Here is a 144,179-nt window from a genome sequence, read left to right as displayed (position 1 = left end):
ACATTCTGAAGTTCCTCCATGTGGAGATCACCATAGATGAAATCCTGTACCATATCCTAGCCAGCTTTCCCTTGTATTATTGTATTCAATACAAGTGGAATGCCCATTTCATTTTCTGTCCAAATTTTTCAGCCAGTTTCAATTTTTAACTGTTCAGTATTTTTACAGTTTATGTGTTTGAAAATCATTCTCTTCAAAATACTTCATTTATTTCTCTGTATCAATTAACTGGAGCTGCTCGGCATTTGAAGTCTTTTACCAGAGGTCCAGAGTTATTCTGCTTCAATCTAAGGCATCCAAGAGAAAAATCAAGAAAATAAGTATATTTTGTGTTTCTATTGCACTTTTTAAATTGTATTGTATCTGATCACTGCATTTTTATGTTTTTTGCTGTTGTGACTGTATATTTTCTGCACTTGTTTCCAGCTGTATTTTCTGCCTAGATAGCATAGTCTAAATTCAGACCTGCTGAATCTAGTGTGTTTTAGTTAGACTTGTGCACTAATCCAGTCATCTTTCCTTTAAAAAAGGCTCCCCTGCACCCTTGTGGCAGAAGAGTGTAGATCCAGCCTTGTCTGAGCTGTGGATTGTGAAGGAAAGTTTATTATTTACTTTCCTATTGGTAGACTAGCTTGAAACTGTTTAATTTTGCCTGTATTTAAACCTTGCATTTGCTCGTTGCTGCCCATTGCAAAACCAGGGCTTAGTGGTGCCCTGTACAGAAGCAAACACCTTGAAACACAATTTTTCCATAGACGACTGTCAGTGGAAATCTCACAAGCTTCTTTGTTGCACTAAAGACAACTTAGTTGTGCAACCTTCATTTGAACAAAGGGTCAATCTACCCACAAATAGCTCTTATGGTAAAAACCTGCTATAATGGATAGTCTGTTTCCAATCGTTTCTCTAGCCAGCTTGCTTGACTAGGGAATACTGGGGCAATGTAGTAATTACTTCATATATACTGACAACCATTAACTCCTACCACAAATAAATACTCTATGTGAGACATGTAAGTGCACTATGAAACTGGAATCACTTCTCTCCTGTAACAACAAACTGGATAACAAACAGGTTGTCAGTACACAGTCTTCACCTCTTACACAAACTAAAGACACTACACATAGACCTACATACACAGAGGTACTCAATAGAAGTCTACCAAAAGTTCAGAGACCTCCAAAACATAAACAAAGTATACACACTGTCACACAAATAGAAACCACTACACATAATGATACATACAAATGTGTCTAAACAAATGAGCCCCTAAGGCAAAACACCTCTAAACCTAACGTTCTGGTCATAGATGAGTCCATAGTGAGACACACAGATGTTCCTCTCACCAGGCTGGACAAGGTGAAGGTCACATTTCGCTGCCTGTCAGATGCAGGATCCATCAGATCATGCATGCACGCAGGTCACTCAACAACAAGTACCCTTATGACTTGGTCATAGCTCACGTTGAGGTGAATGACGTCAGACATACCTCTCTGGACTATATGAAGAGAGACATGACTGAACTCTCAGACTATGTGTCCCAGTCAGGTATGACCCTAACTCTAAACAGCATTTTACCTTCTCCCAGGATGATGTCACAGTATAAACAAAACATGATTGACTTCAGATGCTTTGTGCAGAACTGGTAATGGATGGTATCACTCACACGGCACTGGAGGAAATTGCCAATGAAGCTAGCAGGCAGATTTGGTGCAAACTTCACCATAGCCACACCAGCCATATCCCAGTGCATACCCAGACACCAGTCCTATATCTAGTATCTTTAGAGATCAGGTCTTATCTGCACTCTCTAAGGCCAAAACACATTTTTAATAGGATGAGATAACATCCTAGAATGTTTATTAGTCAATCTAAAGCAGGATCTAGCAGACCTACTTAGCACTCTCTATAACCATAGCCTGAGAACTGACTTTGTTCCAGCAGAGTGAAGAACAGCAACAGTAATCCCCTTGAAAAATAGGTGGTCATCAACAGACCCTGGAAACTATAGACCAATATGTCTTAACAGTCTCATCTGCAAGGCCATGGAAAGAAACATCATGGACTATATCAACAAAGACATAAGCGACCTTCATATTCTAGACCCAACCCAATTTGGCTTTGTTAATGGTAGATCATGCTTATTAAACCTAGTAGATTTATTTGAGAAAGTCACCAAAGCCCTGGATGAAGGTAAGACAGTACATACCACCTATCTTGACCTGGCCAAGACTTTTGACACAATCCCCCACTCACGTATCATTGAAAAACTCTTTCAGTTGGGGATTAACCCTTATGTCACTAAATAGGTAGCCAACTGGCTCACCGACAGAAGACATACTGTCAAAGTTGGTGAAACCATCTCTACCAGTAGACCATAGGCATACCACAAGGTTTTATGCTAGGTCCTTTACTGTTTGGATTCTACTTCTCGGAAGTCTAGGCTAAATTAGATGACCTTTGGCTTACCGAGTTTGCTGAAGATTCCAAATTGGGTGCAATCATTGAGTCCCCCAATGGTGTTAACATAATACAGAACGGGCTAACACAGACAAATGACTTATGCCAAAGCCACACTCCAAAACTAAACTCATTATTATTATTATTATTATTATTATTATTATTATTATTATTATTCCTTTGGCAATGTAGAATTGCCTGCTAACTACAGTACAGACAACACTCACCTTAAGCTCAAACTCAGGGTGTGAGACCTAGGAACACAGGTAGATTGCAATCTGAACTTTGACCAGCAAGTTTCTACTGTGATAAGGAAAGCATTCTACATTGTGCACTTCATAAATAAGGGCATCACATCCAGGTGTAAGGATGATAGAGCCCCACTGTACTCAACCTTCATCAAACCACTCATAGACTACACTGCTCCCGTTTGCATGTACCTCAACAGACAACTGCAATAGCTGGGGAGACCACAGAGGTTCCTCTCCAAAAAAATGCAGGGCCTTCAAACCATGACATACGTGGATAGACTAAAAGCCCTGTCACTGTACTCTGTATCATATAAGCTGCTGAGAAGACACTTGTGCCTGGCCTACAGGTCAGTCTCTGACCCAAACCTGATGGATATGCTTCACATCTACAAATCTAACAGCACAAGAACCACTCACTCTAGGGATCTTTACCTAGCCTGTGACATTAGCAGAACATGCTGGAGAGATAAATATTTCTTCTACAGACTGCATCTCCTCTGGAACAAACTTCCAGTTCATGTGAAACAGAGCTCTTCACGCAACTTATTCAAGTGCAACTTGGACAAAAGGATGGGAGACCACAAATTCACCCTGGGGTGGTATCCATGTCGCTCATAGACATGGGGAGTCAGTGTTGACCATAGGCTAGCTCTGCAAAATACATTCACTTAATAAGGACAAACGGGGCAACTTAGGATTAACATGGCTAGGCTTGTAAGGGCTATAGGGCTGCTAACCTCGTAACCTCCTATGAACCTTTGAACCTGTAGTATTGGCAGTTTCATTCATGGATGCATTGTTTGCTAATTTTATAGCATGACGTCTACTCATCTCTGATTGCTAGCTTATTTTTTAAGTTAATCCATTTTAAAAATGTACAGTTATATGCATGACTACAGTTCCTGCTAATACATCTTCATTACAAATTGTCTTCTATCTGCATTAGATCAAGCTGCACTGACTTATGCATTACATTATAATCTTACCTTTTAACCTTAGAGGTCAAAACCTGTTACAAGAGGTGCACTGTGCTGTCTCATTTAAACGTCCATGTTAGTATTCTGGGTTGCACTCCCCTCAGACCAATAATTTTTATACTGTGTTGAACCTTCTGTACAAATGTGTTCATAGAAAGGGAGGTACATGAGAAGAAGCACACTCAAACACTCACATGTAGTGTTAGTTTAGAAACCTTTACAACAGCCCTGAATAAGTATTTTGACAGCAAGTGATGCACCATTTAAACACACTGGAGGACATTCAGTCTGTGTTTGCCAGTTACTGTATTGTATTGTGTTGCATTATATAATATTAACTCAATGTCCGAGTTGACCACTTCATAGTTAGCATTTGTTTGCATGATGATGGATGTTGCAAACTATCGTTTGTTACTATTTTAACAAAAGTGCTCATTCTTGTGATATGGCTCAGCATGAATTAATATTCAGTCAATTTCACATTTATATTTTTCCTTTCATGTACTCTGTAATGACTGGATGTCAGCCTTAAAATGAAGTGTCTGGGCATATGTTATTTTATACTGAGTAGTAATTGGTATTCTCGTTTCAGCAACTGATTTTTAAGGCTTGGGTTAGCGCTGGTTAACAGTATGGTCACAGGTCATTAATAATTGAATAGACATTTCATAAAATATTGAATTATCTTATGATTCAAATCAACTCACTCAAAGGCTACAGAGCTGCAAGAAATTGCAAAATACGTATTTATTATAAGGCCAGCAAACAAAAATGCATTCCCTTCACGTTTGCTGTTTACCATTCTCACATAGGCGCAGACGTTTGATACCCTAGGGAAAGCTACAGATCATTTTCAATGAGAACTTATCTTTTCTCTGTATGCTTCAGCACTTTAACACTTTTTTTAATTATACAAACCACATGTGCATTCAGAACAACTACTCATCAGCTGATATTGCTGAGTCAGTTAGCTCAAATTACAGCCCGTAGCAGTCATTCTTTCTAGACAGTGGTTACATTACATCACTTTTTGACAGCCAAACGCTCTGTATATCTTAATCTGCTTCAGCAATTGTTTGTAGAAAGCATTTCTCTAATTTATATCATTACTTTGTTAATTTAGTCATCTGAGTGACCTCATCACCTTGTATTGACAGCCATGAGACAAATTAAACCCTCAGTACAACTTATCAACTGTCTGTACCCTAGTGGCTTTTTCCTTCTAACACTGTATAATACTGTCTTACTGTTACCTTTAGGTTTATTTTGATATTTTATTTTGTTTGTGATATAGTGCAAAACGGCCTTATTTGTACAGAGTATTTGATGTAAACAACTGGATGACAAGTGTTAAAGATAAGCAGAATTACTTTTTTGGAAATGTCCCTTGCAATCATGATTGCAAAAGTTACGTTTGTGTGGATGTGGATGTATGCTTAGATTTATTTATTTATTTATACATTTTGTTGAAAAGATTGTCTGTCTGGACTAAGGAGCAATTTCAGTGGAGAACTAGGAACACTGTGTGGATAATTGATTTACTCAGAATCACACAGACAACCAGTATAGAGAAAAGGAATCAAAGGCAGACTTACTGGATGAAGACTGTTAGCAAGTCAACAAATTATTTCCTTGACCCAGTGCACAAATCTGTCAATGAAATGCATACTGCTAAACAGTTTTATTGGCAGTTAATGCCTAAAAGAGCTGCAAAGTATAATAATGTATATTTTATAGGTCTGCTCTTTAACCGGTCTTTCAAATATTCTGCACCTAAACTAAAGCAAAACTTCAAATTATTTTATTTTAATCTGTGGCCTCTTTCTTTCATATTACAACTATACCAACAAATTGACAGTTGCCTTGCTACATGATAATATTTGTTGTACTGTACTCATCTTCTAACCACATTTATAAGTCAGCATTGAGAGATTGTGTACAAATACTGTAACAAAGGTAATTACAATACTACAACAAGCTTAAACGCAAGGTGAGGTAGTTTGTTGAAATGTTCATCCTGGAAGTTATTTAAAATACTTTTTTCTTTTTTGTTGAAATGTTTATCCTGGAAGTTATGTTTTAAAATACTTTTTTTTCTTTTTGACTGTTATTATCGGTTATTATTTTCATTGTTTGTGCTTGAAAAATAAATCAGTATAGATTATTGCATACGCATCTCCAGTGCATGGTGAGGAATGCACATGTACAGATTGAAGAACCAGTGCCACCAGTTGTCCCAGTATCTGCAGTTAGCACACGGGATTAAGACTTCATGCATTTAAAAGTTTGCTTCATATATCACAAAGTGGGATACCCTCAGACTCTGTTTGCCTCCTGGGGAACGCTAATCAAGTCCTGTAACCAGACAGTAGTCCCAGGTTCACCTAAAATGCAGCTCTTATGGCAGAAAGGATTACCTGCTTAAAAAGTAAATAAAAATAACACAGCCATAGCATTTGTAAATAAAAGATGATCTGTATGCATTGCAACAAGTAAATTGTTAATACTTTGGCATGATCCTTTCCAAGCAGCTTTCCATCCATCCATCCATCCATCCATCCATCCATCCATCCATCCATCCACAACTCCTTTCCCCATTTTTGCACATGGGTCCGGGGTGTCACTTCAACCGTGACAATCATATAGAGCCAAGGTTTGCACTGTTGGGTGGGTAGCCCTGCCACGGCTGTTCTTCCACACCACACAGTCTCATGCACACTCACAACTATGGCTAATTTAGAGTATCCAATTTACCTACTGAAAGTCTTTGAAATTTGGGAGCACATGCTGGAAATCCACACAAACACAGAGAGGTCATGTAGACTCCACACAGAAGACACCCCAGTGGGGAATCAAACCAGAGATCCTATTGCTGTGAGGTGGCAGTACTATCCACTGCACCACTGTGGCAAAAATATCTTGTCTTGTTCTGCATTTTTAGTCTCCTTGCATTTATTAATGGTTACTATTTATTTTATTTTGACAATTGTTAACCAGGTATGTCTGACTGAGCGAAAGCCCATTTTCAGTGGAGGCCCCAGGGGAAAAGCCCCATACAGAAACAATTACAAATAAAGTTACAAACACAGTTGCAAAGAGTAACATCAATAACAAGAGATTTTTAAATACATAGAACACATCTTAGAAGCAATAACAGAAGATTTTTAAATACATAGAATACATCTTAGAGGTTTGATTGAATGCAAAATAAAAGTCAATAGCACTATGTAGTTTGATATAACGTGAATCTATGAAGGATGGAAAGAAGAAGCAAAAGACAGAAGAAGGGGGTTAAAAGACAGATGGTAGAGAAACAAGATGTAAAGAAGAGTGAATAAGTAGCCAACAGAAAAGAGAGGAAAAATAGGAGATAAGATGAGTAAAGTAGGAAGAGAAAGTAAGTAGACAGAATCAGTTAATGGATGTAAGATGTTAAGCTGGGCTTTTGGCATGAACAGATTCGGGAATTTTGTGATTTTCCTTTAATAGTTTTTTGAGGCTATGGGTGTGGGGTAGATTTCTAATGTTCAGTATTAGTTTGTTCCAGGCTGTTGCAAATGAGTAGCTATATGTGTTGTCCTATTGATGTTTTAGGTTTATGGATAGTTAAGAGAGACTGATCAGAGCTCCAAAGAGAGCAGGAGGAGGACTAAGTAGATATAAGGGAAGAAATGGCAGGGCAGGAGGATCAATTGTTAAGGATAGAGTGAATCAGGCACAGTTGGCGGGTATGAGTAGATAGGGGAGTTTTAGACAGTGAAGACGTAGTAGAGAAATGCAATGGTGAGAGTTGTATGGTTGGTTAGCGGCAAACCTGGCAACTTTGTTGTAGGTTCATTTAAGCTTGGCCTTCAGAGAGGATTGTAGGTTGGTCAAGACTGCGGAGGCAAGAGAGTCATTTGTGAGGTATTTTATATTTCTGTAAAGCAGTCCTAGTGTTTGATGTGTCTTCTCTATACAGATTAAAATATGCAAATCAAATTTAAGCTGGTTATCTATGATTACACCCAGTAGCTTAGTATGTGTTTCAACATTTATGACAGTGTTGTTAAGTGATGTGATGGTAAATGATGTTTTGTGATGGAAATGGGACTTAGGTAGAAATGGAAGTTTAGATATTTATGGTTGAGTATAACTTGATTGTTAGTAAGACAATTTTCAACACAGTGAAAGGAGGTTTGGGTAAGTAAGTGGAGATCAGACATAGTGTCAGAGGTAGAAATGATAGTGGAGTCATCAGCATATTGTACAAGAGTGGAATGGGAGCAGGAGGTATGAAGACTATTGGCATAAACGTTGAATAATAGTCATCCAAGGATAGATCCTTAGGATTCCCCAGTGTAAACTGAAAGAAAGAAGAAAAACAGGCAATTCTCTGAAGAATGTCTCAAAGCACAATTAAATCCACCACAATCGAAAAGCAAAATGCAAACTACAGTTTATTAACGCAATTCCAAAACCAAGGCATTTTCGTCCTATCCACTGGTCTTCATCAGATAATTTCTTACATCATTAAAGTCAGTTATATACATCCTTCATTTCCATTTTCCAATCAAATAACTTCAATTAATTCAAATAGAAACTGAAAGAAAGGAGGAGAAGGAAGAGGGCCATTTGACAGATTTCTGCCTGTTGGAGAGGAAGCTAGAAAACAATGTCAGGGTAGGTTTAGCAATATTAAGGCCAGCAAGTTTGGTAAGGCGTAGGGAGTAGGAGACAGTGTCAAAGGTTTGGAGAGGTCTAGGAGTAGACAGGAGATGAATTTTGTGTTGTCTCTGGCTTGTGTGATTGTTTGGATGAAGGTAATTAGAGCACTGGTAGTGCTGTGGTTGGGGCTGAAGCCATGTTGTGTGGGTGTGAGTAGATTTTCCTGCAAGAGGTAGTCCAGTAGCTGAATATGGGTAAATTTCTCCAGTAACTTTGAAAGGGGGGATAGAATAGCTATAGGACAGAAGTTAGATAAGTCAGTGGAGTGACCACCCTTGTAGATGGGAATAGCATAATATTATTTCCATATAGATGGGACATTCTTGAATAGATTGGTTAATCAGGATGGAGACAGGGTAAGCTAAAGAGCTAGCAGCAATTTTTAGAAAAAGGTGGGTAGGTTGTCAATTGAGGGAGAACAGGGTTTTAGTTTGTTGAGAAGAGATTTTATGTAGGTAGTTGGGATGGGTTTGAGTGAGAAGGTAGTAGTTTGAGTTGATGGAGGGAGGAATGGGGGAGTTTAGTGGCATTGGTATTTTGGGTTAATTTAGTGATGGAGTCAATGAAGTGAGTGTTAAGAATGGAGGCAGTTTCCAGGGGATATTGTTAGGACAGAGGTTAGGGGAACTAGGGCTTCCAGAGTGGAAAAGTTTATTTACACTGTTCCAAAATTTTTGGGGATTTCTGAGGTGGCTTGATAGGGGGTTTAGTCGAAGTTTTTCTTGTCAATGATTACCTGCTTTGTAGTGAGGTTATGGAGATGTTTATAGTTTTGAAGGTGAGTCTGGGTTTTAAATTTTAGCCAGTATTTCCAAGCCTTATCTCTATTCAGCATTAAAGAGAGGATGAACTTGGATAGCCATGTTACAGAGTGGAGATTTTATTCTAGCTTTCCTAGGGAGGGCTAGGGAGTTTAATGTTTCGAGCAATATAGTGTTGAATTTGTGCACAACTTCATCAAGGGGTAGGTGAAGAAGGAAATACCAATTTATGGAAGAGAGTATGTTGTTAACTACTTCAGGGTTGAAGTTAGAGAGAGTGTGATGGTCTTTGTAGTCATGTGGTTTACAGTGCTATAGGAAATATCTTTGTATGCAGATGGAAGACTGATGACTTAAGGAATGAGGTAGTGATTTGGGGTTATGATGAAGGTTAGGATTAGAGACGGGGATCCAGTCTAGGATAGTACTAGAGTTGGAACACTTACTTTGGTGAGTAGGGGATGTGATGCATTGATTGAAGCCATGAAGATGTATGGTACCATTTGGGAAGTCAGGGGTGAGGGTTTTGTACAGTAAATTCAGACCTCTATAGCAATCACACAAATGGCCTGCTGTAAACTGTTATCTCTATAACTGGAACTCATATATGTGCAATATATGCACACATCAAGGATTGATTGCTGCAATCTGTAGTATAGCATGCATCTGTTATGACCTGGTTAGTCTTAAAAGTAAAAAAAAACAATATTTGTTTGGAGTTGGTAGTCTTAAAAGTAAAGGTAACAGAATAAAGTCAAATAATTGTATCAATGCACTGTATGTCACATATGAACTTGCTAATGTTCTCCTGTTTTTTCTCTCAACCAACTCTTATCTTTTCTTTATTTATTTATTAATTTCTTTATTTATTTATTTTTCCACAGTACAATGGGTTAGGCCTGCATCAGAGGATCCTCTTGCTCCCACTCCACTGGTTATAGTACTGAGGCCCAACACATCTCAAACGCACCCTGGCAGCACACCTTCTGCTCTGGCCTTGCACTACCTGGCCCCTCAGGTAGTTTTGCCCTGCAGGATAGGATAGTTGTTCTCTCGGTATCAGTGGCAAAGGTGGTGATTTTATCACCTGCAATGAACTGCCAGGGTTGGTGCATAAGATTGTGCACCACACAGTTGGTGCATGCCTATGCCAGATGAATACACTGCTCTCCATCATTGTACTTAATAACACGAGAAGGAGATACAGATATCAGACACTGCAGCCATCAGCGGAGTGAGGTGACAGTGATGACAGTCCAGTAGGTGATGACTGGATTCTCACTGTCACCCAGTTTGACATATCAAATGAATTGAATATGTATGTTTTTGTGCAAGAATGTACTGGTTTTGAATACAGCTTTATCTAACACTTGTAACTGCTTTTTGCCATTGCTGCACATTGGTGTGCAATGGGTACCATCATGCAATGAGTCTTTAAAGAAAAGAAATGGGGAAGATAGGAAAGTGGTGAAATGGGAACCAAGCATGGGGAAAAACAAAGTGAAAGCAGGGCAGGAATGTGCAGGAGGGAATGCAGGAAAGAACCATAGCTATCCATTTCTTCAACAGTAAAAAAATGATTATATATGCAGAATATTACTTGAAATTGGACTGTCACATCCAGAGAGAGGAGTGACCACAACGCAATAATGTTGCATAGCCAATTGGACTTAACCAAGTGTGTTAAGAAGACACATTTCGGAATGGAGAGCTATGTGTGGAAAGATTTTTTTTTCTTTTTGTCGGACAGGTGCCCATTTATTTATTTATTTTTGTTTTTTGAGAGAGTGACAGGAAAGTTTGGGAAGAAATGTAGGTATGTCTGGGCCAGGAAGGTTGGGTAGATGAGGAAGCAATTGCAGGCAGACAGGACATACAAGATAAGACACAGGGATGGTGAAGGACACAGGAGGTAGGTGAACACCAAGATTGGAATAATGGAGGGGACATGGAGGACTCATGGATATCAAGCTGGGAGACAATGAGAATAGAGTCCTCACCCACTAAATTGTCATCACTGTGCCCTCACTGCATCACTGGGTTCAGTGTGCAAAGTCTGCATTTCCTTCTAGTCTGTTGTACAAGGATGAAGAGCAGGTGCTCCGTCCAGAGTAGGTGTGGAGAGAGAGAGAGAGAGAGAGAGAGAGAGAGACAGAGAGACAGAGAGAGAGAGAGAGAGAGAGAGAGAGGAATGATGGTGAAGAGATGTGTGTATGTCTGGGTCAGGTAGGTTGCATAGGTGAGGAAGCAATCACAGACAGACAGGATATACAAGACAAGGCACAAGGATGTTGAAGGACACAAGAAATGGGTGAACACCATGGTTGGGGTGAGGGTAGGGACACTGTGAACTCATGGAGGTCAAGCTGGGTGACAGTGAGAATCGAGTTATCACCCACTGGACTGTCATCACTGTCACCTCACTGTGCCAGTGGCTACAGTGTCTGATGTCTGCATCTCCTCATGTTATTCAGTACAATGATGCAGAGCAGTGTCATCATCTAGCATAGGCATGCAGGTATGCATATGTGGTGCACAATCATATGCACTAACCCTGGCAGTTTATCATGGGTGATAAAGTCGCCACCTGTGTCTCTGCTCCCAGAGAACCACTGGCCTACCCTCTGGGACAGAACTACCTGACAGCCTAGGTAGTGCAGAGGCAGTAGAGAGGGTACTTCCAGGTTATGCCCCAGAAGTCATGGACAGCAGTGCTGCAGCCGGTGGAGTGGGGGCAAGAGGATCATGTGGGACAGGCTTATCCTGCTGTTCTGTAGGAAAAAAACAAAACAAAACAAACAAAAAAAATATAAAAAAAAATAGAAGATAAGGGTTGGGATAAGAGAAAAAAAGAGGGATAACATAAGTAACTTCATATGTGACATACAAAGCATTGATACATTTATTTGACTCTATTCTGTTACCTTTACTTTTAAGACTACAAACTCCAAATGCATTTATTACTGTTAAGACTACACAGTTCATAACAGATACATACTATAATACATATTGAGCAAGCAGTCCTTGATGTATGCATATATTGCACATATGCATGTCCACAATATACTGATTACACCTTGCAGTTTACAACAGGCCATTTGTGCCAGTGGTATAGAAGTCTGAAGTTACATTGAATTAATGATGAAAACTTAACAGTATATTTGGAAAGTATGGTTGTTGAACCCACAGCCTCGGACTACTCTCTAATACTGTACTGTTATTTTGTCCTACAGACTAATGCATGCATAGTTTCCTTTTACAATTGAGAGATGCATGCTCACTGTTATTTGAGAATATGAACTGTTGCTTTGTGCTACAGACTAGGGCATCCATACTTTCTTTTACAGTTGTGATATGCATGCTCAATTTGATACAACTGCATTAAATACCAAATCCATCTTCAGCTGTTAATGCTACAATAACAGTACTGTTTTGATGTATAAATACCACATGTTTCTCATATCCTTGTCATTCTTATGGCATGGGTCCTCACATTAAGAGCTCTCAACATGGCAGCTGTGGAAAATTATAACAGATCAGAATACTATTACGAACACCAGTCTTTATTCAACTTTTAACTCCTACAAATAGCCACTGTAATTGATACTTACACATCTGTGGGGTGTCTCCGGTCTTAAATTCTCCAATCCAGTGGTCAAGGGTATCCCTCTTCCTCCTCCTGAAGTCATCGAAGTGGTGTCAATATTATTCGCCAGTGGGTAGATAACTGTAGCACTGGTCAAAGCCCTGGCAAAACTATTCCATGCTTCAGATTTGAATTCTGAGCCTGAGTAGTCCCTCTGCATTAACCAGGGCCCATGGTGCTGAACTAGGGGTTCAACAAAGACTTTGGACTCCAGGCACCCCACCTCTGTGCTTGGAAGCATGCTCCCTCATCAGAAATACCAGACATGAGTATCAGAGATCAAGCCCAATGTAGAATGAGGTTTGCCTGCCAATTGTGCTTTATATTCTGATGTTTTGCCACTGATTTCAGTTATCATAAACTTACTGGGCGTGTGCTCAGTGTTTGAAAATGTTGTGCAATGCTTACCATTATGCAAAGATGGGGCACGGGTTCTCCACTTTCAGTGTTTGCTCTACGTGGTTCATCATGCAAATAGTGGCAAAAAAAAAATATGATGAAAATTAAAGAAAGGGAAAAGCAAATACCATGCGTCCATACTGGCCAGAATTACTGCTATATGTGTTATAGCCCTCAACCTTCCATCTCCACAAAGAGGAACAGTAACCCTCATAATGTGGAAAGAATGGGCAATATGTGGAAAACATACTGTGGCTTATTAACATCTTAAAGTAATATGGAACATCATGCAACATGAACTGATTAAGATTCAAAATGAGTTACATGAGGGGCCAGCAACCATACACAGAAATGCTATCCACATTCACATAAGAGGTTTCATGGCCAATAAGACTGCTGCAAGCAGTGAAACCTTGCTTATGCTTGCTGCGCCTCATTAAATTGCATAGTTCGATGCCGCACAGTGCGCAACACTGTGTCCAAAGTAACACTCTGTGTAGGCTCTGCACAAAACCTACACCGAGTTTAATGAATCCTAGGGAGTGTTTATTTTATGGGGAAGAAGAGACAGCAGAGACTTTTTTTAATGTAAAAGAGTGGTAAAATGTAGAAAAAGTTGTGAGAAAAACTGTTTTGAGAATATTGACGTAAATTGTATAGTTATGAATATGATTATGTATGGATATTATAAGAGAAAGAATATGAGAGAAGGGTAGATAAGAACTTATTTTATGTAATATTGTTTATTTTCAATAAAAGACTGAATAAAATTTTGTTTAATTGGAAATGGATTTTGGCAGATATATTGTAAAAATTTAGATTATGGTTGTGGAAGAAGTAGTGCAGTCAATTATGGAAGAATTACAATTAATGTTACAAGAAAAATCATAAATAGTAAAGAAAAATAGAAATATGTACATATGTGTCTGCAAATATATACATTTTTGTAAATATGTAAATAAAGTTTTTAGGTTGTATTAAACAAATTACCCCTATTCTTTCTGATAGGGATATTTTACATCCACCTGAGCGAGTTCCTCCTAACGGAAGCACATGGAACGTCAGTTTAATATTTCATCCTAAGGATGACACACTAAGGGATGCATCACCCCTAATGCTGCATTGCTGTGTCAGCAGTCCATCCACGTGATGTGGGAATAGAACTCACATCCTTCTGTAGCAAAGGCAAGTGTACTACCTGTTATGTCACTGACACTAAGATATACTTTTAACAAATTTGTTTCTTAATATTACTTATATCCTTAAAGGCATAAGAGGGTATTTCACCTGCTAGTTTATAATATGAGTGTCAATAGTTAAAATATTCAAGTTCTGATTAATCACATTGTATACTGCTTTTACATTTCTTGAAAATGCTAAGGGATATCTATATTTTATATCATTCTGTCTGCACACTGTCGCTCACCTGCTTGCTTGTCATTTTGAGAAGGACTGTGCACTTGTTTGCATATATCCTTTAACTTCCTATTTTACAAACTCCACTACATTCTTAGTATTTTCTCTTTGTATAAACTCTTCACCAACCTTATTCATTGCATCATTTGACTTTTCGTCATGACCTGATAGTCGACTCATTTGATTAAACTGACTTCTCAGAACACTCTTAAAGACATTTGTGAAAATGCATTTTATCTCCTTCTAATTATGTGTTCCTTTTACAAACATTCTGATACAAAAAACATAAAAAAGCCATCCTGACCAAGTAACTCACCCCGCACAACTGTGCTACATTCAATACAAATGCCAGTAGTATTCAAAAAAATCCAAAATCCAAAGGCAAGTAAAACTAAAAAACTAACTAAAACATAAAACATCCGAAAGGTTAAGTGCTTTCGTCTCAAGCTATTAGAGACTTAGGTTCATAGGTTCATAGGTGTGTACTAGGCTAATGGCCCTGGAGCCTTTACAAGCCTAGCCCATAGGATTACCCTGGCATCGTGACACTTGACCTTAATTCCTAGTGCCTCTGTCGAGTAGAGCCACTGGAGTGATCCCCAGGGTGAATTTTCTATTTCCCATCCACTCATCAAGATTTCTGTTGAAGAGGGCCAGTGAGGTGCTCTACTTGACATGTATAGGAAGTCTTTTCCATAGCATGGGCAGTATCTGGGTTCTGAACCTGTCCCTCCAGCATGTTCTGTTGATTGTGGTAATGAGGTAGAGGTCTCTGGAGTGTGTGGTGCAGAGGGATTGGGATTTCTTTAGATGTAGCATTTCTAACAGAGCTGGGTCAGACATGGCTTTGTAAGTCAACCAGAGATCACCTATGTGATATGAGACAGAAAATAGTTGGTATTTTTTGAATCTGCCCATATAGGACAAGTGTCTAAGGCCTAGGATCCTCTTTGTGAGGTACTTTTGCAGCCTCTCCAGTTGTTGCAGGTGTCTAGTGAGATACATGCCAAATGGGGCATTGTACTCAATGATTGGCTTAGCGAGGGAAGCTTAGAGGGAGACAATGACCTCTTTCTTCTTGGATGCAAAACCCTTAGAAATAAGATGTGCCACATAGAAGAACTTTCTGACCACAGTGGCAATGTGGTGGTCAAAAGAGTGGTTGCTGTCAACCTGTGTTCTTAGATCTCTTATAATGCCTTTTGTGTTCAGTGGACTACCATCAATGTGGTAATTCAAAGGAACCGGGTTTTTCCCAAGGGGGATGAGAACACATTTTTTTGGCATTGAGCTTAAGGCCATGGTTCTGACACTAGTCATTGGTCTCATTGAGGCCTTTCTGTAGGATGTCAACATCACATGGGGAGTTAATAATAGCTCTCAACTTGCAATCATCTGTGAACTTTGTCAGTCAGAGTCCCTTTGTGTTGGCCTGGATTTCAGAGAAGTAGATACCAGACAGGAGAGGACCCAGGACCGAACCCTGTGGGACTCCATGGATGACTGGTCGACAGTTTGACTTGGAGTCAGCTACTTTCACACTGTGGGTTCTATCCATGAGCCAGTTTGCAACCCACCTAGTAATATAGGGGTTGATGCCTAGCTTAGTGACTTTTTCTATGATTCCTGAGTGGGGGATGGTATCAAAGGCCTTGGCCAGATCAAGGTAGGCTGTGTGAACCACCTTGCCTTCATCCACAGCTCTGGTGATTGACTCAAAGAAGTCAACCAAGTTGAGCAAGCATGATCTTCCCTTCACAAAACCAAACTGTGTAGGATCCAGAGTTTGGAGATTCCCTATATCCTTGTTTATTAGGTCCACGATGATACGTTCAATAGCTTTGCATATCAGACTTATCAGGCTAATAGGGCAATAGGTCATGGGGTCTGTAGTCACTCCTCCCTTGTGGAGAGGGATAACTGTAGCAGTGCACCATTTGGTAGGGACAAAGCCTGAGGTGAGGCTGTGATTGAACAGGGCTCACAGGTGAGGTGCCAGTTCACTCTGTTGTTCATGTAGAACACAGCCAGGGATATTGTCAGGTCCCATAGAAGCTGTATTCTTGGCCTTGGACAGTGCTGTTTTAACATGTGCAGCAGTAATACTGGGTGCCTGGCAATCTACTGGTATTGCAATTTGTCCTTTGGGGGGGAGGGTAAAGTTGGCACTGAATCTGTCAGCCAGTATATTGGCAATATCTGTTGGCTCGGTATAGGAATTACCATTGTGCAGTAGCTTAGAGCAAATCTGGGTATTGCTGTGGAGGTTCTTTACATAAATATAGAAGGCCTTGTGGTTGTCTTTACTATCTGCTGCAATTCTGTTTTCATAGCTAGCTTTAGAGGATTTGATGAGGGATCTAAACCTTTTGTTGAGGCTGATAAGGGAGTTTTTCTAATCTTGGGACTTCACCTTATTCCGCATCAGTTTCCTCCTTCTGTTGTAGAGTTTGTTTATGGCAGTGGACCACCAGATTGGCTTCCTTTTTTTTTGAGGAGAGTCCCTTGGTTCTACTGGGTATGGCGAGATCCATGCATTTGTGTACGTGTTCGTACTCTGCATTGGTGTATGATACGACAGTCATGCAACTATTCTCCATTTGCATGGGTGCCAGGAATTTAGCCAGCTCTGTTTTTAGGAGCCCAAAGTTAGCTTTGGAGAAGATTTTCATGGTGGTTACCTTTGTGTGGGGGGGGATTTCCAAGGTGAATAGTTTGTGGTCAGATCTAGCCAGGGAGGAGTTGACTATTGGTGTACAACAACTGTCGCCCATGTTAGGAATGACCAGATCAAGGATGTTGCAACCTCTAGTGGGGGAAAGAACAAGCTGGTCCAGGGCATTGGGATTAGTGAATTCCAGAAAGCGTTGGGCAAGTTTATTGGCACATGAGTAGTTTTCCCAGTTAATGGAGGGGTAGTTGAAGTCACCCAGTATGAGAGTGTTAGGTTGGACCCTAATATTCTCCAGGGTGCTTAGCAGCATTGAGTGTAAGTCTTGGGACATGGTTGGAGTCATATAGCAGGCTATGACCTGAATCACTGTCTTACCCAATGTTTGGTGCACCTGAAGTATCTCAGATGCATTATGTTGGGCTACCAGTTTAGAGGTGCGTGCATCCTTTATGAATATAGAAACACCACCGCCATTGGAGCGTTGGTCCAAGTTCTGGGGCCTAAAGGTGTGGAATGAGTTATAGCCTGGTAGTGCAGAGGTGCTTTCTGTTGCCTTGAACCAGGTCTCTATTACAGCAAAAATGTCAATGTTCTCCATTTTAATGAGTGCTTTGAGCGAGTGCATTTTGAGATTTAGACTTCTAGCATTGAGCAGCATGACCCTCAGATTGCATTTGTTTGTAGCTGTTATGGGGGTAATTTGGTCTTTTTAACACTGCCTAAAAAAGGCACTATAAGGGTGGCAAGAGCCTTGGCCAGTGTCTGGGAAGCCCATGGGTGACAGATGCAGACTATCTCTGGCAAAACATTGGGGTCTACTTCACGTTGTCGAAAGCTGACAATATCGAGTCTGATATTGTCAGCATGACAATATCAAAGTGAAGAACATTGTGCAAGTAAACGGAAATCTCTGTAAGGGGAGATTTCCATTTACCTCAATGTAGTGCAGTCTCAGAGTTGGTATATTTAAGTGGGGAGGGTGTGGGGGGTGCAGGGGGGCTTGCCCCCTTCCTACGCCATTTAGTTTTTTGTTTTTTGAAATTTGTTTTTTTTTATGTTATTCGATGTTTTACTTAATCGATCAATAAAGTTCGACCTTTATTGATTCGATTAAGTAAAATTTCGATAATGTGATATAGACACAAGCATTGAGGCCTGTCAATCATATCATCCCAGGCAGACAGATACTGGATCCCCTTAGAATGACACCAGAAACTTAGCCAATTGTTGAAATCAATCATCTTTTGGTTGAGTGGCACACTGTGTCTTATGATTAGTGTTGTCTGTACATCCTGTAACAAATATAAAACATAAAATCAGTTCTGACTTAAAAATATATACATGTTTAACAAGATAGATGTATTTCTGAATTGTCTAAACTGAATCTGGTAACAACTTCTACTGGATTACCCAGACATATGAAGAAAACATTTTTAAAGGAGAGAGGTAAAATCAGGATGGGATAATAAATACAACACCCAAACACAATTATGGAGACCACACTATGAACATCTATATGCTATTAATAAAGTCAATACAAATAATGTCCTTTATAAGCATAGTTTAGTTTGTAAAGGTATTTGTAGGTTCAACTTTGGGATTTTGGACATTGTAGTTGACAATATAAGAGGAGGTTGGTGGGAACTAGACCTGGAGATCAGAGAACTATATTGGCAGCTAAAATTAAATGCCATGGTACCCCTAGGTTTGAACGACAACAACACTATTGTCCCCTTCTCAAAAAATGTGCTCTTTATAAATATTATTCTCAACAGAACATACGTTCTCTGATATATATATATATATATATATATATATATATATATATATATATATATATATATATATATATATATGTTTTTAAAGTCAGAATTGATTTTATGTTTTATATTCATCACATGATGTACCATTTTCATGTTTGATTTACTTTATTTAGAATTCTTACGTCTTTTATGCTTTGCACCTTTAAGTGCTTCCAGACTTAATTATTCTAGTTAGTAACATATTGTTATATAAAGGATTCAATTACTAGTGTAATTTGTTCTGATGAAGTCTCTTACAGCTTGAGACAAAAGCGCTTAACCTTTCCTATGTTTCATGTTAATAAATAGTTTTACTTGCCTTTGGATTTTGGATTTTTTGGATACTTCTGGCATTTGTATTGGATGTAGCACAGTCGTTTGGGGTCAGTTACTTGCTCAGGATGGCTTTTTATGTTTTTTGATAGTATTTCTTGAGCCATCTCTGACACACTGCTTTTTGCAAGCATTCTGAGAGTTTAGTACTCACAGATTCCATATTATGATTACATAAAGTTGCATCCAAATAATCATTTGATATATTAGACTTATTTATAGTAAATCTGAGGAAACCAGGAGATGTGTAAATATTGTAACAACAAATTTAGTTCTATGTCATTCTCTGCTCACATTAAGAAAATATCACCCACAAATCTCTAATATGAGTGCATATATTTCACAGACTAATTACTGTTTAACAGTTGTTAGTCTTCCTATATGGACAAGGTCATATTTGTGTAACTATTTGCACTTGGAGTTCACATTTTGCTATCAGTCTATTGCAGACAATATGCAGTATTAAACAAGAACACATTTTTCTCTAGAATCAGCTCTAGGAATGAACATATTAAATTGATCTGAAAATTAGGTAAATTAGTTTCAGAAGAAAGAAAAAACACTGAAAATGTTCTAAACCAATTGCATTCGGAATGACTGTGAAAAGAGAGGTAACATTTAAGGTAGCAAAGATAAATTCCATGGATCCAAAATCCATATATCATTCATCAAACTCCTAACAATTTGTTCAGTGTCATTCAATATATGTTTCAATGTCTAATAAAGATGAAAGTTTTTTTTATGCGTAAATAGGCATTGCTTCAATTAGTGATCTATGTCCTGACATAATTAGGCACATTGGAGGTAAATTAAAGCTGGGAGCTGTGGGCAGCCACACAGACTCTACATGGTGCCCTATAGGGGAAGAGTTGTACAGACCAACAACTTTGGGCATCTACTGTGGTGCACAGTATCCTCAAGCTAGGAGAACATGAATCACAGTCTGCAAGCTGTAGTAGGGCTAGCCACTTGACTGTGTAAAACATGGCTCTTAGTGATTCAGTCATGTTGAATAATGTCGCCTAAATGGGCATGGGTAGTTACCGGTGATAAGTGGGTTGAGGATCCAGTCTACTCCGATCTACGCCAGGGACACATCCTAACAGTGAGAGGGGTGTATGTGCTCCTACTGGGCAATGTATGCTTGCCATAAAGCCCAGCAGCCCTAGGTCAATAAACTACTAGCTGGCCGGAGTCTAGTTGCCCAGCCTGGGTTACCCAGGATAGCTCTGTTGAGCGAAAGCTGGACGTAAAACCAATTAACCTGCCAAACATCAAGTGAGAATTGTTACACTCAATATAGGTGCAGTGATAGGATGCAACTTGGAAGTAGATGACAGGATGATACAGAGGAGGCTGAACATTCTATGTATCCAAGAGACAAGATGGAAGAGCAGTGCAGTAAAACCACTTGGCTAGAAATGGTGTGGGAACTGTGGTGAGAGAGGTTTCAGAAGGCAGTGAGAAATATCGTCAGAATTAGTGACAGACTCATGGCAATCAGACTACAGTGTAATGATGGGCAGTATTGATAATCTCAGCCCATGCCCCACAGCAAGGTTGTGATAGTGAGGAAAAGAGTACATTCAGACAACAGTTACAGAACCTACTAGATAAAGCAGGACAACAAGAATTAGTGTTGATAGTGGGTGACTTGAATGCACATATCGGGACAGACAGAACAGGATATGAGGACTGCCTGAGTCCACATGGATGGGGCAACAGTGATAAAGAAACAGAAGACATTCTAGACTTCTGTCTGGCAAATGCCTTGATAGTAGCCAGCACATGGTTCAGAAAGAGAGACAGTCACAAGATCACATACAAGCATGGCCAACATGCAGCTCAGCTAGACTTCCTCCTAGTAAGGAAAAGGCAGTGGGATAGAATCCATGATTGTAAAGTCATCCCCAGTGAAACAGTCGGCCCACGGCATAAACCACTGGTTGCCAAAATCAACTGCAAGCAGGGGTCAGAGAAGGTGATAAGGTCAACAGAGACCAGACTGAGGACCTGGAAGTTGACTGGAAAGAAACTACAATAGTTCAAGGAATTACTCAGGGTGTTAGCACCCAAAGAAGAGGAGGAAATAGGTGGAGCTGAAGAGGAATGGCAGTGCCTCAAAACAGCATGTATTGGGACTTCAGAACAGATATGTGGACAAGCCAGATAAGGAAATAAGGTACATAAGGAAAGCTGGTAGTGGAATACAGAAGTCCAGGAAGTGATCAAAAGAACCTATCAGGATAGGAAGGAATACTGGTTGGCTAAGAAAGGAGTTGCAATAGCAAAGAATAGGGCATCGGAGGCACTTTACCAACTTCTGGAAAGTGACTCAGTAGGTGGTACAAAGAAACTATATAAGGTTGCAAGGCAAAAAGAGAAAGATAAAGAAGATAATCAGACACTCTTCATAAGGGATGAAGGCAAAAACCTGCTCATCAGTCCACAGAACATCAAAGGCAGATGGAAGGAGTATTTCCAGCAGCTTCTGAATGAAGAAAACCCCACAGAAGCTGCAATGCCCCAGAAACAGCCTACGATGAGAGAAGAAGAGGAGCCCACCCTAGAAGTAAGAATATCACTAAGGAAAATGAAGTCAGGGAAAGCAGCATGCTCAGATGAGGTTATAGCAGATATGATAAAAATGCTGGGTGTGATAGGGGAGAAATGGCTCTTGAGGGGACTCATAGCACTGTGGAGAGAAAGTTGTATCCCAGATGACTAGAGAATAAGCATACTCATGCCAGTGTACAATAACAAATGGGACATCCACAACTGTGGGCAGTGCAGAGGAATCAAACTCCTATCACATTGCATGAAAGTACTGGAGAGGGTGATTGATAAATGGATACACAGAGTACTAGAATGTAAGGTGGGAGATGAGCAGTTCAGATTCAGATCAGGATGCAGCATAACTGACCCGATGTTTACAGTGAGACAGATAGTAGAGAAGAAGCTAGAAATGAGGAAACAGTCCAACTGGGCATTCCTAGACTTGAAGAAAACATATGGCAAGGTCCCAAGAAAGCTGATCTGGGCAGTACTGTGGTGGTTCGAAGTCCCAGAAACATTGGCAGAACTAGTGCAGGCTATGTACAAGGACCCAATGACTCAAGTACAAAAAGTGTTTGGCCTCACAGAGAGGTTCCCAGTGGGAGTGGGTGTACACCAGGGTTCAGCTCTGAGCCCACTGCTGCTCATACCGATGATGGACTACATTAGCAAACAGGTTGGAGGGGACAGATCAACAAAGCTACTGTATGCAGACGATGTGATATTACAAGCAGACTCTGAGTAAGTACTTCAGTAAAGGATAGGGGAATGGAATGCAAAATTGAAGGCACATGAGATGAAACTAAGCACAGGTAAGGCAGTAGTAATGGCAGCAAATCGAGGAAATCAGAAGAAGCTGAGAACTGAGGTAGAAGGGAAAATAGAGGAACAGGTAAGTAGCTTCAAGTATCTCGGAGGGGTGGGTGAGGAGAAGGGAAGTCTGAATGAAGAGTTCAAAGCTAGAATCAGAGGTGCAGCAGCCAACTGGCATGGAGTCTCCGGTGTAGTCTATGGCAGAAGAATGCCAAAGAAACTCAAAGTAAGGTGTACACGACAGTGGTGTGACTGGTATTAATGTATTCTACAAAAACTTGGCCAGCAAAGGCAGAGCAGATGAAGAAGCTAGAGGTGATGGAAATGAAGTGCCTGGGAACGGTGGTACGATGAACACTGTGGGACAGATGAAGAAATGAGGACATAAGAGCAGAAGCCAAAGTAGCTCCAAATGCAGAAATGATCAAAGAGAATAGATTACGGTGGTTCGGACACATGTACAGGGAAGCAGAAGACAATCGGGTGAAGAAGATTTGGGACAGACAGTAAGAAGGTAGGAGGAAATGAGTTTGTCCAGCAAAGAGGTGGATGTATTGTGTGAAAAAAGATTTGTGACAGTAAGGCATCAGTGTTGAAGAAGGCAGGAGTTTGGCATTGAATTGAGAGAGATGGCAACAGTTAACAAGATACCCCGACCCCATGTAGAAAATGGGAAAAAAGTGGCTGCTGCTGCTGATGATGATGATGATGATTGGAGGTAAATTAAAATCTTAGGTGACCCATATATAACACGGACTAGAGGCATGGTTACAGAACAATATTCAAACAACTATACATTAATAAGTTTTGACATAAACAAATCATCTACCTGAGTTTCAACATTAGAAATGATAGCACTGATTTCTATCGTTTTACTTCTTTTATATGTAGTAGCATCATTTAAAAACTCATACATATGTGAGCGTTAAAACTCCTTGTCCATTACTACTATCCTGACACCCTTATTCACAGGTTTTATTGTTAGTCATCAATCCTCAAAAATTCAAGTGTTTTCATTTCAAGATAAGCAGATTATACTTATCCAGAAATGAATGTCTTTTTTAAACCCAATATAAGAATGTTCTTATCCCTGAGAATCCAAGCAATGGTGAAAGCACATTTTCACACTGTTATGTGGAAGCACTCACATAGCCTTTACTTGCTCTAAGTCTGAGCTTCAATAGTATTACTCTTGGAAGTAAGAAACAGTGAGTATAATGCCAGGATCGTTACTTGGCTTACACAGTTTAACCTTTCAATGAATAGGAGCAGCTTATTTTTTGTGTATAATTATGTCTAAAACTGGAAAGAGGAAGATATGGGTGCAGATTCAATAAACCCTTTATTAGGCCACTAAAACTGAGTGAGAATCCAACATGCACACCATAGCACACAGTTTTGTATTCAGTAAGAGCCACGCAAACACTGTAAACATCATGGCATTCTAATTACAGCATAAGCAACTGACATTTATGCTAAGCAACCAATCCAAGATGGCAGAGCTCTTCAACAAGCAATAAAGCAACTGAGTAGACTCAGTGCTTGTTTTCCCTGTAACAACCTAACGGAATACAGCCACAGAAACTAGGTTATATGGAACGAATGTTAGGAGTTGTTGTTGCTCCTATTCATGTGTATGTGTAGCAGGCCAATGCCTATTCTGCTCCTGCTGGTGCTAATAGACCACAGCCAAAATGGAGAAGAGTTGACTCCAACACACTACAGGAAGTCTGTAACCTGTGTCATCCTCAAATCAGAGCAAGGGCAAACCCAGGGGAACAAATATCATTGGAGACTAAGGTATGTGTAGCCTTAGAATTTTAGCTACAGGAACCGTCTAGAGACCAACAGAGGACATACTGGGGGTGTCACAGGCATCAGCATCCTGGATCATCCATCAATTACTGAATGCTTCTATGCTGCAACACGCTAGTGAGTAAATGTACTTTCCTCGTACACCGGAGGACAGAGCCAGAACTATGCAGGAGTTCTACCCTGTAGCACACTACGCTGAAGTCCTGGGTGCCGTAGACTGTGCACATAGAAATCAAAGCACCACCTGGGTAACAGGGAAGTGTGTACATGAATAGAAAGGGCTGTCATTCTATTAACTGCCAGGTCATGTGTAATGGTAAGGGAATCATCCTGAATGTGTGTGCTGGCAACCCAAAACTCACATATCTGGCACAACTTTCAACTGTATGAGATGTTTACTAGGGGGGATATCTCACAGGGTCATTTACTGGGGGATGCAGGTTATGCACTGGAATCATGTTTGATGACACCATCACAAATTCACACACAATGACTGAAGAACACTATAATGAGGCACACGCTCAAACAAGAAATATCATAGCTCATGTGTCTGGGCCCTGCTGAAGTCATGGTTCTGGTGCCTAGATACATCTGGGGGAGCCCTGCAGTACAATTCCCATACATGTACTGAAATATACACAGTCTGTGCAGTGCTCCACAACACTATCATAAGAAAACAGCTTCAGCAGGAACAGCAAGGGGAAGGGCCACACATCCCATCACCACTACTGGCAAGGTCACCACAGCCAGATGCAGGTGAAAAGTCAGAGGGGGATCCAGTAGCCGCTCTGGATGTAGGCAGATGTAGATGTGCACAATATGGCCTCACACTGGCCAAGATGCAACGGATAGCACACACACTCACCAACTAAGGGGCTAAAACCTTCATCCTACTTACATACATACAGTAACATTGATGACAGGCAATACTCACAACCTTTACTTACACATGTAATGGCAGTGTACTGCTAGCATCAGACAGAGTCAGCCCTGAGCTAAAACTCTTACAACTGCTAGATTTCCAAGGTAAATGTTGAACCTGGAATAGAAAAATGTCTAAGAATACAAAGGAATGGCATAACCTTGCATACTGTTACTTGGTAATGTAAGTATAAGGTAGGTGATTTTTACAGCAATTACGCCAAGATGTGATAGCAATGGCTTATGAGAAAACATGTCCTCTATCAACTAATAGGCCTTATGTCTAAAATGTAAAGATTTTCACTGAATGTCCACATTTTGTCCTCATGTGTCTATAATGGCAAATCATTAAAGAGTAAAGTTAGAAAATAATGACACACTTTTCAGTTTCAGACTTCATACCTCTCAGAACAAACATAAAAATAGTAATGCAAAACCTATTATTCCACCAACTAAGCTTGTAAGACCACAATGTTTAAAATCACTCCCCATTCTTGCGCCTTTGCAGCACTTTTATTTATGGTTTTGTCCAGCTTTGTTGTTCTAAGAGTTTGGGATGGACATACACATTACAAATACCTGTAAGAAAGCCGTATAATTTATAAAATAGAATTAGGAAAACATATATACTAAGCAATAAGTCAGTTATGCATACTGAGCGTCAGACAAAAGACTTGCATATCCCTGAATCCAAAAGATAGAAAACAAGGAGATAATGCAGTTATTATCATTTGCACAGGGTGCTGTGTATGGGGGTGCAGGAGGCCCAGGCTGACAGAAAAGGTAGTGAGTGAGTATGAGTAAGGAAGACAAACAGGCAGACATTTGAATAAAGTATCAAATGCCCACTGAGACAGAATGAGCTTTAAGCCTCACAACTGACCCATTTAACTGTTATGTGTGTGTGTGTGTGCATCTGTATGGGCACTCCGGTTGAAATTAGTGTGTGTGTGAGAGTGTCTGAAAGAACACAATCAAGCACTGTGTTAACTCTACATCCTAGTATGTCAGACAGGTATGAGCCATGCATGATACAGGTTACAGTTCCTTGTCATCGTCCCTGACCCCAAGAACTGGCTCTGCCAGGATCTGCATTAGTGCATCCATGCCCATGACCATGATCCCATGACCTGCCACATCTGGGTGTGGACACCTCAACCACTGACAGAGCAGTGGAAGTAGTGCCACTATGGCAGCATGATCGGCAGACATTAGATGATGTGGCTGACCTACGCCCAAGTGAATGTTGCCCCCCTCCCAGCAGACATTCCATCACAGAAGCCGCCTGTTCCAATGTGTCATTCATACGACCCATTGAATTGGCAACATAGTAACATAGTAGAGGCAGTCACGCATGTCAGCCTGTGCCACATCTACAGCACTAGAAAGAAAAACATTAGCTGCACCAGAACCATGAGACTGCATAAAACCACTGAATTCTGTGTAAGTTGTTTATTCTTGCTAGTACAAAAAAGAAGCACTTTCACAGACAAAGGTCTGCTTCATCAGGTATAAACTTAATAGCTCTAATGAAGCAGAAATTAAAACACTAATAAGTTCTTCAAGCAAACTTATATAAACTAAAAAATATATTAAAATGCATATATTGAAATATATATATATATATATATATATATATATATATATATATATATATATATATATATATATCAACATTAATAGTTATACATTCATACTTATAAATTTAAACATTATAATATCTAGATTAAAAAATCTTATTTAATACAGCTATGTAAAAATACCAGTTTGGGTTTTAAAGAATACATTTCATTAAGTCCAGGTGGTAAAAAAGCCCTAAAATATAGAATCCATTTACTTTCACATCTTTCAGTGATGTTCATAAGGTCACCCCCCTCTCATGGGGTTATTAGCATTTTCTAAAATACAAAATTTAAAACTATGTGTTTCATCATTTTCTAGGACATGTTTATACAAAGAATTTGTTGCAATTTTTCTTCTTATTTCTGACATGTGACTACTAATGCGTTTTTTTTAACATCTGGTTTGTCTTGCCAACACAGAATGAAACACACTTTGTGCATCTAGCCATATATATTAAATTTTTGTGCTACAGCTACCATACGCCTATAAACTAAACTTTGTTTTTCTACCAGGATCCACAAAACAGGGATCAGTAAAATATATATCTACAAAGTGAACATTGGTGGCATTTAAAGGTTTCCTTCCTCTTCAGGGGTTCACGATTATATTTCTGTTGCTCCTTATAACAGAGGTTATTTTTCAAAGTAGCACATTTTTATATGTGAAAGAAGGTCTATCCATGCTGATATCCTGTAATTCTGGTATTTGTGATAAAATTGGCCAATATTTGTTAATTACACTCTTTATAGCATAGATGTTTTGATCTTAGGTTAAAACATACCTACATTTATTACCTCCTTTCATTTTTACACTGCAACTACCACATTGCTTAGTGTTGTGCATATTTGAAAAAAACAGGAGCATATTTAGAGCTCCTATGTGACAGTACTAGTTGTTTCATAGTTGTAGCTTTTGTTTGACAATATCCTCTTCTTTGGAAATCAGTGGCCATCTGCTCCAATTGTTCATTTAGCATCTCATTCTGAGTATTTAATTTACTAACTCTGGCCATCTGGTTAAGCATGATATTATCAAAATATAATTGGGATGCATACTATCCCTAGCTAAATAAGTATTTTTTAACCTGTTTTTTAAAGAGTATAGTGTCTAATTTACCATTGGGCTTTTTTTAAGGTAATATCTAAAAAAATCAATGGTTCGATATTGAATGTTTTTCTTGAACTTCAAAAACCCAGTGGTGGTAGTGTGTAAATAAGTTATGAACTCTTCCAAAATAAGGGAGCCATCCCATGTAAAAAGAGGTCATTAATGAACCTCTTATAGAAAACTGCTTTATTACTTGACTCTATGGTATGATTATTCAATATTGCTTTAATTTCCTAAAAAATCATGACAATGTTAGCGTAAGTATTAACTACAGGGGTGCCCATGGATACCCCTGTTTGCTGTTTATAATATTCATCATAAAATAAATAGACATTATTTTCTAGTACTATCTGCAGTATGTCACAAATTAAACCAAAATTAATATCCTGTAGACCTGGTTGGCCCACTGTATATTGCTTGAGCATATCTGTTCCTACGTGATTTGGAATACAAGTAAACAAAGAGTCAACTTCAAGGGTTACCAAGTAGTATGCTAACACAGAATGATTGTTAGTCCACTCATGGAATAGTTCAAGAAATTCTGTGCTGTCCTTAATAATAGTAGTAGAAGTATTTTAAACCTGTTTCAGTTCATATTCCAAATATGCGGAAATCGGTTCGGTGACCCAACACATGCAGAAACTATTGGGCATGGATGGGAGTCTACAAGGGATTTATGTATTTTTGGAATACCATAAATCATGGGAATAATAGGTTTCTTAACTTCAAAATAGTCATAAAGCTTTTTATCTATATGACCTTGTTGCAACATTTCTGATAATCTATCACAGACACGTTTAATAATTATTCCAACAGTACTGTTGTTTATACATACATAATCAGTAACATTCAGAAGTTTGTACATTGATGCAGTGTAATAATCCTTATGTAATATTACAATACCACCACCCTTATCAGCTGGCTTAATCACAATGCTATCATTAGTATGTAAGGAACATATAGCCTCATTTTCATCCTTAGTTAGATTGTGAAAGTATTTTTTTACATTTCTTGGATAGTAAAATATCATATAATTCATGTTCCACCAGTTTTTCAAAAGCTGTAACAAGATGATGGGGTAGTGGTATGAAAGCACTACTTCTTTTACAAGCATTCAACATATTTAGTCCTTTTGCTGTATGTTGTTTAAAGAAAACTTTTAAGTTAAGTTTACGGACATATAACTTAAAGTCCGTAATTGTCCGTGAAATACTAACTGAACCAGCTGGAATGAATGTTAGCCCTTTATTTGGGACCTTAACTTCACGGTCATTTAATTCATATTTTGATAGATTAAAAATAATGTTATCATTCGCGTACACAGTACCTGAATTTAAGATGCTTTGTTCTTTTTCCTTTTGTGCTTTTTGTTCTTTTCCTTTTTGGTTTAATAGGGTATGCTTCCTTCCAGATACATAAAAAAATCATCTGAATTTGTGTCTGTAAATGATTTAGAGGCATTACTTGTATTTTCTTTTGTACATACTTGTGTATGTTCAGTTAAGAAGTCCAGTGGATGAAGTGCCATAACCATATCTACAGCACTAAACATTTCCTCGGAGGCCTATTGGAACATGCCTGCATTTCCAAATGGCCCTAAATATACATCGCATGGCATGGAAAGACACAGCAGGATCTGATGGAAGATGGACAGCAGGCCTCCTCTGAGCACCCCTAGCAACCTTCCTGCATGGAACCTCACACACACTTTGGATACAGCCAAAGTCAACAGGCACTGAAGCCACAGTAACCACACCTCTGATCAAGTGTTTCACCCTCTACCTTTCCAGCTGGACTGGATTGGGTTTGCATAGCTCTACTGGCTGTGCCCAATGGAATTACAGGGGATGGCTGAATGTCAACCTCAGTGTGAGATTCAACCTCTGCACCCCACAACTGTGCCTGTGTTTGGCCACCAATATCATCAGAGTTTGCTGCTACTCTGACATGAAGTGGTAAGAGTCCTGCACTTCAAATGTCAGGATCACCTGTGATAATAAATAATAAACACGGTAAAGAATCTAACAGCTACACTACTACAGTTCAATATATGGTAACTAACACTGGTGCCACTGTCTCAGATGGTACAGCAGTACACACCCAGGCTTGACACCCACTTCACACATACAGATAAATGGATATTTCTCTGAAATGATCATCAGTACAGAAATAAAAATGTTTGGCTTACCATGTACAAATGACTCCTCACTTGCGATGGTGGATGGTCTTGGAAGAAGTTAAATAAAATATAATGATGTCATCATCACAATAACACAGGTGGAAAACTGTTGTCCTTTATATGTCCATTAACAATATTTGTAACTGAAACTTGGATGACACAACCAGCCCAAGCCCATGTGTAATGAACCATAACGTGTTGTTACTGTATCAATCTATAACTAGCCCCCCCAAAAAACTATATTAAACCAACTTAACTATTGCTTTCAATATTTTACTATACTAGAAATATTTAAAAATTGACATACGTATCTTGTACAGCGTAATAAATGCTATGCATATTTAAAAGTAACAGCTGATAACACTGGTGATCTTTGTTCCTCATGTAAAAAGTTGTATGATTTGCTTACCATTGTTAGAAGTAAATCTAGACTTAATGATGATGATTGCACTTGTGTAATTGGTGTGGCTTGGAGAACTGTTGTTATATATATTAATGTCTGGACTGGTGAGATAAGTAATGTTAGGCAAAGTACACATAGAACACATTTAGGAAATTATGCCACTATAGTCTGCAAACATCATTCAACTCTTATGAAAGAAGATGATACACCTGACAACTTTGGACTTCTGGATGCAAGTATTCAGCAATTTGAGGATCCAGTTTGTTTAGAAGGAGACAAAAAAAAAAAAGAAAGAAACTCACAAAATATAACAAGGAAGAAAAAGAAACTGATTAATGTCTGCAAAGGAAAGAGAATCCATAGTAAAAAGGACACTGCTTTGTTATGTAACACACAAGTTAAAGGAAATTATAATATTTTTCTATCAGAAAACCTTCAGTCTACAAAAAAAAACATCATTTTTACAAAAGAGAAGGTAGAAAAAAGAGGCAAGGGGGAGGTGAAAAAGAAGAAATCAATATTGAATGTGTAAGGATTGAAGAACATTACTGTAAGAAAAAAGAAGAGAAAAACAGATGTTGACTACATGACTCAGGCTGTGGATTTCCAATGCCAGCTGGATGAAAATTTCAATGCACAATGAAAACAGTAGGATTAATAAGAATAATAGTGATGAAGATCTATCCTTCCTAACAGTTGATAGAGCAGATATTACTGTATTTAAAGTTGAAGATTCTTCAGAGCTGGCCAGCAAAGATATTCTTGTAATTGGAGATTCAATTATTAGAGGAACTGATACTTGTATTTGCAGAGAAGATAATAAACATTGAATATTGTTATGCTTGCCAGGATCAAAAATATAAGATGCTAGACAAGCCTTGGAACACCTTAATATAAGGAAGTATGGATCCTTAATATAAGGAAGCACAAATTGGTGTCATCTGCAAGGATTCTCTGACTGTTAGTAGGGGACTGACAGTCCTCCTAGATAGTATAGTTTGTACTGGTGTTAGGATATATTTTTCACAAATCACCTATAGAAAGGATAGCCAGGTCACTGTGAATGAAATACCTACATATAATAAATGTCCTGCTTTAAAAAAAATGGAAATGTGTAGCGCATACAAGACTAGTTCTGGGCACACGTGTTCAGACAGGATGGTGTGCATTTGTCAAGATCACGGAAGAGAATTTTTGCAGCAGATATTTTGCAATATTTGCAAACAATGGGCAGGTTTTTTTGCCAGGTCAAAAATGTAACAGTTCGCAGATAGCAACATCTGATGCATCTCTGATGGTTGTTATTGCGAGGACAATTAATAATAAAGTTTTGTTATTGGAAAATTTGTTACATTCCCACAAGATTGATGTTGCTATTGTTTGGGATATATGATTAAAGAATAATGATTGGAAACCAGTCTGTCGGGGTATAAATGTTTTTACTGTAACAGACGTTCTAACGAAAAAGTCAGGTGGAGTTGTTATGATAGGGATTAAAGATAGTTATGAGACGTGATTATTACACATTCAACGATAACTCTGTGAAGATATGTGAAGGCTGCTAGCCTAGCTAGATAGAATTTTGTAGATAATTCTGTCATTTGTAATTATTAATATAAGCCATAGGCTTGTTATCTTAAATGTGAAAAGACTGTATTTGATATTGAACTGCAAAAATGTAGCAACAGTGTACTCTGCTGTAAGAAAGCTGATAACAATTTTATTAACATTTTATGACTGTTTTGATCTCAGGGCTTGTTGCCATGGTGTATGAACCAGCAGATTTGTTTCTATTGTTTTGAGACTAGAGTTAATTGCTAGATTTTACATATATGATGCCTTTAATTGCTGTAGTTTCCTGACTAGGTGCAAGCTTACTAAGAAATGTTAATGTAGAGTTTCTGTTAGCCTGGGAAACCAGAGAATTATTAAGAATGATGTAATCTAAAATGAGTTAGCAAATGGATGATCAATTTAAAGAACTTTCTCAGAGAGAGAGAGCATTTTGCATTTGTCTTCAGAACTGACCACTCACCAGCACTTGCTTTGCTCTGTCTGAATGTAAGTAGGATCTTAGCCTTTAGTGTCTCTCCTAAAAATAGATAGAAAACAGTAAGTTTAGTCTAGCTGTTTTCTATATTTATGTCAGACTATTCTACAGTATTATTTTAAGTATTTTCATGTGATCTCTGAACTCTTGACTAGCAATGTGTTGAATTCTGGAGATGTGTCTTGTGTTTTTATTATTTATTAAATATTTTTAAACCTTTTAACTGTGGTTGTTTTGTGTAGAGGCAATTTAAGGTCTAGAGTACATTGCATGTATATAGTGATATCATACAAATCCACTCCAAATAAGCCTTGCTGCTCAAGTCACACTTACCATTTGGATAATAACATTGCACAGTAATAATTGGGCAACCTTTGGTAAGGACCTTTTTAGTAGCTGATAAGTAAGGGTCCTGGCGGCAGTGATTACTACCTTATAGCCTGGACATAAGGGGCACAGCTAGTGAACCTGTGCCAGCCTTCCCCAGGAGTGTCTGTGTGGTTGTATATAAGTCATATCTCAATGTGTGTGTGTGTGTGTGTGTGTGTGTGTGTGTGTGTGTGTGTGTGTGTGTGTGTGTGTGAGTCTGTATGTGTCAGCTACTTGGCTAGGGACACGAAGCACTGACTGGACAGAGAGATTGCCAGGAGGACTTGGCTTGGGATCCTGGCTAACGACCCCACTCTATAGCTGTGCCAGTGGGGAGTCTTATTGGGGATCTGGAGAGAAAAGGAGAAACCAGCTCGAGACTGACTGTGACCTCTGTGTGCTCTTAAGGGAAATTGTACTTTACTGTGTGTGTATTTGTTATCCTTCACAAGGTGGACACCCTTCAGTGGTGTTAGTGGTGAGGATTGAGGCCCGTTGATTGCTGGGCCAGTGCACGGGTGTCACATATTAATTGTGTGACAGTGTGGGATATCCACCCCACATATTAATTGGTTGGCAATTGGCTTGTAGTGGTGTGGATAGTGAATTCCTGTAGCTTGTGTACACTGATCACTGAAGGTGTTTTTGTACTCAAAATCAGCCATGCAGTGAATATTCAGAGTTCAGATCACAATTGTTTTATTTCTTTTGTTAGCTTAGTAGTCAGGGAGAGCGGGCAAGCATATCAGCAGGAGAGTATGGCAAGCTGTTAAGTAGCCAGTTGGCTGAGATGTACCAGGCTAAGGGACTGGCGCATGGAAACCTGACTAAGACAGACATGATTGCAGCTTTGGTCACAGCTGCATCAGAAATCAGTAATCAGGAGGGTTATCAGACTGGCTGTGGAGATGTACAGCACTCAGAGAATGGACAGGTCAGCCATTCTGCAGAGGACTTAAAAATCCATCTGGAGCTAAAGAGACTTGATTTGGAAGCCAGGCATTTGGAAACAGAACCAGCAGAGAGACTGAGATGTCCACAGGCTAAGGAGAATGAGAAACTGATACACCTGGAAGCTGAGGAAAAGGAGAGGCAGAGGCAGTATGAAAAGGAGATGCTGACTCTTCACCAGAGACATGGAGGTAATGGGGAAGGGAGTAACTGGACCCCAGAAGCAAAAAAGGTCAGTAAATTTCTTCCACGGTTTACAGTGGGGGATAATTTTGATAGTTTCATTCATATGTTTGAGAGGGTATGTAAACAGTATGATGTTGACCAAAGGCTCTAGGTACATTTCCTGACCCCCTTACTCCATGGTAAAGCTGTAACTATTTTGTCCAAAATATCTGATGTTGACTGTCTTAATTATACTGCTGTTAAGAATTGCTTTTTAGAATTTTATAAGCTAACATGTGAAACTTATAGGAACATGTTTTGTGAGCATAGATGCAAGGCAGATGAAAGTGTGTGTGAATATGTTGCTGAACTGAGCACTTATTTTCATAGATGGGTGAGTGGATGTCAGGTCACCACTTTTGAAGGGCTGGCAGACTTTTTGTGAGGGAACAAGCCCTTAGCACTTTGCCTGAGGACATGAGGATCTGGTTAGCTGATTGACAATGTGCTACTTCAGATGAGTTGGGGAAGAAGGGAGACCTATACCTAGCAAGCAGGGTATCCCTGCACAAGAAAGGGACCCAAAGTACTGCTCATGCATGTAAAGGAATCCATGGTAGGCATCCCAGACTGCCCCAACATAATCTGCCAGTAGCAGGGGAAACTACTAGTCCAGGTACACTTCCAAGACCTAGGGTTAAATGTTTTGAATGCAACCAGTGGAGCCATGTGGCATACAGATTTCCACGGAGGCAAGGTAGGGAACAAAAGGTGAGAGAGCCAGTAAGTGGGAAAGACAAAATGCCAATAGTAGTTGTCTTGAGACAACAGGGGTACCAAACTACCATCCTGCAGATGTCCTGATAGGGAAGGGATTTTGATGAGTTAGTACCATGTGTTTATGCAGTTGCACACACAGGCTTTGAGACAAGCATGGGGCTCCTGGTAGCTTGGGGGAGACTCAGACAGACTGCATACTTGCAGCCAGGACTGGTGATATGGTTACTTCGGGGAAGGAGCTACTCTGTAGCAGTGTGACGTAGGTGAGCCACAGCTGCTTGTGAGTACTGATGTTCCCCTGGACAGAGTGACTGCAAAGGTAGAGATGAGTAGTAGTACCCAGGCTGACAGTGAGGCACTGCTGTCAGAGGATGCCAGGCTTCCTATGGAAGGGGAGCTGGAAAGGGTTACAAAGAGAGAGCTGAGACAGGCTCAGCTCTCAGACCCTACATTGCAAGGCCTGAGGCAGATAGCTAGTGATTCACCTGATTCTCAAGGGAAGGGGGAACCTGTATACTGGGATAAAGGGTACTGTATAGAGAGTGGACCCCTGAGGAAGGGCTAGAAGGTGAGAGAATACAGCATTTGATAGTGGCTAGAGCCTACCATCTGTTGCTTCTAGCCATAGCCCATGATATCCCCTTTGAAGGTCATATGGGCATAAAACATACAAAGAGACATATTATGCAGAGCTTTTATTGGCCTGGGATTTCCAGAGATGTAACAGTGTACTGCAGGACATGCAAACAGTGCCGAAAGGTAGGCAAGGCAGGAGACAAGGTGAGAGCTCCTTTGATGCCTTTCCCTGTGATTGAGGAGCCATTTTTGATGGTAGTTATGAATATTGTGGGGCCTCTGAGTACCCCAAGTTCCACAGGGAAAAAGTATATCCTAGTGGTAGTAGATTATGCTACAAGATACCCTGAGGCAGTGGCTTTGTCCTCCATTGAGGCAGGGAAGGTGGCAAATGCTTTTTTAGAAATTTTCAGCAGGGTAGGTTTCAGAAAAGAAATATTGACTGATAGAGGTGTCAATTTCATGTCAGACCTCCTGTCTTATCTGTGGAAGTACTGCGGGGTGAAGCACCTGAAGACCACCCCTTACCATCCCCAGACTAATGATCTTTTTGAGAGGTTAAAGTCTACAATCAAGTCCATGCTATGGGCATTTGCAGACCAGTTTAAGAGAAACTGGAACAAATATTTGACCCATCTGTTATTTGCTTACAGAGAGGTTCCACAGGAATCCACAGGTTTTTCACCCTTTGAGCTGCTGTATGGGCATAGGATGAGGGGACCTCTAGATTTAATTCAAGACGAGTGGGAAGGTGAGTGTGAATCTCACAAGGTGTCTGCTGTGGAATATGTCCTAAACCTCAGGACAAGGCTCAGGGAACTCATGGGCGTGGCCCAGAAGAACCTGGCAGAAGCCCAACAGAAAAAGGTATGGTATGACAGGAATGCTCGAGGTAGAGAGTATGCTTAGGGCAGCAGGTAATGGTTCTCATTCCTGTCAGACAACAAGCTGCAAACAACTTGGGATGAACCCTACAATGTGGTAAGAAAGGTAAGTGATGTTAACTACATGGTAGATGTGCTAGGCAGGAGGAAGGAGCACAAATTGTACCATGTTAACATGATGAAACCTTACCATGATAGGGAGGCCCTTGTGCTGAGCATTTGCAGTGGATTGCAGGAAGAGTCTGAGGGAGATCTGGTGACTGATCTCCACAGTGAGGCTTGGACTGACATGTCGGTGGAAGGGGTAGCAATGTCCCAGCTGTTATCTCCTACCCAGGTTTGAGAAATCTGAACAGTGTTACATGAGTTTGGGGGCATGTCTGCTGGGAAACAAGGGTGCAACCACCAGGTGCAGCACCAGATGGATACAGGACCCTAAAGGCCTATTAGGCAGGCCCCTTATAGGGTGCCTGAGAGAGTCAAGCAGACTCTTAGGGAGAGATACAGGGGAAGTTGGAATTAGGGGTAATTCAAGAGTTCAACAGTCCCTGGGCCTCCCCAGTGGTGCTGGTGACAAAGAAGGATGGCAGCATCAGGTTCGGTGTGGACTACAGGAAATTAAATAGTCACACAGAGTCAAATGCTTAACCCATGCCTTGGCCAGATGAGGCCCTAGAGCAGCTGGGTGAGGCTAAGTATCTTACCACCATTGATCTTACCAAGGGTTACTGGTAGGTGCCCTTGACTCCCAGTGCTAGAGAGAAGTCAGCCTTTGTGACTCCTTTTGGCTTGTATGAGTTCACAAAGATGCCTTTTGGGATGAAAAATGCCCTAGCAACTTTCCAGAGGCTGGTAGATCATATCCTAGCAGGAGCAGGAGGGTTTGCCCTTGCTTACCTAGACGATATTACCGTCTACAGCCATTCCTGGCAAGAGTACCATCAACATGTCAGGGAGATGCTGGACAGACTACAGGGGGCAGGGTTGACCATTAAGCCCAGCAAATGTCAGGTGGGTATGGCAGAGGTCTCCTACCTGGGACAGAGAGTGGAAAGTGGTAAGATCAAGCCAGAACCTACCAAAGTGGAAGACATCTGGGCTTGGCCTGTACCTGTTACCAAAAAGCAGGTGAAGGCATTCTTAGGGACAGCAGGGTACTACAGAAAGTTCGTCCCCATTTATAGTACCATAACTGCTACCCTCACAGACTTGACAAGGAAGAACAGGCCAGATAAGGTAGTGTGGACCACAACATGTGAGCAGGCATTCCAGAAGCTTAAATAAGCTTTGGGAGGACCACTTATGTTAGCCAGTCCAGATTACAGCAAATAATTTGTTGTGCAGGTGCATGCTTCAAACCATGGGGTGTTGACTACTTAGCCAGATTTCTTCAGAGGGAGAAGGGCACCCAGTGGTTTATCTCAGTCATAGGCTCCAACCCAAGGAGGAATGCTATGCAGCTGTAGAAAAGGAATGTCTAGTCATAGTGTGGACAATGCAGAAACATCAGCTTTATCTGTATGGAAGAAAATTCACTATAGTGACAGATCACAATCCTCTAACATGGTTAAACAGAGCTAGCCAGCAAAATACCAAGTTGCTAAGATAGAGCCTAGGGTTTCAAGCATATCATATGTTAGTGCAGCACCACAGTGGGAGTAACAATGCCAGTGCAGATGAGCTCTTAAGATAGGGAATGGAGTAAGGTATACTCAGATAGACCTAACCCTCTACAGAAATGTTTCTCAAGGGTCACTTGAAAAACTAGCTTGAGTTCTCAGGGGAGGCAAGATATGTGAAGATATGTGAAGGCTGCCAGCCTAGCTAGATAGAATTTTGTAGATATTTATGTCATTTGTAAATATTAATATAAGCCACAGGCTTGCTCTCTTAAATATGAAAATACTGTATTGGATGAAGAACTGAAAAAATGTAACAGCAGTGCACTCTATTGTAAGAAAGCTGATAAGTCAAGCATTTTATGACTGTTTTGATCTCAGGGCTCAGAGACGTGGTGTATGAACCAGCAGATATTTTCTATTGTTTTGAGACTAGAGTTATTTGCTAGATTTTAAATATATAATGTCTTTAATTGCTGTAATTTCCTGACCAGGTGCAAGCTTACTAAGAAATATTAATGTAGAGTTTCTGTTAGCCTGGAAAACCAGAGAATTGTTAAGAATGATGTAATCTAAAATGAGTCAACAGGATGTACTATCAATTTAAAAGACTTTCTCAGAGACAGAGAGAGAGCATTTTGCATGTATCTTCAGAAATGACCACTCATCAGCACTTGCTTTGCACTGTCTGTATGCAAGTAGGATCTTAGACTTTAGTGTCTCTCCTAGAAATAGAAAATAGTAAGTTTAGTCCAGCTGTTTTCTATAATTATGTCAGACTATTCTATAGTATTATTTTAAGCATTTTCGTGTGATCTCTGAACTCTTGGCTAGCACTGTGTTGAATTGTGGAGATTTGTCTTGTGTTTTTATTATTTATTTAATATTTTTAAACATTTCAACTGTGGCTATTTTTGTAGGGTAATTTAAGCAGTAGAGTACATTGCATGTGTATAGTGATACTGTACAAATCCACTCCAAATTGTATTTATTTTTATTTTACATTTGTTAACCAGGGCTGAGCCGAAAAGGCCCTTTTTCAGCAGAGGCCCGGGGAGAAAAGCTCCACATAGAAAAATTACAGATACATTCAGATCTTTAGACATGATCAGTATACACCCAAATTGCACACAAATAAGCCTTGCTGCTCAGTCACCCTTACCATTTGGATAGTAATACTGCACAGTAATAACTGGATACCCTTTGGTAAGGGCCTTTTTTAGTAGCTGATAAGTAAGGGTCCTGTAGGCAGTGATTACTACCTTATAGCCTGCACAGAAGGGGCACAGCTAGTGAACCTGTGCCAGCCTTCCCCAGGAGTGTCTGTGTGGTTGTATATAAATCATATCTCAAAGTATGTGTGTGTGTGTCAGCAACATGAGCAGGGACACAAAGCACTGGCTGGACAGAGAGAGTGCTAGGAGGACTTGGCTTGGGACCCTGGCTATGGGCCCCACTCTATAGCTGTGCCAGTGGGGAGTCTTACTGGGGATCTGGAGAGAAAGGGAGAAACCAGCCCCAGACTGACTGTGATCTCTGTGTGCTCTTAAGGGAAATTGTACTTTACTGTGTGTGTATTTGTTATCCTTCCAAATGTGGATGCCCCTAACTGGTGTTAGTGGTAAGGAGTGAGGCTCCTTGATTACTGGGCCAGTGCACGGGTGTCAAAAACACTAATACTATAGACTATGTAACTGTGACAATAAAGAAAACCCTGGAACATATAAGAATTGTTGAGTGTATAGGCCACCAAAGTCAAGTGCAGATGACCTAGAGGAATTCATACATTTCTTGCATGAAACACAGGAGAGAAGAATAATATTGTCTGGGAACTTAAATTTACCAGAAACAGACTGGAATAATATTGATTCAACAATGTTGGTAAGGAAATTATTCATAACGTATATTCAGGAGCAACAAATGCTTCAGATTGTAATACCTACCAGGGGACGGAACATACTAGACATTGTGTTCCTAAAGAAATTACTGTTACTTCAAGTCAAGTCTTACCACCATTGATGTGCAGTGATCATGGGGTTATAAAAGTTAGTTTGTTGCTAGATAAGTCTGCCAAACTAAAATCTAAACCAATGCACATAAGGTTAATTACAGATTATATGGAAGCAAAACAGTCAGAATTTAAAACTAACTGGAGAGAGGTCTTCAGTGGAAAAACTGCAGATGGAATGTGAAAAGTTTTAAAAGAGAAATTGAGTGCAAAAAAAATGTTAACATTACGATCTAGGCATACAACATCAAGGGATATATTTCCATGAGAACAAGATATCTGTTTAATGTGAGAGACAATGATTGTAAGAAATGGAAGAGAAGTCGAACTACAACTTTGAAAACTGAAATAAATAAACTGGATGAACAGATTAAGTAGAGTGTGAGACAAGATCAAGAAAAATTGGAAAAAATATATAATGATATTGAGCATAATAGGAAACCTTTTTTATAGATACATAAGTTGTGGAAGAGAAAAGACACACAAACTGATAAACTGTGTGCAGATTCCAAAATTTATTCTCAGACGCAACAGATTATAGATATTTTTACAAAATCTTATGCAAAACAGTTTGGCTCCACAAAAGGGGTGATAAGTTGTCCTAGTGACATCCAGGTAACCCCAGATACAGGAATCAAATTAGATTATATTGAAAAAGAACTGCGCAAACTGGGTCCAAACAAAGCACAGGGAGGAGACAGAATTAGTAAGAATGACATGAGACACATCAACAAGTACCATTAGCAGCACACGATAGTGGGCTATGTACATTTTGGTTTACAAAGTCTATTAAACATGTGGAAGAAACAGACAAATGTAGGTTTTGTAAATCAGAACTGGAAACAGTTGCACACCTCATTGCTGACAGTGACATATTAAGACATAATATATCAGGATTTGCAAGCAGAAATGAGAGCAATATGGAAGAAAGATACCCAGACAGTTCAAATAGTAGTAGGAGCAATGGATGTTATAAAAAGAGTCTACAATCATATTTAGATATGCTACCAATACAAGTAACTCCATACGGATTGCAGAAGGAGTCATTACTGGGCACATTGCAGGTGCTGCAAAGAGCACTTTTGTCTGATGTCAAAAAATGAAATAATACTAATTTCATGAACTTTAACTGTACTTTGACTTAGGAATGGGGTCCATTCCTGTCATGGCACTAGAAACCCAACATTTTTTGAGAAATTAAAAAGAGAGATACCATAGGTTCATAGGTTCATAGGTAGGTACTAGGGTATCTTCCCAAGGGCATTTATAAGCCTAGCCAGAGTGTGTCGGCTTTTGCTGCCCCATTGATTAATTAACTGATCCTCTGTCAAGCAGAGCCAATGAAGTGATCCCAGGGGTGTATTTTCTGTTACCCATCCACTCGTCAAGGTTTCTCTTGAAGAGTGTTAGTGAGGGCCTCTGCCTGATATCATTTGGAATTTTGTTCCAAAGCATGGGGAGTCTCTGTGACAGGAATCTATCCCTCAGCATGTTCTATTTATTGCAGGGACTTGGATTTCTTTAGGTGGAGCATGTCCATCAATTGTGAGTTGGACATGGCTTTGTAAGTCAGGCAGAGATCACCTCTGAGTAAGCGATATGCCACTGAGTACAGCCAGAGGTTTTTCAGTCGGGCTGCATAGGACATATGTTTGAGACCAGTAATCCTCTTGGTGAGGTACTTTTGTGGTCTTTCCAGCTGTTGGAAGTGTCTTGTGAGGCACATTCCAAATGGGGCATTGTACTCTAAGATGGTTCTAATGAGTGACAAGTAGAGGGGCACTATATCCTTTTTATTTCTAGATGTGAACCCTTTAGTAATTAAATGGGCCACATAGAAGGATTTCCTAACTACTTTGGCAATATGATTGTCAAAGAAAAGATTACTATCTACTTGGGTCCCCAGATCTCATTACCGCTTCTGTATTAAGGGGGCTGCCATCTATGTGGTAATTTGTGGATGTTTTCTTTTTCCCAAATGGGATGACTATGCATTTTTTGGCATTTAGCTTGAGTCCATGATTTTGACACCAGATTTCTGTCTCAGTAAGGCCCTTTTGGAGGATGTCTGTGTCAGCCGGAGAGTCAATTATGGCTTCCAGTTTTCAGTAATCAGCGAACTTGGTTAGCCATAGTCCTCCTGTGTTTGCCTGTACTTCTAAGAAGTATAAGCCGAACAGTAGGGGTCCCAGGACTGAGCCTTGTGGGACACCACTTGTGACTGGTTTAGAGTCAGACCTGGAGCCCACTATTCTTACCGTGTGAGTTCTGTCTGTAAGCCAGTTGGCAACCCATCTCATGACATAGGGGTTTATGTTCAGGCTGGTGAGTGTTTCTGTAATACCTGAGTGGGGAATGGTGTTGAAAGCCTTGGCAAGGTCAAGGTAGGCTGTGTGAACCACCTTTCCCTCATCTATGGCCTTGGTGACTGTCTCAAAGAAGTCAACCAGGTTTAGTAGGCATGATCTGCCCTTAACAAAGCCGTACTGGGTCGGGTCAAGTGTTTGGAGGTTTTCAATGTCTTTGTTAATGAGTTCCATGATGACGCGCTCCATAGCCTTGCAGACCAGGCTAGTCAGGCTTATGGGGTGATAGTTACCAAGTTCAGTTGTGCCCCCTCCTTTGTGGAGAGGAATACCCGTTGCTGTGCACCATTCTATGGGCATGTAGCCTGTAGAGAGGCTGAGGTTGAACAGCGTGTTTAGGTGGGGGGTTAGTTCATTCTGTAGTTCATGCAAGATGCAGCCTAGGACACCATCTGGTCCCATTGATGCTGTGTTTTTGGCTTTTGAAAGGGCTATTTTCACATGTGCGTCTGTGATTTTTGGGACACTACACTTTTCTGGTATTATTGTGAGCCCTTTTGGAGGTGAGACAGGGGTGAAGTTTGCACTAAATCTATCTGCCAGGATGTTGGCAATGTCAGTAGGTTCAGTATATTTTGTGCTATTTTGCACTAATTCAGTGTATATCGGTGAGTTGTCACTTAGATTCTTAACATAGCTAAAGAAGGCTTTGTGGTTATCTTTTGAATCCTTGGCTATTTTTCTTTCAAAGTTAACCTTGGATGATTTCATGAGGGACCTCAGTTTCTTACTGATACTGATCAGGGATGTCTTTCCTTCTTGGAATTTGCTTTTTTTCTGAACTAGTTTCCTCCTTCTATTGTATAGCCTGTTTATTGCAGGGATCCTCCAAACTGGCTTCCTTCTGTTAGAGGAGTGAGTCTTAGTTTTGCTAGGGATGGCACGATCCATGCATCCTTGTAGGTACTCATAGAGTGCATTTGTAAAGGTTTCTGCATCTTGGGAAGCATTATCGTTTAGCATGGGGGCTGTGAAACTTACCACCTATGTCTTCAATAAGGTGAAGTTTGCTTTAGAAAAGCTTTTTACTGTGGTTTCTTTAGTTGGGGGTGGTGGTGGGGTGTGGACATTCAGAGTGATTAATTTATGGTCCGATCTAACCAGTGCCGGGTTGACCTCCGGTGTGGAACACCTGTCGCCCATGTTGGTGATGACCAGGGTCAATATATTTTCACCTCTGGTAGGGGAGTTTACCAGCTGATCCAGGATGTTTGAGTTGATGAATTCCAGGAAGCGCTGGGTCTGGGAATTTGTACTCGAGTAGTTTTCCCAGTGAATGGTATGGTAATTGAAATTGCCCAATATCAGGGTGTTTGGTAGGACCTTCATGTTTTCCAGTGTCTCCAAAAAGGTGGAGTGGTGGTCCTGGGTCATGGAGGGTTATCTGTAGCAGGCCACAATCTGCATTGCAGATTTGCCCGATGTTAGTTGCGCATGGATGATCTCAGAGGTATCATGCTGTGCCAATAACTTGGAAGTGTAGGTATCCTTGATGAATTTGGATACACCCCCTCCTTTTGTGTTTTGGTCCGTGCTCTGTGGCTGAAACATGTGGTATGAGTTGTAGCCCAGTAGTGCTGGGGTGCTCTCTGGAGCCTTGAACCAGGTTTCAGTTACTGCACAGATGTCGATATTCTCCATACTGAGGAGTGCTTCGAGCGCGTGCATTTTGAGATTTAAACTCCTAGCATTGAGTAGCATAACCCTCAGTTTTTTCTTAATTGTGCTGTTTACGGAGGTGGGTTTGACTTTTGAGCCTTGACTAAAAAAGGCACTATGGGGGCAGCAAGAGCCTTGTTGAGTATTCAAAAGCCTAGGGGTGACAGGTGCAAGCCGTCTCTTGGGAAGCAATGTCGAGCATGTCATCCCAGGCTGACAGACACTGGATCCCCTTTGAATGACACCAGAAGCTTAGCCAATTGTTGAAATTGATCATTTTTTCTTTATAATGAGGTATCATTCTTGGTGAGGGCAGGATGCTACTCAGGGTCAGGGTCATAGCAGCCTGGGCTAAATGATCAGAGAGCTCTTCCGTGTCCCTTTTCATGTAGTCCAGGGAGGTACGTCTCAGGTCATTCACACCAACATGAACAATGACAGAGTCATATTTATACTTGTTCTGGAGTGACCTGAGTGCTTGTGTTATGTGGCAGAGTCTGGGTCCCGACAGGCAGCTAACCGTAACCTTCTGCTTGCCCAGGCTAGTGAGTGGGACATCAGTGTGCCTGACTATAGAGTCACCTATTACTAGTGTGTTAGTTATGTTATTTTGCCTTAAGGGCTGTGATTGTGCGGCACACTGATTTTGTGCTTTATGTGTTGCCTGGTTTGTGACAGGAAGTGCAGGTTGTTTGGGTGTCTGCTTTGGAGGTCTCTGATGCTTTTGCAGGTTTTTATTTAAAGCCTGCGAGTATGATTTTGTGTATTTATGTGTATTTTTTGCCAGTGCTGTTTTAGTAGGTCTGTGTGCGGCTGGAGTTGTGATGCAAGTGTTAACGTGCTCCTCTTGACTGTAAAAAAGCATTTGATAGTATCCCGTATTCATGGATAAAAGAGTGCTTAAAATATATAAGATACACCCTACACTGATCCACTACATTACAGTGACCATGAAACAGTGACAGACCACTTTGCAATTAAGCCATGATAAAGGACAAATTATTATTCCAGGGATAACATTCAAATGGGGGTTATTCCAGGGTGACTCTCTGTCACCGCTGATATTCTGCTTTGCCCTTAACCCATTAAGCTGTCTACTTAACAGCTTAGGCCATGGCTATAATTTGGCTCCTAGAAAACAACAAATTGTAAAGACTTCTCATCTTCTCTTTGTTGATGATTTGGAACTGCATAGCTCATCAGATGAGGAACTGAAAGTACAACTGCAAGTTGTCAAAACTTTTTCAGATGATATAAGAATGTCATTTGGTCTTGATAAATGTGCAAAAGCAACCTTTAAAGCAGGAAAACTGCAGCACCAAGAAGACATCAGTTTGGGACAAGAATATGATACAGAAGAACTTGAGCAAGAGGGAATGTATAAATATTTGGGAATCGATGAAGAATCAACAATAAAACATGAACACATGTGAATAAAACTTACTAAGGGGTACTTTAGAAGACTTAAATTAATCCTGAAAACAGCAATGACATATAGGAACAAAATCCAAGCTATAAACTAATTTACTCTTCCTGTCCTAACTTACAGCTTTGGAGTGACTGATTGGCCCTCAAACTTGTTGGATAGATTACACAGGAAAACAAGAAGGATGCTTTATGCTCACCAAATGATTTATGAAAATCAGTGCATACCAAGATTATATTTTCCTCGTTCTGAAGGAGGGATGGGCCTCCTTGAAATTGATTACATGTATAGATCTGCAGTCGTGAGAATCCATACATATCTGCTGACCTCAAAAGACCCAAATGTAGTGAATGTTTTGAAACATGAGGAAAATAAATCTAAGATGACTTCCCTGCTTAAGCTAGTGGAAGCATATCAGCGTCAAGCAGGAATGGAAATCAAAGCACAAGTGGATAAAGACCAGGCAGCAACTGAATGTGCCAAAAAACAAAGGAAATAATATAAAGCAAAGGACCAGATGAGAAGGCAAGAAATATAGGAAATGCATAAATATAGTTGCAAGTAGAGAAAACTTCTGGTAGAACCTCATGTTGATCAGGAATGAATACAGGAATGGTTATGGAGGGGTGAATTCAAACGAAGAGATGAAAGGTTAATATTTGAGGCACAAGACAGTGGTATATATACACACTGATTTACAAAGGCCATTGAACATGAGGGGGAAACAGACAAATGTAAGTTTTGTAAAACAGAATTGGAAACAGTTGCACACCTTGTTGCTGGTTGTGACGTACTAATGGCAGAAGGACTGTATACTGAAAGGCATAATAATGTGACGAGACTGTTGGACTGGAGATTGTGTAAACATTATGGTAATGAAGTGGATGAAAGACACTAGAAACATGAACCACAAAGCATAATAGAAAATGATGAAGTCTGCATCACATGGGATCATCCAACAGTTCAAAAGATAGATGCTAGAAAACTTGATATAGTGGTCCAAGAAAAGAAGACAAAAGTAGCATTGATCATTGAAATCACCACACCCAGTGACTACAGTGTCCTGCTTACAGAGAGACACAAAGTCATAAAATATCAGGATTTGCAAGCAGAAATGAGAGCAATGTGGAAGAAGGATACTCAGATAGTTCCAATAGTAGTAGGAGCAACAAGTTTTATAAAAAAGAGTCTACAATCATATTTAGATATGCTACCAATACATAACTCCATACAAATTGCAAAAGGAGTCATTACTGGGCACATTATGGGTGCTGAGAAGAGCACCTCTGGCTAACATCAAAGAGTGAAACAATACTAATTTCATGAACTTTAATCATACTTTGACTTAGGAATGGGGTCTATTCCCATCGTGGTATTAGAAACCGAAAAGATTTGGAGAAAATAAAAAGGGGGTACCATTATATCTGTTATTCAGTAGGTCATATCAATATGGGGAGATTCCTCAAGATTGGAGACATGCTTATTAAACCTATCTTTAAGGGAAAGGGGAGTAGGACAAACCCAGAGTCATAATGACCCTTATGTCTACTTTCATGTTGTGGAAAAATAATGGAGAAAGTAATATTGGATAAGTTATTGTCAGACATGGATAGACTGGGGCTTGAAACCATAAATCAGCATGCATATGTTGAAAATAGCTCTATTAGCACCTGTAACATGATGTTCTATAACAATATAATAACAACTATGAATGAAAATTTGTGCTGTGATGTAATTTATATAGATTTAACTTCAGCATTTGACAGGGTCATATACAAAACATTGATCACTAAATTAGTACAACAAGGTATTGATGTACTCTTGATGAAATGGATAGCTGCAGAGCTTGCAACTAGGACATGACAAGTATCATACAGCAACTGTACAGGTGACATACTTGGTTACAGTCAGGGTGTCCCACAGGGTTCTGTCCTAGGCCCTTACTTGTTTAGACTGTATCTTTCAGACATAACTTTTTCATCTGAGGTGTTCTACAGTCTATATGCAGATGACATGAAATTGGATAAACTATGTGTTACAGATAAGGCATGTCTGCAAAATAACTTGACTAAATTGACCTTTTGGGCACAGGAGAATAATATGCTGATAAATACATCAAAAATTAAACATACAAGATTTGGGTGAAAAGGTGAATATTTAATGCAGCACACAGTGAATGAAACTGTAGATTCATTTAAGGACCTTGGTATATGGGTAGATCCAGCTTTGACTTTTTCTAATCATTTCACCCAAATGGATAATGATAGTTACAAGTTGTTTAAAAGATTTATAAAGTTTAGGAAATCAAAAATGGTGATGTCATTGTTTGTTAGTTACATTAGACTCCAACCTGAATATGGAATAACAATATGGGAACCCTATAAGAAAACAAGCATGAGTAAACTGGAAAGAGTGCAGCAGAAATATACCAAGGGCACCCATGGATGTGAACTTTTAAGTTATTATGAAAGACTAAATATCTTAACTTGCACGGTGTCACTTACAGCTATCTAAGAGGAGATCATATTCAGGTGTATAGGGAACTTGGAGACAACTACCTCTGGGAATATTTGGGATTATCAAAAAGTACTAGAGAATCAACAGACAACCTATGTAAAGTTTGATCCAAAACAAGGAGTAAAAATAGCAAAGCATACCTCAATAAAAACATGTTGGTTGTGCCAACACAGAAATGGAACTTGGCTCCCCCACCCTCAAAACAACAGGCAAATGAAATTGTGTACAAAATAAAGAAATGAAACATCAGTGAATTGTTATAAGTCCTATCAAACAAACTGCCCGTCAAACATGTGTACACACCACAGAGCAGTCATTTTTATGCAATTGCCAGTCACCTCTACCTGTGCCCATCACTCCCTAGAGGTGTCTATGGGCCATCTTAGAAGGCTAACCCCCCCACCCCCGTGTCATTGACAGCATTGGACATTTAAATTTCACTGTAATAACAATAAAAGAGTGCAAAGAGAAACAGTTGTAACATTAACACTTGTGGTGAAGGTTAATAAGATTGTGCATCTGAGAAAGTAAAATGCCTTGACAAAAAACAAAAATGCCTATGCCATCAGTAACCTTCTAAGAAGTGCATACAGATAAAAGTAGCATGTGCTAATGTGTGTGTGTGTGTGTGTATATATATATGTATATATATATATATATATATATATATATATATATATATGTTTGTTTGCTTGTGTCTTTCGGCTTTTCCTGGTTAGGGGTCGCCACAGCGGAACTCTGGTCCGCTAATGATTGGTAGTTGATTTTTACGTGCCGAGTTGCCAGCCCTGATGCACAACCTTCAACAAAGGTACGCCCATTCACACATGTCTCCACACAGAAGACGCTCTAGCTGAGAGTCGAACCGGACAGCGTCTTACTGTGAGGCGACAACGCTACCACAGCACCACCACCGCGGATATAAAGAAGATTGCTATTACTTTGGATTTATCTAAACAAAAGACTGATAATCTGGATAAGGTATAATTGCATTTTTCAGTTATATACTGGATGTGCTCATATGTCAAATATATATATATATATATATATATATATATATATATTTTTTTTTTTCCTATTGACATATGAGCACATCCAGTATATAACTGAAAAATGCAATTATACCTTATCCAGATTAGTAGTCTTTTGTCTAGATAAATCCAAAGTAATAGCAACCTTCTTCTGTGTTATCCACATTCACAAGTCTCCTCACCTTCAGGTTCCATAGCTATATGGTTACCTTTTTATAGTGTACATTCAGGCCTGTGAGCATGGTGAAGATGTAAATGAGGCATGGACACATAGGTTCATAGGATGTTACTATGCTATTGACCCAAGGATCTTTACAAGCCTAAACATTAAATCCCAATATAATAAGTTGAGAGATATCATCTATGCCCAAGATTTTTCTACAAGGACTACCCATGTCCAGGAGAGAATCAGGGGCAATCCATGGCAGAGATTTATGGTTTTCTATCCAGTCATCCAGGTTGTGCTTAAACAAGGTCATGGAGATGCTCTGCTTGAAATGGATTAGAAGCCTATTCCAGAGGAGTGGCAACCTCTGATAAATGTATATGTCTCTCCAGCAGGTCATAATTATGCCAAAGGCTAGATTGAGGTCTCTGGAATGGGTAACACTAGTCTCTGAAACTCATTAGAATTGCTGAATCCCAAATTCATGGCTCTGTGTAGTAGACATAAACAGTGCAGGCACTCCCTCAGTGTTTATTGCTAATGGATTGCAATGGTGAATGTTTACTGGCAGAGAGGAGGAAAATACAACAGGAATTCAGACTCCTTTACCTCCAGTGGGTGTGTCGGCCAGGTTAGACTTACAAAGTGTAGAAGCAATTGTATCAAGGTTTTAAATGTAAGTAAGCAGCACACATTTCACAATTTCTGTTCAGTGATATCCAAACTCCCCTGCATTTGTTGAAAACAGCATATATTGTCATTTAATACTCTCACACATTTTAAGGACAATTATACAAAATGCTTACAGACTGCATGTGTCAGACTACTGCTCAAATAAGATAAGAATGAACACCATAGAAAAATAAGACATAGCTACATTACTGCACACAATTGTCATAAATGGTTGTGTGATCACTCATTGTACTACATCTGAAATTAATACAAGTGCAAAAAACTCAGACGTGTACAAATGCCGTATATCTTGTTAATACTGTGGATGATTTTGGACTTGCTTGTATGCACAATGATTTTCATTTCTGCTGCAAAGCTGCTTCTGTGGCAAACAGGGATACAACACCTTCAGTGTTGTTTTGCAGGTTCATGGATGTGAGAGTTCAAATCCAGACTTATATAAAAATCATTCATGTGTACTAACTTTTATTTTGTAATGTTGCTTATTTTATATGTATATATATATATATATATATATATATATATATATATATATATATATATATATATATATATATATATTTTAATATCAGTAATTTAGTGCAAACATGGGAAATGGACAGATACAATAAATGTCATGTAATTTACTTCTATAACTGATACATAAAACTACACCTGTGTATCCTGTATGTGTGTGGCACACCAGCTAAACATGGTGACCAACACAGTATATACGCAGATCAGAGTTCAAATCCCACGTTTAGCTTTTAAGGAAGAAACCTAAGAAACACTGCTCACATAGGTAAAACAAGTTTAGCTTCACTTCTCACATGTGCGCATCTCTTATTATCATGCAATCCTGGACCAATGGCACACACACAAAGTAGACAGAATTCCTGCAGACAAGATATAGACTTTCTCAATTTCAAAAAGAATATATTGTTGTATTTTTTTCTTTCCATTGTTCAAACATGCTAAGCGATGTTGTGCAACAGTTAGCAACCTTCCCCAATACCTGCAGGTCTAGAAGACTTGCAGAGAGGAAGCAGACAGTAGACAATTTTAAAACAGATATATTCTATCATGTATGCTAAATAACGTTGTATGGTGATTAATACACAGAAGTTAAAAATGAATATGAAAATATCCACCTGTATGTAAACTATTCATGTGAAAGTAGATATAATGTAGTGCTACAATACAGGTGATCCTGGGTTCTAATACATTAAATTCCAAATATTTCTAGTGTTGTTCCATTTTACAGAACTGTTGCTTGGCATTGCATTATGGAAAATGCACAATAACATGCATTAGTTATGTTTACTGCCCATTTACTCTTCATGGCATGAAAATACACGGAAAAGCACAGACAAAGGGAAGGCAGTTTTTTAGGAAAGAGCACATGTTTACACTGCAGCCATCTGTTACCTTCACTCATGCACATCAAACTTGGTCTCTCAGTACTTGTTTACAAATATATCAATTACACTAAAGAAATAAATAACAAATGCTTTCCTATATATTTTGCACAACTTTATAATGACAATACATATTCAAATTTTCCAATACTTGTAGTAATGTGGAAAGCTGTTTATAAATAGTTTGCAAACCTGTCTTTTTAAGGTATACCTGCACATTGGAAACACAACAACAATTGCTACACTTTGGACACTCATCAATATGATAGCATGCAGAACTTAATATCTTGACAGTTGTGCATGCCTACATATCCATTTCATGCAGGCCTCCTAACATATTCTCTTAAGTATCCAATGCTGATGTCATCCACAATGAAATGTCCTACAGTCTTGTAAATGTCAGAATTGTGTCATGGCACTTGTGTTAAGTACTCTAGTGTCTGTAGTTAGGTAGGGTTTCTAATCTCACTGCAGTCAACTGGTGTGTGTGTGTGTGTGTGTGTGTGTGTGTGTGTGTGTGTGTGTGTGTGTGTGTGTGTGTGTGTGTGTGTGTGTGTGTGTTCAGTTGGTTGACATTAGAGAGAGCATTTTTACACCAGCATGTGGGACACTGATATTACCATCTTCTCCTCACCAGGCACTGCTGATGTCATCACTTATAAAGTGTTGTCCAACACTCACCAAGTTAGATGTGCTGTGGCACTTGTGTTAAATGCATAGGTCTTTAGTCTGTGTACTTAGATATGTAGGGATTCTGTTCTCGCTGCAGTCAACTGGTGTGTGTATGTGTGTCTTCACTTGGCTGACAGAGAGAGCATTTTACACAGCATGTGGGATTCTGCTATTACCATTTTCCTCTCAACAGACACTGGTAATATTATCAGCTATAGCTGTCTCTCAAGCATGCTATGTTAATGTAACAGGCTAGCTTAAGGTCACTATAGTGAGTGACTCTTATGCCATTAGATTCAAGGATGTGCAGACTGTCTAAAGGTCAGGGTTAGAGAATGGCATATAGGCAAGGCACATGTAGCCTTTACAATACAGAACACAGTGATAGGAATTTCAGTCTATCTACATATGTCATGTCATGGTTTGTATTCCTGTATTTTCTTGTTGAAAAAACCTCTGTGGTCTCCCAGTTCCTGCAGGTGTCATGTGAGGTACACACAAAAGGGAGCATTGTGCTGCATTAGTGGTTGTCAATAGTATAGACTTGTATACTTAAATTGTGTGTGCATTTTGTGTACTAAGTTGAGTAATTTATTGTGTGCGCTATTTTAAACATTACATAGATGAGAAACTACATAAATGAAAACAAAATGATCATAATTATCACATTTATGTTAGCTATTTGACTGAGTAGAATATCACTACTCCAAACACATTTAACCAAATGGGTTAGAGAAACTCCTTGTCTCTCTCTAAAGTTTCATTACTGACTTATTAAGGTCACAAAGTAAAACTGTTGAGTCAAATTGTGCTGTGGTTTCAAGAACCAGGAACCAGATATTACACAGTGCATCCATTTTGTGAGCTAATATATTAGCAAGGTCTGCCTATGAATTGATGGTCATGATTCTGTGAATTCACATTGTGTAAGTACAGAAAGAATATATTAGCAGGCATGATATAGTCAGAAACAGTCATGTATGTAATTGCTAAGAAGAGATTTGCACAGTTACAAAGTAAATGATTTGCAGACTCAACAATGTGTTTTCAAAAGCAATGATTCTCAAATCTGTGCAGTGAATATAAGCTCCTGCAACAGAATGTTGTGTGCAGCACTACACAATTGCAGAGTACAGTCAGGACTGTTCTGGGTAGAAATGAAAAATATAAGGCTGGTTAAATACAACAAAAAGCCATTTAAATTTCTTTAATATAAAGAAAATGGCTTAAAGTTATACTTGTTAATAAATATGGTTTTGACTGGATAGCTAGATAAGAAGAAACGTATTACTAATATGTCTAGTGTACCTATTGTATTGAAATTCTTCAGTTACAAATACTGATTTTAAATATAACAGAGGGGTTGCCCCTACTCAACTACATAATCTCATACCAGAAGAAAATACAAGAAAAATGCGTGTCTTATTATGGCTAGGTACGTCCAAAGATATTAAAATTATAATTAAAAAAACTGAGAGATGTTTAATATGTACCACAAAAGATCACCAGAAATAGAATGACCCCTCACTACACTCCAGATCACAACGTGGTAAAGTTGCTTCAGATATGTTCCACATCAGAGGTAATCATTAGTTTGTTTTGGCAGATATTCCATGTAGCTGGAGGTTAATTACACAATGGTGCTCAACTCAACAGTCACAACATTCTGGAGGTGTCTTCTTTTCACAACATTGCAACTCTAATGTATTTAGCAGAAATAATTGATTGTTGTTTGTGAGGTATAATTTTTTTTTTAACATTGGATTTTCAGTACATAATACCTTCAGCAGACCATTCCTAGTCAAATGTGAAAGCTAAGAGTGTTGTCCAAACTGCAGAATTTTAACAAAAGTTGGCAGCTGGAGCAGGGGTATTATCTAGAACTTCTGAAGTGTGTAAAAACCTATTTTATCACAGAATTTTCACCCTAATAATTGTTGATGGTGAGGAGAATGAAAAACAAATTGACAGAGCCTTTAGCTTTACTTCAGCCAAAACAGATGCCATATGTACTACTGACACAAGTCAGCCAAGGCATTACTAATGCTGAGACCAGGAAATGTAGAGTGCATTTATAACACAAATGATGGATATTAACAGCAACTAGAAACAGTTATTAAATGTTAAATACACCAAGGTACTTACTTTTCTAAGCAAATATAGGCCTATTAGCTAGAATTGAAACACCAGCACAGAAAGTTTTGTTTTCTTCATAGCAAATTGAAATGAATAAAAAAAAACCTTTAGATTCAGTCTGAGTCAGGAAATGTCACAGACTCTGTATTGTGAGACTGTACCAGAGTATAATTCACACATAGTTCCTGACAGAGATTGTGGTCCAGGGAATAATTTGCCAATTCAAATGACAACTATTCTAACCAAAAGTATGTGCCTGACAGGCATGACTTCATTGTGTAATGACTAAAATCTATTTCAAAAGCCAAGTCAATGCTGATATTATGTTGCATGCTATAATAAAATGAGAGTGACCTACTGTATTGTGTATATTTTTTAAAAGGAGACTGACTGAGTGTTGATCAACTGAAAAATTTTAAGACAAAATGGATCAATTAAATTTTTACTTCAAGTAACAGTGAAAACAGTAAAGAGTCATTGGAAATTTAATTTTTTAAAAAAAATATGAATACCTTGAAAAGCTTTAGGAATCTGAAATGCATATTTGAAGCTTCAAAATTTTGACACTCATATGTTCGACAACATATGAGCGAAACTTGAAACCTTGAATATATAATAAAAAAGTAAAAAACTTACCTTAACACTCTGTGCCCCTCTTAACACCCCCTACTTGAATATACCAACTCTGAGACTGTACTTCAGTGCGGAAAAGGGAAATGTTCTCATTCTGCGCTTATGGAGCCATTGTCTTTCACCTTCAAACTTTTCAAAGTTCGATCATATGGTGTTGACCATATGACATTCGAACTTTGAAACATTCAGCAATTTAATAGAGGCCCTATATATATATATATATATATATATATATATATATATATATATGTGTGTGTGTGTGTGTGTGTGTGTGTGTGTGTGTTCAGAAAGAGTGGAGCTAGAGCTCTAAATAGACTGTCCTCATTGCAATGACAGCTGTATGGTCACTGAACACCTCCATGGCTGTGTGATGGTGAATACTCCAGTTAGATACTGTCCCTGTACTAAAGATTTTCAGTACTGGGAATGAAAATGGTCAGCACATGCTGGCAGATGCTTGATGATTAGAGGACACAGGGGCAAAAAAGTAGAGGAAAAAAACTTATGAAAAGCAGTTTGCCTTCTTCTCACACAAATATAACACATGGTCACAGATTGACTATTATATGATATTTCATAATCCTATTCCCTTTAGTGAACTCAGGAACTGATATCTGATTATTTTCAAACATGCTCCATACGTTACCACGCAATATGGAGTTAACACACATTCCCCAGGATTCAATAAACTCAGTGCAGGAATAGTTCTATTCCTGTACAAAATGAATGGTGTCTGCTTCTGCATAGCGTTAAAAGCAGTGCGCCTTACATATTAATGAAGACATGCTCCTGATAATGGCTTTGCAGATATGAACACTACTGCATGCAAGTGGCTTGTTCCAGTAGTGCTCAAACATCCAACACACCCCCTGCACTCTGAAAGTGCCATATGGCATTTCTAACTGCTTTCAGTGTCTGTGAACACTGAAAGCAGGAAATCTAAATAGGAAGCAATGGAGGGGTGTGTGACAGGTACTGTCACACAACCCCTGCATTGTCAAAGTACCGGCACTTTCTAACTGCTGCCAGTGTATGTGGACACTGAAAGCAGGAATTTAAATAAGAAACAATAGAGGGGGTGTGTGACAGGTACTGTCACCCCCTGCATTGTGAAAGTGTCATACAGCACTGCCACCATACCTCTTAACCTCTCAGAGCTAAAAATCTGGACAAAGCCTAAAATGGTGGGGGGCATACATCTCAACCTCTTATAGCAAAAAATCTTCACAAAGCCTAAAATGACGGGGGGACAAATAGGAACAGATTACAAATATTGCCCTTACAAACATAGAAAGCTGATAGAGGAACAGGGTCAGTATCAATATAACATGTAGGGAATGATTATAAATCTGAAACTCAAATATATATCATTATGTAGTGACTTCAATCCTTAGATTGCCAATACAGACTTAGACAGTTGAGAGAATCACAGGTAATGCATAACCAAATATGACTTACAAGGTGTATTGATACATGTAATTAAAGTGCTTTTATTAAACGTTTTTTTTTCCATTCAAAGTAAAGTTTAAGCATAGCTGAGCAGGTTTGCATGTGACGCCCTCTGCTCAGCATTGTTAAACATCTCATAGGAGCTAAATACATATGTATAGCTCAGTTACTTATCAGTGAGATAGTGTAGTGGTTAGAGTCCCAGTGTTATGTGCAGCAGCTCAAGTACCAAGACAGGCTTTACATTTTTACATGGGAAAGCATTGTTACAATTATTTGTTTTGTTGTAAATTATGTAGTAATGGATATTTTTAATCAGGGTAGTGTAGCTGGCTCATAATGTAAGTGTGAGTGCATATAACATGTGAAATCACCCATGTATACACAAGTGTCCCATACAGTTTAGTCACACCCCAAGGTAATGTAATTAAAGCATATTGAGGAACATCATCTAAAGTAAATTATATACATTTAATAATATGTCAGTAATGATTAATTAAGTCATACTTCTGATTTTTTTGAAATAAAAAGTGAGCAACGGTTAGCAGTGGTCAGCTCTGCTTAGCCAGTTTAAGCATTGCTTAAACATAAATACTAAGCAGCAGTCAGCTCAGCTTACCAGATTTGTGCACTGTCAAGCAGTCCTCAGCATTTACCCCTTTAAGCACTGTTCCACTCAGCGTAGTGGATTTGCACACCACTTAGATGAGCTTAGCATTTTCAAAATCGTCCAATGATGGCAAAGGGTGGGAATATGTCCTTATTTGAACCACACAGGTGGGAATACAGTCATAACCTGTTGTAGTCTGATCTCTGATCTCTGCAGGAACCATGTCTGACATTGGAGAGGAAGCATGCTTTCAGGTGTGGCGCTGGGTCATTCAGGAGTCCAGGGTCATGGTTGGGCTCATCATAGAAAACCATGATGACAGACTAATGCAGGGCCAGTACCTGGGCTCTCAGTACAAAGCAGAGGCCTGGGACCATCTGACACATGTCCTCACCAGTGCACTGGAATCCCTCAAACTGGTGAGCAGGTATGGCATCATTATGCTGAACTAAAGAGGAGGAAGGGGGAACTCTTGGTCCTCATCCCCCCAGGCATGGGCGCGGAGAGGAGTCTGTCACCCGAAACATGTTCTGGGGTGTGGTATGCAGTGTCATCTGCACTGAGTTGAATGAACGGCTGTGCCAGAAGGAGATCTGCATGGCACACCTGGAGGGGCAAGCTGCCCCTGTTGTCCAGCCCCAAACACAGCCACCTCTGGGGCCATGAAGGTGCAGTGGTGACTGCCCATGGGTCCTGGGCCTCTGATTCCCAACCACCTTCCTCAACCAAGGTGTTTACCCCCCATGTGTCATATACTGTCCCTGTCTGTTGTCTTGTGTGTCTTGTCTGTCTGCAAATGCAACCTATCTTACCCAACCTCCCATCCCAAAGATACCTACAGCTCTTCCCCAACATCCCACTCTAATCTTACAAAATGGGGCATCTGTCCCACAAAAACATTATTGCCCCATACATAGCTCTACATTTCACCCCCATGTCCAATGATGTAAATCAATCTACAACCAAATTAGTCTACCTGTGGGGTGTGATGCTGTAATATCCAAATTTTGTATATCAGTCACAGCTGTTACTGCAGGAGAAATGTAGAGCTATGGTCCTTTCCTACACCCATCCTGCACATCCCTAGCTGCTTTTCCTAATGTTTTACCCACTGCTTGCCTACATTTTGCCACTTTCCTATCACCCTTTTTCTTTTCTTTATTTGAAATATGTGCAGGTGTAAGCGAGAATAAGCACCGCTAAAAGAGGACTTAACCATCTGTTAGCATTGTTTAGCTTCACACAAAACCACGCAACCCTTTTACAACTGCTTAAAGTGCTTTAATCATTCTGTCACCATCAGCCCTTGTTCTGCCCAGCAACAAAACAATCAGCCCTGCCAAGTCTTGAACCCAGGACACTGTGGACTACCATCACAACAACATACTACTATACCATATAAGCTGTTGGTACTTGTAATGCTTTTACAAACATATCATGCATCATGGTCATTTAACATTAATGAAAAAAAGTCATCATTACCAAGTCTTGAACCCAGAACCCTATGCACTACAATCACAGCAACATATACCTACACCATCAGAGCAGTGAGAATTTTGAATGCTTTTACAAACATATTATGCACTACAGTCACTTACCATAAGGGAAAATACACATCCCTGGCAAGCCTTAAATTCGGGACCCTCTGCACTCCAGTCACAGCAGCTATCACTACTCCAAATGAGATGTGAAATTTGCAAAGGCTTCAGTAAATATATCATACAGGATGGTCATCCAACATTAGGTAGAAACCTGTGGAATTAGTAGTGTTTTATATATATATATATATATATATATATATATATATATATATATATATATATATATATATATATATATATATATATATATATGTGTGTGTGTGTGTATATATATATATATATATACATATACACACACACACACACACACACACACACACACACACACACACACACACACACACACACACACACACACACACACACACACACACACACACACACACACACACACCCTGCCTAAAACCTAAAATAGTGAAATAGTGTCCCACCCTCTCTCCCTATTGGCATCTTGTTCTTAGACTTGGTGACTTTGCAGTTGCCTGCCACTACTGTAAATTTGACCTGGGACACTCCTCCCATTCTAGTGTCATTAGCTCATTCTACCTAATACAGAGAGAACATTTGAGAAGGCCAACCCACTTAGTTTCTTAACCTTGAATTATCTTCTGTTCCTCCTTTCTCCCTTTCCACTTTACTAAAAAAAAGTTCTAATCTTGTTTCCTGCCTTTCCTGTAACTAGTCTAGTCCAGATACAAAAAAAAGTTCTAATCTTGTTTCCTGCCTTTCCTGTAACTAGTCTAGTCCAGATACAGATTTGCTGTATCCAGGACTGTTTGTAAGCTTCTGCGCCCTCCAAGCCTTTACCAGACTTCTTGAAGCAATCATTGTAGAACAGAAAAGTGCTACCAGCACTAAACATTCTACAACAAAACAGCTGAGTACTTATTATTAATGCCCGCCCCTCCAGGCATATCTAAAGGTCAGTTCCCCGTACTTTCTCTTATTAACCTGGTGAACTTGGGCATTCTGAAGCAATGTAACAAATGCTTCATGTACACAGACAACCCTATCCTCTTACCTCCCAACACTCAGACTTGCAAGAGATCCACTTATATATCCAAATTGGAAGCTTTGCACTCTCCAGCCAAGACTGGAATAGTGGGTCAAGAGGAGAAGGTCAACACTTGCACCACACCACATGGAATACATAGCCCTCCAGAACACACACCAGCACTGTCTTCACATAAAAGCACAAACCACACACCCACCTTCACGGAGGCTCTCAATAAAAATCTACCCAAACAGTAGAGGCCTCCAAGGCAGAAACACACTCAACCAACACAACACTAATATTAAGACACATAACACTCCTAAACAGTGTACTACTCAACCAAAGCCCCTAAGGCAAAACAGCATGCCCAACACACTAGTCATAGGTGACTCAATAGTGAGGCACACTGATGTCCCACTCTCTAGGCTGAATAAGGAGAAGGTACGAGTCAGCTGCCTGTCAGGTGCCAGGATCCACCACATAATGCATGCACTCAGTTCCCTCAACAACAGGTACAAATATGACTCCGTCATTGTACATGTGGGTGTGAATGACCTGAGAAGTTCCTCTCTGGACTACATGAAAAGAGACATGGAGGAGCTCTCAGAGTATGTAACACAGGCGGGTATGACCTTAGCCCTGAGCAGCATCCTACCATCACCCAGAATTATACCACAGTTCAAGCAGAAAATGATTGATTTCAACAATTGGCTAAGATTATGGTGTCATTCCAAGGGGATCCAGTATCTGTCTGCCTGGGATGACATGATTCACAGACCTCAATGCTTTGCTAGGGGTGGCCTGAATCTGTCACCCCAGGGCTTCTGGATACTGGCAAAGGCACTTGCCACCCCTATAGTGCCTTTTTTAGGCTGTGTTCTAAAGACCAAATTACCACCATATCAGCTAGAAACAAATGCAATCTGAGGGTCATGCTGCTCAATGCTAGAAGTCTAAATCTCAAAATGCACTCACTCAAAGCACTCCTTAAAATGGAAAACATTGACATTTGTGCTGTAATAGAGACCTGGTTCAAAGCAGCAGAAAGCAACCCTGCACTACCAGGCTATAACTCATTCCACACCTTTCGCCCCAGAACTTGGACAGAAGCTCAAAATGTGGTGGTGTTTCCATATTCATACAGGATGTGCACACCTCCAGACTAGTAGCCCAACATAACCCATCAGAGATACTTCAGGTGCAGCTAACACTGGGTAAAACAGCAATTTAGGACTTAGCCTGCTATAGGTCCCCAACCATGTCCCAAGACTCACACTCCATATTCCTAAGCACCCTGGAGAATATTAGGGTCCAATCTAACATTTTCATACTGGGCAACTTCAACTACCCTTCCATTAACTGGGAAAACTCCTCATGTACCAATACACTTGGCCAATGTTTCCTGAAATTCATTAATTCCAATGCCCTGGACCAGTTCATTCTTACCTCCACTGGAGGCAGCAACATCCTTGACCTGGTCATTAATAACATGGGTGACTGTTGCTCTACACCAATAGTCAACTCCTCCCTGGTTAGAGCCGATCAGAAACTAATCACCTTGGAAAAGGTAATCACTATGAAAAGCTTTTCCAAAGCTAACTTTGGGGTCCTAAATATTACTGAGGTGGCTAACTTCACAGCACCCATGCAAATAGAGAATAGTTGCATGACCGCCAAATCCTACACCAATGCACTGTACAAACATGTACATGAATGCATGGATCTCACCATACCCAATAGAACCAAGACACTCTCCTCCAAAAAAAGGAAGACAATCTGGTGGTCCCCTGCCATAAACAAACTCTACAACAGAAGGAAGAAACTGATGTGGAATAAGGTGAAGTCCCAAGACTGGACAAACCCCCTTATCTGCCTTGACAAAAAGTTGAGATCCCTCATCAAATCCTCTAATGCTAGCTATGAAAAATTTCAACATATATCCATGGCAATATCCGCACAATGGTACCTCTTATACTGAGTCAACAGATATTGCCAATATACTGGCCGACAGATTCAGTGCCAACTTTACCCCCCCATAGGACCAATCACAATACTAGTATATTGCCAGTCACCCAGTATTACTTCTGCACAGGTTAAAACAGCACTTCCCAAATTACTGTGCAGCATACACTATGGGGGACCTGACAATATCCCCTGGCTGTGTTCTACCTGAACTACAGAGTGAACCAACTACAGACCCTGGGAACTATCACCCCATTAGCATGCAAAGATATGGAATGCATCATCATGGACCTAATAAACAAGGATATATGTAATTTCCAAACTCTGGATCCCACACAGTTTGGTTTTGTGAAGGGTATATCATGCCTGATAAACCTGGTCGACTTCTTTGAGTCAGTCACCAGAGCTGTGGATGAAGGCAAGGTGGTTCATACAGCCTACCGTGATCTGGCCAAGGTCTTTGATACCATTCCCCACTCAGGAATCATAGAAAAACTCACTAAGCTAGGCATCAACCCCTATATCACTAGGTGGGTTGCAAACTGGCTCACAGATAGAACCCACAGTGTGAAAGTAGCTGACACCAAGTCAGACTGCTGATCAGTCATGAGTGGAGTCCCACAGAGTTCGGTCCTGGGTCCTCTCCTGTTTGGTATCTACTTCTCTGAAGTCCAAGCCAACATGAAGGGACTCTGGATGACAAAGTTCACAGATAATTGCAAGTTGGGTATTAACTCCATAGTGATTTTGACATCCTGTAGAAGGGCCTCACTGAGAAAAATGAATGGTGTTGGAATCATGCCCTTAAGCAAAATGCCAAAAAATGTATCATCATTTCCTTTGGGAAAAACTCAGTTCCCATGAATTACTACATCAATGGTAGTTCACTGAAAAAAGAAGGTGTTATAAGAGCTCTAGGAACACAGGTTGACAGCAACCTCTCTTTTGACCAACACATTGCCAGTGTGGTCAGAAAGTCCTTCTATTTGGCACATTTCATTACTAAGGGTTTTACATCCAGGAAGAAAGAGGTAATTGTCTTCCTCTACTCTTCCCTCATTAGGCCAATCATTGAGTACAATGCCCCATTTGGCATGTACCTCACTAGACACCTGCACCAACTGGAGTGACCGCAAACATACCTCACAAGGATGATCCTAGACTTTAAACTGTTGTCCTATATGGACAGACTCAAAAATCTCCAACGATTCTCTGTCTCATATCGTCTACATAGAGTCGATCTCTACTTGACTTACAAAGCCTTGTCTGACCCAGCTCTGTTAGAAATGCTACATCTAAAAAAATCCCAATCCCTCGGCCCCACATGCTCCAGAGGCCTCAGCCTCATTACCACAATCAATAGAACATGCTGGAGGGACAGGTTCATAACTCAGAGGCTACCCATGCTATGGAATAGATGTCCCATACATGTCAAACAGAGCATTTCACTGGCCCTCTTCAAGAGAAATCTTGATGAATGGATGGGAAATAGAAAATTCACCCTGGATATCAATCCAGTGGCTCTACTCGACAGAGTCACTGGGAACTAATGTTGGATGGCATGATGCCAGGGTAATCCTATGTCTAGGCTTGTAAGGGCTCCAGGGCCATTAGCCTAGTACACACACACACACACACACAATATATATATATATATATATATATATATATATATATATATATATATACATATATATATATATATATATATATATATATAGGTGTGTGTGTGTGTGTGTGTATATACAAAGTTGGAGGATAAAGGGCAAACAATAGTGATATATTTGAAATATGGCTGTTATAAGCATAAAGATTTGCTAGAGTATCACGGTTTGTTGTAACATATATTTTCTGATAGATTTCAGTCCTGAAACACAAATGATTGCCATCATTTAGTGATGTCACTGCTCACATCCTCCCAGTGGTTTGTCAGAAACCCACAACTGTTATGGAGAACAGACCAAAAATATCAGCCACACATCTAGACAATGTATAGAAATCTGGACAGTGGAGAGGCATGACTGCAGTCATGTAACAGAAGGGAAAAAACATTGAGAACTGCCAACCATTTTACCCAGCACCTTCTGAACTACAGTCAGACCAACACAACATTATCCCAAATCAGCTCTGGGTAACTACTCATGAATTTGCAAATATATCATGCACTTCAGGGATGTAACTGTAGGGAAAAGCAGACATCAGTGAGAATTTGCCCACCCACAGCCATCTGCACCACAGTCACAGCAACATATCAGTACCACAACTGAACTCTATAGTATAATGACTGTTTGAACAAACATATCCTGATTGCCAGTCACATATTACACTGGCATATACTGCCCCAAGTCACAGTGTACTGAGAATCCTGAGGTGTTACAGAACATTTCTCAGTCTGCCCCTACAAACATATACAGCTGATAGACCACCAGCAACTGTAGCAGCATGCAAAGTCAGATAGAAAAGGATCTATGACACTCATATCTTCCAGTCTCCCTACTCAGCCCAACAAACATACATAACTCTCAACTGTACAGATTTTCACTGAATGTCCAGGGTATGGGATCATATTTATAGCCTCTGCCTCATACCACTTCTGGGAGTCTGCTAAGTCACTGGGATGATATCAGTAGTGAAGTAATTAAATAAGGATATACCATGCTCCTGAACCTCTTACTGCAAGACACATGGACAAAGCCTGACATACTTGGGGGACAGGAGGCTTAAAAGAGGGACATATATTCCATAATGGTGTTACAGACTGTAATAGTTGCTTGTGTTAAGGGTTTGTTGTAACATAACTTCTCTGAATGATATGAAGTCTGAAGTACAAATGGATGTGAACATTTACTGACTTCAATCCTCGCATTATCCTACTAATTTCTCAAAAACAGACATTGTTTGAGGAACAGACCAAACATAAGAGGCAAACTTCTGGGCATTCTGTGTAAATCTGGACATTTGAGAGGTATGTCATAGACATATCACTGTCAGACGTCAAGTCACACAGAAAATGCATGTCCAGACAAACCCTGTTAATGTAGCAATCTTCTATGTGTATAACAGCAATACTTACTTATAATTTATACCTAATTCTGGAACCTTGTCCCCCATTCTGTTGGGCATTCTCTACATTTCTTGTTCTAAGACATATTTCCACCTACCTTCTGTTAAGCAGTGGCCCACATACCTCCGTAATTTCCTCCTCACAGGCAAGGAAAAGGGGCAAGGCCCACATGAAGGACTTAATTATAGCACTCTGTTGCTATGGCATTGGCTAATGGAAAGACAACACAGGTGCTCTAGATGCAATTATCAAGTGGAGACACCAATTGGTGCACAGGCCATCACCTGCTCATGAGTATTACTTACAAAAGGCAAGCTGCTGCCTATGCAAAACAGGTTTAAACCTTTCTACACAAAGAGAGACTGCGACTACACAAACCTAAACATTTGCATTATTCTGACAAAAATCTTCAGCACTATAACAGGCATGACAATCAATTAAGCATGTAATGGAATACAGAAAGGAGTTGCAATAATGTGAAATAGAAAGTTAAACAATAGGTCTCAACAAGACATGCTGGACTCACATGTTGCTGTCCAGCACCAATGGCCATTCCTTCTGGCCCTGTCTGCAGTGATCTAGATCACAGCTCTGGACTCTAAGTCACACCAGCAAAGGTCAGCTCACATATGACTACTACTGGAGTGTCTGTTGTCCAATGCTGACTGTGACACTGCTATATGTCACCTGTGAATGCTACTATGATACATATGCTAGTCTAACAAATGTAAGAGACCTATATAGTGTATGTGCATAGTAAACAACTGGTGCAGAAGTGTGTGCTGAACTGTATGTTATATACTGAGCTCACCACTGTAACAGGAGCAGACAAGCAAAAACTGAGAGTGATGCTGCTCAATGCTAGAATTCTAAATCTCAAAATGCACTCACTCGAGGCACTCCTTAAAATGGAGAACATAGATATCTGTGCAGTGATTGAGACCTGGTTCAAGGCTCCAGAGAGCACCCCTGTACTACCAGGCTATAATTCATACCACACTTTTCGGCCAAGTAACCTGGACCGGAACACCAAAGGCAGATGTGTGTCCATATTCATTAAGGATATCCACACCTCCAGGCTAATTGCTCAGCATAATGCATCCACGGTTATCCAAGTGCAACTAACTCTGGGCAAAACTGCAATCCAAATTGTAGCTTGCTACAGATCCCCCACCATGCCCTACGATTCCCACTCCTCTTTTCTTGATGTACTGGAGAATATTAGGTATCAACCAAACACCCTAATAATGGGCAATTTCAACTACCCCACCATTAACTGGGAAAACTACTCATGTACCAGCTCCTTTACTCAATGCTTTCTGGAATTCATAAACTCCAATGCCCTGGATCAACGTATCCACACCCCCACCAGGGACAACAATATCCTAGATCTAGTCATTACCAACATGAGTGACTGGTGTTCCACACCTAAAGTCAACGCCTCATTGGTCCTATCCAACCATAAGCTAATCACCCTAGATATCCACATCCTGACCCCACCCCCCATTAAGGAAACCATGGTAAAAGATTTCCCCAAAGCCAACTTCATGCTTCTTAAGGCAGAAGTGGTGAACTTCATGACACCTATGCAGATGGACAATACAGTTACGACTACTGAATCCTACACAATTGCACTTTATAAGCACTTACACAAGTGCATGGATTGTGATATCCCAAACAGAACCAAGACTCTATCCTCCAAAAAAAGGAAGCCGATCTGGTGGTCCCCTGCCATAAACAAAGTGTACAACAGAAGGAAGAAACTTTTGCAAAAGGGAGTAAAATCCCGTGAGTGGAGGAGCTCCCTGGTCAGCTTCAGTAAGAAGCTGCAATCCCTGATAAAATCCTCCAAAGCTAGTTATGAAAACAAAATCACCACTGATTCTAAAGACAACCACAAAGCATACTATAGCTATGTCAAGAATCTCAATGGCAATACTCAGATCTGCTCTGAGCTACAGCACAATGGCACTAAATATACAGACTCAACTGATATTGCCAACATCCTGGCAGATAGGTTCAGTGCTAACTTTACCCCCCTCTCATCCCCTAAAGGGCTCGTCTCTATACTGGAAGAATGCAAAGTTCCTGTAATCACAGCTGCACAGGTAAAAAACACACTCTCCAAAGCCAAGATCACAGCATCCATGGGACCAGACAAAATCCCAGGCTGCGTTCTACAAAAACTACAGAATGAACTGGCACTCCACCTAAGTACCATGTTCAATCATAGCCTCAACTCAGGCTTTGTGCCCACTGAATGGTGCACAGCGATGGTTATCCCACTACACAAGGGGGGAGCCACCACGGACCCCGGGTACTACCGCCCAATTAGCCTGACGAGCTTGATCTGCAAGGCCATGGAATGTACCATCATGGAACTTAAACAAAGACATTGGTAATCTCCAAACTCTGTACCCCACCCAGTTTGGGTTTGTAAAATGCAGATCATGTCTCCTAAACCTGATAGACTTCTTTGAAGCCATCACCAAAGCCGTAGATGAGGGTAAGGTGGTTCACACAGCCTATCTAGATCTTGCCAAGGCTTTTGACACCATCCCCCACTTTGGAATTATAGATAAACTCACTAAACTAGTTATAAATCCCTATGTCACAAGATGGGTTGCCAACTGGCTCACTGATAGAACCCACACTGTGAAAGTAGCAGACTTCAAATCCGACTTCAGACCAGTAACAAGTGGAGTACCACAGGGTTCAGTCCTGGGTCCTCTCCTGTTTGGTATCTACTTCTCTGAAGTACAGGCTAACACAGAAGGTCTTTGGCTAATGAAATTCGCAGATGCCTGCAAACTAGGAGCCATAATCAAAACTCCTAACGATGTGGACATCCTACAAAAGGACCTCACTGAGACAGATGCCTGGTGTGAAAGCCATGGCCTCAAGCTCAATGCCAAAAAGTGCATTGTCATCCCCTTTGGTAAAAACTCTGTACCCATGAACTACAACATAGGCGGTAGTATACTTAATACCAAAAGTGTGATAAGAGACCTTGGGACACAGGTGGACAGTAGTCTCTCCTTTGATAATCACATCACCACAGTAGTCAGGAAATCCTTCTACATGGCACACCTCATCACAAAAGGTTTCACATCCAGAATAAAAGAGGTAATTGTTCCCCTCTACTCATCACTCATTAGACCCATTAAAGAGTACAACACCCCTTTTGGTATGTACCTCACAAGACATCTACAACTGGAAAGGCTGCAGAAATACCTAACAAAGAGGATTACTGGCCTCAAACAGATGCCCTATGTAGACCGTCTCAAAAAACTCCAGCTTTACTACGTCACATATCGCCTACTCAGAAGTGAACTCTGCCTAACATACAAAGCTATGTCAAACCCAGAGCTGTTGGACATGCGCCACTTAAATAAATCCCAATCCCTCTGAGCTACATGCTCTAGGCACCTAAACCTTGTCACCACAATAAACAGAACATGACAGAGGGATATATTCCTGTCCCAGGACTTCCCATACTCTGGAAAAGCTCCTCGTTAGCACTCTTAAAGAAAAATCTTGATGATTGGATGGGAAATAGGAAATTCACCCCGGGGACCACTTCTGTTGCTCTGCTTGACAGTGACACAGGAAAATAATTTTCTTTGGTGGCAAAAGCCAGGGTATCTTTTGGGCTGGGCTTGTATAGGCCCTAGGGCTGATAGCCTAGTACCTACCTATGAACCTATGAACATACACACCTCCAGGCTGGCCAAACAGTATAATGCATGGGAGACATCCCAAGTGCAGCTAACTGGTGACAAAACACCTATTCAAATCATAGCTAGCTACAGACCTCCAACTATGACTCTAAACACCCACTACACCTATCTGGACTTCCTTGAATCTGTCAAGATTCAACCCTCTACCCTGCTCCTGGGTGACTTTAACTACCCAACCATAGTGTGCATGACCTATTATTCCTAACCATGAACACACAGAGATTCCTCAGCTTTGTCAATGCCAGTGCATTGGATCAACTGGTCAATACACCTACAACAGATGGAAATATCTTGTACCTGGTCCTAACCAACATGAGTAGCCACTGTAGCACTCCTACAGTGTCATCCATCTTGGTAAGATCTGACCAAATAGCCATTACTTTTGAGGTCATCATCTCCACCCCCCTCTTGTCAGGGTCAAACAAAAAACACTTTCTAAAACTTACTATAAATCTCCTCAGAGCAGGTAGTGTCCAAGCCTACACCAACAATACAATGTGAGTGCATACATAGCTGTATGGATTCAGTAATACCTGACAGGACAAAAGCATCTCCCTTAAAATAGGGTAAACCTCTGTGGTGGACAGCAGCAATACGCAAATTCCATAATAGGTAGAAATATTGCTGGACATAGCCAAGAAGGAGCATATGTCAAATTGGAAGCAATGTCACATTTGTCTGAACAAGAAAATAAAGTCACAGGTGAATTACCCTAAGGCTAACTTTGAGTTCAGATGGGACACATCCACCAAGGCCAATCACAAGGCCTTCCTCACATATGTCTGCAATCCCAGAGGTAACACCTAAAGCTGATCTGTAGTGGTGGTTAATAACACCACATACACATATGGCATAGATATAGCCAACCTGCTGCAGAGTTTAAACATCACCCCTGTGTCCCACCGTGGTGGTTAATAACACCACATACACATATTGGCATAGATATAGCCAACCTGCTGCAGAGTGTAAACATCACCCCTGTGTCCCACCATCAGTACACATGGACATGCACAGCACCTGCCCCATCCCCTTATCATCAGGAAGCAGATCCATATTGACCTCTCAAAGGTAGCACACTGAAGTCTACATAGGCCTGATATCATCCCTGACTGCATCCTACATGAACTCAGGCATGAGCACTCAGTTCCATTACACACTGTTGTCAACCAAAGTCTGAGCACCAGTGTCATCCCATCTGCATAGATGACAGCCACTGTCATCTCTCTACACAAAGGTGGTGCAAACCATTAACCAAGCCAGTCATATGTACATCAGCCTAACTAGCTTGATCTGCAAGGGCATGGAAGGCATTATCAAGGACTTTATAAACAGGAAAATCTGCAACCTCAAAATTCTTGAGCCCACACAGTGTGGTATTGTCAAAAGAAGATCAGGCCTGTTAAACCTGGTCGATTTCTTTGAAGCGGTCAACAATCACAAGGATGAGGGAAAGACGGTCCACACTGCCTACCTTCACCTAGCCCAAACCTCTGACAGTAATCTCCAGGCAGTCATGATACATAAGCCTACACAGCTAGGCATCAACCTGTATGTTACCAGATGGGTAGCTAACTGGCTCAATGACAGTACCCACTCTGTCAAAGTAGTGGAAGCCACCTCTAGTAGTAGACTCTTACAGAGCGCTGTACCCCAAGGACCAGTCTGTGGGTATCTACTGTTTGAGATATATGTTTCTGAGGTACAAGAAAAAAACAATGGTCTGTGGCTGACCAAGTTTACAGATGATTGCAAGCTGGCCACTGTCTTACATTCCCCCTACTGATGTGCGCATCTTACAAGAGACCTTTACCCAAATTAATGACTCGTGCCAGAAGCATTGCCTAAAACTGAATGCCAGGAGATGCATCATTTTTCCTGTTGAGGTAAATGTCTTCCAAACTAATTATGTCAGTAATAACAATGTACTGAGTATGCAATCAGGTGTGAGGCGACATGTGCACCAAGGTGGGTAGCAACCTGACAGTTTGCCACCCTACTGGCACCATTGTACAGAAGGCTGTCTACATGGCTCACTTCACAAATATGAATATGTCAACCAGGAACCAGGAGGTCACAACATCCCTGTACTCCACCCTTATCAGATGCATTACTGAGTACAATGGCTCCTTTGGCATGTACCTTGCCAAGCAAATGCAGTAGCTGCAGAGAACACAGACGTTCCTGACCAGGCAAATCCAAGGTCTGCAACACCTATCCTATACAGATAGGCTGAAATCCCTGTCCCTGTTCTCAGCCTCATACAGACTGATCATAGGCGACCTGTGTGTCTGGCATACAAGGCCATTTCCAAACCAGCCTTGATGGCATTTCCACATATCCATAAGACAAACTCCACTCACGCAACCTGCACGCAAGGCCCTCATCTGGTCTGTGACATGAATAGTACTTGCCTGTGGGATACTTACTGTAGTGTCCCACACAATACACAGTCTGTAAAATACACTCCCTCCCCATGTCAAGCAGAGTACTTCTATAGCCCTCTTGAAGAAGAAGCTGGATGACTGAATTGGAAACAGAAAAGACACACCTGGGATCTCACGAGTGTCACAGATGGACAGGGGAAACAGGTACTGGCTTTGAAGGGACATGGGCAAAAGTCTGGGCCAGGCTTATGAGGCCATCTGGGCTAATAGCCTAGTATCATCTTATGAACCTATGCACCTAATACTTTACATGTTTCCTGTATGTATTGCAGACTGTCTTGCAATGTTGTCTGAAATGAATCCCCATGAATCTGAACTATGTAGGTACTGCATTGATAGAGTATTCTCTTGTTTCTTCATTAGTTATTATCAGATATCATTAAACCTTGTCATTGTGTCTGGCCTGTATAGCAGTAAGTTAGCTCTTACAGTACTTGCATATGCACTTAGTGAAACTGTATAGCTCAGTCCAGTAACCTTGGTCTTGATCACACTTACCATTCTGCTAATAGGCTCATCATACATTAGGACTTGTCACCCTTTGTTGAGGGCCTTACAGTAGTTGTTAAAGAGATGGACTGTGGCAGTCAGAACTACCATAAATTCTGGCCTGAAAGGCCCATAGCAAAGCTGTGCCAGACTTTACCAGGAGTGTGTGCGTGTGCATGTGTGTGGGTGTGTGTGTATGTGTGTGTGTGTGTGTGTGTGTGTGTGTGTGTGTGTGTGTATCAGCAAACATTATACTGCAGGGTATTAATTTACAAATGTTGTCTTCCCCTCGCAGGTGAACATGGGGGTTGGTGTCTCTCCCCCCTCCCAACCGTATGTCAGTGTCTTAGCAGACTCTCATGATGATGGTGGTCAAAGTCAGGCTTTCACCTACCTTGTCCCCACACAGAGTCAGTATGCCCACACATACCCAGTCCCCAACAGCCACAGATAATCGACAATTAGATGGTTGTGGCATGGAACAGGCTAGTGTGGTGACTTTGGCAAGTGTGAGTGTAGACACTAGCCATAGCCAGACAGCAGGTGAGGTCACACACAAGCAGATGGACAGGAGTGCTTGACAGAGGACTGTTGCCCATGAAGCCCCTGTCACAAGTGTCACAGCAGGTGTCACCAGATGCATGTTATGGTCCATCATGGAGGCACAGGCGTGTACTGACTAACACCAGACAGATGCTCAGGGTCATGAATGCAACACTTCCTGCCATGAGTGATGACTTCCACAGCATTTGTGATGCCATACTTAATTTTGCAGATGTTGAAGATAGGCAGTGTGGTGATACATAGTCGCTGCTTGACCGTGCAATGTCTGTGCTTGAGCATGTGGTGGGAGTAAGGTGTCTGCCACATGGAGGTTGGTCAGCAACAAGATCAGCTGAGTGCCCCCGTGGCTATGCACATTCACAGGCCCATAGTGACAGTACCACTAGCACTACTGAAGGGAGAGTGCTGTCCACATTACACCAGAGCAGGCCATAGGCATGTGGCCCTGGCCAGTCCCATAAGGGATGCAGATAGAGCAGACAGCAGTCACCATCAAGGAGTAGTACTGCATCTGGCCTTGGGCCTGGTGGTGCCAGTGAGACTCCTGGCAGAACCAGTTCCTGTGTTTCTGGTGGGAAATGATGAACTGTACATTTTGCTAAATATGGTGCATGGCTGTCTAACATAGCCCTGTGTAGTTTATCCACATGGCTTGATTGTGTGTGCACAAACACTCACACATCTCTATCACAGGCTGGTCACCACCACACATGCACAGCTCCTCTGCACAGCCCAGTTGAGCACCAGCCCTTCAGATACACACACAATATATGATGTCAACCATATGGCCCAGCCTAGGCCTCAGACAATCCCACACCATACCCTGTGCATGTAATGATACCTGTGCCACATCCCTGTTATCCATACCATCGATGTATGGACATGCTAATATGGGTATAATGCACAGGGTGAATATAGTACAGTGTAGTAATGTAATGCTGTGTAAGGTGCTGTCTGATGGCAAAAGTTATGGGTGCATATTGAGGTGTATGTACCTTTTTAGCTATGATGCATTACTGCTGCAAGTACTGCTGACTGACTGTAGTGTCATGTATTGTATTATGTTTGTGTTCCAGGTATCTGTGTGTCTGCAGGCTGTGGGCCTGCTGACACTAGCAATGATGAGTATGGAGGAGTGGGAAAACAGTGACCTTTTCATAGCCAAGGAACAGCTGTATATGTACATGCTTACCAGGTGAGTTTACATGCAGCAGTGTTTGAGGGACAACTGGGGCAGACAGTGTGACCTTGCATATATACCCCTTGTCACACCCAGCTAGCCTTCATACATGTTACCTGGGTGTTCTGTAGTACCACAGGCTCATACATACAGAGGAGGATACTTGAGTACTGGCACTAGGTCCCTTACAAGCATAGCCATTACTTTAACCACAACAAATTCACATATCTGAACCTGTTGCTCCTGCCATTTCTGTCCCACCCACTCAGCCTTTATGCAGTTGATGAGGGTATACATGGTATTGTGTATGACAAGCTGTGGGTATGTATTCCTGACACAGGTCAGCCTGTGTTAGTCTAAACTGACAATCATCATGTGTGTCTGCTATCTCATATGCACATCTAGCCTCTCATGCTGGTAGTGTACACAGAGTCATAGGCCTGTACATAGGATAGCTGTTGAAGGGCTGAGCACAGCCCCTACCTGCCCAGTCTTAAAAACAATAGCACTAGATACATAACACAAATATCACAGAGGTAATGTAGTGTTGCAGTGTCTGGCACTACTATTCAAGTGAGTTGGAATTGCAGGGTTGTTAGGTTTGCCAATGGTGGGTTCTAAGGCCATTAACTTGGTAGAGCCATCTGACACACACACACACACACACACACACACACACACACACACACACACACAGACACACACAGACACACGCACACATACGCACACACACGCATACACACGCACACTCACACACCGCTGCATGTGGACATGCATTGAAACACACATGCACATAGAGTTGACACTTCTCAGAGTAGATGACCTGCCCATCTATTTATGTACAATACACAGTGATGTGACCATTGCATGCACCACGGTGGCTTTGTGTTAAAAACTGTGTAACTGTTCTTGTAAGATGGATGACATCTGTATGGGCTGAAACTAGGTTGGCAATGGGGGAGTTCACAGGGTGGAAGAGGCACACAAAATGGTATAGCCGTCACATACACACAGTAAAGACAGCCACAGGAGATGTGCATACAGAAATACAAACACAGTTGCCAATAGACATATTAGTAACTCTACTTATCCACTTGTATGTACTATAGTGCTACGTACACATAACATTCTCCACATAGATTATATGCCTGGGACATGACATACAACTTCTTACAACAAGTAATCTTGCAATGCCTTCATGGATGGTGGGATAACCCACCAGTAAGAGGGACTGGTTTCATCTACTGGTCCTACAAACCTGGAGAGGTGATAGAGTGACAGACTGTGTATCAGCATGATGTGTCAGTCAGGTACGATATCTAATGCTGGCGTGTGTGTCACCATGGTAACTGTGACATATTTGGCAGTGATATCACAGGGATGCTCATTGTTAGGGGACACAGACCACATATAGGTTGCTGACATCTGAATATCCCATGTACATTTTACAGATGACTGGTATGGGCTGTATAGTGTAACATGTTGCATGTGAGACAGATGTCACTAACAAGTGCTTTAAAGTAATGCCATGGGTAGGGGAAACATGCCTTAAAATGGTATAACCTACACACACAGCAGCCAAAGGGGATATGCTTCACACACACTACTATAGTTGTCAGTATTGAGATTAGAACCCCTGACTATCTAATTAATTGTACTATAGTATTACACAGTTATTGCACATGCCACAGAGCTTATTTTGCTAATAGTGTATGCAGGTACTTCTAAGGTGAATGACATCAGCAGGCCTTGTAAAGTAGGGAAATGAGAAGTATACTGGGTGGTACACTCCTCCAAATGGTATAACCTACACCCCTAGAGGATATGATTCACACACATGCACACACACACACACACACACACACACACACACACACACACACACACACACACACACACACACACACACACACACACACACACACACACAGTTGCCAGTATTGCATTTAAACCCCCTACCTATGTAGTTATGTGTACTACAGTCTTATGCATTTATCACACATGCCACGGAGCGTATAAGATTTTAAAGTGTCCCAAGGTACATCTAAGGTGAATTACATCAAGAGCCCTTGTAAAGCATTGCAATGGGAAATGTATTGGATGGGAAATGCATCAAAATACATTACCTTACAAACATACACACACACACACTTGCTGGAACTGATAGTAGAACCCCTGCCTATCTACTTATTTGTGCTATACTGTTACATAGTTATTACATATGCCATGGAGTTTATAGGGTTGAGAGCTGTTCAAAGGTTCTTTTAAGTGTAATGACATCAGCAGGACTGCTAAAGTAGGGCACTCAGAAGTGTACTGGGTAGGAATGGCCTAAGTTTCACCTACAAACACACACACACAATTACATTTATTAGGACTGACATTAGACCCCCTACCTATCTAGTTATTTGTACTTTAGTGTTACGCAGTTATGAGCTTATAGGGCTGACAAGTGTCAAAAGGTACTTCTAAGGTGAATGACTTCAGCTGGACTGCTAAAGTAGGGGACTGGGAAGTATACCGGGTAAGAAAGTCCTCACAATACTTTATCCTACAAACATATACACTTACAAACACTTTTACACATACATTTGATGGAACTGAGTATAGAACTCCTGCCTATTTAATTATTTGCACTATACTATTACGTAGTCATTGCACATGCCATGGAGCTTATTGGACTGAGGGATGTCCAAAGGTACTTATATGGGGTATGACATCAGCAGGACTGCTAATGTAGGGCATTAGGAAGTATACTGGGAGGGAATGGCAAAAAACTGCTTCACCTACAAACATACACACACTTACTTTTGCTAGGAATGAGATTAGAACCCCCTACTTCTCTAGTTTTTTGTACTATAGTGTGATGCAGTTATCACCCATGCTACAGAGCTTGTCGAGCTGACAAGTGTCCAAAGGTACTTCTAAAGTGATTGACATCAGGAGATCTTGTGAAGTTGGGCACTGGGAAGTGTACTGAGTGGGAATGGCCTAAAACTGTTTCTCCAACAAACAAACACACACTTACATTTGCCAGGTCTGAGATAGAACCCCTATCTGTCTAGTTATTTGTACTCTAGTGTTATAGGGCAAACAACTGTCCAAAGGTACTTCTAAGGTGAATGACATCTGCAGATCTTGTGAATTAGGGCAATGGGAAGTGTACTGAGTGGGAACGGCCTCTTAATACTTAAACCTAGAGATGCACGCACGCACACACACACACACACACACACACACACACACACACACACACACACACACACACACACACACACACACACAGTGGTTATGACCAGTATGCTACTGTCTGCAGCTGGACATCACTCTGTGCTAGTTAGGGTACCCCTGTGTATGACTCACTCTGTGTGTATGTCTCCCTGTGTCTCTCTCTCTATCACTGTCTGTCTCTCTCTTCTCCACATTTATGTGTGTGTGTGCTTGACATATTGTTATATGTTGCCCATATATATATACATATATATATATATATATATATATATATATATATATATATATATATATGGCTGTGTATCACATGCAACAGATACAGATATATTGCATATGGGCCACCGCCAGCTAGCTGAGGGTAATCCTGTCTGATGGGTGTGTGTAGAAACAGTTAAGGTGTACATAGCTGTCTGTATGCAAAGACATATATGCCCAATACAGTTATATAGTCCAATGTGGGTTCCGACATGGGCTATAATTCTCTAAGTGTAGGAGCATGTTCAGTATGACCCTTCTATAGTAAGAGTGGGAGTCCATTCCAGTGATAGTTATACTCCAGTCTGGGGTTTTGTGTGCTACAGCCATAACTCTCAAAAGTAAACAGGAAGTTGCTTGAGTTACAGGGTTTGTTTTAGCAGACATTTTCTGAAACATCTGACATCTGACACTAAAATGTATTGTGCCATCACCTAGTGACAGACATCCTCAGATCATCACAATGCTTTTTCAGAGAAATACAAGATGTATGATGCACAGATCAATATTATGAGCCAACCTATAGACATTTTTGCCCAATCCGGCCAGTTGAGAGGTGTGGCCACATACGATTGACTGGTGAAGCTGTGTAAATAGTCCTGCAACTTGATGATATACAGGCTGGAGATCTCCTGCTTCTGTGGTATTCTTCTTACCTGAAAAGTCCATACCTCTCAACTGTACAGTTTTTTGCAGATTGTCCAGATGTTTGCTAGACGTTTCATCCAGTCTAGTCTGCATAAACCTGTGTTTTTATGGTGAGTTAGTTGCAAATAATTAAAGACTGAAGTTACAAAATAATGATAGTCATTAGTGTTTCAGACTTCATAACCTTCAGACAATTCCTGCTAATGCAAAACCTGTTATTCTACCAACTTCCTCAGTTTGTAAGAGCAATATTTACAACATGTGCCTATCATTGGGCCATTGTCCCAATTTTATTTATGACCTTGTCCAGATGTCTTGCTGTCAGAGGTTGAGGGGTATGGGTGTGGGTACAAAGTGCATTCTACTGAGCAAAAATGTCCATTATATGTGTGGCATATTCCACATAGCACTGTGGCTTCCATGTATGTCAGTGACAGAGCAGTACAGAGTAATGTGGTGAACCTCTGACAGACAGTTGTGTATATGTTGATATGGCATTAATAGGCTATTGGCCCTGAAGCCCTTATAACCCATGCAGATGAGATTGTAGCCCATGTTAAGACATGTCAGCACTCAGAGCCCCTGTCCAGCAGGGACACAGGCAGAATCACAGGACTATATTTTATGTTTCTCATGCACTTATACAGGGAGCACATTACTAGGGATATTAAGGCACTTGTCTTGATGTGGACAAGGAGTGTATTCCACAGATGGGGACTGTGTGGAACACGTATCTGTCATACCATCACACCGTACTGATATCACAGGCCAGGTTGATGCTGCACCTACAGGTTGATCGAGTGGGCCTTGACTTTCAGATGTACAAAAGTCCCATCAAGGCAGGGTCTGGATTGCTTTGTATGCCAGACAGGGGTCACCTCTGCAGAGTATGTATGGAATGGGGTAGAGGGCCAGTGCTGTTAGCCTATCTGTGTAGGGTAGGTGTTTGCAGCCCTGCATTCTCCCAGTGGGGAACCACTGTGATCTGTCCAGCTGTTGCATGTGCTTTGTTACGTACATGCCAAAGGGTGTGTTGAGCAAAATAATTGGCCTCATAAGGTTAGCATACATGGCTCTTATGACCTGTTTATCCCCGGAGGAGATACCCTTACATCTGAGTTGTCCCATCTATGAAGCTTTCTGTACAATGGGAGCAACATGGTGTTCAGACATCAGGTTACTATCAACCTGGGTGGCCAACTGCCTCACTACTGATTGTGTATGTAGGACATTGTTGTTACTATGATACTATGTGGGGAAATCAGTCTCCCTAAAGGAGATGATGATGCATTGGCAGGCATTCAGCTTGAGGCCATGGTTCTGGCATCAGGCATTTGTTTTGGTGAGACCATCTTGTAGGACATCCACAACACTTTGGATATTGATGACTGTTCCCAGCTTGCAGTCATCTGCCAACTTGGTCAGCCATGGCCCAGTGTTTTTGGCCTGCACCTCAGGGAAGTATACCCTGTATACCAGAGGCCCCCAGACCGGTCCCTGGGGTATCCCACTTATTACAGGTGTACTGTGTGAGCTGGCTACCCCTATTATTATTATGTGGGTTCTGTCAATGAACCAGTTATATACACATCTGGTAACATGTATTGCTGCCTAGTTGACAGAGTTCATGTACTATGGACAAGTGTGGAATAGTGTGTAAGGCTTCAGCCAGGAAATAGTGGCCAGAGTGCACCATCTTTCCCTCATCCATGCCTTTGTTGGCTGCCTCAGGGAAGTCATCCAGAGTTCACTGACATACCTCCTCTGAGGATGGAAGGCTGTGTAGGGTAATGTATTTGGATTTTGCCAATGTCCCTGTTAATGTGATCCATGATAATCCATTAGATGTCCTTGCAGATCAGTTTAGTTAGGCTGCTGGGTCTTGCATTTCCTGGATAGGTGAACACTCCTCCTTCATGTGAAGGGATGACAGTGGCTGTCTGCCACTCAGCTGTGACATAGACAGTACCTAGGCTTTGGGTGTGTATGGTGCATAATGATGCTGCCATTTCATGCCTGGGTTCATGTAGTTTGCAGCCTGGGATGTATTCAGGTCCCATGGAGAATGTACTCTTGACTTTGAGAAGGCAGTGATGCCCTGCTCCATAGTGATAAGGGTTGGTGTTCAGGTACTGGGGATGTCCTGCTTTCCTGATAGGGGGCAGTGGGGAGACATTTCCACTGTATCTGTCAGCCAGTGGAGTGGCTGTATCTACAGCATTTGTGTATGTGGTCTCCTTGACCATCTGTTCTGCACAGATCTGAGATCTTCCTTTGGGAATGCAGACATCTGTGAGGAAAGCCATATGATTGTCTATCTTAGATGTGGGCAATTTGGATTCAGAGTTGCCTTTACTGTATTTCACTGGTGCTCATATTTGTTTGTTCAGGTTAAGGGGTGATTACTTCCAATTGTGCACCTGCTCCTTCTTGGTCCTGGACAGCAATGTTATCCTTTTGGTATATAGCTACTTTATTGCAGATATTTGTGGACAGATTTGCTCTCCCCTGGCAGATGGTAATGTTGTCCTGTCAGGTATTCCTGATTCCATGCATCTCTATCTATATGCTGCCATGCTAGTTTTGTGTATATTTGGAAATGAGTGCCTGTTCCTCTACTGGGGTAGGTGGCTGTTCAGCTGTTTATACCATCCCTCTGGTGGTTGTAATCAGATTGTGGGACATTTTCCTTGTACCAAGGCTACAGGTAGTTCAGGAGAGATGGTGATATGACATGTGACTGCTGTTCTATTGGAACTTGCCAGGGTGGATGATACTGTAGGGGTGCTGCAGTGATTGATCACGTTGGTTACTACCAAGTCCAACATAGGTATTACATCTTGTGGGGGTATCAAGTGGCTGTCTTAAGGATGTAGCATTGATAAGATGGGGGCATCTCTGTACATTTCAGTTCTGGCATGGTTGGACTCCAATCAATGTTTGGGTAATATACGTCAGCCAGGATCAGGGTGTTGGGTGGAATCTTGATAGATTTGTAGAGGGCAAGATATGTGGGTGGGTGTTCTGAATCAGATATGTTGGCCTGTAGCTATGTATAATTTGCATAGGGGTCTTATCGACAGTTGACTGCACTTGCAGTGTCTCATGTGTGTTACACTGTTTGACCAGCCTGGAGGTGTGTGAGTCTGTCTAATATATATTGACACTCCACCTCCTGTGGCCTTGCTGGCCCACATTTTGGGGTCTGGCTGTGGGATAGGATGAATGACTAGGTAAGGATAGATTTCTCTCCACAGCTGTGGGCCAGGTTTCTGTGAGTGCGCAAATGTCTCCATCTTCCAGGGTTATGACTGCTTGCAATGAGTGCATTTTCCTGTTTAGACTCCTAGTGTTTAGCTGCATACCCTTTGATTTGCATTTTTTGAGTGTTTTATGTTGGTAGTATGGAACCCATGATTTTCCTACAAAGTCACTATGGGGAGCCAAGGCCCTTTGCCAGAGGTCTGAAGGCCAAGTGAGACAGATGCAGGCCATTTCTAGCAAGGCAGTGTGGTCTGTCAATCATGTGTTCTCAGGCTGCCAGGCAGTGGATCCCCCTGGGATGACACCAGTAAGGGAGCCAAGTGTTACTGACAATCATTTTCTGTTTGTATTAAGCCATCATTCTGGGTGACAGGAGACTGCTGCTCAAGGCTAGGGACATACCTGCATGGGACACATATTCATAAGCTAAATCATGTCTTTCTTCTTATAGTCCAGGGAGATACATCTAACATCATAAACACCACCATGGACCAAGCCGGAGTGATACCTGTACCTGTTGTAGGGTGACTTGAGTGCATGAGTGATATGGCAGATTATGGCACCTGACAAACAAGTGACCATGACTGTCTCCTTATACTGCCTAGTGAGAGGCACATTTGTGTGTCTCCCAGTGGAGTCTTCTATGAGTAATATGTTGGGTGTATGGTAAGGCCTTAGTGTTTGCAAGACCCTGGTGTGTGGACTCTGCATGGTTTGTGATGTGTAGGTTTGTGGAGGTCTCATGTGTTTTTGCCTCTGAGGTGCCCTTTGTTTGGGACTTGTTTTGTTGCAGGCCTCCACTTACATGGGTGTGTGTTGTGTATTTGCAGGTGATGATTACTGACTCCATACACTGCATGTCGCCTATGTTACTTCACAATTTGTTCTGGTGTGCACATTTTCCAATTGTCTAGCCAGTGTTTCCCCTTCCCCTTATGTGTGTCTCATTGTCCTTCTGTAGTCCAGTCACAGGCTTTGCCCAGAGCAACTGCTGTTATGTATTCATACTTCTGGTGTGAGTCGGGTAAATACCGTAACATCATACACAAGGTTATGGACTTCACACCTCTGAGTGTACCAATTTAGCAGGTTGCCCATCATTGCACCACTACATTTGCTGTGGTCCTCAGATGGTTTGTGTTACTATATGTTATTATGAGGCTACATGTTGGCCTAGCTGTCAAACCATTGCAGACTGACATCTGAACAGGTTCATAAATGACATTCAGACAAAGGCCCACACATGGGGACAGGGTGTTAATACTGTTCTGCCAAACATAGACAGTTGGGAGTCCAGTATAGTATTTGCTTGCTTTCTCTTATGGGTATGACATCTGCTTCCCCACTGTCTGCCACTGATGTTTTGACATGACACCTTCTTGTGTTGCAAGTAGTCGGCAGGTGAATGCAATGTTAGGACAAGCAGAACAGATATACAAGGCATACTTGTGCTCCTTCTGTGACAACCTGTCATTCCAGGGCTATGGATGTTGGCCAGAGACATTGTCAGTGCTGACACAGTAAGTTGACAGCCTTTTATAACCTGACAGTACACTGACTTTCGGGTACCTGCTGTTCTACTAGGCACCATACCTCCCCTCTTTTTAGAATCAGACATCTGGCTTTGGGTATAAAGGCCTACATATAGGCACCATTGTTAACTACTGGCTTTACAAACATAGAAAGGTGATAAAATAGCAGGTTTTGCATTAACATGCATTTTCTTAAAAGGCATGAAGTCTGACAATTTCATGGTAAACAGGCCATAAATATGATGCAAACCTCTGGACATTCTGCAAAAAGTGTGTACAGTTGAGAGGTATACTAGGCACTGTGTAGGTTACGCTGAGGTGTGTACTGTAAATATGTGTGGCCCCCTGTCCCTGACCTATCCAGCTTTCCTGCACTAACAGATATTGATGTCTGGACAGTGTGTGCAACTCCTACCATAGCTGTATTTGACATGCAAAATAGGTGGCACTGCAGTTCTTAGAACATGGAGCCTGTCAGCTATAGTACTGCACCTAGGCCACTAAGACATGACAGCCAGGAGTAAGTGCAGGCCACATACTGACAGTATTAACCACACATACATAGCTCATTGACCCCTGCTTATTGTGGAAATGCAACAAGTTATCAAGTTGATTGGGACAGCCCTGCGAATTTGTGCTCTGCTGCTGATACCCTACAAACATTAATGTTACTGCATTTCTATGGGAACATGGATGTAGGGGGGGGGTACACCTGTCAACTGTCCACATTTGCACAGACTGTACTGATGTTCCCTTTACATTTTGGTTCCGTTATCATAGTATTTTGCCTGGCTTGGAGAATACAGGCATATTACTAACGATACCAAACAAATACCCAATGGATATAAAACTGATAAAACAACAAAAGACCATGACCAGCCGAGTACTTCCGAAGCATTTTAATGAATATTCCACACACTAAGCACTTTCACCATCATTACATGGCTTCTTCAGATTGGTGGTAACAAATCAAAAAACCCTTTTTATACACACATTACTTGTTCAATTATCCAATTTACCAATTTAAAATACCTTCATCTTAAAACTACATATACAAAACAAACACAACCCCAACCCACAAATATACAAATAGATATATAAAAATACATATAAAAAACTATGTTATTATAATATTGTTATGTACCCTTAGGGTACCTAAATAATATTTGCCCTTTGTCTCAAAATAGGTCTTAGGAAAATAAAGTCATTCAATCCAGGTGGTATTGAAGCATTCAATATTATCTGCCATTTATATTCCAATAATTCCACCTTTAATTTTTCATCCCCAACTCTTTCATTGAACAGCACCCTATCAATGACAAAAAATCAAAATCTCTTAAAATTAGTACACACTGTACTATGTGTATATAAAGCATTGTGAGAATCATGATTCTTGATAGCCCTAAGATGTTCACCTATCCAGACTTTTAATCTTCAAATGGTCTTGCCAACGTAGAATGCACTACAGTTAGTACATGTAGCAAAATAAATCACCTTTTGTGTATTGCAATTCACTCTACCTGGACAAGGAATAGTCCTGTTGTATCCCTGTACAATAACATAAGGTCCATCATTGATATATCTACAAACCTTGCAGGTCCCACATCTATCCATTTTCGATATTGTGTTTTTGGGAACATGTTGTTCCAAAAATTCTTTAATATTTCTTCCCCTTGAATAAACAATTCTAGGGACACAGCCTAAAAGGTTTTTAAGTTCCCAATTGAAACAAACATCCCATGCTGTACGTACTACTTCCTCAATCCATTTTATCTGGTTGTTATATGATAAAACTAAGACTCTTGAATCATAAGAGTTTTTATGTTGAAATGTTCTCAAATTTTGTCTGTTATTTACCTAAGTATAGGAGGAAACACTGTATTTCTCTTAATCAGTACCTCTTTACGGGTTCTAGTCAACAATTTACGGGAATAACCTCTTTCCAAAAACATCCCAACCAAGGTGCATAATTCTTCTTCCAAAACTTTGTTGTCACTTATGAGTCTGGACAACCTTACCATTTGCCCCTTCACTATACCCCTATGTTGATGTATAGGATGACAACTTTGGTAATGTAGTAGGGAGTTACTATATGTTTCTTTCATATATATATCACTTTCAGCACCATCCACAATTTTTGTTAAGGTTATGTCCAAAAAATCTATTTTTACATTATTCCATTTACTAGTAAATTTGAAAAATGTAGTGGTACCAGTAAGATATTCCACAAAAGGCATAGCTTATTCCTCACTGCCTTTCCACAAAATCAGGCCATCATCAAGAAATCGATTATATAATACTATTTTGTCTTTGTATATTGAATTCAAGACATATTCTTCCTCCCAATGGAGTAAAACCAAGTTGGCAAAAATGGGGGAACATTTTGTCCCCATTGCCACACCTGAAATTTGATGGAAAATCTCCCCTTCAAAAATCAAATAATTATTTTTAAGTACTATCTCCATACAGGATACTATAAAATTCACCTTGTCATTACTCAAACATTTACTCTTAACTAAACTTTCTGTAAAATAATTTATGCCTTCTACATGGGGTATAACCGTAAACAGATTTGTTGCATCTATTGTTAGAAATGACCATTCAAAGTCTCTGTTTTGAAAATTGCTAAGCCTTTGCAGACAATGCCAAGAATCTTTTAGAATATGTGTAGCCCCAGTCACAACCTGTGTGTTTTTGTCTACATAAGCTGCCAAAGGCTCAGTTTTAGAGCCTTTGGATGACACTATAGCTCTAAAAGGTGGATCATACAGATCTTTATGTATTTTTGGGATTCCAAACATAGCGGGAGTGACTGGGTAGTCAACCTTTAAATAATTATATTCATCACCATTTATTGCGCCCTGCTGTAATGCATCCAACAGAAACAAATCTACCCTGTGGTAGGCTATGTTTACCTCATTTTGAGAAAATCGAAGGTAAGTGGTGGGGTCATCCAAAATTTCCTGCATTTTGGCTGTATAATCAAATCTAGACATTATAACAGCTCCCCCACCCTTATCTGGTTTCATGATTCTTAGTTCTCTATTGTCTGCCAATTTTAATAGGGCTTCCCTTTCACTTCTATTTAAATTATCTTCATGGTGAACTTTATGATAAATTTTTATAATATTCAACATCCCCCCAATACACATTTTCTCAAATGTTGCAACTTCACTATTGTATGGTAGAATAAATGTACTTTTTTTATTTAAACCACCTGTTGTTGAGTTGCTTCATTATGATCCTTAAAAATATGGCCAAATTTAACTGTCTAGCATACAATCAAATACTAGAATAGGCATCCACTACATTAATTTTGTGTTCAGGAACAAAAGAAAAGCCTTTACTCAATACATCATGATGAGGTTCTTTTATATCCATGGCACTGTAATTATATACATTGAAACCAGATTTTTTAAAAACTTTCAGTTGGTAAAACATTAACAGATGTAAATAAAGAATCATCAGAAGTATACACCAAACTATTATCAATAGTAGATGCTTCAGATATGTTGTCAACAATTAATGTCTCTTCTTGTTGTAATTGTTGTTGGACCACTGTCCCTTCATTTGGTATTTGTTCCTCCACTGTTGTGGTTGTTCCTGCTGTCACCCAGCGTAATACTAGTTTCGTTCCAAACATTCCCTTCTGTTCTGTAAATGTTCTGACCTCCTTAACTGTGCAGTTCGATCTAAAAAATAATTTTGTTTTAAATCTACATCATCGTCCCCAAATTATTTCCCTAAGACCTATTTTGAGACAAAGGGCAAATATTATTTAGGCACCCTAAGGGTATATAGCAATATTATAATAACATAGTTTTTTATATGTATTTTTATATATCTATTTGTATATTTGTGGGTTGGGGTTGTGTTTGTTTCGTATATGTTGTTTTAAGATGAACGTATTTTAAATTGGTAAATTGGATAATTGAACAAGTAATGTGTGTATAAAAACGGTTTGTTGATTTGTTACCACTCACTCTGAAAAAGCCATGTAATGATGGTGAAAGTGCTTAGTGTGTGGAATATTCATTAAAACACTTCGGAAGTACTCGGCTGGTCATGGTCTTTTGATATTACTAAAGATCACAGGTTAGACTGTAATGGCAGACATTTCGGTTTCAGACTTCTTACCCTTCAGAGCCTTACTGCAAGTGCAAGATCTGCTGTGATATCACTGTGTAAGTCTCTATTGCAATATTTCATCATTGTCCCCATTTGTGGGCCTTTGCCAGACATTTCTTTATGGTTTTCTATGCCTTACTTGCTGGGTGAGGCTGAGGGGTGAGTATGGGAACCCCACATTGCCATCCATGAATGTCACCTATGACCCTCCAGTCAGTTAGCCCCCCCCCCACATTTGCTGCAGTGAGATTTGTCACCTAGGGGACTACTGCATACTCTGGGGAAGCCAGTATTGGGTTGACATTTCCTGTTGTTCCACATAGTTGTCAGTTGTCTGATGCTATCCCGATAGGCCACCCCATTCCCTTGCATGTATGCAGCAATACCATAGCTATGCTACTATGCTTCCACAATGTATTTCTCCATTCATTTATTGTTAAGAAGACTGACTTATCTTGTGCCTGCAGCAGTTGTGAGGATGGAGCTTGAGGGCTGGCTCTGCCAGATGCACGCAGTACACACCCTATACATGGTAAGATACAGGTAGTGTGATGTGTGTTGCATCCATTTTACTGTGTGTGCATGTCAGAGAGAGGTGTCAGTCCCTGGGTCCCTACAGTGACAGTGTGTGTGCTATGCATTGCCTCTTTACCAAGGCCTGGGCATACTGGGCATGCCTCTTTCTGCCTACAGGAGCAGGCTTAGTGGGTTCCTCCTCTGAGTCCCCCTGTGCCTGTCCAGGCCTTGGCAATGGTGGGGCCTGTGTGGCCCTTCCCTGTGAGGTTCCTACCGCAGCTGTTTCCACAGGATCATATTGTGTAGCATGGCACATACTATGAACATGTGTGCACATGTGGCTGGAGACTACTGCAGGGCTCCACCAGATATGACAAGGCAGCAGAACTGTGACTTGAGCATCTCGAACACATGCACTACAATTATCCTGGTTTGTGTGTATGCCTCATTATGATGTTATTCAGTGTGAGTGTTTGCATTGCTGATGGATGTCATCATCCATGTCTCCAGTGCATAGCCAGAATCCCCTACCAGATGGCTGTACACCCTGGCAAATGCCTGGTACACCTGTCAGGCATGCCAGATGTGACAGTCATGACAACTACCAGGGCTGCCAGCACACACATTCATCATAATACCCTGGGCATTGCACATGATCTGGCAGTTGATGGAGTGATATCCCTTGTGGTTGACATAGACTCTACCCTCATCATGGGTGGTGAATTGATGTGGATGTGCTTGCAGTCTATGGCACCCAGTACCTCTGGGTAGTCTGCTATATGGTGGAAGAGACACATATTGCTGGTCCTCTCCTCTCGGGTGCTGGGGAAATATATGTGCTCACCAGCATGCATTCGCATGACATCCAGGAACTGGTAGAGTACCCTGGATGCAGATGCCTGTGAGACCACCATGATGTCCCCAGTAGGTCTTTGGAAGGTGCCTGTAGCTATTATTCTTAAGGCTACACATACCTTGGTTTCAACTGGGATGGGTTCACCTCTGTTGAGTCTGGGTCTGAGGTGAGGCTGGCACAGCTTGATGAGTTGCTGAAGTAAGTCCCTGTCCACCCTGTAGCACGCAATTATCTCCAGATCATGTAGCCCCCTGGTAGGTTACCCTGGGTCTGAGCACTCTTCTCCTCCTCCTTTCGGTGTTAAGTATACTACCACCTATGTTGTAGTTCATGGGTACAGAGTTTTTACCAAAGGGGATGACAATGCACTTTTTGGCATTGAGCTTGAGGCCATGGCTTTGACACTGTATTTCTCTTAATCAGTACCTCTTTACGTGTTCTTGTCAACAATTTAAGGGAATAACCTCTTTCCAAAAACATCCCAACCAAGGTGTATAATTCTTCTTCCAAAACTTTGTTGTCACTTATGAGTCTGGACAACCTTACCATTTGCCCCTTCACTATACCCCTATGTTGATGTATAGGATGGCAACTTTGGTAATGTAGTAGGGAGTTACTATATGTTTCTTTCATATATATATCACTTTCAACACCATCCACAATTTTTGTTAAGGTTATGTCCAAAAAATCTATTTTTACATTATTCCATTTACTAGTAAATTTGAAAAATGTAGTGGTACCAGTAAGATATTCCACAAAAGGCATAGCTTATTCCTCACTGCCTTTCCACAAAATCGGGACATCATCAAGAAATCGATTATATAATACTATTTTGTCTTTGTATATTGAATTCAAGACATATTCTTCCTCCCAATGGAGTAAAACCAAGTTGGCAAAATTGGGGGAACATTTTGCCCCCATTGCCACACCTGAAATTTGATGGAAAATCTCCCCTTCAAAAATCAAATAATTATTTTTAAGTACTATCTCCATACAGGATACTATGAAATTCACCTTGTCATTACTCAAACATTTATTCTTAACTAAACTTTCTGTAAAATAATTTATGCCTTCTACATGGGGTATAACCGTAAACAGATTTGTTGCATCTATTGTTAGAAATGACCATTCAAAGTCTCTGTTTTGAAAATTGCTAAGCCTTTGCAGACAATGCCAACAATCTTTTAGAATATGTGTAGCCTCAGTCACAACCTGCGTGTTTTTGTCTACATAATCTTCCAAAGGCTCAGTTTTAGAGTCTTTGGATGACACTATGGCTCTAAAAGGTGGATCATACAGATCTTTATGTATTTTTGGGATTCCAAACACAGCGGGAGTGACTGGGTAGTCAACCTTTAAATAATTATATTCATTACCATTTATTGCTCCCTGCTGTAATGCATCCAACAGAAACAAATCTACCCTGTGGTAGGCTATGTTTACCTCATTTTGAGAAAATCAAAGGTAAGTGGTGGGGTCATCCAAAATTTCCTGCATTTTGGCTGTATAATCAAATCTAGACATTATAACAGCTCCCCCACCCTTATCTGGTTTCATGATTCTGAGTTCTCTATTGTCTGCCAATTTTAATAGGGCTTCCCTTTCACTTCTATTTAAATTATCTTCATGGTGAACTTTATGATAAATTTTTTATAATATTCAACATCCCCCCAATACACATTTTCTCAGATGTTGCAACTTCACTATTGTATGGTAGAATAAATGTACTTTTTTTATTTAAACCACCTGTTGTTGAGTTGTTTCCCAAACCATTTTTTGCTTCATTATAATCCTTAAAAAATATGGCCAAATTTAACTGTCTAGCATACAATCTAATACTAGAATAGGCATCCACTACATTAATTTTGTGTTCAGGAACAAAAGAAAAGCCTTTACTCAATACATTGTGATGAGCTTCTTTTATATCCATGGCACTGTAATTGTATACATTGAAACCAGATTTTTTAAAAATTTTCACAGTTGGTAAAACATTAACAGATGTAAATAAAGAATCATCAGAAGTATACACCAAACTATTATCAATAGTAGATGTTTCAAATATGTTGTCAACAATTAATGTCTCTTCTTGTTGTAATTGTTGTTGGACCACTGTCCCTTCATTTGGTATTTGTTCCTCCACTGTTGTGGTTGTTCCTGCTGTCACCCAGCATAATACTGGTTTTGTTCCAAACGTTCCCTTCTGTTCTGTAAATGTTCTGACCTCCTTAACTGTGCAGTTCGATCTAAAAAATCATTTTGTTCTAAATCTACATCATCGTCCCCAAATTATTTCCCTAAGACCTATTTTGAGACAAATGGCAAATATTATTTAGGAACCCTAAGGGTATATAACAATATTATAATAACATAGTTTTTTATATGTATTTTTATATATCTATTTGGTATATTTGTGGGTTGGGGTTGTTTTTGTTTCATATATGTTGTTTTAAGATGAACGTATTTTAAATTGGTAAATTGGATAATTGAACAAGTAATGTGTGTATAAAAACGGTTTGTTGATTTGTTACCACTCACTCTGAAAAAGCCATGTAATGATGGTGAAAGTGCTTAGTGTGTGGAATATTCATTAAAACACATTGGAAGTACTCGGCTGGTCATGGTCTTTTGATATTACTGAAGATCACAGGTTAGACTGTAATGGCAGACATTTCGGTTTCAGACTTCTTACCCTTCAGAGCCTTACTGCAACTGCAAGATCTGCTGTGATATCACTGTGTAAGTCTCTATTGCAATATTTCATCATTGTCCCCATTTGTGGGCCTTTGCCAGACATTTCTTTATGGTTTTCTATGCCTTACTTGCTGGATGAGGCTGAGGGGTGAGTATGGGAACCCCACATTGCCATCCATGAATGTCACCTATGACCCTCCAGTCAGTTAGCCCCCCCCCCACATTTGCTGCAGTGAGATTTGTCACCTAGGGGACTACTGCATACTCTGGGGAAGCCAGTATTGGGTTGACATTTCCTGTTGTTCCACATAGTTGTCAGTTGTCTGATGCTATCCCGATAGGCCACCCCATTCCCTTGCATGCATGCAGCAATACCATAGCTATGCTACTATGCTTCCACAATGTATTTCTCCATTCATTTATTGTTAAGAAGACTGACTTATCTTGTGCCTGCAGCAGTTGTGAGGATGGAGCTTGAGGGCTGGCTCTGTCAGATGCCCGCAGTACACACCCTATACATGATAAGATACAGGTAGTGTGATGTGTGTTGCATCCATTTCACTGTGTGTGCATGTCAGAGAGAGGTGTCAGTCCCTGGGTCCCTACAGTGACAGTGTGTGTGCTATGCATTGCCTCTTTACCAAGGCCTGGGCATACTGGGCATGCATCTTTCTGCCTACAGGAGCAGGCTTAGTGGGTCCCTCCTCTGAGTCCCCCTGTGCCTGTCCAGGCCTTGGCAATTGTGGGGCCTGTGTGGCCCTTCCCTGTGAGGTTCCTACCGCAGCTGTTTCCACAGGATCATATTGTGTAGCATGACATATACTATGAACATGTGTGCACATGTGGCTGGAGACTACTGCAGGGCTCCACCAGATATGACAAGGCAGCAGAACTGTGACTTGAGCATCTCGAACACATGCACTACAATTGTCCTGGTTTGTGTGTATGCCTCATTATGATGATTTTCAGTGTGAGTGTTTGCATTGCTGATGGGTGTCATCATCCATGTCTCCAGTGCATAGCCAGCATCCCCTACCAGATGGCTGTACACCCTGGCAAATGCCTGGTACACCTGTGAGGCATGCCAGATGTGACAGTCATGACAACTACCAGGGCTGCCAGCACACACATTCATCATAATACCCTGGGCATTGCACATGATCTGGCAGTTGATGGAGTGATATCCCTTGCGGTTGACATAGACTCTACCCTCATCATGGGTATTGAATTGATGTGGATGTGCTTGCAGTCTATGGCACCCAGTACCTCTGGGTAGTCTGCTATATGGTGGAAGGGTCACATATTGCTGGTCCTCTCCTCTCAGGTGCTGGGGAAATATATGTGCTCACCAGCATGCATTCGCATGACATCCAAGAACTGGTATAGTACCCTGGATGCAGATGCCTGTGAGACCACCATGATGTCCCCAGTAGGTCTTTGGAAGGTGCCTGTGGCTATTATTCTTAAGGCTATACATACCTTGGTTTCAACTGGGATGGGTTCACCTCTATTGAGTCTGGGTCTGAGGTGAGGCTGGCACAGCTCGATGAGTTGCTGAAGTAAGCCCTGTCCACCCTGAAGCACTCTATTATCTCCAGATCATGTAGCCCCCTGGTAGGTTACCCTGGGTCTGAGCACTCTTCTCCTCCTCCTCCTCAGTCTAGGACATTTGTCAGCATTATCCTACTGACCACCCTCAGTCTCTAGCACATATTGATGTATCAAAGCGACAGCAGCCCCTAACATTTTGTCAGTTAAAATTTCCAACTGGTGCAGGGTTTGTGGGAAAAACTGGACTGAAAGATGTTTGTATACTTTGTACTGCTGTGCTGCAAATGCTGCCTGTGTGATTGGCTGATTATGATACATTCCACCTGCCAGGTGTATTATTGAGGGGTTTGAATGGGCCACTGTGAGTGGCAGAGTCCATACTAGTGATTTGTAGTTTCCTTTTTTTGGCTATTTACATTTTTTCTCTATATTTCCACTGTGTTTAAGCCACGCAGCACTTCACAAAAACTGTTTTAGCAAGTGTAAACATTGCTGAGCAGAAAAGGACCTCCCATGGAAATGAACACGCTCCTTATTTCCTGAAAGAGCTAAGCACAGCTAAGCAGCTTTAGACACACCATCTTGCTTAGCTATGCTTAGCTGAGCACAAATAGAAGCTGCAGAGCTCCAACGTGCTTATGTCAAGCATGAAACATCCCTTTTCATGTCAGCTGCTTCTCCTGCTTACACTACCCCATTATAGCTCCTAAATGGTTAGGTGCATGCAGACACGGTCTTCCATTTTGCTATTTAATAAATTTAGCTCATCGCATATGCCACTGCCTTAGACCCTAGTTACCCCACTACTATAGAGCCTATGTCCTTACCTACTGCTGTTTCCTGTTATTATTTTGGTTTGGCATGCTGCCTACTATAATGGCAAAAGTCATCTTTCACATTAAATTGTCTTTTTTCATTTTTTTACATTTTCTGAACAATCTCGTTTGCGCACTGCTGTGCTACGCTTAAACAGCTAAAATCGGCCAAAAATTTATTTTCATAATTTTAAAACAGTTTTGCATGCCAATGGGCATATTTTTGGCCATTGGCATGCCTAATACCCATAATACATGCTTTACTTTGAGCTGCCATGCCCTCATTTTGATTTTTGCAGAAATGTACTCTGTTAGTAACCAAATACATTTCTGCAGTGGGCACGACTCTGACACAGATGCCTGCCTGCTTGCTGAATTGTTAATTCATCTCATTTGCATGTTTTTACCAGCAAATGAGGTGATTAGCATTATTCCATCACATCCATGTCAGAATAGTGCTGGGAGGCTCATGCACGACCCCAGCCTTGTTTACTGGATCGCTCACCAGCCATATTCTGTGCTATAGCTGCTACACTATTCAGACATGCAGAATCGCTCCATGTAAGCTTTATTAAATCCCAGCCATTATATTAGTCAGGGTTATTTTTTTCCTGCTAACATACTGCATGCATAAGAATAGGGTCAGTAGGTTAATATTTCCTTGCTGAACAGGTAACTATTTGTATAAAAGATGTTTACCTGTGGGGAAACTAGCCCATGGAATCTCAAAGTACATTAAGATATAACCTTCTTTATGGGAAAACATGAATGCTGTTTTACTGAGCATAAGTGCCAAGTATGTGAAATTTTAATTTGTTCATTTATATATATATATATATATATATTGCACATATTTTCTCACTTTTCATACCTTTCTCCCCCCATTCATTTAAAGCCTCCAAAAATCCTTTTTTTCTCATGCTCAGATATATCCTTATAAAATCCATAACTCAGTCCATCACACCATGGACTAGATATACCCTTATCTTTAATATAGCCTCCAATTCCTTTCTCAAGTTATTTTTCTAAACCATCTACTAAGTCACTTTCTGCTCTTTCCTATTATCTTCTTTCATATGTTTGTCCTCATACATTTTTCTACATCTTTCCACAATTACCACCGTTTCATTCCATGTTATACTTTATCATCCTTCTTACAACTTCTGTCAGATTCATCATCACCTCAACATGTTGAAACTCTTTCCCTTTTGAAGGTGACACTTCCTACCTTTACACTATCCACAAACTAAGGAAACATTTTTTTTATTCACTAATAGATTTTTCATTTTAATAAAACATAAGTCAAAATGCCACCAAGAAGATCACATTATCACAGTGAATTAATGCCCTTATTGGGCGGCACAGTGGTCACAGCAGGTTCGATTCTCGGCTGGGGTGCCTTCTGTGTGGAGTTTGCATGTTCTCCTGTGTTGCATGGGTTTCCTCTTCCTCCCACATTCCAAAGACATGCATCTGGAGCATTTCTCCCCGGGCCTCCACTGAAAACAGGCTCTGTGGAACATAGTCGGACATTCCCGGTCAACAAATGTTAAATAAATAAATAAATATCTTTAATATTAATGCATAAGGGTAAAATGACATTTGCCAAGTTTTCATAGCTGTTCAAACCTTCTTCTTTTTCAGTTTTTATTCTTAGCACTGATCAACTTCTAAGTGCTCACTGTTCTCACTTACCCAATACATTCTTTTCTGCTCACTTGCAATATTTCCATCCTTTCTTTCCTTACCACCTAAGCATATGATGTCATTTTGTAGTCATTCTCATTAATTTTCTCCTTTCGCTGTTCTCTGTACAACAAAATTTGATTAGCACGTTCATCCATTTTCACTTGCAGCACTTTAAGAGAACAAACTGCTAGAAATAGGCAATCCACAGATCGAGTGTGTCTCTTACTAAAGTTATTCACTACTTCCAAGGTTCAAAAAACTTATTAACTTGCTGGTCCAAAATCACACTAGCTTCTTCTATTTGCAGCCCCTCAGATGTCTTCATTAGGCAATAATTAATAAGCTCACTGCATAGGTGCCGGAAGCTGTTAAAGACTGGGAGGGGGGGGGGGCGGAGAGTGACAGGGGCACTTTGTGAACTAAAAAGGGTAATTTTTTTATAACTATTTGCTACCACAACATAGGTTTACTTGGAGGACATTTAGGCTTAGCCAGTTCCCTTTTGGTGCTTGAATTAACATTTTCTGATTGGTTTTAACTATCCCCATGGCTAATAATTGTATATTAGCCCTAGTGAGAACAACTGTGATCATACCATAGATAATTTAAGAAGGCCATGTAAGGGATGCAGCATTTAGGAACTGCCTCTATCCATTAGTGGCATGAGGAGAAATCCTGAAGTACATTTTCTATTACCCAATCATAGGTTCATAGGTAGGTACTAGTCTATCAGCCCTGGGGCCTATACAAGCCCAGCCAAAAAGGTACCCTGGCTTTTGCCACCCAAGAAAATTATTTTCCTGTGCCACTGTCGAGCAGAGCCACAGAGGTGACCCCCAGGGTGATCAAGATTTTTCTTGAAGAGTGCTAAAGAGGAGCTTTGTTTGATATAGATAGGTAGTTTATTCCAGAGTATGGGAAGTCTCTGGGACAAGAATCTATCCCTCCAACATGTTCTGTTTATTGTTGTGACAAGGTTTAGGTCCCTAGAGTGTGTAGCTCAGAGGGATTGGGATTTCTTTCAGTGGAGCATGTCCAACAGCTCTGGTTTTGACATAGCTTTGTATGTTAGGCAGAGATCACCTCTGAGTAGGCGATATGCAACGGAGTAAAGCTGGAGTTTTTTGAGATGGTTTGCATAGGGCATCTGTTTGAGGCCAGTAATCCTCTGTGAGGTATTTTTGCGGCCTTTCCAGTTGTTGTAGATGTCCTGTGAGGTACATACCAAAAGGGGCATTGTACTCTAGAATGGGTCTAATGAGTGATGAGTAGAGGGGAACAATGACCTCTTTTTTGCTGGATGAGAAACCTTTTGTGATGAAGTGTGCCATGTAGAAGGATTTCCTGACTACTGTGGTGATGTGATTATCAAAGGAGAGACTACTATCCACCTGTGTCCCAAGGTCTCTTATCACACTTTCGGTGTTAAGTATACTACCACCTATGTTGTAGTTCATGGGTACAGCGTTTTTACCAAAGGGGATGACAATGCACTTTTTGGCATTGAGCTTGAGGCCATGGCTTTGACACCAGGCATCTGTCTCAGTGAGGCCCTTTTGTAGGATGTCTACATCATTAGGAGTTTTGATTATGGCTCCTAGTTTGCAGTCATCTGCGAACTTCATTAGCCAAAGACCTTCTGTGTTAGCCTGTACTTCAGAGAAGTAGATACCAAACAGGAAAGGACCCAGCACTGAACCCTGTGGTACTCCACTTGTCGCTGGTCTGAAGTCAGATTTGGAGTCTGCTACTTTCACAGTGTGGGTTCTGTCAGTGAGCCAGATGGCAACCCATCTTGTGTCATAGGGATTTATACCTAGTTTAGTGAGTTTATCTATAATTCCAGAATGGGGGAAGGTGTTGAAAGCCTTGGCAAGATCTAGATAGGCTGTGTGAACCACCTTACCCTTGTCTACAGCTTTGGTGACTGCTTCAAAGAAGACTATCAGATTTAGGAGACATGATCTTCCTTTTACAAACCCGAACTGGGTGGGATCCAGAGTTTGGAGATTACCAATGTCTTTGTTTATAAGATCCTTGATGATACTTTCCATGGCCTTGCAGACCAGGCTCATCAGGCTAATGGGGTGGTAGTTCCCAGGGTCCATGGTGGCTCCCCCCCTGTGGAGTGGGATAACCATTGCTGTGCACCATTCAGCAGGCACAAAGCCTGAGGTGTGGCTATGATTTAACATGGTACTTAGGTGGGGTGCCAGTTTGTTCTGTAGTTCATGTAGAACGCAGCCTGCGATGTTGTCTGGTCCCATGGATGCTGTGTTCTTGGCTTTGGAGAGTGTGGTTTTTACCTGTGCAGCTGTGATTACAGGAACTTTGCATTCTTCCGGTATAGAGATGGACTCTTTAGGGGGTGAGAGGGGGGTAAAGTTAGCACTGAACCTATCTGCCAGGATGTTGGCAATATCAGTTGGGTCTGTATATTTATTGCCATTGTGCTGTAACTTAGAGCAGATCTGAGTGTTACCATTGAGTTTCTTGATGTAGCTATAGAATGCTTTGTGGTTGTCTTTAGAATCAGTGGCGTAACTAGTTTTGGAGGATTTTATCAGGGATCGCAGCTTCTTACTGAGGCTGACTAGGGAGCTTCTCCACTCATGGGATTTTACTCTCTTTTGCAAGAGTTTCTTCCTTCTGTTGTACAGTTTGTTTATGGCAGGGGACCACCAGATTGGCTTCCTTTTTTTGGAGGTTAGCGTCTTTTTTTCTGTTTGGGATAGCACGATCCATGCACTCATGTAAGTGCTTATAAAGTGCAATATAACTGGACTGAGTATTTCTAATGCCGTTTAACTCACTGATGTTCAGTAGGTCCATCTGTATTATGTCGGAGGATGTTTTGTATGCCAGATATGTCACCACTAAGCACTCTGTAGGATACTGAGTATAGTAATAAATCTTTGAGGTGGTCCATGCAAGACCTATTGTTTAGGACTTGTATCCTTTTAGTAAGGTATTCCAGTTGTTGCATGGGGCTGGACAGATACATGCCAAAGTGGGCATTATACAAAATGATTGACATAATGAGAGTTTTGTAAAGCGGGACAACATCTCGAGATCTAGTCACAATCAATTTGTTTATAAGTTGTGCAATATAGAAAGGCTTTCTTATGCCTCTGGGCACATGCTGGTCAAAAGTTAGGTCACTGTACATACAAGTTCCAAAATGCCAAACAATTGGATAAGTTCTCAGAGGGTATTGTCATGATTTTGACACCAGTTATTATTTGGGACAAACCTTTCTGCATGATGGTTAAGTCATTTGGGGATTCAGTAACTTCTCTTAGCTTGCAGTCATCTCAAACTTAGCTGGCCAAAGCTCTTTGGTATTTCCTTTTACTTTTGAGATGTATATGCCAAACAAAAAAGTCTCAGCACCAGACCCCAGGTGGACTCCATTGGTGACTGGTCTCTTCCACTGTTTTGATCTACTGCATCCTGTGAGCCAAGTTGGCAATACAGCTGGTGGTTTAAGTGTTTGCTCCTACATTATTCATCTTTTGTACTACACCTGAATAAGGGATTGTGTCAAATGGTTAGGCCAGGTCAAGGTAATGTGGTGTGAACTGTTTTACCTTCATCCATTGCTTTGGTAACAAGAGTAAAGCTTAACATTTGCCCATAATGTTAAGCCTTTCACACTTTCCTCTGGGCTGTTTTCAAACACATTTTTAGGACCATGCATACATGTATGCATTCCTTGATTCACCTTCCTGATTGTATTAAATTATATTCCTTGTATAATACAGCACACTTGTTAGACTTAAGTTAGAGCACATTTAAAATGTATTGTTTAAACATTTTTCCAGTAGGCAATGAAACAAAAATGCATTAACCAATAATGACATAACTGCCCTATTCAGAACATTTCAATGATAACAGTCTACTTCCACACACAATTGCATTTTAAATTTATTGTTTGAACATTTTCCAGTAGGTAATGAAGCAAAATGCATGCACCAGTAATGGCAAAACTGCCCTATTCAAAACATTTCCATGATAGAAGTCTATTTCCGCACACAATTGCACTTTAAATTTATTGTTTGAACATTTTTCCAGTAGGCAATGAAGCAAAATGCATGCACCAATAATGACAAAACTGCCCTATTCAGAACATTTCTATGATAAGAGTCTACTTCTACACACAATATATAAATACAGAATCACAGTACTATAAGCCATAGGCATGTTGCATAGCTTCTTGAACTTATTTTCAATTGGGGGGGCAAAAGGTCAAAAACCAGGGACACATTTTAAACATAGCTTGTATAATTTTGGAAAGTTGCTTGCATAAAATGTTGTGTTACCACCATGCATTTCACTGCCAAGACTTGAACCCAGAACCCTACAGTGAGAGCAACACACCACTAAGCTAAACCGGCAGTTTCTTGAAAGACAGGAAAACAAACTTAAATGGCTATCATATCATTTAGTGAATTCAGTTCTCACTTCTCACCATAGCTCTCAACCTATTAGCAGAAAAATATAGAACAAATCCAATAATGGGGGAATACAGCCCCAAAATATGGATACACTTCAAATACTGATTTTATAACCTTAGAAAATTGCTAGTTTTACCACTCCTGAAAACCAGAGGAACAGAAAAAAAAAATGTGAGGCCTAAATTCACAAGTGATGGTGACTATGAACTTTAGGTTCTTTTTACCTGTACCCAAGGTACAGGGTTTGAGCCTGAGTACCTCTAGCCACCAGATGTATCCTGTTGGGGGCATTTATGCACACACACACACACACACACACACACACACACACACACACACACACACACACACACACACACACACACACACACACACACACACACACACATACACACACCTGAAAGCTAAATAAATAAAACCGAGTGTATTCACTCGAGTCTGCACACACTCCTGGCAGCTAAATAAATAAAAATGAGTGTACTCACTTGAGTCTGTAGCTCTGATTCCTCCCTGGCAGCTAAATAAATAAAACTGAGCATACTCACTCGAGCCTGCAGCACTGATCCTCCCAGCCGAAAATACATCCTGGCAGCTAAGTCTGCATGACGTCACATCAGCTAAAAGCATGAAAATAATTCAAATGGGACAATTAGGAGGTATTGGTATGATCTGCAAAATTGGGGGTACTCCCCTCCCCCCTCGGTGTATGGTTCCAGTGCCCATGGTTCACTGTCTCCAAGATCTTATTTGTTAAGTAATTCAAACAAGACTGTCATCCAGTCCTGCTCATCTGCAAAAGTGGGGGGTCTCCCCTCTGGGGGGCTCCCCACCCCCCTCGCTCTATGTTTCCGGCACCCAAGGCTCACTGTCTCCAGGATCTTATTTGTTAAGTAATTTAAACAAGACTGTGTCATCCAGTCCTGCTCATTAAATTATACTAACTTCCACTGAGTCTGTTTGCAACAAAACATTTTCAGACTCTACAGCACTACAAATGACAAAATGGCTGATAACTCCCTCCAGTACTTTGAGCTTTGTTAGCATTCTTCAGGTGCCACCTACTACTTGGACATAGTAGTGGAACTTCCCTGCAATCTTGACTAATTATTCCCAAGTCAGTATGACTACCACCTTGAGTTTCCTTTGCAAAGACTTTGAAGGCCTAGTGAGACTAATTTATTAAACAAAGAATAAAAAATATACCAATGTCCTGTGTTTACAAACACAAAATGATTACCTTCCTACAAAGTAATTTCAATTCACCCTCTTTACCACTACCTATACATAACTTTTTTTCTGTACTTAGTCTGTTCTAACAAACCATAAAGTACTTTCCAAATGAGACCCTCTCTACCACTGCTACTACTTTTATTTTATTTTACTTTATTCATTTGTTAACCAGGTAAGCTAAGGAGCACAAGTGTACCTTTCCAGGGTTGACCCAGGAATGCTGTCTGGTCAAATACTTGCTCAGAGTCACACAGTTGGCAAATGGTTGTAAAAAAAAATCAAACCCTCTACCCTTGACTATAAGAAGCAGCTCAATAACCAATCATAGCCTTTATCCTTGGTGTTTACTGCAAAAATGACAGCTCTGCTAAATTACTTTATATAACTCAATATGCTCCACCAAAGCACTAACAGCCTTTCATGGTCATATCACTTCTTAGTGTATAATTAAATAACGATGAAAACAATGACATGTGTGTCAGAAAGTGTAGCATTAGAAATACCCAAATAAATGCAATTCTATTGCATGTAGCTGATTCAATACATTTATATGTAAGACTTTTGTGATATGTTTCTGTACGTGGCTTATATGTATCTTTTGTAAGTATGTGAAGTACTGCATTTCTCTACATTTATAAGTAGAACTTTTCTCTCTTAACTACTGCTGAAGAAGGGTTCATCATAAGCTTAGTCAGCATTCCCAGTTATTGATAAAAAAAAAAATAAATGAATAAAAATTTCCATCGCACATTTCCTTCACAAAACTCACCTATCTGCAACCTCTCTGATGCATATACAGACAACTCCACCCACGTTACCTTTCAACCAATTTCTATTAACTCTCATAAAAAAGCTTTTACCGAAACTAAAACCTTGTTCCTCCACAGCTGACAGCCTTTCCCCAGAATATCTAAATCTAGCTGCAGATGCAATAGCATACCCAATTGGCATTCTTATTAATAGATCAATAGCAGAATCCTGTGTCTCTAACTTGTGGAAAATGGCACATATACATAAAGGAGGCAATAAAAAATTTCCATCCCATAGCCATCCCCCTTAAAATCCTTGAAAGACGTATACATTAACAATGTATGTCTCCATTATCTCTAACAAAATACGCTAATTACCAACACTTAGTATGGATTCTGGCCAGACTACAGCAGCTCTACTGAAAATTGAAAACTGCTACAACAAAATTGCTAAGTTTGCTACTAATTCATCTTCCTTTACCAATCATTGTAAAGCTGTTCATACCATTAGCTGTGTGGAACCCCCCTCTACCTCTCCTACATTCAGCTTCAAACAATACATAACATCATACACAAACCATTAGCCTGCCCAGCTCTGATCCCTTTAATCAACATATATTTTCTAAAAAGCACTCATATCAAAAGATAAATAACTTCTCCCCATAAATAAATTGAATAAATTCCCTGGACAAAGACTATACTCAACTCAGTACCAAAAAAAAGGAACTCCTTGCCTCTAACCACCACAACTATTTCTAACCTACCCACCTTTAATGCTCCCTAAAATAATATCTTGTAAAATCTTGATCCTGCACCTATACCAATCCTGGCTGAACCTACTCACTATAATTCACTCACCCCCTTCAACCTAGATCACATTTCACAACTCTGTCTAGCATCCTGCTCCACTACTTTTTTTTACCACAAGCTTCCCTTTATTACTTCATTCTCTGCAGACCTTTCTTCTACCTCTTTCTCTTTCCTCCCTACTCACCCAAGCTACCTGAAGACACCCTACCCTGCAGTCTTTTTGTAATCTCCTTCTGTCCATCATTCTTCCGTCTATAACTATAATATGAACACCTCTCTCATACCAAATATCACTCAATTTCACCTCACTGTCTCTGATCATGTAATCATTAATATGTCTTTAAATATTGTATTAGAATTGTCTCAGTTCCCACTTATGACATACTGATCTATGTAACACATAATATGACTATTGATTTTTTCTCACATATTTTCTGCAATGCATGTTATTGTTTTTCATTGCACTCTACTAGTTTTATGTTTTTCTCATTACGACATCTTTTTATTCATATGTTTTGTAGTATAACGTGATACTTTGTGATTTAAAATATCTGTGCTTGATGTTTTGTAATGTAACATAATAGTTTGTGATTTAAAATATCTATACTTGATTTTTGAAAGATTGTGATTGTAGACATTATCTCCCTGTGCTTTCTACTTCAGTGTGAAGCTGCAAGCTATGCTAAATACTATAGAACAATAACTTGCCTTTCAACGATGTATAAACTATGGGTCTACTTCATAACACAGAAATTTCATAATGTTGAATTTCATAACATTGAGACAAAAACATCTAAATCCCAAAACACTGAAAGCCCAAAACATTGAAAACTCAGAACATTGAAAGTGTGCTTCATAACACTGAAAACTACAATGCATATGTAAATAACATCCTCTCCATCTATAATAACACATAACAAACACACTTTCTACCTACTGCACCCGCATGTGAAGGACTCTTCCCCCCACACCCCCTGTAAATTAAATATACCAACCCCATGATCTCACTACAGTGGAAAAAAGTTAATTTCATAACCTTACTGTATCACACTGAGGAGAAATGTAGTAGAAAGTATGTTTGTTAGTTATGTATTGTTGTAGGTGAAGGGGATCTTATTTACTTGTGCAACGTAGTTTTCAATGTTATGAAGCACACTTTCACTTTCAGTGTTCTGAGTTTTCAATGTTTTGAGATTTCAGTCTTTTGAATTTTTGATGTTATGGTCTCAATGTTATGAAATTCAAGGTTATGAAATTTCAATGTTATGAAGCAGACCCATAAACGATACATTGGAATTGATGCCATCAGAGTTTATAGTCATTTAGAAGAAAACTCAGTCATAGCAATAGAACAAAAGGGTAACAAAAGAAAGTCATGTGAAACAAAGGATCATTTGCTGTTAAATAAAGTCACAATGGAGAACTGTAAAAACAGGAAGAATCTAAGTATGGCATGGATAGACTACAAAAAAGCATTTGACAGTATTCCACATTCATAGATAAAGGAGTGCTTAAAAATTTTTAAGGTACACCCTAGACTGATCAATTACATTACAATGACCATGAAACAGTGGCAAACAACTTTGCAGTTAAGCCACGATGACAAATTGTTATTCCAAGGATAAAAAATTCAAAAGAGGATATTCCAGGGAGGCAGGAGGAAACCAGAGCACTCCGAGAGAATAAAGAGAAAAAAAACATTTGTGTAGACAGAGGGCATACAGTTTGCGCAGAAGGCATCCTCACCAAAATTGTACTGGAGAAACACTTAATTTGAGATTTCAGTAGCAGTCACTACATTACTATGACACTTCCATGTTCTAAACAATGAGTGATAAAATGTGTTAGTTTATTTTCCATTCACTAGTACACAGGGACAAAATCTGTAAGTTTATCTTCCACTAACCATGTAGGGTTTTCATCAAGAAGGTTGCCCAAACTCACGTATACCACTGCCTAACCCTTTCCAAGTCCAATAAAGACTTCTTAAGTTCTAAAATAAGGCCAAATGTAGTGTCAAATATTTTTATATATGAAAACTATGCCAAAAAAACTGACAGACTAATCCCTTTACATGTGTGATTAGCACTGGTTGTAGGACACAGTCAGTAAAGGAAGTTGTCTAATGGTAAAGGTTAATCAAGTATTTCAGGAAGATTATGATACCACCTGGTGACTTTAATTATTTTGTAGGCAGTCCCCAAAAAGACATACATTATTACACATTTATTTGAGGTCTCAGCCAGTAGATTGTTTTTCAGATTTTTTTTTATTTTATCACTGACAACTTCTGACTTTGCTTTTCAGTGTTATCACTCAAATACCTTTGTATTGTTTGTGGTGCTACATTAGACCTTAGACTTATTTTCTGCTGAATTAGTTTCTAGGAATGCCAGAAGGCAAGCTTTAATCATTATATACAGCTATCTGGTCCATCTGTTTTACTTTGAGGATAATGTATGTAACTGTTGTCTTGTATGTTTAAAAGTTCCCTGAATATAAACATAAGGCAGTATACAACAGAGTGTAGGTGTACACATTTGGTGCTCTCCTTAGGCAGCTGCCCATAACAGCAGGTGGCAGGTTTGTTATGGCTGATACAGCTGAAATAATTTTTTTTTCCCTGTTACTAATAACCACTTCATTGACATTATTTGTATACATTTGCATTATTTGTAAAATCTGACTATTCAAGTTTTTGCTATAATGTAACTCTGTCTTTGCAATTGAGTAGCATGATTTAAATCAACAGAGTAGACATTAGGAACCATGCTTTGTGTAAGCATGATTGTATGTGAGTGTTTTCAGAAATAATGAGATTTTGTTGTTAAAGATAACAGAATAGTTTGAAGATAAAAAAATGCATGCTTATGGTCAGGTGGCAACATTATAAAAATAGGCAAATTTATATGAACTGCTTAATTAAGATAAAATAGAACTGAAGTTTATTTTCCACTTGCTCATGCCTAAAGCAAGAAAAGAGGCTTAAATCATATAATGGATCTAGAAGTTTCCTGTTGGAAAAGTGAAGAATTGTTCCCAATATTTTTCCCTTAACTTATTCTGTGCTAAAATAGTTATATTAAATGTATGCCAGAAATATAGTCTTGTTAGTAAAACATAACCTTGGCATCATAAAAGTATGCTTACACAGAAGGCATTGTAACTTAATATCATCTGGTAGTTTACTGAGTCTATGAGTACCTAATAAGTTCTGTCCTGTAATTCTGCACTTGTTTCCCTCAGTTTTTAGTCACCTGCTCTGTGATTCTGAGAAAGTTACTTAACCTCCTCCAAAACAAACAAAAAAAAAAAAGACATAGGGTAGGATTCAATAAACTTCATGCAGGAGCAGTGCTATTCCTGCATGAAGTGAACCGTGTCCACTTCCATATAGCCTTAACCTTAATTCATGAAGGCACACTATTGCTAAGGCTAAGCAGACATGAACACTACTGAGTGCAGGGGGCGTGTTTTAGTAGTGCCTGCATATTCAACATCCCCCTGCACTCTGAAAGTGCCATATGGCACTTTCTAAGTGCTTTCAGTGTCTGCAGACACTGAAAGCAGGAAATGTTGATAGAAAGCAATGCAGTGGGTGGTGACAGGTACTATCACACATGCTCTGCATTGTCAAAGTGCCATATGGCACTTTTTAAGTGCTTTCAGTGTCCACAGACACTAAAATAAGCTATTCACATAGGAAGCAATGCAGGGGGTGTATATCAGGTACTGTCATACACCCCCTGCATTGTCAAAGTGCTGTACAACACTTAGGTTCATAGGTTCATAGGTAGATACTAAGCTATTTGCCCTAGGGCATTTATAAGCCTAGCCAGAGTGTATTTGGCTTCCGCCCCCCCTATTAGATTAGCCTACTGTGCCTCTGTAAAGTAGGTCACAGAAGGTACCCTTTTAAGATTAGTTTACTGTGCCTCTGTCTAGCAGGGACACAGGAGAGATCCCAGGGGTGAATTTGCGATTTCCCATCCACGCGTCCAAATTTCACTTGAAGAGGGTCAGCGAGGGGCTATGTCTAACATGAATTGGGATTCTATTCCAGAGTGAGGGGAGCCTCTGGGAAATGAATCTGTCCCTACAGCATGTCCTATTTATTTTTGTGCTGAGGTTTAGGTCCCTTGAGCATGTAGCTCTAAGGGACTTGGATTTTTTGAGGTGGAGCATGTTCATTAATTCTGGGTTTGACATGGCTTTGTACGTCAGGCATAGATCGCCTCTGAGTAGGCGGTAAGCAACTGAGTAGAGCTGGAGTTTCTTTAGTCGAGCTGCATAGGACATCTGTTTGTAGCCCATGATCCTCTTGGTGAGGTACTTTTGGGGTCTCTCCAGTTGCTGCAGGTGTCGGGTAAGGTACATCCCAAAAGGAGCATTGTATTCAATTATGGGCCTGATGAGTGACGAGTAGAGGGGCACAATGACCTCTCTTGATCTTCCGTACTTAATGGATTACCATCTATGTGGTAATTTGTGGGCACCTTGTTTTTCCCAAAGGGGATGACTATGCACTTTTTAGCATTTAGCTTGAGGCCGTGGCTCTGGCACCAAGCATCCGTCTCTGTGAGACCCTTTTGGAGGATGCTTGTGTCAGCTGGAGATTCGATTATGGCCCCCAGTTTGCAGTCATCTGCAAACTTTGTCAGTCATAATCCCCCCGTGTTAGCCTGAACCTCAGAGAAGTATATACCAAACAAGAGAGGTCCCAGAACTGAGCCCTGTAGGACACCACTTGTAACTGGTTTGGATTCGGACATAGCACCTGCGATTCTGACCATGTGGGTTCTATCTCTGAGCCAGTTTGCAACCCATCTTGTGATATAGGGGTTGATATTTAAGCTGGTAAGCTTATTTATGATGCCCGAGTGGGGTATTGTATCGAAGGCTTTTGCGAGGTCCAAGTAGGCTGTGTGGACTACCTTGCCCTCATCTATGGCTTTGGTAACTGTTTCAAAGAAATCAACTAGGTTTAAGAGGCAAGATATGCCCTTAACAAAGCTGAATTGGGTAGGGTCCAGTGTCTGGAGGCTCCCAATGTCTTTGTTTATGAGTTCCATGATAATACGCTCCATAGCTTTACAGACCAGACTAGTCAGGCTTATGGAGCGATAGTTTCCGGGGTCCATTGTGGCACCACCTTTGTTGAGTGGGACCACTGTAGCTGTACGCCGTTCTTTGGGTACATATCCTGTAGTAAGACTAAGTTTGAACAGTGACTTAATGTAAGGGTTCAGTTCTTCTTGGAGCTCATGTAAGACATAGCCTGGGACACCATCCAGTCCAAAAGATGCTGTGTTTTTTGCTTTGGAGAGGGCAGCTTTCACCTGTGCATCTGTGATGTCAGGGAGGTTACATTCAGTTGGGATAGGCATTTGCTCCTTTGGGGGGGGAGAGGGGGAGAAGTTTGCGCTGAATCTGTCTGCCAGGATGTTGGCTATGTCTGTAGGTTCGGTATATTTTGTACCATTATGCAACAATTCAGAGCATATCTGGGTGTTTCCGCCCATGTTTCTGACATAACTAAAGAAGGCCTTGTGATTATCTTTAGTGTCTAGGGCAATTTTTCTTTCGAAACTGGCCTTTGATGATTTTATGAGGGATCGAAGTTTCTTGCTAATACTGATCAGATATGCCTTCCCTTTTTGGGATTTTGCTCTGTCATGTAGTAGCTTCCTCCTTCTGTTGTATAGCTTATTTATGGCCGGGGTCCACCAGACCGGTCTCCTGTTTTTGGAAGAGTGAGTCTTCGTTTTATTTGGGATAGCATGATCCATGCATTCCTGCAGGTGCTCATAGAATGCATTTGTAAAGGATTCTGTGGATTGGGATGTATTATCCTCTGGCCCAGGGGCTTTGAAGGATTCCACCTCAGTCTTGAGAAGTGCAAAGTTGGCTTTTGAGAAATTCTTTACAGTGATTTCCTTGGCTGGGGGTGGGGACGGGATATGGATGTCCAGGGAAATTTGTTTATGGTCTGATCTTACCAATGAGGGGTTTACCTCTGGTATGGAACATAGAGTCCCCATGTTGGTGATGACCAGGTCCAATATGCTGTTCCCTCTTGTGGGAGTGGTGACCAGTTGTTCCATTGTGTTAGAGTTTATAAATTCAAGGAACAGTTGGGCGAGGGTGTTTGGGCTTGAGTAGTTTTCCCAGTCAATGATTGGGTAGTTGAATTCACCCAATAACATAGTGTTTGGAAAGTCCTTCATATTCTCCAGTGTTCTGAGGAATGCCAAGTGGGGTTCCTGTAATAGGGAGGGTGTTCTGTAGCAGGCTACAAACTGAAAGGCAGTTTTGCCTGCTGTTAGTTGCACATGGATGGTTTCCGATGCTTCGTGCAGTGCCACTAACCTGGAGGTGTTGGTATCTTTGATGAATATAGATACTCCCCCTCCTTTTGTGCTTCGGTCTGAGTTTTGGGGCCGAAACGCATGGTATGAGTTATAACCTGGTAGTGCTGGGGTGCTCTCAGGAGCCTTGAACCAGGTTTCTGTTACTGCACATTCATTGATTTTCTCCATAATGAGGAGAGTCTCGAGTGCGTGCATCTTGAGGTTTAGACTTCTGGCATTGAGTAGCATTACCTTTAGTTTTTTTATCTTTGGGTTGTCTATGGAGGTGGGTTTGTCCTTTGAGCCTTGCCTAAAAAAGGCACTATGGGGGTGGCAAGAGCCTTGGCCAGTATACGAAAGTCTAAGGGTGACAGGTGCAAGCCGTCCCTAGCGGAGCAACGTGGCTTGTCGAGCATGTCATCCCTGGCTGACAGACACTGGATCCCCTTTGAATGACACCAATACTTTAGCCAATTGTTGAAACTGATCATTTTGTCTTTATACTGTGGCATCATTCTTGGTGAGGGCAAGATGCTACTCAAGGTCAGGGACATACCAGCCTGGGCTACATGGTCAGAGAGCTCCTCTATGTCTCTTTTCATGTAGTCCAGGGAGGTACGTCTCAGGTCATTCACACCAGCATGGACAATGACGGAGTCATACTTGTACTTGCTTTGGAGTGACCCGAGTGCTTGCTTTATGTGGCAGATCCTGGCACGCGACAGGCAGCTTGCAGTGACCTTCTCCTTGTTCAGTCTGGTGAGTGGAACATCAGTGTGCCGGACAATAGAGTCCCCTATAACAAGTGTATTTGGTGTGTTGTTTGGCCTTATGGGCTGAGACTGTGAGACACACTGATTTTGCGAGATATGTGATTTGTGGGTATTGTTGAGGGGTGGCTGTTGCTTGGATATCTGCTTAGGAGGTCTTTGCTGTTTAGGCAGATTTTTATTTAGAGCCTCCGAGTATGTTTTTGTGTGTTTATGTGTTGGGTATGCAGATGCAATAGGTCTGTTTGAGACTGGATTTGTGGTGTGGGTGGTTACCTTTTCTTCCTGACTGACTGTGCCAGTCTTGGGTTGAGAGAGCTCTGCCTCCAGTTTGGCTGTGTAACTGCATCTCTCACATGTATTAGAGTTTGTCGGAAGGAGGAGAGGGTTGTCTGTGTACATAAGGCAATTGTAACATTGCCCCAAAATTCCCAGATTCAGCAGCTGGACTGGAGAGTAACCTTGAAACTGACCCTTGGACATACCAGATTAGTATAGGGAACTGTTTTTTAACTGATCAGATTTTTCACTTGATCAGGAAGGACCAATCGGGAGTCTAATACTTATGAGAAGTCAAGGAGGGTGTAGTGCTTTAGTTAGTTAGTGTTTCCTTATAAGAGCTGAGCAAGTGCAGGGCTTTAGAAAGAGAATAGAGTGATTACTTTGAGAGTTTGAACAGTTCTAAGGGAAAAAGTGAAGAGCAGACTTTGTGGAGCCTGGAATAGTTTAAACCTGTTTAGGCGGCACTTCCCGACGCTGCTCAGTGCGCAAAACCGCGCAAAAAGAGAGTTGTAGGGTTTTAAGAGAGAGAGATCAAGGAGTTTAGAATTGACCCAAAATGGCCAATAAAACTACAGCTTCTAGGTAGTAACCACTCCTCCAGGGACAGGCAGACTGTTCAGTGTTAACCACTCCCACTGGTGAACACAGAGACTTCCCTTTAGTCCAAGCAAGCACTGGCCTTCTAGAAACTTCCAAACAGTTCAGAACAGCAAATCTGTAAATGAACTTTCTTAACTTTCAGAAAGTGGGAAAAAAGCAAGATTTTTTTTTCTTTTTGTTGTAGTTTAAAGGTAGCAGAGATACACAAGCAGCAAAATAATCACAAAAGTGCAATAAATGACCCCACACTTGAGTGCTAGGCCAAAATCAGGTAAAATGCAGTTTTAGAGAAAAAATGATTTTAAATTAAGTGCAACACAGGAAATGCAGTAAACAGGCTCTATGTGTGTTCCAAGTACTGTTACTGTTACAGATATAAACTTTAGCAAGCTGGAAAATGCCAAAAAGTAGGCAAAGCAGTAAAACCTAACAAAAATCAGAAGAAAATACTTAAAATCACAAAAGTCTCTTCTTCTTTTCTCTCAGCATTTTCTCTCCTCTTGGTGGGTAACTAAGCAACAAAGCAAGCTCCTGAAAAGACGCCAAAACCATGGGGCAGCCTGGTTTTAAGAGAGAGAGATCAAGGAGTTTAGAAATGACCCAAAATGGCCAATAAAACTACAGCTTCTAGGTAGTAACCACTCCTCCAGGGACAGGCAGGCTGTTCAGTGTTAAACACTCCCACTGGTGAACACAGAGACTTCCCTTTAGCCCAAGCAAGCACTGGCCTTCTAGAAACTTCCAAACAGTTCAGAACAGCAAATCTGGAACTGAACTTTCTTAATTTTCAGAAAGTGGGAAAAAAGCAAGATTTTTTTGTTTTTTTTCTTTTTGTTGTAGTTTAAAGGTAGCAGAGATACACAAGCAGCAAAATAATCACAACAGTGCAATAAATGACCCCACAATTGAGTGCTAGGCCAAATTCAGGTAAAATGCAGTTTTTAGAGAAAAAAACGATTTTAAATTAAGTGCAACATAGGAAATGCAGTAAACAGGCTCTAGATGTGTTCCAAGTACGTTTACAGTTACAGATACAAACTTTAGCAAGCTGCAAAATGCCAAAAAGTAGGCGGCAAAGCAGTAAAACTTAACAAAAAATCAGAAGAAAATACTTAAAATCACAAAAGTGGCTCCTTTTCTTCTCTCAGCATTTTCTCCTCTTGGTAGGTGCTTCAGCAACAACTAGCAAGCCTGAAAAGATGCCAAAACCATGAGGCAGCCTGGTTTTAAGAGAAAGAGATCAAGGACTTTAGAATTGACCCAAAATGGCCAATAAAACTACAGCTTCTAGGTAGTAACCACTCCTCCAGGGACAGGCAGGCTGTTCAGTGTTAACCACTCCCACTGGTGAACACAGAGACTTCCCTTTAGCCCAAGAAAGGACTGGCCTTCTAGAAACTTCCAAACAGTTCAGAACAGCAAATCTGTAACTGAACTTTCTTAACTTTCAGAAAGTGGGAAAAAAGCAAGATATTTTTTGTTTTTTTTTCTTTTTGTTGTAGTTTTTTTTCTTTTTGTTGCAGTTTAAAGGTAGCAGAGATACACAAGCAGCAAAATAATCACAACAGTGCAATACATAAACCCCACACTTGAGTGCTAGGCCAAAATCAGGTAAAATGCAGTTTTTAGAGAAAAAAATGATTTTAAATTAAGTGCAACACAGGAAATGCAGTAAACAGACTCTAGATGTGTTCCAAGTCCTGTTACTGTTACAGATATAAACTTTAGCAAGCTGGAAAATGCCAAAAAGTAGACGGCAAAGCAGTAAAACTTAACAAAAAATCAGAAGAAAATACTTAAAATCACAAAAGTGGCTCCTTTTCTTCTCTCAGCGTTTTCTCCTCTTGGTAGGTGCTTCAGCAACAACTAGCAAGCCTGAAAAGACACCAAAAACATGAGGCAGCCTGGTTTTAAGGGAGAGAGATCAAGGAGTTTAGAATTGACCCAAAATGGCCAATAAAACTACAGCTTCTAGGTAGTAACCACTCCTCAAGTTACAGGCAGGCTGTTCAGTGTTAACCACTCCCACTGGTGAACACAGAGACTTCCCTTTAGCCCAAGCAAGCACTGGCCTTCTAGAAACTTCCAAACAGTTCAGAACAGCAAATCTGTAACTGAACTTTCTTAACTTTCAGAAAGTGGGAAAAAAGCAAGATTTTTTTCTTTTTGTTGCAGTTTAAAGGTAGCAGAGATACACAAGCAGCAAAATAATCACAACAGTGCAATAAATGACCCCACACTTGAGTGCTAGGCCAAAATCAGGTAAAATGCAGTTTTTAGAGAAAAAAAATATTTTAAGTTAAGTGCAACACAGGAAATGCAGTAAACAGGCTCTAGATGTGTTCCAAGTACATTTACTGTTACAGATATAAACTTTAGCAAGCTGCAAAATGCCATAAAGTAGGCGGCAAAGCAGTAAAACTTAACAAAAAATCAGAAGAAAATACTTAAAATCACAAAAGTGGCTCCTTTTCCTCTCTCAGCGTTTTCTCCTCTTGGTAGGTGCTTCAGCAACAACTAGCAAGCCTGAAAAGACACCAAAATCATGAGGCAGCCTGATTTTAAGAGAGAGAGAGATCAAGGAGTTTAGAATTGACCCAAAATGGCCAATAAAACTACAGCTTCTAGGTAGTAACCACTCCTCCAGGGACAGGCAGGCTGTTCAGTGTTAACCACTCCCACTGGTGAACACAGAGACTTCCCTTTAGCTCAAGCAAGCACTGGCCTTCTAGAAACTTCCAGACAGTTCAGAACAGCAAATCTGTAACTGAACTTTCTTAACTTTCAGAAAGTGGGAAAAAAGCAAGATTTTTTTTTTCTTTTTGTTGTAGTTCAAAGGTAGCAGAGATATACAAGCAGCAAAATAATCACAGCAATGCAATAAATGACACCACACTTGAGTGCTAGGCCAAAATCAGGTAAAATGCAGTTTTTAGAAAAAAAAAAAATTTTAATTAAGTGCATCACCGGAAATGCAGTAAACAGGCTCTAGATGTGTTCCAAGTACTGTTACTGTTACAGATATAAACTTTAGCAAGCCGGAAAATGCCAAATAGTAGGTGGCAAAGCAGTAAAACTTAACAAAAAATCAGAAGAAAATACTTAAAATCACAAAAGTGGCTCCTTTTCTTCTCTCAGCGTTTTCTCCTCTTGGTAGGTGCTTCAGCAACAACTAGCAAGCCTAAAAAGACCTGTGGACACTGAAAGCAGTTATTTAGATAGGAAGCAATGCAGGGTGTGTGTGACAATGAGAAAGTGCCGTACAGCACCATTAACATGTCCCAACCTCTCAAGCAAAAAACTGGCCAAAGCCTAACAAGTAGGGACAGATCATAAATATTGCCCTTACAAACTTAGAAAGTTGATAGAGGAACAGGGTTTGTATTAATATAACAACATGTAGGGAAGGATTGGAAGTCTGAAACTCAAATGTATGCCATTACGTAGTGATTTCAGTCCTGATATGCCCCATACAGACTTAGTTGATAGAATGACAGGTAGTGCATTACCAAATATGACTTACAAGTAGTATTGATACATGTAATTAAAGTGCATTTATTATTTTTTTCTTTCCGTTCTAAGTTAAATTTAACCATAGCTTAGTGTGTTTGTGCATTATGGCCCTCTGCTCAGCATTGCTTAAACATCTCATAGGAGCTAAATAAAAATGTATAGCTAAAATCCTTACTGATGAGATAGTGTAGTGGTTAGAGTCCTGACTTTGCATGCAGACGTTCTGGGTTTGAGTATCAAACCAGGCACTTTATTTTTACATGGGATAGCATTGTTAAAATGTTTTTTTTATGTTAAATTATGTAGTAATTGATATTTGTTACCCAGGGTAGTGTAGCTGGTCCAAAATGGAAGTGCGAGTGCATATAACATGTGAAATTACCCATGTATACACAAGTGTCCCATACAGTATAGTCACACCCCAAAATAATGTAAAGAAAACACACATGGGGATGTCATGCAAAGTAAATCATATGTACTTAATAGTATGTCAGTAATGATGACTTAATCTATAATCCTGATATTTTTTAAGGAAAACTGAGCAATGCTAAGCAGTGCTCTGCTATGCTTAGCAAGTTTAAGCATTGCTTAGATGTAAATTCTAAACAGCAGTTAGCTTAGCTAAGTGGATTTGTACACTGTTAAGCAGTGCTCATCGTTTAACCCTTTAAGCACTGTTCAACTCATCTTAGCGGATCTGTGCACTGCTTAGCTGAGCTTAGCATTTTCAGACTGGTCCAATGACAGGAAAGGATGGAAATATGGCCTTATTTAAACCACACAGGTGGAATTACAGCCATAACCTGTTCATAGGTTGGTTCATAGGTTCATAGGTTGGTACTAGGCTATCGACCCTAGGGCCTCTACAAGCCTAGCCATAACAATTCCCTGGCTATTTCTTCTCACACTATTTACTTCCCTGGACCCCTGTCTAGCAGGGTGACAGACATGATCCCCGGGGTGAATTTCCTTTCTCCCAACATCTTACTGCACTCACTTTACCAAGGTTCAATTATGCTCTAGTTTTCCTAAACTGAGAGGATACAGTTCAGCTAGGAAAATAGCTTAGCGGCCCAGTTGCATACAAGATCTAACACATATGTAGGAATCAATATACACATGGCAAGCATTTGCATAAATGTATCACACATTAAACTGTGGCAAAGATAGCACAAATATAACTACACAAGTTTCTCGGTTTTACCAAAGGTCTATAATTTTAAGTCCTACATGCATTTAGTGTAGAATACCTCTGCCTTTCACCGCTATCAAGTGATGTTTCCACATTCCCATTGAACCTAATTTCACACCCCCATCAGTTCTAGTATGCTGAAAAGGTTAACCAGGTTCTTTGATGCACACACAGTTGTGTGCCTTAGAATTTACATAATGAATTTTGTACCAACCCCTGCATTCCAAGACAAATCTCAAACTCCACCAATTAACTGCTCAAAACTGCATGACAGGCACTACTTCATTTAAAGTACATGACGTTAAGGAAAAAGATATACAGCTCATCTGAGCATGCTCAAAAAAACTAAACGCACTTCTTACCAAAACTAAAGTCATGTAGTTTAATCTCTGCAGGAACCATTTCTGGCATTAGAGAGGAAGAGCACTTTTGGTTGCAGTGCTGGGGCATTCAGGAATCCAGGGTCATGGTTGGGTTCCTTGTGGAAAACCATGATGACAGATTGCTGCAGGGCCAGTACCAGGGCTCTCAGTACAAAACAGAGACCTGGAACTGTCTGGCACGTGACCTCACAAGTGCCACAGGAATACCCTGATCTGGTGAGCAGGTACGGCATCACTGTGTTGACCTAAAGGAGAGAAAGGGAGAGCTCTTGGCCTACTGGATCCAAAATGCCTGGTCACGGAATGCTCCAGTAGTTTGTGAGTATCTCATACATAGCTGTACCAAATCCTAGTCTGAGTATGTTATAGACAAGAATGCATAATGATCGTTTTCTCCCCCTACAGCTGCAGCAGAGAGGGCTAGCAATGCCTAGGCCCATGTCGACAGACTGACAAGGATGCACCGACAGGCTGGTGAGTACAGATCTACCTTGCAGTATACACTGAAATAAATAAGAAGGAGTAAATCATGTACTACCAGTAGGTGTAGTGTGTTCTGTGTCGAACGATTAAATAAAAGTTTGCCAGACTAATATTGATCAACAGGATATGGAGTAGTAAAGCACTGTGTCATATAAGTACAATAAAGACCTAAACCACCAAATGTTGTGTTTAGTCTGGTATGTTGTACATATAGAATGTGTACAGGTTCTTCACAGCAAATGTGGCTTTGACAGCATGAATTTACTGAGGTTGTTCTGGGAATCAGCTATTATGCAAAACAGTAGATTGTGGAACTGTCAAACAAGATATAAATGAAATTTGAAATATGTCATGCACTAATATCTGAACCCTGAATAGTAATGTCTAATGTATTATAGTGTGTCCCCTGCAGTATTATCTTGTGTTAACCTTTGCATTCCAGATTGTATTATTTCAAAGGATTAATACACAGTACACTATCTGACATGCATGAATCTCAGGATTACTAGGTCAGACTGTCTAACACACAGAGTAATAGCCAGAAATCAGTGACAGCAGTTCCCCAGTAACTCAGTGTGATGAGAAATAACCTTGTTGTTCATTTTAGCACACCCAGGCATAGTTTGAAGTCAGGGAGTGATACTGAGATGTGTGCATATATACACTCAAGAAATCCTGAATATTTGTAGAAACAGTCAGATAGTGGTAACAACTATTTTCTCCATAGGTCTTACAGATAATGAAATGTTTGTAGTAGCTGTAGGAAGAGTATACCAATTCACCATGTACAACTGTCCCTCTGTCCAACCCCATGCCTGCAAATGACAGCAGGATAGGTACATACGCCATGCACGCTTCCCAATACATGTCTCTCAAGTGTCATGCTGTCATGGCTAGTGGTCACTGCTGCCAATTCCGTTGGACACAGATAGGTATCCAGGTGAAGTATGCCAGTAGCAGACACATACAACATCAGTGGGGTACCCCTTCTTTGTCAGATATGTAGACATAGTTATCTCAGTGTTCCCCATACCATTACAGGTTGACAGTTTGACAGGTATGTATGTGTTACAGAAGCTATTGGCCATACGTAGATGTAAAGTGAGGGCAGACCTGTAGAGTATTGAGCAATACTGTTGTGAAAAATAGAAGCCTATACAGTTAATGGACTTTTTCTCTCCCCCCACCCCTCATCTGCATCACTAATTATTATTCATATACTACAGTTATGTTTTTCTCAAAACATAATTTTGGGACTTCTGTTCTATTATTGTTCCTATATTTAATTGATTGCATATTAACATGCCTTGTTCAGATATCATTGTTGGCAGCCTTTTGCTGTCAATGTAACTGGCATGCTGTTACAATGCTTACTGTTGTTCCATTTATGCATGTGTTCTGTTTGCTATGAATCTGTTTCAAATCTGTTGGTTTGGGTTAATTGGAACACCCACACATGCTGTTATAACTAATATTGAAAAGTTTTGTTCATGACTAACCAATATATCTTGGATAATGTCAACACCATAGCATATTTGGGAAGGCAGATCTCGGCAGATTTGCCTGTCCCACCTCATCTGGCCATGGCACTGAGCCCCAGTACATCTGGGAACCATCCTCCACTGGTCCTGCTCCACCTTTGGGTGGACCTGCCTCAGGGGATGGGGCCCATCCCCCCAGGTGTGGGAGCAGAGAGACCCTGTCACCCACCACAAGTACTGAGGAATGGTGTGCATTGTCATCTGCTTCAAGTTGGATGGACAACTGTGCCAGATGGGGGACTTCCTGGTGCACCTGGAGGGGCAGGCTGTCCCTGTTGTCCAGCCCCCAGCACAGCCACCTTTGAGGCTGTAAAGGTGTAGTGGTGACTGCCCATGGGTTTTGTCCTCAGTCCCACTGTATCCATTTGTGGGCTCATGGGCCTCTGATTCCCAACCACCCTCCTTGTCCAAAATATTTACCCCTCTCATGTGTCATATACCACCCCTGTCTGCTGTCTTGTGTGTCTTGTCTGTCTGTGAATGCAACCTATCCTACCCAACCTACTTCCTCAAACATACCTACAGACCTTCCCCAACATCCCACTCTCACTTTAATAAAAAAGGGCATCTGTCCCTCAAAAGAATCATTGCCCCACACATAGCTCTACATTTCACCCCCATGTCCAGTGAAATAAATCAATCAACACTCAAATACTCTCCAAATGTATGTTGACAACACCCCTCCCTATGGAGTGTGAGGCTGTAAATTCCAAATTTTTCACATCAGTCCCAGCTGTTGCTGTAGTAGAAATGTAGAGCTATGGTCTTTTCCCACACCCATTCTGCACATCCCTAGCTGGTTTTCCTAATGTTTTACTCCCTGCTTGCCCCCATTTCACCACTTTCTATCACCCTTATTTTTTCTTTATTTAAAATTAGTGCGGGTGTAAGTGGGACTAAGAGCAGCTAAGCAAAGCTAAGAGGCCTTAGCCATCTGTTAACATAGCTTAGCTTAGCACAAAACCATGCAAACCTTTTTACAACTGCTTAAAAGTGCTTTAATCTCTTTGTCTCTATCAGCTCTTGTTCTGCCCAGCAACAAAATAATATATATATATATATATATATATATATATATATATATATATATATATATATATATATACATACATACACTCAACTTTTACTCCAAGCCATCTACAAAAACCCTAACAAAGTTGGAGGATAAAGGACAAACAATAGTGACATATTTGAAATATGGCTGTTATAAGCATAGAAGTCTGCTAAAGTAGCATGGTTTGTTCTAACATATATTTCCTGATATATTTCAGGTCTGAAACACAAATGATTATCATCATTTACTGATGTCAATGCTCACATCATCTCAGTGATTTGTCAGAAACCCACAACTGTTTTGGGGAACAGACCAAACATATGAGCCACACATCTGGACAGTGGAGAGGTATGACTGCAGTCATGTAACAGAAGGGAAAAAACACTGATAGATGCCAACCATTTAACTCAGCACCTTCTGAACTACAGTCAGACCAACACAACACTACCCCAAATCAGCTCTGGGGAATTACTCATGCATTTGCAAATATATCATGCACTACAGGAATGTAACTGTAGGGAAACCAGAGATTGGTGAGAGATTGTCCATCCACAATCATTTGCACCACAGTCACAACAACATATCAGTACCCCAACTGAACTCTAGAGTATAATGACTATTTGAACAAGCATATCCTGAATGCTAGTCACACACTACAACGGTATATACTGCCCCAAGTCACAGTCTATTTTCAGTTAATACTTACTTGTTACAGGACATTTCTCAGTCTGCCCCTACAAACATATACACCTGATAGACCATAAGCAACTGTAGCAGCATGCACAGTCAGATAGAAAAGGATCTATGACACTCACATCTGCCACTCTCTGTACTCAGCCCAACAAACATTTACACACTACACTGCTACACAATTATGACAGTCTGTTAACAATGGCCAAACATACATAACTCTCAACTGTACACATTTCCACAGAATGTCCAGGGTGTGAGACCATATTTATGGCCACTGCTGCATACCACTTCCGGGAGCCTGCTAAGTCACTGGGATGGTATCAGGAGTGAAATCACTAAATCATGATCTACCATACCTCTGAACCTCTTACTGAAAGACATCTGGACAAAGCCTTACATATGTGGGAACAGAGGGCCAAAAAGAGGGACATATCTCACATAATGGTGTTACAAACTGAAAGAGCTGCTGGTGTTACAGGGTTTGTTGCAACATAACATCCCTGAAGGATATGATGTCTGAAATACAAATGGATTTCAACATTTACTGACTTCAAACCTCACGCCATCCTACTATTTCTCAAAAACTGAAATTGTCTGAGGAACAGACCAAACATAAGAGGCAAACCTCTTGGCATTCTGCAGACATCTGGACAGTTAAGAGGTATGTCTGAGACATATCACTGTCAGACGTCAAGTCATGCAGAAAATGCAAGTCCAGATAAACCCTGTTAATCTAGCAATCGTCAATGTATAGAACAGCAATACTTACTTATAATCTCTACACAATTCTGGAACTTTGCCCCCCATTTTGTGGGGCTGTCTCCACATTTCTTGTTCTGAGAGGGATGTGTACCTTCTTACTGTTAAACTGTAGCCCCCACACCTCCATAATGTCCTTCTCATAGGCAAGGAAAAGGGGCAAGGCCCACATGAAGGACTTAAGTTTAGCACTGCGTTGCTATGGCATTGGCTAACGGAAAGATAACACAGCTGCTCTGGATGTGAGTAGCAAGTGGAAGGCACCAGTTGGTGCACAGGCCATCACCTGCTCATGAGCATTACCTACAAAAGCCAAGCTGCTGCCTATGCAAAACAGGTCTGAACCCATCTACACAAAGGCAGACTGTGACTGCACAAACCTAAACTTTTGCCTTATTCTGAGGAAAGGAAACTCTTCAGCACTATAACAGGTATGTCAATCAATTAAGATTGTAATGGAATGCAGAAGGGGATGCAATAATGTGAAATAGGAAGTTAAACACTAGGTCAAAACAAGACTTGCTGGACTCACATGTTGCTGCCTGGCACCTACAGCCATTCCTTATGGCCCTCAATGCAGCGACATAGATCACAGCTCTGACCCCTGAGTCACCCCAGCAAAGGTCAGCTCATGTATGACTACTAATGGAGTGTCTGTTGTCCAATACTGACTGTGACACTGCTAGGCCAGCTACCTGGGATGTTGTAAATAATCATATGTCACCTGTGAATATGACGATAATATATATGCTTGTCTTACAAATGTAAGAGACTTATATAGGATATTTGTATAGTAAACAACTGACGTAGAAGTGTGTGTTGAACTGTATGTTATATACTGAGTTCATACCTTTCAACTGTCCAAAGTGTTGCAGACTGTCCACATGTTTGCCTCATATCTGTAGTCAGTGCCTCATACAGTTGTGTATTGTCTAGCAAATCACTGGCAACCCAGTAAAGACTGAAGTCATAACATAATAGCATACATTTGAATTTCAGATGTCATATCCTGTGGAGTACTCCTGCAATGCGAAACCATCTTTGCTGGCAACTAAGTGTGCTACAGCTAGATTTATAAAGTGTCACTATTTTCCGGCCTTTTCCCACCACTGATGTGTGCCTTTGTGCAGATGTCTTGCTCTAACAGGAGCTAGGAGTCTTAGCATGAAATGTATGCAATTGCAAGTGTACCTTGTCCTGGACGATGCTGACATTTGTGCAGTCACTGACACCTAGTTTGCAGCTGTGTAGAGCACACTAACCTTGCCAGGTTACTCATCCCATCATACGTTTAGACCCCAAATGGAGGGCTGCAAAGCCACAGGATGTGGAGTTTTAAACATTATCATACACATACACACCTCCAGACTGGACAAACAGTATGACGCATGGGCGACATCCCAAGTGCAGTAAACTGTTGACAAAACACCTACTCAAATTATAGATAGCTAAGACCTCCAACCATGACTCTGGACACCCACTATAACTATCTGGACTTGATTGAATCTGTCAAGATTCATCCATCTACCCTGCTCCTGGGTGACTTTAACTACCCAACCATAGTGTGCATGACTTATTCTACCTGAGCATGAATGCACAGAGATCCCTCGCCTTTGTCAATGGCAATCCATTGGATCAGCTGGGCAACACTCCTACGACAGGTGGAAATATCCTGTACCTGTCCCTAACCAACATGAGTAGCCACTGTAGCACTCCTACAGTGTCATCCTCCTTGGTACAATCTTACCACATAGCCATCACTGTTGAGGTCACCATCTCAACTGGCCCCCCTTGTCAGGGTCAAACATAAAAAAACCTTACCAAAACTGACTATAAATCTCCTCAGAGCAGGTAGAAGTAGCTTTACAGCCACAGTCCCATCAGTTGGAGCTGGCAGTAGTGTCCAAGACTACACCACAATATTATGTGAGCACCTACATAGCTGTATGGAATCAGCAATACTTGACAGGACAAAATAATCTCCCTTGAGGTAGGGTAAACCTCTGTGGTGGTTAGCAACAATACACAATTACCATAATAGGTGGAAATAATTGCTGGACAGGGCCAAGAAGGGCGAGGTGCCTAACTGGAAGCAATGTCACCTTGGTCTGTACAAGTAAATAATGTCACAGGTGAATTACCCTAAGGCTATCTTTGAGTGCAAATTGGACACATCCACCAGGGCCAGTCACTAGGCCTTCCACACATATGTTTGTAATCCTAGAGGGAGCACCCAAATCTGCCCTGTAGTGGTGGCCAATAACACCACATACACATTCAGCATAAATTTAGCCAACCTACTACAGGCAGGTTAAGTGTAAACATCACCCCCTGTCCACCCATTGGTACACATGTATATGCACAGCACCTGCCCCCTCCCCTCATCATCAGGAAGCAGTTCCATAATGCCCTCCCAAAGGCAACACACAGAAGGCTCCATAATCCTGATACCATCCCTGGCTGCATCCTACATGAACTCAGACATGTGCTCTCAGCTCCATTACACACTGTAGTCAATCAAAGTCTGAGCACCAGTGTCATCCCATCTGCAAAGAGGACAGCCACTGTCGTCCCTATATACAAAGGTGGAGCAATCCACTGACCCAGCCAATTTATATGCACATCAGCCTAACTAGCCTGATCTACAAGGGTATGGAAGGCAATATCGAGGACCTTATAAACAGGGTCATCAGTAACCTCAAAATGATTGAGTCCACACAGTGTGGTATTGTCAAATGGAGATCAGGCCTGTTAAACCTAGTGGACTTCTTTGAAGTGGTCAACAAACACAAGGACCAGGGGAAGATAGCACAAATTGCCTACCTCCACCTAGCCCAAATCTCTCACAATAATCCCCAGGCAGCCATGATACATAGGCCTACACAGCCAGACATCAACCTGTATGTTACCAGCTTGGCAGCTAACTAGCTTAATGATAGAACCACATGGTCAAAGTAGTGGAAGCCACCTCTAGTAGTGGACTCTGACAGAACAGTGTACCCCAAGGATTGGTCTGGGAGCCTCTACTCTTTCAGATATACATTTCTGAGATACAAGACAAAAATAGTGGTCTGCAGCTAACCAGGTTTACAGCTGATTGCAAGGTGGCCACTGTCTTACATTTCCCTACTGATGTGAGCATCCTCCAAGAGGCACTTATCCAAATTAATGACTGGTGCCAGAAGCATTGCCTCAAATTGAAGGCCAGGAGATGCATCATTGTCTCTGTTGTGGTAGATGTCATCCACACTAATTCTGACAGTAATAACAATGTACTGAGCATGCAATCAGGTATGAGGCGACTTGCACACCAAGGTGGGTAGCAACCTCACAGTGTCCCACTGTGTGGGCACCATTGGACGGAACGCTGTATACATGGCTAACCTCACAAATATGGGTATGTGATACAGGAACCAGGAGGCCACAACATTCCTGTACTCCACCCTTTTCAGATGCATTACCGAGTGCAATGGCTCCTTTGGCATGTACCTTGCCAAGCAAATGCAGCAGTTGCAGAGACCACAGAGGTTCCTGACCAGGCAAATCCAGGGTCTGCAACACCTATTCTATACAGGTAGGCTGAAAGCCCTATCCCTGTACTCAGTCTCATACAGACTGATCATAGGTGACCTTTGTCTGGCATACAAGGACATGTCCAAGCCAGCCTTAATGGTATTTCTGAATATTGGTAACACAAATCCCACTCACACAACATGCACGCAAGGCCTTCACCTGGTCTGTGACATGTATAGTACTTGTTGGCAGGATAGTGCAGTGTCCCACACAATACACTGTCTGTAAAATACACTCCATTCTCATGTCTAGCAGAATACCTATATAGCCCTCTTGAGGAAGAAGCTGGACGACTGCATGGGAAACAGAAAAGACACCCCTGGGATCCTGCGTGTGTTCCAGCTGGACAGGGGAAACATGTGTTGGCTTTGAAGAGGCATAGGTGAAAGTCTGGGCTAAGCTTATGAGGGCATCCAGGCCAATAGCCTGGTATCATCGTATGAACCTATGCACCTAGTACTTTAAATGTTTCCTGTATGTATTGCAGACTGTCCTAAAATGTTGTCTGAAATTAATCCCTGTGAGTCTGAATAGTGTAGTTACTGCAGTGATAGAGTATTCTCTTGTTCCTCCATTAGTTATTATCACATATTGTTAAACCTTGTCATTGTGTCTGGTCTGTATAGCAGTAAGTTAGGTCTTAGAGTACTTGCATATACACTTGGTGACACTGTAGAGCTCACTTCAATAGCCTTGGTCTTGGTCACACTTAACATTCTGCTAATAGGCCCATCACAAAGTAGGATTTGTCACCATTTCTTGAGGGCCTTACAGTAGCTGAATTTTGGCAGTCAGAACTGCCATACAGTCAGGCCTGAAGGGCCCATAGTTGCCAAGCTGTGCCAGTCTTTACCAGGAGTGTGTATGTATGTGTATATGTATCATCAAACATAATACTGCAGGGTATTTATTTAGATATATTGTCTTCGCTTTGCAGGTGAACATGGGGGTTGGTGTCTCTCCCCCACACAACCTGATGTCAGTGTCTTAGCGGACTTTCGTAATGATGATGATCATAGTGAGGCACAGGTGGAGTTGTCATGGGCTGAATCTGTGCCATTGGTCAGTATCCCACTTTCACCCACAATGTCTCTGCACACAGTTAGTATGCCCCATACATACCATGTCCCCAGCAGCCACAGATAATGGACAGTTGGAGGGTGATGGCATGGAACAGTCTAGTGTGGTGACTATGGCAAGTGTGAGTGTAGACACTAGCCATAGCTAGAGAGCAGGTGAGGTCACACACAGGCAGATGGACAGAGATGCTCAATGGAGGACTGCTAGCCAACAAGCCCCTGTAGCAAGTGTCACAGCAGGTGTCACCAGATGCATGTTATGGTCTGTCATGGAGGCATGGGCGTGTACTGACCGCAACACCAGACAGATGGTCAGGGTCATGAATGCAGCACTTCCTGCCATGCGTGATGACATCCATGGCATTTTCGATGTCGTACATCATTTTGTCTATGTCGTGGATAGACAGTGAGGTGAGACATTGTCACTGTTCAACCGTGCAATGTCTGTGCTTGATCATGTGGTGGGAGTAGGGCATTGGCCAGGTAGACATAGGTCAGCAACATGATCAGCTGAGAGCCAACGTAGCCATGCACATTCACAGTCCTGTAGTGGTAGTACCACCAGCACTACCAAAGGGAGAGTGTTGTCCACACCACACTGGAGCAGGCCATAGGCACGTGGTCTTGGCCAGTCCCAAAAGGGACGTTGATCCAGCAGACAGCAGTCACTATCAGGGAGTAGTACTGCATCTGTCCTTGGGCCTGGTGGTGCCAGTGAGTCTCCTGGCAGAACCAGTTCCAGCATCCCTAGCGGGAGATGGTGAACCATACATTCTGCCATGTACAGTCCATGGCTGTCCAACATAGCCCTGTGTCATGCATCCACATGGCTTGATTGTGTGCATACAAGCACTCAGACATCTCTATTACAGGCTGGTCACCAGCAGACATGCACAGCTCCTCTACACAGCCCAGTTGAGCAACACTCCTCCAGACACACACACACACACACACACACACACACACACACACACACACACACACACACACACACACACACACACACACACACAAACACACAATGTCAACCATATGACCCAGCCTAGGCCTCTGGAAATCACACACCACACCCTGTGAATGTGATGATACTTGTGCCACATCCCTGTTAACCATACCACTGATGCAGGGACATGCTCATATGGGTCTGATGCACAAGGTGAATATAGTATAGTGTGGTAATGTAATGCTGTGTAAGCTGCTGCCTGCTGGCACTAGTTATGGGTACACATTGAGGTATATGTACCTTTGTAGCCATGATGCATTATTGCTGTTAGTACTGCAGACTGACTGTAGTGTCATGTAATGTATTCTGTTTGTATTCCACATGTCTGTGCATCTGCAGACTGTGGGCTGGTTGACAGTAGCAATGATGAGTATGGCAGAGTGGAACACTGACCTTTTCATAGCCAAGGTACAGTTGTATATGTACATATTTACCAGGTGTGTTTACATGCAACAGTGTGTGAGGGACAATTGTGGCAGACAGTGTGACCTTCCATATATATCCTTGACACAGCCAGCAAGCCTTCATACATGTCACCTGGGTGTTCTGTAGTACTGCAGGCTCACTCATACAGAGCAGATTACTTGAGTACTGGCACTAGGTCCCCCACAAGTTTAGCCATTACTTTAACTGCAACAGATTCACCTATCATCACCTGTTGCCCATGCCATTTCTGTCCCATCTACTCAACCTTCATGCAGTTGATGAGGGTATGCCTGGTACTGTGAATGACAGGTTTGGGGTATGTATTCCTGACACAGGTCAGCCTGTGTCAGTCTAACCTGACAATCACCAGCATATGCGTCTGCTAACTCATATGCATGTCTGGCCTCTCGTTCTGCTAATGCACACAGAGTCATAGTCCTGTACTTGGGGCAGCTGTCAAAGGGCTGAGTACACCCCCCTACCTGCACAGTCTTAAGAACAATAGTGCTTGATACATAACACAAATAACACAGCGGTAATGTCGTGTTGCAGTGTCTGCCACTACTATTCAAGTAGATGACAATTGCAGGTGCTGTTAACATTGCCAGTGGTGGATTCAGAAGCTCTTAACATGATAGAGCCATCTTACTCACACACACACACACACACACACACACACACACACACACACACACACACACACACACACACACACACACACACACACTGCTACATGGAGACATGCATTGAAACATACATGCACATGGGGATGACACTTCTCAAAGTCGATGACCTACCCATCTATTTATATACAATACACAGTCATACGACCATTGCATGCACCACAGTGGCTTGCTGTTAGAAACTGTGTAACTGTGCTTGCACGGTGGATGACATCTGTATGGGATGACACTTGGTTGACAATGGGGGAGTTCACAGGGTGGAAGAGGCACACAAAATGGTGTAGTCATCACATACACACAGTAAAAACAGCCGCAGGTGTCGTGCACACAGAAACACATACACAGTTGCCAATAGACATATTAGTAATCCTACTTATCCACTTGTATGTACTATAGTGCTAGGTACACATGACATGCTCCGCATAGCTTATATACCTCGGACATAACACAACCTCTTACAACAAGTAATCTTGCGAAAGCCTTCATGGATGGTGGGATAACCCACTAGAAATAGTGATTTCTGTCATCTACTGCTCATAAAAACCTGGGCAAGTGATAGAGTGACAGTCTTTGTATCAGCATGATGTGTCACTCAGGGCTGATGCTAGCATGTGTGTCACTATGGTAACTGTGATATATCTGGCAATGATATAGCAGGAATGCTCATTGTTAGGGGACACAGACCACATATAGGTTGCAAACATCTGGATATTCCATGTACATCTGTACAGATGACTGTTATGCGCTGTATAGTATTACATGGTGCATGTGGGGCACATGCCATTCACAGGTTCTTTAAAGTAATGTCATGGGTATGGGCAACAGGCCTTAAAATGGTATAACCTACACCCACAACAGCCACAGGGGATATGCTTCACAAACACTACTATTGTTGTCAGTGCTGAGATTAGAACCCCTACCTATCTAATTTTTTGTACTATAGTATTACACAGTTATTGTATACACCACATAACTTGGAGGGCTGGCAACTATATACAGGTGCTTCTAAGGTGAATTACATCACCAGGACTTGTAACCTTGTAAAGTAGGGCAATAGGAAGTGTACTGGGTGGTACATGCCTCATAATGGTATAACCCACCACCCCCAGACTGGTACACGTCTCAAAATGGTATAACCCACCCCCCAGAGGATATGATTCTCACCCTAACACACACACACACACACACACACACACGCACACAGGGCGGATATAATTCTCATACACACACACACACACACACACACACACTGCTGCATGGAGACATGCATTGAAACACACATGCACATGGGGTTGACACTTCTCAAAGTCGATGACCTACCCATCTATTTATATGCAATACACAGTCATACGACCATTGCATGCACCACAGTGTCTTGCTGTTAGAAACTGTGTAACTGTGCTTGCACGGTGGATGACATCTGTATGGGATGACACTTGGTTGACAATGGGGGAGTTCACAGGGTGGAAGAGGCACACAAAATGGTGTAGTCATCACATACACACAGTAAAAACAGCTGCAGGGGTCGTGCATACAGAAACACATACACAGTTGCCAATAGACATATTAGTAACCCTACTTATCCACTTGTATGTACTATAGTGCTATGTACATATGACATGCTCTGCATAGCTTATATACCTGGGACATAACACAACCTCTTACAAAAAGTAATCTTGCGAAAGCCTTCATGGATGGTGGGATAACCCACTAGAAATAGTGATTTCTGTCATCTACTGCTCATAAAAACCTGGGCAAGTGATAGAGTGACAGTCTTTGTATCAGCATGATGTGTCACTCAGGGCTGATGCTATCACGTGTGTCACTATGGTAACTGTGTTATATCTGGCAATGATATAGCAGGAATGCTCATTGTTAGGGGACACAGACCACATATAGGTTGCAAACATCTGGATATTCCATGTACATCTGTACAGATGACTGTTATGGGCTGTATAGTATTACATGGTGCACGTGGGGACATGCCATTCACAGGTTCTTTAAAGTAATGTCATGGGTAGGGGCAACAGGCCTTAAAATGGTATAACCTACACCCACAACAGCCACAGGGGATATGCTTCACAAACACTACTATTGTTGTCAGTGCTGAGATTAGAACCCCTACCTATCTAATTATTTGTACTATAGTATTACACAGTTAATGTATACACCACATAACTCGGAGGGCTGGCAACTATATACAGGTGCTTCTAAGGTGAATTACATCACCAGGCCTTGTAACCTTGTAAAGTAGGGCAATAGGAAGTGTACTGGGTGGTACATGCCTCAAAATGGTATAACCCACCCCCCCAGACTGGTACACGTCTCAAAATGGTATAACCCACCCCCCAGAGGATATGATTCTCACCCTAACACACACACACAGGGCGGATATAATTCTCATACACACACACACACACACACACACACACACACACACACACACACACACACTGACTATCACAGTTGCCGGTATTTAACTCCTACCTAACTAATTATGTGTACTACAGTGTTACGCAGTTATCACATGCACCACAGAGCTTACAGGATTCAACAGTGTCCCAAGGTATGTCTACGGTGAATTACATCAGGAGCCCTTGTAAAGTATGGCAGTGGGAAATGTACTGGGGGAAGAGCTTCAAAATACATTACCCTACAAACATACACACTTACAAACACCTTCACACACATAGTTCTGCACACGCACACACATTTGTCAGAACTGAGAATAAACCCCCTGCTTATCTAGTTATTTATACTATGCGGTTACTCAGTTATCACACATGCCACAGAGCTTATAGGGTTTAAGGCTGTCCAAAGGTACTTCTAAGTGCAATGATATCAGCAGGCCTCCTAAAGTATGGCACTGGGAATTGTTGTGGGTGGGAAAGTCTTCAAAATACTTCATCCTACAAACATACACACTTATACACACACACATTTGGCAGAACTGAGAATAGAGTCTGTTAAATAAAATCAAGAATTCAATACACTGGAGGTTCAGGTTCAAAAGTTTACTAGTGTACACCAGGAGGCAAAAAACGTACAAGTACAGAATTTTGTCTGACATGAAAACAGGAAGCATACAATTTTATAGTCTTAACATTCAAGCTGTGCCAACCTTACTGACGTGGTATGTCACAGGGCATCTACATCGCTTTAGCTTACAGTCCTCTATTCATAAAAACTGCTGATGCTGTATATTTTAAAAACGTTTTCCTCTGGTAACAATACGGCCTTGCTATCCACCTGGTCAGACATAATGTCTTTCTGTAAAGTTACTTCTTCAAGGTTTTACATCGGTTCGAATACAATAGCAGATTCAGTCTTCTAATACACATCTTTGTTCACTGTTACACTTTCCCACCAGCTGCATGCTATCTTAGTAACACATATACAAGGCCAAATCATCCCAGCAGGAAAGAGCAGAAGATTTCATTATTTCACATATTTAATTTCCTGACCCAGCAGATAATAATTTGTGAAAAGCATAAACATTAAAGCTTGCTAAGCAAGCAACTGCCAGGGTCAGAGGTCAGTTTGCTACAAGCCACACTGCAGTTTCAAAACTACTTGCATTTACACATGAATTTATCCTTTCTGTTATATGATTAATAGAATAAAATGCATTACATACTACTTTGTTTTTAAACTAGCATTTCACATATATTCAAATACATATTTTTAAGTAAACTTAGGAAGCTAGTTGAAGAGACCCAAAATAATTGGATATACTGTCTGCCTTTAGCACTGCTGAGTATGAGAACGGTTCCAAATGTGAAGGGTCTGACTCCCTTTGAAATGGTTTTTGGGAGAGCATATTATGTGCCTCAGTGGAAAGCTCTCATGCCCGCAGAACAAGGGGCTGACAGTTCATTAGCTAGTTATATGAGGAAACTGTTAACAAATAAATCTGTTTTGCAGTTTAACTCTTTTTCAGATAAGGAACAGACCAGACCAGGCAGTATTGGCCCCCGGGACGTGGGTGTGGCTGAAAGTGACGAAAAGGAAGAATTGGGCGAGTCCAAAGTGGGAAGGACTGTACCAGGTACTGTTGGCAATGCCTATTGCAGTTAGAGTGGCTGAGAGGATGTCCTGGGTTCATTTGACACACTGCAAACCGGTAAAGAACTTTCAACTTGATAAAAACTTTGTGACTGATATACAACAAGGGCAAGATGGCCAAAAACAAAATGAATAGAAATTTAGATCAACCCCAGAGATGTTGCATAATCATTTTGCTGAGTATACATTTATTGACTATAATTGTGACAATTTTCCTCTTGTTGTGGTTTTTCCTACACTCAACCACACAAGTGAAAGTGGGAAGGTGTGACGAAACGTCTATAGACTGGCATCCAAATTTTAACACATACCTAGCCATGAAGCGTGTATATGCAGAGACTATGAACATTTCAAATTGCTGAGTTTGTACAGCTATACCAACAGTGTATGGAGGACTGATAATGTCCGCTGTCCCCTTGGGGATAAATGAGACTTGGGAAAATTTACTCTTTGATACAGGAACTGTGAGATCACAGGACAACATAGCTTTATTTTTACCTGTCACACAAAAAGAAATTGTATGTTTTTACAAAAATGATACTCTCCAGGTGGGCTGGAGCAATTGTAATATAACCATACCTTACCGGTGTTATATTAAGAATAGTAATGGCAATATTCTTTGCAATACTAATTATGACTCATATTTGAACTCACTGAAAACAACCATGAATGACATTCGTAAGAATCCTGTTTTGTTTAAACAATTGTCAGTTATAGATCAGAAAATGTTTCATGCAGGGTTAATGCGTATTAGTACTAAAGTAGAAAACTGTTATTTTATTTGTGGGAAAAAAGCATATAAATGGTTACCTGAGAATTGGTCTGGCAGTTGTTTTTTGGGTTATCTGGTTCCGGCAATAAGACATACTGCAGAATTACCTTTGGGTAAGATACGAAATGTGAGAGAAGTAGCTCGGAAACCTGGAGGTCCAGTCGAGAAACCCGTAAATCCAGTTGGACGGATCGAAGCTGGCTGGAAAGACCATAATAACGTGAAAGACAAAAGTAAATTGACTCATATGGACTTGAGTGACAGTGTTATATCTTGGGCAGGGATATTCCCAGCATATGGAGCAGTCAAATCGATCTGGGAGCTGAGGAAGTTGTCGAAACTCCTCGAAGTAATGAGCAATGCAACTTTCTCTGCCCTAGAACTGGTGACTGATGAACTGAATGCAATGAGAACTGTTGTGCTACAAAATCGAATGGCTCTTGACTTCACCCTAGCGGCGAGAGGTGGTATGTGCACGCTTATCAAAGAAGAATGCTGTGCATACATACCAGATAATCGACATGAAATTAACAACCACCTAGAATTAATTCAGCAAGTATCAGCCATGACTGAACCAGGCCCAAACCCACTGACGAACTTGTTCCAGAATCTATTTGGGGGGTGGGTTCCATCCTAATGAATATTCTGATTGCCATTTGTGTGGGTATACTCCTAATAGGAGCATGTGTTTGTTGTGGAATTCCTTGCATAAAAAGACTAATCAAAGATTTTATTGATGTATCTGTTACTGAAACTTTGTACCAAGATATTGAGCTTGAAAATTGATCTCAGACAACATTTTTTCTGAAGTATAGATTGACTGACTCACCTAGCTGAAAATCCTTAGTGGAAGAGGTTGGGAGATGAAATTATATTATACATACTTCAAAATAGAATAAAAAGTATTAATAGGAGGGAAAGTGTTAGAAAAATATGTATTTGAATATATGTGAAATGCTAGTTTAAAAACAAAGTAGTATGTAATGCATTTTATTCTATTAATCATATAACAGAAAGGATAAATTCATGTGTAAATGTAAGTAGTTTTGAAACTGCAGTGTGACGTAGCAAACTGACCTCTGACCCTGGCAGTTGCTTGCTTAGCAAGTTTTAATGTTTATGCTTTTCACAAATGATTATCTGCTGGGTCAGGAAATTAAATATGTGAAATAATGAAATCTTCTGCTCTTTCCTGCAGGGATGATTTGACCTTGTATATGTGTTACTAAGATAGCATGTAGTTGGTGGGAAAGTGTAACAGTGAACAAAGATGTGTATTAGAAGACTGAATCTGCTAATGTATTCGAACTGATGTGAAACCTTGAAGAAGTAACTTTACAGAAAGACATTATGGCTGACCAGGTGGATAGCAAGGCCGTATTGTTACCAGAGGAAAACGTTTTTAAAATATACAGCATTAGCAGTATTTATGAATAGAGGACTGTAAGCTAAAGTGATGTAGATGCCCTGTGACATACCACGTCAGTAAGGTGGGCACAACTTGAATGTTAAGACTATCAAACTGTATGCTTCCTGTTTTCATGTCAGACAAAATTCTGTACTTGTACGTTTTTTGACTCCTGGTGTACACTAGTAAACTTTTGAACCTGAACCACCAGTGTATTGAATTCTTGATTTTATTTAACAGATTCCCAGCCTATCTAGTTATTTGTACTAGACTGTTAGTAGTTATTGCATGCACCATGCTGTTTATAGGGGTGAGGTTTGTCCAAAGGTACTTCTGAGGGCAATGACAGTAGCAGGATTGCTAAAGTAGGGCACTGGGAAGTATTTTGGGTGGGAAAGCCCCCAAAACTTCATCCTACAAACTTGCAAAAAGTTGTACACACACACACACACACACACACACACACACACACACACACACACACACACACACACACACACACACACACACACACACACACACACACACTTACCAGAACATAGAATAGAACCACTGCCTATCTAGTTATTTGTACTATACTATTACATAGCTATTGCTCACGCCATGGAGCTTATAGGGCTGAGGTCTGTCCAAAGGTAATTCTGAGGGCAATGACTGCAGCAGGACTGCTAAAGTAGGGCACTGGGAAATGTTGTGGGTGGAAATGTCCTCAAAATCCCTCTTCCTACAAACATACACACTTGCAAACATGCATTTGCCAGAACTGAGAATAGAACATCTGCCAATCAAGTTATTGGTACTGCACTATTACGTAGCTATTTCACATGCCATGGAGATTATAGGACTGAGCGCTGTACAAAGGTACTTCTGAGGGGAATGACATCAGCAGGACTGCTAAAGTAGGGCACTAAGAAGTGTAGTGGTTGGGAATGGCCTAAAATTGTTTCACCTACAAACACACACAGACACACACACACACACACACACACACACACACACACACACACACACACACACACACACACACACACACACACACACACACACACACACACACACACACACACACACACACAAAGGCAGTTGATGTGATATTATAACTCCCACCTCAGTACTACTACACAATGGAGCTCACCTTCATGCTGGCATGTGCAACTGGTTACGACCGGTATGCCACTGTCCACAGCAGGACATCTCTCTTTGCCATTCAGGGTATTCCTGCATATGACTCACTCTCTCTATGTGTCTCCCTGTGTCTCTCTCTCTATCACTGTCTGCCTCTCTCTTCCCCACATCTATGTGCATCTATGTTTGACATATTGTTATTTGTTGCCCAGCTATATATCTGTGTATCACACTCAACAGATGCAGATATATCACATATGGGCCACCTACAGCTAGTTGAGGGTGATCCTGTCTGATGGGTGTGTGTAGAGACAGTTAAGGTGCACATAGCTGTCTATATGCAAAGACATATATGCACAATACAGTTATATAGTACAATGTGGGTTCCAGCATGGGCTGTGATTCTCTAAGTGTAGGAGCATGCCCAGTATGACTTTCTATAGTAAGAGTGGGACTCCATTCCAGAGATAGTTGTACTCCAGTCCAGGTTTGTGTGCTACAGCCATACCTCTCAAAAGTAAACAGGTAGTTGCTAGAGGTAAAGGGTTGTTTTAGCAAACATTTTCTGACATGTCTGACATCTGACACTGGAATGTATTGTGTCATTACCTGGTGACAGACATCCTCAGATGATCACAGTGCTTTATCAGAGGAAAACAAGATGTATGATGCACAGACCAATATTATGAGCCCAACTATAGACATTCTTGCCAAAAAGGCCATTTAAGAGGTGTGACTACAGTCGATTGACTGATGAAGCTATATAAACAGTCCAGCAACTTGGTGATATACTGGCTGCGGATCTCCTTCTTGTGTGGTATTCTTCTTACCTGAAAAGTGATATCCTGGTGTGGCCATACCTCTCAACTGTACATTTTTTGGAAGATTGTCCAGGTGTTTGTCTAGAAGTTTTGTAGAGTCTACATAGACTTGAGTTTTTATGGCAAAATAGTTGGGAATCAATAAAGAGTGGCGTTACACAATAATGATAGGCGTTGCTGTTTCAGACTTTATAACCTTCAGACAATTCCTGCTAATGCAAAACCCATTATTCTACCAACTTTCTCAGTTTGTAAGAACAATATTTACAACACATGCCTATCATTAGGCCTTTGACCCATTTTTATTTATGACCTTGTCCAGATGTCTTGCTGTCAGAGGTTGAGAAGTGTGGGTGTGGGTACAAAGTACATTCTACTGTGCAGAAATGTCCATTATATGTGTAGTATATTTCACACAGCACTGTGACTTCCAGGTATGTCAGTGGCAGAGCAGTACTGAGTAATGTGGCAAATCATTGGCAGACAGTTGTGTATAGGTTGATATGTTGATATGAAGTTAGTAGGGTATTGGCCCTGAAGCCCTCATAACCCACGCAGATGGGAGTATAGCCCATGTTAAGACATGTCAACATACGGAGCCCCTGTCCAGCAGGAACACAGGTGGAATCACGGGACTGTATTTTGTGTGTCTCATGCACTTATACAGGGAGCATATCACTAGGGGTATTGAGGCACTTGGCTTGATGTGGACAGGGAGTGTATTACACAGATGTGGGAGTGTGTGGGACACATATTTGTCACACCAACAAGCCTTATATCACAGACCAGGTTGATGCTGCACCTGCAGGTTGATCAAGTGGACCTTGACTTCCAGATGTGCAACAGTCTCATCAAGGCAGGGTCTGGATTGCTTTGTATGCCACACAGGGGTCACCTCAGCAGATTCTGTATGGAATGGGGTAGAGGGACAGTGCTGTCAGCTTATCTGTGTAGGGCAGATGTTTGGGGTTTGGGGTAAGGCCTTAGTGTTTGCAAGACCCTGGTGTGTGGAGTCTGCATGGTCTGTGGTGAGTAGGTCTGTGGAGTTCTCATGTGTTTTTGCCTCTGAGGTGTCCTTTGTTGGGTTTTTGTTTTGTTGTGAACCTCCATTTACATGGGTGTGTGTGCTGTGTATTTGCAGGTGATGTTTACTGAATCCATACACTGCATGGCACCTATGTTACTGCACAATTTGTTCTGGTGTGCACATTCTCCATTTGTCTGGTCAGTGGTTCCCCTTCCTCTTATTTGTGTCTCTTTGTCCTTCAGTAGTCCAGTCACAGGCTTTGGCCACAATGGCTGCTGTTATGTATTTGTAATTCTGATGTCAGCAGGGTAAATGCCGTAACATCACACACAAGGTTGTGGGGACAGGGTGATAATACTGTTCTGCCAAACGTTGACAGTTGGGAGACCAGTTTGGTATTTGCTTGCTTTCTCTTATGGGTATGACATCTGATTCCCCACTGTCTGCCATTGATGTTTTGACATGACCCTTTCTTGTTTTACACATAGTTGGCAGGCAAATGCAATGCTAGAACAAGCAGAACAGATATACAAGGCATACTTGCGCTCCTTCTATGACAACCTGTCATTCCAGGAGTATGGATGTTGGCCAGTGATGTGTTGTCAATGCTGACACAGTAGGATGGCAGACTTTTATAACATGGCAGTACACTGACCTTCAGGTACCTGATGTCCTACTAGGCACCATACCTCCCAGCTATTTAGAACCAGACATCTGGACACAGCCATAATTAATTTGAGAACAGGTCTACAATATAGGGACCATTGTTAACTATTGGTCTTAAAACATAGACATTTGATACAATAACAGGTTTTGCATTAATATCCATTTGAAATCTGAAACTGCAATCTGTCATTATTTTCTGACTTTCATCTTTTGTGATTTGCCAGAAAACCATGATTTCATGATAAAGAGACCATAAATATGATGCACATCTGGACATTCTATGAAATGTTTGTACAGTTGAGGGGTATGCTAGGCACTGTGTAGGTTACTCTGAGGTGTGTACTGTCCATATGTGTGGCCCCCTGTCCCTGACCTATCCAGCTTTCCTGCAGTAATAGATATTGATGTCTAAACAGTGTGTACAACTTCTACAGTAGCTGTATTTGCCAGGTAGAATAGTTGGCCCTGCAACTCTTAGAACATAGTACTGCACCTAGGCCACTAAGACATGACAAGTAGGAGTAAGTGCAGACCACATACTGACAGTATTGACCACACATATACATAGCTCATTGACCCCTGCATATTGTGGACATGCAACAAGCTATCAAGTTAATTGGGACAGCCCTGGGAATGTGTGCTCTGCTGCTAATACCCTACGAACATTACTATTATGGCACTTCTAGGGAACATGGTTGTGTAGGGGGGCACACCTGTCAACTGTCCACATTTGCACAGACTGTGCTGATGTTCCCTTTACATTTTGGATCCATTTAACATAGTATTGCACCTGTCTTGGAGACTACAGGCATATCACTAAAGACCACAGGTTAGATTGTAATGACAGACATTTTGTTTCAGACTTCTTACCCTTCAGAGCCTTAATGCAACTGCAAGACCTGCTGTAATATCACTGTGTAAGTCTGTATGGGCATATTTCATCATTATCCCAATTTGTGGGCTTTTGCCAGATATTTCTTTCAGGTTTTCTACATCTGACTTGCTGGGTTAGGCTGAAGGATGAGTTTGGTACCCCCACCACTGACATCCATGCATGTGACCTATGACCCCCCAGTTTGTTACCCCCCACATATACAGCAGTGATATTTGTTACCTAGGGGACTACTGCATTCTCTGAGAAAGCCAGTATTGGGCAGACATTTCCTGTTGGGCCATATAGCTGTCACTTGTCTGCTACTATTCCGGTAGGCCACCCCATTCCCTTGCATGCATGCAGCGATACCATAGCTGTGCTCCCACAGCGTATTACTCCATTCATTTATTGTTAAGAAGACTGACTTACCTTGTGCCTGCAACAGTTGTGTGGTTGATGCTTGAGGGCTGGCTCTGTCGGATGTATGCAGTACACAGCCTATACATGGTAAGATACAGGTAGTGTGATGTGTGTGGCATCCATTTTACTGTGTGTGCAGTTCAGACAGAGGTGTCAGTCCCTGGGTCCCTACAGTGCCAGTGTGTGTGCTATGCATTGCCTCTTTTCCAAGGCCTGGGCATATTGGGCATGGCTCCATCTGCCTACAGGAGCAACTCAGCGGGTTCCTCCTCCGAGTCCCCCTGTGCCTGTGGGGGCCTTGGCAATGGTAGGGGGCTGTGTGGCCCTTCCCTGTGATGTTCCTGCTACAGCTGTTTCTGCAAGATCATTTTGTGTTGCATGGCACATACTATGAACGTGTGTGCGCATGTGGCTGGAGAGTACTGCAGGAATCCATCAGATATGTCAAAGCAGCGGAACCGTGACTTGAACAGTCCTAACACATGCTCTATAATGTTCCTGGTTTCTGCATGTGCCTCATTATGGCATTCTTCAGTGTGTGTCTGTGCATTTCTGTGCATTTCTAATGGATGTCCATCATCCATGGCTCCAGTGCATAGCCAGTATCCCCCACCAGATGGCCATACAGGATGCCCTGGCAAATGCCCGGTACCCCTGTGAGGCATGCCAGATGTGGGAGTCGTGATAGCTACCAGAGGTGCCAGCACACACATTCATGATAATGCCCATGTCATTGCACATGATCTGGAAGTTGATGGAGTGGTAGCCCTTGCGGGTGACATAGACTCTACCCTCATCACTGGGTGTTGCCTTGATGTGGATGAGTAGTCTGCTCCATGGTGTAAGAGATGCATATTACTGGTCCTCTCCTCACAGGTGCTGTGGAAATATACATGCTCACCAGCATGTGTTCACATGTCATCCAGGAACTGGTGAAGTACTATGGATGCAGATGCCTGTGAGATCCCCATGATGTCCCCAGTAGGTCTTTAGAAGGTACCTGTAGCTAGTATTCTTTAGGCTACACATACCTTGATTTCATCTGGGATGGGTTCCCCTCTGTTTGGCTCTGAGTTTGAGGTGAGGCCAGCACAGCTCACAGAGTTGCTGAAATAAGTCCCTGTCCACCCTGTAGCACTCTAGTATCTCCATATCATGTAGCCTCTGATAGGTTACCCTGGGTCTGAACACTCTACTTCTTCTTCTCCTCAGCCTGGGGTGGTTGTCAGCATTGTCCTCCTCACTGCCCTCAGTCTCTAGCACATACTGATGTATCAAAGTGACAGCAGCCCCTAACATTTTGTCAGTTAAAATTCCCCTGAGTGTGTATACCAATCGTGCAGAGTTTGTGGGAAAAAACAGACTGAAAGGTGTTTGCATAGTTTATACTGGTGTGCTGTAGATGCTGCCTGTGTGATTCACTGTGTTTGATACATTCCACCTGCTAGCTGTATTATTTGTACTTGAGTGCCTTTATTCTGCTATTTCCCATTTTTTTCCTTCCCATTTCCACCCCTTCTATTCCCCATGGCAAGCAGCACAAACTCACTGCTGAAATGTAAATACTTCTGCTAGGTCCTGTTGTTTTTCTTTGTGCTTTTTTAATATTTCCATTGTGTTTAAGCCCCATGGTGTGCCACACAAACCCCTGTAGCTATAGTAAACAGTATTAAGCAGAAAGGGACCTCCCAGGGATGCAAACATGCTCAGCATTTCTTGAACTAGCTCAGACACACCTCCTTGCTTAGCTGAGTGCAGATAGAGGCAGTGGAGCTCCAATGTGCTTACACCAAGCATGACACACCCCCTTTTCATGTCAGCTGCTTCTCCTGCTTACACTACACCAGTTTAGCTCCTACATGGTTAGGTGTAGGCAGACATGGTCTCCCATTTTGCTATTCAATAAAATGAGCTCATTTGCATACCCCACTGATTTAGTCCCTTGTTAGACCAGTACACCGGAGCCTGTCTATTTGGCTACCAGTGTTATCTGTTATTGTTTTGGTTCTGCATGCTACCCACTATAATGGCAAAATTCATATTTCACATAAAATTGTCTTTTTACAATTTTCTTTTTATTTTTGGCACAATCTTGTTTGTTCGTCACTGTGCTATGCTTAAACGGCTGAAATTGGCCAAAAAAAAACTTTTGAGTTTTATAATTTTGGAACTGTTTTTCATGCCAGTAACCATATTTTTGGCCATTGACATGCCTAATAGTCATAATACATGCTTTACTTTCAGCTGTCATGCCCCCGTTTTGATTTTTGCAGAAATGTACAGGGTTAGTAACCAAATACATTTCTGCAATGGACCCTACTCTGACTCGGATGCCTGCCTGCTTACTGAATCATTAATTCACCTCATTTGCATGTTTTTCACCAGCAAATGAGGTAATCAGCATTATTCAGTGGTGTCTGTGTCAGAATAGTGCTGGCAGGCTCGTGCATGCCCCCAGCCCTGGTTACTGGATAGCTCAGTGGCCATATTCCATGCAGAACCTGCTACACTATTCTGATATGGTGATTTGGCTTTATTGAATCCAAGCCATACTTTTGCTTTGTGGGCTTCCCTAGATAACAAATACAACACATCATTTATGAGCAAATGTCCATTCTTTATGCTAGTTTGAGGCGTATTTTGAAACCTCTGCTGATATGTTCCTTATAAAGTGTATTAAAGCATGATTTGAGATTTACTGATGATTGATCTGTATTATGGCTTCCTGTTTTTTTTTTAAATGTTTTGAGCGGCTGATCAAAAAGCTTCTTTCATCTTGTCTATCTCCTGATTTTTGACTCACTGCAGTTTGCGCACAGAGCCAACTGATGCCATATCAGTAGCACTACAAATCTCCCTTGAGCATTTAGAGGGCAAAGCATGCTGTTCATAGACTTCAGCTCTGCATTTAATATGGTGGTACCACTGCAGCTGAGGGAAACACTGACAAATTTAGGAATCAGTAAACATCTCTGTAACTGGATGCTGGACTTCTTGACTGAGAGACCAAAGAGGGTGTGTCCAGGTAAGAACATATCAGAGTACATCATGATTAACACCGGGGTAACACAGGGGTGTATTTTCAGCCCACTGTTATTTATTATCCTCACCCATGACTGCTATACTAAGCACAAGTCAAACCATATCATCATGTTTGCTGATGACACAGTCATGGGGCTCATCACAAATGAGGATGAAAGGGTATACAGAGAGGAGGTGGCATCTCTGATCAGCTGGTGTGAGGGGAACAAACCTGACCTAAATGTAAGCAAGACCAAAGAGATTATCATCGACTTCAGGAAAAGGAGAACAGACCACCCAGTGCTCAGATCAATGGTGAGAGTGTGGGAAGAGTTAACAGTACAAAATTTCTGGGTGTACACATATCAGAGGATCTCTAATGGTCGAGAAATACCAGCCAACTGATCAAGAAAGCACATCAATGCCTCCACTTTTTAAGAAGGCTGAAAAGTCTAAGCTTCTTCATATTCTCTCCACTTTCTATAGAAGTGCAATACAGACCATCCTCACCTGTAACTTCACAGTGCCATTTGGAAGCTGCAGAGTTACAGAATGGAAGGTGCTACAAAGTGTGGTAAGGGTTGCAGAGAAGGCTACAAGGTTCCTGTCTTCCATCGATATATCTTTATTCAGCAAGAAGCATCTGAAAGGCCACCAAAACAATACAAGACAACATGCATCCTGCCCATGGACTGCTTAAGCATCTGGTATTGGGAAGGAGATATCATAGCCTCTGCTGCTGGACTACAAGATTCAGTAGCAGTTTCTACCCTACGGTGATTAGACTTCTGAACTCAGGCACTAGTCCCAGGGGTCTGGACACATAATAAGTCAATTTTTATTTATTTGTGCAATATATACTTAAAAGTAAGTGCAATATTTATTTATTATATCCATAGTCAGTATTATTTAACTCACTCAAGTGTAATATTGGACAAATAACTTAGGTATTTCAATCTGTAGTGTGCCTTGTTTTACTTTAAAATGAGTAGTTAATTTAACTTAGGGGAGGATATTTTTTCATATATGAGTTTTGGTAAATGTCTCTGCTCTTTCATGCATGTACTGGGAGTTGTATTGTATTTGTTAGTTATGTTTATTTCTCTACTTGTATGTGTTGTTTCACTTTCCTTTGTAATCTCAAGAATTGAGTTGATGCACAAAATTTTGTTAAGGCTACGTGTGTACATCTAAGTGACAATAAAGTTTACTTTGACTGTTTGAACATAGTATTTCACTTGACAGAGAACTGCAGTAATTTCTTTGCAGCCCCTGTGAGTTTTGTTTCTTTGTCTTCTTAAGTGATAACTGAACAATCATTACCATGCCATTATGGCATAATGTTTTTCTCATTGTGTTATGCAATACGTGCTCTAGTTTGGAAAGGAAAGTGAGAACTATCCCCAAAGTATCTATGAACTGTTCCAGAGGATACCAAGCAGAAATGTGAAGCACCAACAATCAATACTATACAGTGCAATAACAGAAAAGCAGGTTTCTCAGAGGTGCATCCATTCTGAAGTTAGTATGTATAAGAAGCAATGGTGTAGGACACATGGATCTATATCACTTCAACTAAGTAACAGTTTAGTGAATGGCATTTCATTGGAAATGCCATTCATCGAAATCCCCTGTTGTGGGGGACACCTCCGCTAATTATATATACCAACTCCGAGATTACACTACAGTGGGGAAAGGGCAAATTTACCAGTCCTCACTGTACTGCAATCTCAGTATGAACAGTTTGGCGAATGGCATGTTCGATGCAAGTGAACTGAAAATGCTGCTCGCTGAACTGAATTTTCAGTAATATAGACCCAGGACACACACCTCACATTTTAAACATGATGCAGTCTACTTTGTAGAGTGGGCAAGGCCATGCCAGAAAAACACTTAAAGGTACCACATGGAATTATACTTTTTCACTGTTTCACTTATTAATTACTGCTTTGTAATTATACTTTAGACTGTTGAGTTTGTGTTATGGACTTTTTTTTATAGATTTTTTCTGAAACTACTTCAAGGTAAGTCACTTGTGTTATAATTACTAATCATATATTTTGTTACCAAAGAGAAAATGCAAAATTATTTACAATGGTCATTTATAAATGCTGTTATTTATGCTACCTAGAACTGTATGTTGTGTTTTACAGAAAAAATGAGAAGTATGACATGCAATATATAACTATGGATACAAAGCCATATCATCAAGTAGGAATATTCACTGCTGAAAACACATCTCAATGAAAACTTATGTAAACTGTATCCACATTTATAAGCCGATGATGCATATAAAATTAACAAGTCAAATCTGGATCATTAAATGTATAATTCCACATGGATTAAAATTAAAATATTGCAAGCCTGCCTTAGGAAAAGATCATGCTATATGTTTATAACACAATTAGGCATAATGAGCCCACTTAGTTGTAATTTGCATATTTAATTGGCATTTAATAATATCATAAAGCTATGCAAATAGGACAAATCTAATTAGCGAGACCCACCCGACTTAGAAAAAAAAGAACTCTGTTGATACGCTTGCCATAGTCTGTTGCTCAGAAAATGTATGACTGTTTGTGGACTTATGCTAGGACAGAATAGAAATAGAATTTGTAAGAAGAAATAATTGAGACTACAAATGAAACATCAGCATTTATCATATGTATACTCAAGTGTTTTTAAGATCAGGAGTCGGTGACTGAGACTGTCACAAACAAAATTCTTCTATGAAACACCAATAGAATGTATACTTTTTTCCACAGGAGTACATAATGCTGTGACTGATTCTAGTTTCACATAGTACATTTACTATGTCACGATAGGATGAAGATGAATAATATGTCTTAGTGAACTGCACCAAATGACTTGCATAAATGAAAACAAACACTTTTTATAGTTTTCCTAGAATGGCAGGTCTAGAAAAGATACAATATTGTGTCCCACATGCTGGCAGTAGTCCATTCTAAATGTCTCGCAAAATGAATTCTTCATAACAATGTTATAAATAAACATAATGCTTAAAATATAAATGCTGTAAAAAAGTAAATAAGAAAAATGCAGAACTGTCCACTGTAATATTACTATAAAACAGTTGATATATATATATATATATATATATATATATATATATATATATATATATATAGATATATATACACACACACACACACACACACACACACACACACAAAAAACACAAATGCTTTAAACAAAGTGGAAGGGTTAAATCAGAAAACAGAATGGATTTCATTACTTAAATGATGACATTATGAACTACATTTTGCATAAAGTAATAAAAAAAATAAAGTCAGTGTTTTTTAGCTGGTAAGCCTCTTTGCTCCCCCATGTGAGAGACTGCATTTGCTATACCCCTGATAAATTCAATATAGCAACTCTGAGATCACACAATACAAGAGAAAGGGGAAAATCATACTATCTCTAATATGCAGTGATCTTTTGGGGCATGCATTTCATTTCATAGCTTTTCTTCAAACAAAAGGCATTCAAAAAGAATGCAATTTAACCACCCATCCTGCATTTATATATATATATATATATATATATATATATATATATATATATATATATATATATATATATATATTTGTGTGTGTGTGTGTGTGTGTGTATGTGTGTGTGTGTGTGTGTGTGTGTGTGTGTGTGTGTGTGTGTGTGTGTGTGTGTGTGTGTGTGTGTGTGTGTGTGTGTGTGTGTGTGTGTGTGAATATATATATATATATATATATATATATATATATATATATATATATATATATATATATATATGTTGAGAGAGAGAGAGAGAGAAAATCAAAATACCCTTTACTCAGCCCTCATTAGGCAATCATTGAATATAATGACCCTTTTGGTGGCAAGTATCTGTCCAGACACATACAAAAATTGGAATAGCCTAAGAGATACCTTACTAATAAATATAAGGCCTAAAGAACATGCACTAGATGGACTAATTCAAAGCCCTGTCACTGATGTTGATATCCAACAGACTGCTAAAAGGTGACCCGAGTCTGGCATACAAGACATCCTAAAGCCCATTACTGATGGAATTACTGCACATTAGCAAGTCAAATGGCATAACAAACACTCAGCCTAGGGATCAAAACCTGTTCTGCAAC

The sequence above is a fragment of the Protopterus annectens genome, chromosome 4.part1 (genome assembly GCF_019279795.1).
Source record: "Protopterus annectens isolate FY-2018-M chromosome 4.part1, PAN1.0, whole genome shotgun sequence".
In the NCBI taxonomy this organism is placed as follows: domain Eukaryota; kingdom Metazoa; phylum Chordata; order Ceratodontiformes; family Protopteridae; genus Protopterus; species Protopterus annectens.
Note: the sequence above shows the minus strand (reverse complement) of the source record.